Source organism: Geotrypetes seraphini, chromosome 5 (assembly GCF_902459505.1).
Source record: "Geotrypetes seraphini chromosome 5, aGeoSer1.1, whole genome shotgun sequence".
Classification (NCBI taxonomy): domain Eukaryota; kingdom Metazoa; phylum Chordata; class Amphibia; order Gymnophiona; family Dermophiidae; genus Geotrypetes; species Geotrypetes seraphini.
The window spans coordinates 211028359-211172537 of NC_047088.1; the positions used below are offsets into that span (position 1 = coordinate 211028359).

A 144179-nucleotide genomic window follows, 5' to 3' on the forward strand; every position below is an offset into this window, starting at 1 on the left:
AATGAGTGTAAAAAACTGATAGAAAATAATGGAGTAAGAGGATTAAAGTAGGGCTACAAGTTAATAGCAGTTAACTCTGCAATTGATTAATAACTTTTTCATATTGTGATTAATAAATCACATTGCAGCATCTGTTCTCTTCCACTCCCAAACCCTATCCTCCACATGATCCATAAGAACATAAGAATTACCATATTGGGACAGACCAAAGGTCCATCAAGCCCAGTATCCTGTTTCCAACAATGGCCAACCCAGGTCCCAAGTAATAAAACAGATTTTATGCTGCTTATCCAACATTCCCCCCACCGGCGTACCAAGGGCAGGAGGGGTGCACTGCCCCGGGTGCAAGCATGAGGGGGGTGTTCCCAGCCTTGGAGTCATGATCCAGGAACTTCCCCTTCTCATGGCCCTTCTCTCCTGTCCTGTCTGATATCTCTTTACCTGACGTCAAGCTGAAAACACCGTGGTGATTCAGCTACGTTGCCCGCAGTTCCCCCTCCTGCTTTCCACATTTGCCGATGACGCAACTTCCTGTTTCCACCTGGGTGGACCATTGCAAATGGAAAGCAGGAAGGGGAGCTGTGGGCAACGTCACTGAATCACTGCCAAGGCCAGCAGTGATGGAAGGAAAAGAGACATCGAACTAGACATGAAAGAAGTGAGAACATACTGGGCCTGGACTAACTGGGTTAAAAAAAAAATAGTACAATAGTACAGGGGGGGGAGATTAATTACAAAATTCCAGATTGGCCATGGGGGGATGGGTGAGAGCTTATTGGAGAGGGGGGGGGGGGAATAGAGAAATCCTGGACTGAGGGGATGGAGAGGGAAAAAAGAAAGATGCCAGACCTCTGGGGCAGAAAAGGGGAGGGCAGAAATGCCAGACCATGGTAGACAATAGGAGGAGGAAAGAGAAGGAGAGGAGGAGATAAACCACAAAAAGGGAGAAAAGGAAGGAGAGAGATAGACAACAAAGGTAGGAAAAATGATTTTATTTTCAATTTAGTGATCAAAATGTGTTGTCAGCTTTGAGAATTTATATCTGCTGTCTATATTTTGCATTATATTTGTCTATTTTTCTATAGTTACTGACATTGCATATTTTAAAGTCATCTGCCTTGACATCTTTTAAAAATCCCCGAAACTCGTAAATAATTAACATTTTCTCTGCATACAGTGTGCTTTTTGTTTTTAATGTTTACCATTATGAATTAATAAGATATTGTACGTACATGAAAATGAATGGAAGAAATTGGGGGCGGGGCTAGGGCGGGATTGGGGGCAGGACTGAATATTAATAGATGTCCCGTTATGATGAAAAAAAAAAATGGTCACGTTAGTTAGACTCTTATCAGAGTTCTCTTCCAGGATTTTTCCTTCCAGCTTATTCTTTCCATTAGGGAACAAAAAAAAAATGCACATGTACATTCTCATTTAGCGCCGCATGAAAATTTTCCCAGCATGCCCTTTGGCTTTGCTGCTATTAGTACTATTTTTTTTTAATTATTATAGTTTATAAAAAGCGACACGCAGTGTGTTTGACTATTTGCTAACAATAATTTTCGGAAGGTTAATATAAACAATTATACGATGCCTTTTTCTTTTTGCAGCTCTCTTTATTTGCATTTTTCTGTATTAAAACAAGACTTTTTTTAAAAAAAAAACAACCCTATAAAAGTGTCCTCCTGCTGAAACCTAATGCTGACCAGGACCTGATGTTAATTTTCATGAAATCCCCATGGCAGCGCTGTTTTGTGAGCATTGAATTACAGGTGTGTGTACTTTCCCTGCTGCAGGCCAATTACGTTTGGAAACAGAGCCGGAGAGGAATCGAAACTGAAACTTGATGGAGCTGCTGTTATAAATAGCGCAGTGCAGTGCAGTGCAGTACAGTTCATTGAAAGCTAAAAAAAAAAAAAAAAAACATCGGCTCCAAGCGAGTTCAGTTTTGGAGCTATCTGAAAGATGACTGATCCGGCCCAGGAGCTCGAGAGCACCAGGCTCGGGCTTTTAGAAGTCTTCCGGCCCAAACTCAAACAAACCATCCAGGCAGTGCCAGTGCTGGATTACTTAACTTCCCTAGAAGCAGACGTGAAGGAGAAAATCAGGACAGCATATAGTGGGCGAGGTAACGCGGAGGCTGTGGAGCTGCTACTGGGGGCACTGGAGAGAGGCCCCCGGCAGGCAGGCTGGTTTCAGGAATTTGTTAATGCTTTGAGAGAAGCTGAGTGTTCCCAAGCGCTCGGGTACGTCGTGCCTGAGGAGCTGCCCTCCCCGGCTGTGGAAGCCCAGAACGACTACTGTGTGCAGCTGCTACATATTCTCCACCCCTCTTTGATAAAGAAGATCAGACCGGAGCCAGTGGCCCAGAAATGTCATGCGAAAGAAATATGCAGCTCCGAGGATGTAGAAGTGGTGAGTACTGCATTAACAATCTTGGGAATTGTCCACAGTCAGTTACATAATAAGTGAGAGTAAGTAAAGACCAGATGCCTCTTAACCTCAAGCTCCCTGCCCCCTATGCCTTTCATCTAGCTCAGACATGGGCAACACCGTCCTCGAGGGCCGGAATCCAATCGGGTTTTGAGGATTTCCCCAATGAATATGCCTGAGATCTATTTGCATGCACTGCTTTCGATGCACATTCATTGGGGAAAGCCTGAAAACCCCAGGATTGGATTCCGGCCCTCAAGGACCGGAGTTGCCCATGTCTGATCTAGCTTCGCAGCCCTGCTTCTATCACTATCCTCTATAGGGGACATTCAATAAATGGCACCCCAAAGGAGTGGCCTAGTGGTTGGAGCTACAGCCTCAGCACCCTGAGGTTGTGGGTTCAAACCCCGTGCTGCTCCTTGTGACCTTGGGCAAGTCACTCAGTTGAACCCAGGTACGCTAGATAGATTGTGAGCCCACTGGGACAGATAGGGAAAATGCTTCAGTTCCTGATTAAACTGCTTAGATAACCTGGATAGGCAGTATATAGATATCTAATAAAATAAAAACTAGTATTCTGTAAAGCAGTGTTTCTCAAATCAATCTTGGCCTTTCCAGTTAGGTTTAATTTAGAATATCCACAATGAATATGAAATAAATTTGTTATAGTTAGGGTTACCAGATTTTACTTGTGTAAAATCGGACCCATAGGCCCGCCCCCAGGCACACCCAATTCCACCCAGCCCTGCCCCCTCAGCCCGTTCTCTCATCAGTCAGGAGGGAGGCATCCGCACATGTTTACATTCTTACCTTTTATTTGCGTGTTTGCTTTAGATATGTGCTAAAATAAATCTTCATGGAGAACAGGAAGCCACCAGGGAGCTGCTTAGTAGAATTGTGCGGAAGCGCGATTGGTTTTCCCCATTTCTGTCTGCTTTACGGGAAACTGAGCACAGAGATCTTGTTGATGAATTAACAGGAGGAGACAATGGAAGAAATGGAGGTATAGTACAAATGTTTTTTCTGAAATTGCACATAAGAACATAAGAGTTGCCACACTGGGACAGACCGAAGATCCATCAACAGGGGCCAACCCCGGTCACAAGTACCTGGCAAGATCCCAAAGAGTTCACTTTTTTCTCTGCACTGACTTGATACTGAGGGCAAAAGTGATAAAGTATGTGTTGTACTAGGGACAGTAAATCTACCTGCATTCATGTGAAAAAATTAGCACACCCCATGAAATATAAAGTTATTTCTTAAGAAATTTTCACATTTTTATGTCAAATTTTTTTTTTAAATGTATCTCTGGAAAAGAAAGTGATGTAATTGCAGGTAAAAAAACAAAATTTTTCCTTGATTTACTCTTGAAACAAAAGATATCCACAAAAATATAGCCTCTGCTGAGGAAACTAAATTGGTTTCAGTTTCAACTGAGAGTTCAATTTAAATGTGCCTGTATAGTCTTTAATATTTTACATGGACTATTTGTTCCTTTGATGCCTTTATCTCTAAACACCATGAGATCTTCAGGCACAGAACAACTTACATGAATAAGCTCTCTTTTCCCTCACTAAGTGAAATCAAGTCCATTAGTAAAATTTCACACTCCTTTCCATACTTACTAACTGCGATATGGAATGGACTACCTCCTCAAATTAGGTTGTGTTTATCTCTTCAGATCTTTCGCAAAACCTTAAAAACCACTTTGTTTTAGAGCTTTTTAGGTAATAGCTCTAATGAATGTTAATGCATCTTTCTTTGTGATCTAATTAAACATAGAACAAGACGGCAGAAAAGGGCCACGGCCAATCTAGTCTGCCCACACTAATGGCCCACCCCCTAACTACCTCCATGAAGAGATCCCACATGCCAATCCCATCTTTTCTTAAAATCTGGCACGCTGCTTGTCTCAATTACCTGTTGTGGAAGATTATTCCAGCGATCAACCACCCTTTCGGTGAAGAAATATTTTCTTGTGTCGCCATGAAATTTCCCACCCCTGATTTTCAATGGATGCCCTCTTGTTGCCGTGGGTCCTTTAAGGAAAAAGAGATCTTGTTCCACCTCGATACGGCCTGTGACATATTTGAACGTCTCGATCATGTCTCCTGAATCGAGCTCCTATTGTTAGGAGATGATTTGGTATATAAGACTTAAGAATTAGATTAGATTAGATCACAGGAGGCAAATTATCACCGCAATATGTTGCCTTTTGTACAAACAGCAATATGGTGCCCGCTGGAGCTGGTCCCTCCACTTTGAACTTCTTGTCGGGTGACTAAAAGAAAAAGTTACACTTCTCCCTCCGAATCCGCGGTTTCAGTGTCCACAGATTCGGTTATTCGCAATTTTTTTAAAAAATCTGCATTCCGGACCTTCCCCACCTCCCTCCCGCATTCCCCCCCTTGACACCCTGGACCTTACCTGGTGGTCTAGCAGGCTTTCGGGGCAGGAGCGATCTTCCAACGCTCCTGCCCTGTGCAGATCACTCATATGAAATGGCTGCCATGAGCTCCCATTGTAGTCTTGAGAGACTACGGGAGCTCACGGCAACCATTTCCTATGAGTAAGGTCCGGGATGCTGGGGGGAAGGCGGGAGGGAGGCGGGGGTGGGTCAGAACCGGCCAAAAAGTTATTTGTGAATTTTCAACATTCGCAGGCCGGCTCTGTCCCTAACCCCTGCGAATACTGAGGGAGAAGTGTATTTGGAAAACCCTAGAACTTTAGAACAGTTTATTTTCTAATATAAGAACTATTTCACAATACAGCATATTTCTTTTAGAAAAACTATAAAATTATGGCTGTTTCAGAAGTACAGTACTGTTCATTGATTGTTAATATTTTATCTTATACCTTAAAAAAAAATCTTTATTAAATTTTCAAACTAGCAACAAGTGCAAACACTATACACCTGAAATAATAAAACGCTAGCCGCGCATGCGCACTCAACTGCGTGATTCCGTTTTCCCTGATCCGACATGTAGGCCCGTGGCCTTGCAGGAGTGCGCATGCGCGACTCCCCAGCCTTACTTGGCCAGCAAGAGTGCGGATGCGGCAGCAACACAAATCGGAAGACGCTGGACAGACAACCCCTGCCCTCTCCAAGCTTGGACCGCAGCCAGCCTACGATCGCCTCCACAGCCCGACGACTCCCCCCTCCCGCACCAACCGCTGCCGCTCCTGTTTGAAGCGGCCTGATGGAGGTTCACGGCCGGCTGTATTGAACCTCGCAGGCCGCTCTCCACATGAAGCACGTTCCCTCTGACGTGATCACGTCAGAAGGAACATGCAACCATATGGAGAGTGGCCTGCGAGGTTCAATACAGCCAACCGCGAACCTCATCAGGCCGCTTTGAACAGGAGCGGCAGCGGAGGCAGGAACCATGGATGGATGTACGGAGGTAAGAACGGCAGGGGAAGCCAAAAAAGGGCTATGGAGCAGGCAGAAAAGGGAGCTATTTTGGTGGGAGGGTTGTGCTGAGTGCACGAAGCAGGCAGGCAGGCATTGCACAACAGGGGGAGAGGCAAAGGGGGCTGCTTTGGGGGGATGGTTGTGCTGGGGGCCGACAGCAATCATGGGGGGAACAGAAAAGGGCCACGGATCAGGCAGGCATGCCACAACAGGGGGCCAGAGGGAGAGCGAAAGGGGGCTGCTTTGGGGGGAGGGGTGTGCTGGGGCAGGCAGCAATCAGGGAGGGGGGAGGAACAGAAGGGGGGCCATGAAGCAGGCAGGCATTGCACAACAGGGGGAGAGGCAAAGGGGGCTGATTTGGGGGGGTGGTTGTGCTGGGGGCAGAAAACAATCATGGGGGGGAGGAATAGAAGGGGGGCATGGAGCAAACAGGCATTGCACAACAGGGGGATAGGGGGCTGCTTTGGGAGGAGAGTTGTGCTGTGGGCAGACAGCAATTATGGGGGAGAACAGAAGGAGGCCACGGAGCAGGCAGACATTGCACAACAGGGGGAGAGGGAAAGGGGGCTGCTTTGGGGGGATGGTTGTTCTGGGGGCAGAGAGCAATCATGGGGGGGAACAGAAGGGGGCCAAGAAGCAGGCAGGCATTGCACAACGGGGGGAGAGGGAAAGGAGGCTGCTTTGGCAAGCAGGGGGGCCAGGGAGACAGACAGAAAGAAAGACGCAAAGACAGAGGACCAGGGAGAGACACAGACACAAAGAATGACAGACAGACAGCGTCCAGGAAGAGAGAGAGAGACAAATAAAAAACAAAAAAAGACATACAGACATCTACTCTAGCACCCGTTGTTGTAACGGGCTTAAACACTAGTACATATATAAATAATCACAATAAGCACTTCTAAACTGTCAGTAACAATACAGAAAGAATAAACCCCCCACCCAGTCAAATATTTTCAAACAGGGAATAAAATCAAACAAAAGAGATACCCCCCCTCTCTCCCTTGGATGTGTGCTAAAACAGAAAATATAGATAATAGACAACTATAACGAAGCCACAAAAGACATCATGTCAGCATTCATTTTCTCATGCTTATAACATAAGCATAAATTCGCCCACCAAAAAGTAAAACTAAGGCGATCCCAATTTTTCCAATTACGAGTAACCATTTGCATGGCTATCCCAGTCATAATAAGGAAAAGCCGATATTTATATCTGTCCAATGAGGGTTTAAGATGCAATATCATCCCACATATGACAACATCATATGTCAATGGAATTGATGACTCCAGTATGGTATTAATCTGTCCCCATATTGACTTCCAAAAGATGAGTATCAAAGGACAATAGATCAGCAGATGATCCAGTGTCCCTATATTGAGATGACAATGCCAGCATCTATTAGATTTTGAACTATCTAACTTTTGTAATCTAACAGGGGTCCAAAAACGTCTATGCAACAAAAAAACCCAAGTTTGTCTCTTAGATGCTGACGCCGTACATCTCATCCTCCAAGTCCAAATTTGTGGCCATTGAGACGCAGAAATCTGCTGCTTTTATCTCAGTGCTCCAAATGTCTTATACCTAATACAATACAATCTTTATTTATATACTGACAATACCTCCATGTATTTCACAGCGGTTTACATAAACAATTATGGTGATACAAATTATTAGGTAGTACTAGTCTTATAGCCCATTACATTAACGGGTGCTAGAATATATGTGTGTGTGTGTCTGGGTTTTTTTTTTCCTCTCTCTCAGCCGCTTTCTGTATTTCTGTCTGTCTTTTTTTTTTTTTTCCTTGGCTGTCCAATACCACCCCTTGCCTGCTCCCCCTGTCCATTCTCCCTTCCTTTTACCTCCCCTGTGTCCTCCACCACCCCATCACTGCTCACCTTATCCAGCAGAAGCCCTTCTCCCTTTGTTTTACCTCCCCCTGTCCATCATCACCTCCTTCCTGTTCCCCCTGTCCAGCAGTAGGCCTGTCTTCATTTTTCTGCCCCACTCCCTGTTCATCAGCACCTCTTCCCCTGTCCATCAACCCCTTTTCTGCCCCTCCATTTCCCTCCCACTCCACTTCCCTGTGCAGTATTTTCCTCCCCCCATACCTTCCTCCTGAACTGCATGCCCTACTTATGTTAAAATGCTTTCCGGGTTTGGCTGCCGCGGCCTGCAGCCGCCGACAGCCGCGGTGGCTGACATCCGACTCGGGCCGCCGCGGTCGACATCCGACTCGGGGGGGGGGGGGGGAGGAAGAGAGAGAGAGCAAGTTTCGGGCGGCCAGCAGCCGCCGCGGCCGACATCCACCTCGGGGGTAGGGAGAGAGAGAGCTTCGCGCGCATGCGCACTCCTATCTGCGGTGTCCTACAGCTCACAGAAAACGGACGCACGCGATGGGAGTGCGCATGCGCAGCCTAGCGTTTTATTAGATTAGATTACAGTTGTAGGAATTAATAATAAATTCTGGACATAGATAGGTTTTGGGGTTTATTGTTTGTTTGTTTTTAAACACTTCAAATTAAATTGCTGGTTAATATTAGTTGGTAATGTTTTCCACGGCCCGTGTTTAGGCTCTAGTGCCTGCATCAGGAGTCCCAAGTAATAAAAACAAACCACTAATGAAATCCAAATTCCACCAAAAGATAAAACCAACCATAAATGAAATCCAAATGCAGAATGACAGTTGCAAACTCACATAGAGTGACACTGAAGTGTAAAAAAATACATCTCTATGTGAGTTTGCAACTGTCATTCTGCATTTGGATTTCATTTATGGTTGGTTTTATCTTTTGGTGGAATTTGGATTTCATTAGTGGTTTGTTTTTATTACTTGGGACTTCTGATGCAGGCATTAGAGCCGAAACACGGGCTGTGTCGAGTCCATGATTTGAAATTAATATCCGTCATATTTATGAAATTATTATCTGCCATATTTATGTCTTTTTTAGACTGTTTGCACATATTTTAATTGCTACCAATAAAGAAGGATTTTGAAGACCAGGCACACACTTTTCTTGGATCTTGTTGCTTCGTGTGCAGACTAGGGGACTGTCTCCTTCGAGATTGCTGGTCTATAGTACATAGGCACAACATTATAGAATAGCACCTGGTGCAGGGGTGCCCACACTTTTTGGTTTGCAAGCTACTTTTAAAATGACCAAGTCAAAATGATCTACCAACAATAAAATTTTAAAAAACACAAAGCACACTGTACGCAAAAATGTTAATTATCATTTGTATTTGGGTTTTTTTTTTTTTCAGAGGTCAAGGCAGATGAGTTTAAAATATACAATGTCACCTCAGTAACAACTATACAAAAATAGACAAATATACCCCCCTCCCTCCCCTTTTACTAAACCGTGATAGTGGTTTTTAATGCAGGGAGCTGCGCTAAATGCCCCTCGCAGCTCCCGACGCTAAAAACCACTATCGCAGCTTAGTAAAAGGGGGCCATAGTGCAAAATATAAGCAGATATAAATTCTCAAAACGGACACATTTTAATCACTAAATTGAAAATAAAATCATTTTTCCTACCTTTTTGTCTGATGATTTCATGAGTCTCTAATTGCACTTCCTTCTTCTGTAAATCCAATATTTCTTTCTTTCTGCCCCCTCCCCTTTTCTTTCTGTCTCTCTTTCTTTCTCTCTCCCCCTGCCCCCTCTTTATTTCTGTCTTTCTCTCTCCCCTGCCTGTCTTGTCTTTCTCTCTCCCCCTGCCCCCCTTATTTATTTCTGTCTTTCTTTCTCTCTCCCCCTGCACCTTCCCAAGCCATTGCGCCGATTTCTCCACTTCCCCGATTCTTTTTCTCTCTTCCTGCTGCCCCCTCCCCTTAAGCCACCACACCGATTTCTCCCTGCTTCCCCAAGCCAGGCCTGGCACGTTCAAGCGCCGGGCCCACAAGCCTTCACCTTCGATGTCAATTCAGATGTCGGAGAGGAAGTTCCAGGCCAGCCAGGCAGCGATTGGTTGGGTCAGAACTTCCTCTCCGTGAAGTCTTGTGGGTCTGGCGCTTCTACGCGCCTGGCCTGGCTCGGGGAGGCAGGAAGAACAAGATCGCAAAGGCATCTCCACAAGGCAGGGGTCCAGGTGCATCCATACCTGAACAATTGGCTGATCAAAGCTCTTTCCAAGTCTGATGGAGAAAAAGCAGTGGCACAAGTTGTTCAGCTGTTGCAGGACTTGGGTTGGATTTGGGCACCCCTGGCCTAGTGCATATATACACATGTCTGCCAATTATTGGTGCTAATGACATGCACAAGTAGCATGTACATCTAGGCACCTGTTTGCTTGGACCTGGAGTTTTAACCCTTTCAGGACCAAGGGACATATTTGTCCCATAACTTTAAAATCCTATACATTTTGATTGGGATAGTCTACAGTTCTAAATTTGATATGTACGGATTCCATAGGATACTGCCTTTATGTAAACAAACTGGTTCCGACATTCATTCATTAGCGTCGTTGCCAGATTGACGAGAAGATTCACTTGCCACACTGTCCATAAGCCAGAAGTGTGATTTTTTTTTTTTTTTAAAAAAATGATATTTCACAAAAAAAATCAATTTTTTGGCATCTGGAAGCCCTTTTTACCATAAAAATGTCGTCAAAACCACAAAAATTGGCCTACGATCCTTATGGTCCTGAAAGGGTTAAGGAGCAAGCAATGTGGCAACAGTGGTAATCTCTCTGGTCTTAAAAACTACTCTAAAAAGCCAAAAATTTGAAATGTGAAACTCTGCTCTTAATTTACTCCTGTTACACATGTTTTACCAAATCTGGCCCTTACATGTTTGTTGATTGGAGCGTAACACGTGTAAGTTGCAAATTAGCACTTACACGTGTAACACATTACATGAAAGTGTTTTTTTAAAGCACATATTTTATAAAATGACTCTTCCCACTGTGTGTGCCAGCAAATCAGAGGCAGAGGAAGGCCTTCAATTTTTAGGTTGGCTTGAGGCCAAAGTGTGTGGGGCAGAATGTTGACCCACCCCTCCGCTTTCCACCCCATCCTCACCCTTATGACTATGCTCTTCCCTAACATGCAACACAACTAAATACTTGAGCAGGTGGAAATCCCCAAGTCCCACCAACTGAAGAAGTATTCCAGCATCCAGAAATACCCTGAAGCAGGAAGGCAGCTGTACTTTTCCATGGGCTGCTTCTGCCCTGCCTCTCCCGTTCTCCTTGCATGTTCAGTTATTGCATATATGTAAATATCAAGCATATGTGGCTGGGGAGGGGACACGGGGAGGTGCTGGTGCACCAGTGGCTCATGGATAGTGCTGCTGACTTCTGTCATTAGGGAGTTTCCAGCCATGACAGATCTCTTTTGCTGGCAGAGCTTGGGGATCCGCACCAGTCATGGCAATGGTGCAACAAATACAAGTCTGCTTCTGCACATAAGAACATAAGAAGTTGCCTCCGCTGAGACAGACCAGAGGTCCATCTTGCCCAGCGGTCCGCTCCCGCGACGGCCCATCAGGCTTATTGCCTGAACAGTGGTCCCTGACTAATTTTATAACTTACCTCTAATCCTATCCCTATAACCTACCTCTACTCCTATCTGTACCCCTCATCCTTGTAAGTATTTTACCAAATGTGCCATATTCAGCAAGTCTTCTGTAAAGTACATAGAAAATTTTCAACATCCTAGCTTAGATGTCCCTTTTCTGACCTAGGGATCCTATGCTTCATGGCATCCAGTTGCAAGATTTGAAGGCAGAACCAATTTGACATCATGTGCCCTCAGTGCTAGTAGTATGTAGGGTCAATGTAATGCAGGCTTCAACCCTCCCCCAAATGAATATCCCAAAAGAAACTCTATTTTAGTTTTATTTTCAGACAGTGATGAAACAAAGACAAAAGAGCAATAAATCTTCTGGTGCATAAGGGACAGTGGGTTATTTTTCTCTCTAACTGCGAGTTGTAAAAAGACATCTACTTTTTTCAGCTCTGTCTCCTCCTCACTGGACTGTGCTACAGCTCCTCAGTCTTTTCTTCTACACGCAAGTTGGAAGGTGTCTTTTTGATCTGCTCTGAATGAACTTTATTATTTTCTGATTTCTGGATTTGGAGGCTTTTCAGTTTTCAGGAGATCCCCAGCAGTCCTGAAGCAGCTTTGCATGGGAGAAGACACAGACTGTCTGGGCAGAAGTCTGTAGCTAACAGGGCAACTGTTTTATGAGGAACCTGTTTAGACAGCCTGCATTAACAACTGTGAAGCTTGGGGTCGTTCCCCTAGTAGTGTGTCTTGCTCCTGACTGTTCCGGAGTTTGAGCACAGGCTGTTTGGCCCTAATGCAGTCCGGTGGGCTTTAGTGAGTGCCGGCTGCATTTTCTCCCCTCAACAAATTCCGAGGTCTCAGTCTGCCTTTGGTCCGACTGGCAGCCCAAATATTGCAACATTTGGACCTTTCTGCATGTTTGTCTGAGGCAGGAGTCTTCTCCATAATCCTGCTGCAGTGTGAGCTGAAGTAGGCAAGGCACCATTACAGCACAGTGAGTACAGGCTGTTATAGCCTATGGGAAAAGTGTGTGTGTGTGTGGGGGGGGAGTCTGAAAATTGTTGTTTTGAGGGATGCTGGGGCTTGGTTTAGGGTCCCCACTTCCAAAAAACCCTTCCCTGAATTTTTTTGAGTGTTAATATTGCTCTCCCGGGCTGTTTTTTGTTTTTATTTTTTGGTTGCTGCCATGGCAGCCATTTGGATTTCCCAATTTGGATTATAAAGCCTCTTTCTGCCTTATAACTCCTTGATTTTGCTTAAAATCGATAGAAACAAACTCGTTAGACTGTTTTACTCCCTTATTCATGCCAAGAACAAGAGGCCCAGAGTATCCCTGCAGGGATTCATCTTGCTTCCTCATGGGCTCAGCAGCATCCACACACCTGTACTTCACCACATCGCTATCCAAAGGCTCTGGGAAGGATTTTTTCCCCTGAAACACAAGCCATCCCCAGCTCTAGAAGGATGAGAGGAGGCCAAGCCTATCACTCTTGTGCCCTGCAGCACATTTAACAAGGACACTCGTCCGGCTGAGGAGTGTCCTTGTTAAATGTGCTGCAGGGCACAAGAGTGATAGGCTTGGCCTCCTCTCATCCTTCTAGAGCTGGGGATGGCTTGTGTTTCAGGGGAAAAAATCCTTCCCAGAGCCTTTGGATAGCGATGTGGTGAAGTACAGGTGTGTGGATGCTGCTGAGCCCATGAGGAAGCAAGATGAATCCCTGCAGGGATACTCTGGGCCTCTTGTTCTTGGCTTTACCCCTGATTTTCTGAGTTTAATGTGGAAAACCTATTTGAATTGTCAAGATCCACCTACGTTGTCTGGGGCTATACTGGTGGTTGTGTATAGGGGTTCCTCAAAGAAAGGCCATGGATAAGACCCTGAAGTCCAGTCAGAAGTGGACAGGGAGGACTGGTGGGTTGGAGTCAATGTCATTACTATCCCAGAATGATTCTTCATTCTTAGAAGACTCAGGTTCTCAGGTGGAGAGACAGTGGTAACTCTTGATCAGGAAGAAGACCCGACAGTGTGTCTGCTTTTTAAGCTGGCAGCTTTCTGGAAATTATCACAGACTCGCTGCTGGTATTAAAACTTGAACCCCCTGCACAGTGTTCTGTCATGACTGGCTCTAAAGCTCAAACTGCTTCTTCCCCTCTCATCCAGACATTACAATACTGCTCACAGATCATAGAGTTGCCTCCAAGAACGCCCAATGACATCAGGTCAATAGCTGCCACTCTGAGGATAGGAGGATAATTGTCAGTTTATTGGGAGGCCTGGGCCCAGATTTGCTCAGATCGCTTGCTGCTGGATATCATTGGAGAGGATTACAAGTTCAAATTTTTTCATCCTGTGGTGGACTTGTTTGTTGATTCTCCAACTGGACAACCAGAGAAAGCGGTCAAAGTCTGTGCAATGGTGCAGCAGCCCTTAGCTATTTAAGCCGTAGAGTCTACCACCCAAAGAATTGGGCTTGAGCGGATACTCTATATATTTCAAAATGCTCAAGAAAGACTTGGATGACTGGAAGCCAGTCCTGGATCTGAAGTCAGTCAACACAGCACTGAAAGTTCCCCGATTCCACATGGAGATCATTTGTTCAGTTATTGCGGCAGTGTCCTTGGATTTGACGGAGGCCTACTTATACATTCCCATATTTCCAGATCAAAGGAAGTTCATGAGATTCTGTGTACTGGGGAGACATTTCCAGTTTTCAGCACTCCCCTTCGGTCTGGCTACAGCGCCTCACACCTTCACCAAGGTGATGTTAATGGTAGCAATACATCTCCACAAGGCAGGGGTCCAGGTGCATCCATACCTGAATAATTGGCTGATCAAAGCTCTTTCCAAGTCTGATAGAGAAAAAGCAGTGGCACAAGTTGTTCAGCTGTTGCAGGACTTGGGTTGGATTCTCAATTTCTGGAAAAGTCACTTGGAGCTGAACCAGTACCTAGAATACTTGGGAATCCATTTCAATATTGTGGAGGGCCATGTTTTTCTTCACAAGCCATGTTAATTGAAGCTCATATGCCAAATTTTAGACCTCCTAGCGATGTCTGCTTCTACGTATTGGCATTTTCTCCAGGTGCTATGGTCGATGGCAGCAACCACAGAAATTATTCTTTGGGTGAAAGCTCATGTGCGCCCTCTTCAGGACACACTTTTGTCCAGCTGGTTGCCACAGATGGATTCTCTCCCAGATGCCGCTGACCTGGACGGTGAGGGCATGTCAAAGTTTGCGTTGGTGGCTCTAGCCAGAGTCATTGCCAGCAGGAATGCCTCTTTGCATATTCTCATGGGAGATCCTGATAACAGATGCCAAACCTTTTATGGCTGGGGTAGTCATTACAAGGGTCTTCCTGTTCAGGGATGCTGGTTGCCCTCGCAGAGGAAATGGTTGATAAACTAACTAGAGTTGTATGCCATTTGACTGATGTTACAGACATCCTGAAAGGCAAAGCGATCAGGGTTTTCTCAGACCATGCCATTGCTGTGGCCTATGTCAACAGGCAGGGAGGTGCCTAGAGGCCCAGTTGTTGTTCTGATGAGTGGAAGTCCACCTGCAAGCCCTTTCAACAGCACATGTAGCAGGAGTGAACAAAGTGCAGGCCAACTATCTCAGTTGGCAGACACTGAACGTGGGGGAATGGCCATTGTCCCGGAAGACCTTCAATATTATGGGTCGATAGGGACAACCAATATTCAATCTGATGTCATCAACAGCCAACAAGAAAGTAGATTCAAGCCGGAAGTGCTGAATTGTACACACTAGTCCCAACTTTAGCCAGAAAGAGCGCTGTTTGTATGTGTTTCTCCTATGGCCAATCATAGGCTGGGTCATTTGCAGAATAGCAAGTCACCCAGGGTTGGTAATCCTGGTTACCCCAGATTGAATTCGTCGGCCGTGGTATGTGGATCTGATGCACTTGCAGAGAGACAATGGTCTCCAACTGCCAATTCATACATCTCTTCTGTCACAGTGTCCGGTTCCCATAAGAACATAAGAACATAAGCAATGCCTCTGCTGGGTCAGACCAGAGGTCCATCGTGCCCAGCAGTCCGCACACGCGGTGGCCCAACAGGTCCAGGACCTGTGCAGTAATCCTCTATCTATACCCTTCTATCCCCTTTTCCAGCAGGAAAATGTCCAATCCTTTCTTAAACCCCTGTACTGTACTCTGCCCTATTACGCCCTCTGGAAGTGCATTCCAGGTGTCCACCACTCGTTGGGTAAAGAAGAACTTCCTAGCATTCGTTTTAAATCTGTCCCCTTTCAACTTTTCCAAGTGTCCTCTTGTTCTTTTATTTTTCGAAAGTTTGAAGAATCTGTCCTTCTCTACTCTCTCTATGCCCTTCATGATCTTATAAGTCTCTATCATATCCCCTCTAAGTCTCCTCTTCTCCAGGGAAAAGAGACCCAGTTTCTCCAATCTCTCAGCGTATGAGAGGTTTTCCATCCCTTTTATCAAGCGTGTCGCTCTCCTCTGAACCCTCTCGAGTAACGCCATATCCTTCCTAAGGTACGGAGACCAATATTGGACGCAGTATTCCAGATGCGGGCGCACCATCGCCCGATACAATGGCAGGATAACTTCTTTTGTCCTTGTTGTAATACCCTTCTTGATTATGCCTAGCATTCTATTTGCTTTCTTAGCGGCTGTTGCGCACTGTGCCGTCGGCTTCATTGTCATGTCCACCATTACCACCAAGTCCCTTTCTTGGTTGCTCTCATTCAATAATATCCCTCCCATCGTATAGTTGTACCTCGGGTTTCTGTTTCCAACATGCAATACTTTACATTTCTCAACGTTGAACTTCATCTGCCATCTCGCCGCCCATTCCCCCAATTTGTTCAAGTCCCTTTGCAATTCTTCACATTCCTCTTTAGTCCCAGCTCCACTAAATAGTTTTGTATCGTCCGCAAATTTTATTATCTCACACTTCGTGCCTGTTTCTAGATCATTTATGAATATATTAAATAACAGCGGCCCGAGCACTGAGCCCTGCGGAACACCACTCGTGACCCTCATCCAGTCCGAGTAGTGGCCTTTCACCCCTACCCTCTGTTTCCTACCCGCCAACCAGTTTCTGATCCATCTATGTACGTCTCCGTCCACTCCATGGTTCTTCAGTTTCCGGAGTAGACGTTCGTGAGGCACCTTGTCAAAGGCTTTTTGGAAATCAAGGTATATAATGTCTATGGGGTCTCCTCTGTCCATCCGTTTGTTAATACCTTCGAAGAAGTGCAATAAGTTCGTTAGGCACGATCTCCCCCTGCAGAAACCATGTTGGGTTGTTTTCAAAAGTTCGTTTCTTTCCAGATGTTCATCGATGTGTTCTTTAATCAGTGTTTCCGCCAGTTTCCCCGGAACCGAGGTCAAACTCACTGGTCTGTAGTTTCCCGGGTCACCTCTTGATCCCTTTTTAAAGATGGGCGTGACATTGGCTATCTTCCAATCCTCCGGGATCATGCCTGTTTTCAAGGATAGGTTGCAAATTTGCTGCAGTAGTTTCGCTATCTCCTCCTTTAATTCCTTCAGAACCCTGGGATGGATTCCGTCCGGACCCGGGGATTTGTCAGTTTTAAGTTTTTCTATCTGCCTATGTACATCATCAAGGCTCACTTCCATGGATGTTAATTTTTCTGCTTGATTTCCATTGAAGATTTGTTCAGGTTCCGGTATGTAGGTTGTGTCTTCGTTTGTAAATACAGACGAGAAGAACATGTTGAGTCTTTCTGCGACTTCTTTCTCCTCCTTCACCGCTCCCTTCTTGTCTCCTTCGTCCAGCGGTCCCACCTCCTCCCTAGCTGGCTGTTTCCCTTTAACATATCTGAAGAACGGTTTGAAATTTCGTGCCTCCCTGGCTAGCCTCTCTTCATACTCTCTTTTGGCTTTTCGAACCACACGGTGACATTCTTTTTGATACTTCCTGTGCTCCTTATGGTTCCCTTCAGTTTTGTCCTTTTTCCATTTCCTGAATGAATTTTTCTTATTGCCTATCGCTTCCTTCACTATTTCAGTCATCCATACTGGGTCTTTTGTTCGACCCTTTTTGCACCCCTTTCTGAATCTGGGGATGTGCAGATTTTGTGCCTCGCTCACCGTGTCTTTGAAAAAAGACCAGGCATGTTCTACTGTTTGCCATTTTTTGGAAGTGTTCCTAAGTTTCTTCCTTACCATTTCCCTCATTGCTTCATAGTTTCCTTTCCTGAAGTTGAAAGATGTCGCTATGGTTCTCTTTCCGTTCGGTATGCCTACTTCAACCTTGAACTTGATCATATTATGATCACTGTTTCCCAACGGTCCCACTACTTCCACTTCCTTTGCAGGTCCCCTTAGTCCATTTAGGATTAAATCCAGAGTGGCATTTCCTCTCGTCGGTTCTCTAACAAGCTGCTCCATGAAGCAATCTTGTATAGCCTCCAGGAATTCTGTCTCCCTAGCGCATCTTGAGCTTCCAAGACTCCAGTCTATCCCAGGATAGTTGAAGTCTCCCATAACAACTGTGTAACCGCTTTTGCATTCTCGCTTCATCTCGGCATCCATTTCTTTATCGCTATCTCCGGTTTGCCCGGGTGGACGATAGTATAGGCCCATCTTTATTTCATGCCCTTTCCTACCCGGTATTTTAACCCATAGCAATTCCAGTTTGTTGATCATCTCCGCTGTGTCCATTCTTGTCGATTGTATGCTTTCTTTTACGTATAGGGCTATTCCTCCTCCTTTCTGACCTGACCTATCCCGGCGATAGAGCTTGTACCCCGGCAGTGCTGTATCCCATTTGTTTTCCTCATTCCACCACGTTTCAGAGATTCCAATGATGTCTATGTCCTCTGCATTGGCCATGGCTTCTAGTTCCACTATTTTGTTACTTAAACTCCTTGCATTAGTATATATGCAGTTTAGATCCTGGCATTTTGTTGTCTTCATTTCTTTTCCCTGTGCTTCAGTCTTTGGTGTCTTCTCTTTTGCTACAATCTTTCTAACCTCCTCTTCTGGGTTAGTTGACTCATGTAATTTGTCTCTTGTTTCTTCCCTGTCTTTTTTCCCCTCAGTATCTTCACGGGATACCTTCTTCCGAATCATCGACGCTAGGTCGACTGTCAGCTTTCCCCTTTCTCTTAGTTTAAAGCCTGTTCTAATCCTCTCTTGACGTTATTTGCTAGAAGTCTTGTTCCCGCCGTGCTCAGGTGTAGTCCATCTCTCCTGTAGAGCTTGCTCTTGCCCCAGAACGTTGTCCAGTTTCTTACGAAAAGGAATCCTTCTTCCTCACACCATCTCCTCATCCACGCATTTATTGATTGTAGTTCTTCCTGCCTTTTCACATCTGCCCTCGGTACCGGTAGGATCTCTGAGAATACTATCTTCTGGGCCCTCATCTTCAGCTTCCTTCCCAGAATCTTGAACTGTTCTATCAGCGTGCCTCTTCTGTAGTCTCTCCTGCTGACATCATTCGTCCCAATGTGGATCATTACTGCGGTCTCTTCCGTCTCCGCTCCATCCAGGATCATCCCAATTTTGTCCACGATGTCCTTGGTTCTCGCTCCTGGGAGACAGGTCACCAGTCGATCCTCTCTCCCTCCTGCTATGTGGCTGTCCACATGCCTCAGTATCGAGTCTCCCACCAGGATCGTTGACTTTCCCTTCTTCAATTTTCTTTTCGGTCTCAGGTCAATGTCCTCAGCGTGCTTCACTCTCTCTTCTTCTGGGCATCGACTAGCCAATTCTTCCCCCTCGTGCGGTATTCTTCTGTGGGTGTCTTCTATGTGGTCACCTGCTTCTTGCTCCCCCTTCCATGTTGGTGTCGGGGTGACTTCTTCTTTCATACGAAGTTCGTTCTCTTCCACCCTCTTCCTGTATGCTTCCTCAATGAATTTCTCTAGTTCCCTGACTTCCTCCTCAATGTGTCTCTCTCTCGTGAAGACTTCAGCTGTCTTGATTGGGTCCTCCATGGTGTAAAGTCCTTCTAGTTCCTGTATCTTGTCCTCCAGTCTCTTGACTTCCTTCTTCAAGCTTTTCAGCTCCTGACACCGACCGCATACATATGACTGTCTCCCCGAGGGGAGGTAGTCATACATATGACAGTCCGTGCAGAACACTGGAAAGCTCATCTTCTGGTTTCCCTCTGCTTCCATTGGTGTCCTCTCTCTCTCTCTGCCTACTGCTGGAGTCCCCTCTCTCTCTCTGCCTGCTTGATGCCTCCTCAGTAACCTTGTGTGAAAGACTTGGCCCTTCTTGAGGCCCTTCGCAAAGGCGCTCGCTAAGGCGAGCGCCTTTGCCGCTCGCCTTCGCCGCGCGCCGAACGGCTGTGCGCCGTTGGCTCGACTCCTGTTATGGAGGAGCCCGGTCGATCTTCGATGACGCGGTGGGGGTGGGCGGAGCTACTCTCGCCGCTGCCCCGACAGTATTTTCACCTGCTCCTGCTTCCTTGTTCTCCTTCTCTCCCCCTTGCTTCTCCTTCGCTCACACTGTTCTCTGCCGCTGACTCGACTCCTGTTATGGAGGAGCCCGGTCGATCTTCGATGACGCGGTGGGGGTGGGCGGAGCTACTCTCGCCGCTGCCCCGACAGTATTTTCACCTGCTCCTGCTTCCTTGTTCTCCTTCTCTCCCCCTTGCTTCTCCTTCGCTCACACTGTTCTCTGCCGCTGACTCGACTCCTGTTATGGAGGAGCCCGGTCGATCTTCGATGACGCGGTGGGGGTGGGCGGAGCTACTCTCGCCGCTGCCCCGACAGTATTTTCACCTGCTCCTGCTTCCTTGTCTCTCCCCTGCCTCTCCTTCTCTCTTTCTCGTTTCTCCTTCTCTCCCCCTTGCTTCTCCTTCGCTCACACTGTTCTCTGCCGCTGACTCGACTCCTGTTATGGAGGAGCCCGGTCGATCTTCGATGACGCGGTGGGGGTGGGCGGAGCTACTCGCCGCTGCCCCGACAGTATTTTCACCTGCTCCTGCTTCCTTGTCTCTCCCCTGCCTCTCCTTCTCTCTTTCTCGCTTCTCCTTCTCTCCCCCTTGCTTCTCCTTCGCTCACACTGTTCTCTGCCGCTGACTCGACTCCTGTTATGGAGGAGCCCGGTCGATCTTCGATGACGCGGTGGGGGTGGGCGGAGCTACTCTCGCCGCTGCCCCGACAGTATTTTCACCTGCTCCTGCTTCCTTGTCTCTCCCCTGCCTCTCCTTCTCTCTTTCTCGCTTCTCCTTCTCTCCCCCTTGCTTCTCCTTCGCTCACACTGTTCTCTGCCGCTGACTCGACTCCTGTTATGGAGGAGCCCGGTCGATCTTCGATGACGCGGTGGGGGTGGGCGGAGCTACTCTCGCCGCTGCCCCGACAGTATTTTCACCTGCTCCTGCTTCCTTGTCTCTCCCCTGCCTCTCCTTCTCTCCCCCTTGCTTCTCCTTCGCTCACACTGTTCTCTGCCGCTGACTCGACTCCTGTTATGGAGGAGCCCGGTCGATCTTCGATGACGCGGTGGGGGTGGGCGGAGCTACTCTCGCCGCTGCCCCGACAGTATTTTCACCTGCTCCTGCTTCCTTGTCTCTCCCCTGCCTCTCCTTCTCTCTTTCTCGCTTCTCCTTCTCTCCCCCTTGCTTCTCCTTCGCTCACACTGTTCTCTGCCGCTGACTCGACTCCTGTTATGGAGGAGCCCGGTCGATCTTCGATGACGCGGTGGGGGTGGGCGGAGCTACTCTCGCCGCTGCCCCGACAGTATTTTCACCTGCTCCTGCTTCCTTGTCTCTCCCCTGCCTCTCCTTCTCTCTTTCTCGCTTCTCCTTCTCTCCCTCTTGCTTCTCCTTCGCTCACACTGTTCTCTGCCGCTGACTCGACTCCTGTTATGGAGGAGCCCGGTCGATCTTCGATGACGCGGTGGGGGTGGGCGGAGCTACTCTCGCCGCTGCCCCGACAATATTTTCACCTGCTCCTGCTTCCTTGTCTCTCCCCTGCCTCTCCTTCTCTCTTTCTCGCTTCTCCTTCTCTCCCCCTTGCTTCTCCTTCGCTCACACTGTTCTCTGCCGCTGACTCGACTCCTGTTATGGAGGAGCCCGGTCGATCTTCGATGACGCGGTGGGGGTGGGCGGAGCTACTCTCGCCGCTGCCCCGACAGTATTTTCACCTGCTCCTGCTTCCTTGTCTCTCCCCTGCCTCTCCTTCTCTGAACTTACAGCATGGCTCTTGAACATGCCGTGTTAGCGCAGAAGGTCTATTTGGAGGTGCTCATAGCTACCCTACTACGATCTAAGAAAACAGCAAATGTCATGGCTTATGCTAAGGCTTGGAAAAAGTTCCAGCGCTGGTGAGCTGAGAATTTGGTGCCTTTGAGATCTCCGATTGTTGGTAGTCCTAGTATTTCTCCAAGCTGTACTTGAGAGATGACTGGTAGTGGGCTCCTTCAAAGTGCAGGTGGCAGACCTTTCGTGCTTCAGGGCTCAAGTGGCAGGATTTTCACTAGCTTCCCATCTTGACATAGCTAGATTTTTGAAGGTTGCACTCAGGCTGCATCCTCCTGTTTGTCAGCCCTTTCTGTCATGGAACCTTAACACTGTTTTCCAGGGCTTAAGTAAGGCTTTTCAAGAGGTGTCCTTAATAGCTTTGTTAAGAAGGTTTTTCTGATGGCTATTGCCTCTTGTGAGAAGAGTCTCTGAGTTGCTTGCACTCTCAAATTTACAGAGGTTGGGGGTCTCTCTGCTCACGGTATCTTCTTCTTTTTTTTTTTTTGCTGAAAAGTGGTTTCGGCCTTCCATATTAATCAGGAAGTCTGACTTCCTGCATTCCGACCCATGGGTTCGAAGAAAAGAGACAGTGTTGAAGTTGCAGGATGTTAAGAGAATTCTTCATTACCTAAAGATGACAAATGATTTTCATCTCTCAGATCATCTTTTTGGTGCTCACCAGTCCTAATCAACTTGGAAGGCAAACTTCAATGGCTTTTTTTTCCAGATGGAGTCACATATCAGTTTCATCTGTGTACATTACTGCGTAAATAGCCGCTGATCTCTTTGAGGGCACATTCTACTAGAAGGGCACATTCCACTAGAAATGTGGCTTCTTCATGGGAAGAGTCCGGACAATACTGTCTGAGGAGATTTGTGGGCAGCTACATGGTCCACCCTCCATACTTTTACAGAGTTTTACAGAATAGATTTGGCAGCATGCATTTGGATCCTCGGTTCTCACAGCAGGCTCATCTGTCCCACCCTAGTCTCAGGAGACTGCTTTGATACATCCTACTGGTCAAGACTGATATACCTTTTGCACCAGAAGGAAAGATTAAGTTCTTACCTCAATCTTCTTTCTGGTAGAAAGGTACATCGTTCATGAGGTTCTGCCCTGTTAGATATCAATTTCACCTGCTTACTGTCTCAGATTTCCAAAGGTTGGGATCTTTGCTGTCAGACATTCGGAGAGTAGAGACCTCTCTAGTTTAGAGGCAAATGAAAGCATGACAGCTCCACAGGTGTTAGTGGTGGTTGCACTTATGTAGGTGGCTTGTTCATTCCACCTTATTTTCCATCCTGGTTTTTTTTAATTGACATTGTTTAACAATCATTGTCGCAGAACAGAAGTGATTTGTCGAGTGGTTCCCTGCACCCTTCCTTCTTATTTTTCCTGTTATAGTGGTTTACAACTGCCTTGAGACAAACTGAAGAGCTATGGCACAGCTCAGTGAGGAAGGAGGAAGAGCAGAAAAAGGTAGATGTTATCTTCTACACAACTTGCAGTTAGAGAGGAAAATAACCCACTGATCAAGACTGATGTGCCTTTCTACCAGAAAGATTATTGAGGTAGTAACCTAATTTTTCCTTATTAAGGCTCCCTTTTATCAAGCTGTGTTAGGGCTTTTTATTGCAGATCACTGCGGTAAAAACTCCAACGCTCATAGAATTTCTTTGAGCATAGGAACTTTTACCATAGTGGCTCGTGATAAAAAAAAAAACCTTAACGCAGCTTGATAAAAGGGGGCCTAATATTTTTAAAAGTGAATTTGCTTTCAGTAAATTAAAATCGATTTATTTTCCCCTTGATAAATATAAAAGCCGTCTTTTCCTGGTTTTGACTGGAATAGCTGTTCAATTGATCACTAAAAATTGGAAAAGCCATGATAGATTAAACTACACATTTTGGTGGACAAATGTATGTAATACATACAAATATGAGAAAATGAATGCAGAATGTTTGGGGTCAAGTGTTTCATTTAACAAAGTATGGAGTCCATTGGCTTTATTTGCTGCTTCACATTAATGGTTTATGTATTCTTCTTTAAGTTTTTCCTTAGACATCCTGGGTGGGGGGGGAGGTGAGGGAGAGGTAATTGAGAAATTGATATTAATTCTTCATATCAATGTAATAAATAAAGTTGTCTTGTGTTATTGATAGGTGGGTGAGTGGGTAAAGTTATGGTTCTATATACTAATTGTATACAATGGTGTAATCTCTGTAATATTTTTCTGTATTCAATCAAATGTACTACACTGTTGTAGTTTTTAAAATAACATTTTTACAAAAAAAAAATTGGTTTATTTTAACATAATTCTGCATGACTTCTGAAAGAAATAGAAGAAGATCCCATGCCCTTTTTGTATTTCTGCCAGTTAAGGGTTGCAAAAGTAAGAAATACTATGATCGTACACTCTCTTTTCAAGCAGCCTCTCATGATAAGGTCGTCTGTAATTTTCTTCTTACATCATATTCCTACTTACATTTCAGAAATCAATTAAAAACTTATCTCTTTTCAAAATTCATAATTAATTAGATTTTTTGATTCCTTCCAGTTTGCTTATTAATTAATCTTTTGTAAACCGCATTGAACTCCATGGTTATGCGGAATAGAAGTCTGATTTTATTTTATTTTATGTTATGTTATGTTAACACAGAAAATGAGGAGACTGGCATTTGTACACAAACATTTTCGAAGAAGGAAAATCAGAACAAATTCAAATTAGCAGAAAACATTTTTCCTGGATCAGAGTTGGAGCAGGCAGAGGAGGCCAATGACAATTCTGTGACCGAGAGTAGTGCTTTAGGAATGGATTTAGAAGAGACCTCTCTACTTTCAGGTAATCTAACCAACTGGGTAGGAGGGACTGAAAACGAGAAAGCAAGTGGCTCTGAATGCTATTTGTTGTTATGACAGGATGTAATGATTGGCTGTAGCAAATAATTGCTGACCTGTGGTCAGTCTCATTGTGCATCTGGGCAGGGAATGGCTACTTTGACAGGCCTTTAATTTCATCTTCGTCTAGCTGGTTCTTTCTTTATGTTCTGGGAGATTTCTTTTACTACTTTGTATTTAACTTTTATTTATAACTATTATAACTGCCTAGATGTGTTCTATGTAGGCAGTATATTAAGTTTGAATATATACATAAAATGATAATTAAAAATTCTGTATGGGTGGATCTGGGTGTGGCCATTCAGAGGTTCATACCTATTTTCACAGAGGTACATCATATTTTCATATTGAACATCAAAGATACACAGCTTCAGGTTCTTTGTTGAAAAACATATGTCTAACGAGTCATATTGAGGCACCCACAGTTATTTTAATAATATGTATGCCAATCTTCCAGTGTGTTGAACTAAATACCCAAGCTACTGTATGGGTTATAACTATTATTATTAATTGTTCTGTGCAAACATAATATAAAAGTACAAAGAACCATAAGCAGCAGTCTGTTGTTAGAATTTATTCTTCCTAATCCATCTGAACAGACTAATATGGAATAAATGTTGTTTAATTTCTAGGGTTTTAATAAGTGTATGATATGACAATCACCAGTAGAGGGTGCTATTGCATTTGTAAAATAGCTTGCATGAGATTTTTGTGAAACCTTGAACAGAAAAGTTCAGTGCTCTCCTCTCTTTGTTTCTTTCTTTCAAATGTAAAGAAACTTTATTGGCATGGCAGTTTGAAGGTTATTTTAGAAGCATCTACATGTTAAATTGGCTACATACTGTATATAAGTGTTGATTTCAGACAGTTGCTATTCAAACATGTAAATGCCTGGTATGCAGAGAATTTAAAAGGGTGTGTCATGTTCATGGTTTGGATTAGCCAACTTACACAGTTAACAAATAGTTTCCCCTTGTTTTTGCAGATTGGGAAGTCTAATGTAGCAGAAAGTTCCATGTTAGTATCTGTATCTCACGTTTCTTTCACTGTGTTTCAGAACTGGGTGCTGACATCAATTATATGTACTGTATTATTCACTCTATAAGACGCACCCACCTGTAAAGGAGGAAAACCCAAGAAAAAAAAAATTCTCACAGCCCTGCCCTGTACTCTTTCTGGTGGTCTAGTGGTAGGTCGGGACAGGGTCTTATAGAGTGAAAAACCCATAGGCAACATACAATCCCCCCCCCATAGGCAGCCCCCCAGTATCTCTTTTTTACTCCTGCCTGCCTCCCTCACTGGATGGCTGGTCTCCTGTTCGGGCAGAGTGGTGCAGAAGGCAGGCGCAAGGTTTTCATGTTTCTGCTTGGTCCGGTGTTGCTCCCTGAATGGCTGCCGTCAGTTCTCCGGACCAGGCAGGAATGCGAAAACCTTTCGTCTGCCTTCTGTGCCACTCTGCCTGAACAGGAGAACATCCTGGTCCAGCAAGGGAGGCAGGCAGGAGCGAGGAAAGCTCCTGCCGATACAGCACTGGACCCAACAGGCTTTAAAAAAAAAAGGTACTGGGGGGTATTCGCTCCATAAGATGCACCATTATTTTCACCCACTTTTTGGGTGAAAAATACGGTAATCCTGGTCCTGTTCACATAGTCCTGGAGTGTGACAAAACTCTTTGGGTTAAGTACTCGGATGCAGGCCTGGGTCTAGTAAATCTCAGTAGGATGGAGGGTAATTCCCATAAATTCAATTGCAATCATAAAATAAGCATTGCCTACACCAGTGTATCACAAACTGTGTGCCGCCCGAGATTCCAGGTGTGCTTCGAGACGTCAGGAAGAAGGAGAGGTTCTGGCATCAGCTGACTGCCTACAGGAAATACCTCTCACGATGAGAGACATATCCTGTAGGCAGCTGGTGCCAGCACCTCTCCTCCTCTCTGGCGCCTCTCTGTGCCTCTTCCCTTCCAGCACCCCACTGGTGGCTCAGGGCCCTGTCTGGAGGACCTTGGCACATGTGTGGGCGTCGACGTGATGATGTCACGTATGCATGTACTGTCATCGCGTCAACATCCGCGCACTTCCGGATGGCCTCGAGCCGTGGCCACCAGTTTAGTGTGCTGCAGCTTCGCAAAGTTTGCGAGACATTGATCTATACAATCAAAAATGGTTTCTTTTAACTGTATACTTTACGCAAGTCCCACCATTGTAGGTTAACTATTTACAAGGCCACCAAGCCACAAGGCCACCAAGAGCTATTTACAAGGCCACCAAGCCACAAGGCCACCAAGAACTATTTGCAATTTCCACAGTTCACAGTTTAGATTTTGCTCCCTCTCTTTCAACCAGATTTATCGTGTTGGTATACAGTCTTTCTCAATATAGGACAAGGCAATCCAATGTCAAATTTAATTCCGTAGAGTCCCTTTCTCTCCCTTTGTAACAGGCTTGCCTAGCAATGAGGATCTCCTTGTCCTACTCCCAACCTCTGGTGGGGTGGGGTATTACTTCTCACCATCCCCAAAAGTCTCTCCTTTGCAGCACAACCTTCTTATTCCACCACTTACAGCCTGAAAACTCCCTCCGTTTTGTGGCGGAAGTCTCTCTCTACGTTTTTCCTTACTCAAAACTCCCCCCTTGACTCAAAGGGTCTTGGCAGGGGACAGGCAACCCAAAACCGAATCTTTCCCACTCGCATACTTTTATTCCTCATACCCTGGCCAGCCCCCTTGGGCAGGACTATCAAACTTCTCTCATAATTTTTCTTCCCACCACCAGGGGATAGCAATCCCCTGGGAATCTCCAGTCATTCCAGCAACAACTTGAATGGAGGGAAATTGCCTTTATAAACTTATGCCATGACAATTCACTAGTTACCAAACAATTTATCATGGACTAATCAAGATCTGTAAAGCTCACAAAATTTATCATTAAATTTTTGTGGACCTCTTGAAAGAATGAGAAGCTGTGTGAAATGTTTAGATCGGTTTCTGAAATAAAATAAAAAATCCCTGATGCAGCCAGTCGTGAAACAGGGTACTTATGTTGGGGTATCGGCAGGAAGATTGACCTGCATTTTGGAATATGAATGAATGCGCTGGATAACTGAAGAACAACTTTAAGACTATCTAAGTGGAAGAATATAAAAAATGTATAAAATAAGAAAGTCTGAAAAAAATGGATCAATGAAAAGTGGAGTGAGTGATTCATATAATATAATTTGAAATTGGCTCACATTTGGAAGGTCCACAACAATTTCTTGATAAGTTTGTGAGCTTTATAGATCTTGATTAGTCCATGATAAATTGATAACTAGGAAGTTGCTTAAAACCCATCTTGTTTGTTCAAGCTTTCTTTCAGTGAATGTATAACTTGTGTTTTGAGTTATTACTGGAAAGCTATGTACTATATTTAAGAATGATGTTAACTTGAGATTTGCTTAGACGTTCGGTTGAAGATGCAACGATATACTATCCTGTTCTGCTTTCCCTACTTAATGTATGTGTCCTTTGAAATGTGTATTTTATTATGTATGGAAATTTTGTGAGCCGCCTTGGAGAAAGGTGAATTAAAAATATTGAAAATAAATAAAATAAATCAATAAGGACATTATTATTATTATTATTATTGTTATATTATTTCTTCCAGAATCAGACCAGAGCTTGGCAGAGACAAGTGTAAACAGCTTGAATGATAGTCTTGTACAAAATGATGACAGGGGCAATGAATCAGGTAGGACCTCATGTTCGTAGCTAGAACAAAAAAGTCATTAGTCCAAGAACATTATGTACATAAAGGGTCATTTCATAAATAATGCACACTATTTTTTTTTTAATTTATATGTTTATTTTTTTTCCAAGTATTTCTTTACAATCCTTCAATATAGTCTCCCTGCTTTGCAATGACCGAGTCCCTATGTCCGGGAAGCTTCATTATTCCATCCAAGACACTGTTTTTGTTCAGTTGCCGAATGGCTCGGGTACCGGCGGAAGAAAGCTCTTCCAAAGATGCAAAATGATGTCCACGCATAAGTTGTTTCAACTTTGGGAAAAGGAAGAAGTCTGGCGGACTCATGTCTGGACTGTAGGGAGCATGAGATAACACCTCCCAGCCGTATTTGCGTAGTTTTTCAATGATGAGTAGAGAACTCCATCTTCCCCATGACCAAAAAAATTTTGATGAGCTCAATCAAAAGACAAACAAACGATGATGATTTTTGCTTATGATCATGAAGGCATCATCATCACAGACAAAGTTCCATTTGGAAGAAGTGTCACAGCAGTATATTATCGTGATTTTTTGCTCAAAATGCGCAGAAAAATGCACAAAACCCAACCTCAGTTGCTCTTGGCTGAGCCACTCATTCTTCACGACAATGCTCACCCACACATAGGGAATGTCGTCAATGAAAAACTACACAAATACAGCTGGAGTCCTGCCCGCGTTGTGTGACCTTGCAACCGCGGGCACTTCGTCGGAGGGTGGCCAAAATTCTTCAACTGTTTGGCCCTATGGAACCTGCGGGACAAGTCTCGAGCTCGGCCTCTGCTCCAGTGTTGGGGGTCTCGGCCTAAAGTCCCCCTCGGCCTCGGCTCCTGCTACCCCAGCCTCGGGTAAGTCTCTTCTTGCTTCCTCAGGATACCAGCAAAAAAGCCTACCTCAGAGTCTCATGTGAGTGCCGCTTTGTCGGCCTCTTCGAGACATCATTTAAAGCGTGCCTCCTCACATAGGGAATACTCTTCCTTGAGGTCACCCCCGAAGGAGTGCACTGCTGCACCTCCGACCCAACAGCCTCTGGTCTCGGTGCCTATGTTCAAGGACATGCTTAAGGCTATCCTTACCATGCAGCTTTCCTCGATGATGAGCCAACTGGTCCCGGCCTCGAGTCAACTGGCCGCCACCTCGACCCAGTCCCAGTCTGACCAGCCTGGGCGTTCTTCCCTTGTGTCTTGGGGCCGTGCTCGGAAGTCTCGTAGACTGTCCTCGAGTGACTCCTCTTCCCCGGAGTCGGGGTGTGTGGCCTTTTGGGTGTCCTGGAAGGGAACCTGCTCCTCGCCCTCGGCCTTGTTGAAGCTCGCTCCTTCTAAGAAGCTTCGGTCTTCTCCGCCCCTCTGGGGCCAGTCTTCGACCTCAAGACCCGCGGGGCCTCTGTTGTCTTCGGCTTTGGAGGCATGTCTTCGTTTGACCCCGTCCTTTCTGCTTTCCTCAGGCAGACAGATGGATGTTGCCTGAGTGGTTACCTCGAGCCAGGAGGGGGAGTTTTCCTTTGCTCTGTCCTGCCGAGGCTTCGCAAACTGGTGCCCCTGATGCCGGGGTCCTCCCTAAGTCACTTTCCGTGGGGCCGCTCTTCCTCACCCACGAGGCGTTTCAGTAGAGCTTCCTCGGTCTCTCGTTCTCGTGACTCCGAGGCTCCGGCTTATTATTCGAGAGAAATTTCTCCCTCTTTCTCTGCCACCCCCAGATCCCGTTCTGGGTCCCCTGTGGAGGATATGTCTTCTCCTTGAAACTCCTCCTTCACTCATTTTATCTCCGATATGGGTAAGGCCTTGCAGCTGGATCTCCAGTCTAAGTCCCGCTATATCCAGGAATACTTGGCGTAGATGGGGGTTCCTTATCCACCCTGTGAGGCATTGCACTTGCCACTACATCAGGTTTTTCAGCAGACCTTCCTCCGGAACCTGGAGACGCCATATCTGTTACTGCTATCCCCTCCAAATTGGAGTCCCGTTACCGGACGGTCCCGGTCAAGGGGTTTGAGAATGCTCAGCTTTCTCACCAGTCCTTGGTGGTGGAGTCATACTTGAAAAAGTCCAACCCTTCGAAGGTGTACGCTGCGGTCCCTCTGGGCCGGGAAGGGCGTACCATGGACACGTTTGGTCGCCGCCTCTATCAAAATTTTATGATGGCGAACCACATCCTATTTCAGGTACTGTTTGGACACCCTCAACTCGTTCCAGATGGACTTGCTGGCTTCTCGGTGTCAGGAGTTTCATCTTCTCGAGGATACCCTCTCCCAGCTCCATCTCTATATGTTCCAGGCAGCTTACGATGCCTTCGAGTTGTCCTCGAGGGTTATGGCCTTTGCGATTGCCATGTGGTGCCTCGCCTGGCTCAGGATTGTGGATATGGACCTGAACCTCCAGGATCGTCTGGCCAATCTCCCTTGTATGGGGCATGAGCTCTTTGATGATTCCATTGAGGCTGCCACTAAGCGCCTCTCGGAGCATGAACGGTCTTTCGCCTCTCTGGTGCGGCTTAAACCAAAAACTTCTCTGACTCGGCTGTACAAGATCCCTCCTCGGAGGTACCCGCAGAAATCGACTCCTGCGTTCTCTCGGCCACCTCCAAAGTGTCCGCAGCAGCAGCGTCCTGCTAAGGCCTAGCCGCTGGCTCCGGCGAAGCCTGGACCATCTTTTTGACAATTCCAGTCTGAGCATCCTGCTCCCTTCCTCCTGGAGCCTTCCCCCCTCCCCATCGGGGGTCATCTCCAGCATTTCTACACTCAGTGGGAAAGTCTTACCACCGACAGCTGGGTGCTCACCATCGTCCAGGAGGGGTACTCTCTTCACTTCTGTCGCGTACCCCCGGACCTTCTGCCAAGAGAGTTTCCTTCTGCCGGGTCTCAGCTACCTCTTCTTCTGCGGGAAGCTCATGCCCTCCTTCACCTCAGGGCGGTCGAGGATGTTCCTACGGATCAGTGGAATATGGGGTTTTATTCCCGGTATTTTCTGGTTCCCAAGAAGACGGACCTCTGGGCTCTGAACAGATTTCTGGTCAAGGAAAAGTTCAGAATGCTCACCCTTCCTACGTTGTATCCCCTAATGCAGTGATTTCCAACCCTGTCCTGGAGGAACACCAGGCCAATCGGGTTTTCAGGCTAGCCCTAATGAATATGCATGAGAGAGATTTGCATATGATGGAAGTGATAGGCATGCAAATTTGCTTCATGCATATTCATTAGGGCTAGCCTAAAAACCCAATTGGCCTGGTGTTCCTCCAGGACAGGGTTGGGAACCACTGCCCTAATGGATGATGGGGATTGGCTGTGCTCTTTGGACCTCAAGGAGGCTTACATGCACATACCAATTGATCCGGCCTCTCGCCGGTATGAGATTCCAGGTGGGGGCTCTCCACCTCCAATATCGTGTTCTTCCCTTCGGCCTGGCGGCCTCACCAAGGGTTTTCATGAAATGCCTGGTAGTGGTAGCCGCAGCCCTACCTCTCCGAGGGCTTCAGGTGCTTCCCTACCTCGACGACTGGTTGATCAAAGCGTCATCCCGCCAGGAGGTTCTGCGAGCGATGAATCTGACAATTTCGCTCCTTCAGAGTCTCGGCTTCGAGGTGAACTTTCCCAAGTCTAGCCTCTGTCCATCTCAATCCCTCGAGTTTATCAGAGCGGTCCTGGACACGGTTCGCCTCCGCTCCTTCTTGACCCTGCCTCATCAGGAGGTCCTTGTTCGTCTGTGCCAGCGGGTGGCCCTCCTGTCCTCGGCCCCGGCTCGGCTCCTGATGGTCCTGCTTGGCCACATGGCTTCTACGGTTCACGTGACTCCTTTTGCCAGACTTCACCTCCGTATACCTCAATGGACTCTGGCGTCCCAATGGAACCAGGATCGGGATCCTGTCTCTCAACTCATTGTCATGACTCCTTTGTTGAAGCGGTCTCTCTTGGATGCTCTCTTCCATTCTTTCCAGAGGTTTTCTGTTTCATGCTTCTCTTCCGCAGAAGGTCCTCAAGACGGACGCGTCGGCCTATGCTTGGGGGAGCGCACCTGGACGGTCTTCGCACTCAGGGTCTTTGGTCCAATGCCGACCGCTTTTGTCATATCCATCTGCTGGAGCTTCGAGTGGTTTTCTATGCTTTTGTCACCTGGCTTTTGTCACCTGCTTCGCGACCGTGTTGTGCTAGTTTGCACGGACAACCAGGTCGCCATGTATTATATCAACAAACAAGGAGGCACAGGGTCCCTGTCCCTGTGCCAGGAGGCGATGCGGTTCTGGGATTAGGCCATCCGCCGTAACATCTTCTTTCGTGCTGTCTACATTCAGGGTCAGCAGAACTGCCTGGCAGACAAGTTGAGCAGTCTTCTGCAGCCTCACGAATGGTCTCTCCATTCATCGACCCTGCGTCAGGTGTTCGCTCAGTGGGGGACTCCGGAAATCAGTCTGTTCGCATCTTCCCTCAATCACAAGTTGCCCCGTTTCTGCTCCAGGGTTTACACCCCTCACAGGATCAAGGCGGATGCCTTTCTTCTGGATTGGACGAACCTGTTTCTGTACGCGTTTCCTCCTTTCCCTCTGATTCTGAAGACTCTCGTCATGCTCAAGTCCACTCACGCCACCATGATTCTGATAGCTCCTCGGTGGCCCCAACAACAGTGTTTCTTCCTGTTGTTACAACTCAGTTCCAGGGAGCTTCTTCTACTGCCTGTTTTTCCTTCTCTGCTTATGCAGAGTTGGGGCTCTCTGCAGTCTCTGCATTTAACAGCTTGGTTCCTCGAGACTTAATGCACTCGTTCCAGTTTCCTCAGTCTATGCTGGATGTCCTGGAGGCGTCTCGGAAGGAGTCCACTCGCCAATGTTACTATCAGAAGTGGACCCGCTTTTCTTCCTGGTGTGCTACGCAGCAACAGGATCCGCAGTCCGCCTCCTTGTCTTCTGTCCTGGATTATCTGTTGCACTTGTCTGGGGTTGGCCTCAAATCCACCTCGATTAGAGTCCACCTTAGTGACATTGCTGCTTTTCACCTGCCGATTGACGGAAAGCCTCTCTCTGTTCATCCTGTGGTTTCCCGCTTCAAGAAGGGCCTTTTTTACGTTCATCTGCCCCTTAAACCTCCTCCCGTGGTTTGAGATCTTAACGTGGTCCTTGCTCAATTGATGAAGCCACCTTTTGAGCCGCTGGGCTCACTTGAAGATTCTCAGGTGGAAAGTTGTGTTTCTTATTGCACTCACTTCTGCTCGTAGGGTCAGTGAGCTGCAGGCCTTGGTTGCGGACCCTCCTTTCACGGTTTTCCATCATGATAAGGTGGTTCTCCGTACCCATCCTAAATTCTTGCCTAAGGTTGTTTTGGATTTTCACATCAACCAATCCATTGTTCTTCCTGTGTTTTTTCCGAAGCCCCATTCTCACCCAGGAGAAGTGGCTCTGCATTCTCTTGACTGTAAGCATGCGCTGGCCTTCTACTTGAAGCGCACTGCTCCTCATCGTTCTGCTCCCCAGCTGTTCCTCTCTGTTGATCCTAACTGCTTGGGGCGCTCTGTTTCTAAGCGGACCATTTCTAACTGGTTGGCCTCTTGTATCTCTTTCTGTTACGCTCAGGCTGGTCTCTCCCTGCTGGGTCGGGTCACTGGCCACCGGGTCAGAGCGATGGCGGCGTCTGTTGCTTTCCTCCTCTCGACTCCGCTTGAGGAAATCTGCAAGGCTGCCACTTGGTCCTTGATTCATACGTTCACCTCTCACTACTGTCTTGATGCTTTCTCCAGGCATGACGGCCATTTTGGACAGTCAGTTTTGCAACATCTGTTCTACTAAATTGCCAACTCTCCTACTATCCCTTTCCGGTTAGCTTGGAGGTCTCCCACATGTTGAGAATATGCTGCCTGCTTGTCCTGGGATAAAGCACAGTTACTTACCATAACAGGTGTTATCCAGGGACAGCAGGCAGATATTCTCGCAACCCACCCATCTCCCCGTGTTGGCTTCTTTGCTAGCTATCTGAACTGAGGACATGCTGAGGACACGCATGCCCTAGGTCAGGCAGGAGGGGCACTCGCGCATACGCGGTCCACTCGCAAGCTTGAAGGTCTTCAAGCAAGTCTGCTTGCAAAAACGCCCACTAGGGGGCTCAGTAGGTGATGTCACCCACATGTTGAGAATATCTGCCTGCTGTCCCTGGATATCACTTGTTACGGTAAGTAACTGTGCTTTATGTACAATTGTCATTTTATAAACATAATACAGCACAAGGATCGACAAAACCCCTGCCTCCTCTCCCCTTCACAAATATCCCCTCCACTATCGAGAAAACTGAATAAGCCAGATTATTATAGAATGCTACACAGAAAAATCATGCTAACAGAATACCGCAGTCACACATGACAGAAATAGTGTTAGGAGAGTGCAACTAGGGCGACTACCCCCCTGGTTAAGGAGAGCCCTTCTATCACCCCTCTCCAGCACTATGCCATACCTCTCCCTCCATCACTATGTCCAACATTCCTCCCATAAAAACTTAAGAATAGCCTTACTGGGTCAGACCAATGGCCAGCAAGCCCAGTACCCGTTCTAACGGTGGTCAATCCAGGTCCCTAGTACCTGGCCAAAACCCAAAGAGTAGCAACATTCCATGCTACTGATCTAGGGCAAGCAGTGGCTTCCCCCATGTCTTTCTCAATAACAGACTGGATTTTTCTTCCAGGAAATTGTCCAAACCTTTCTTAAAACCATCTGCACTATCCGCTCTTACCACAACCTCTGGCAACGTGTTCCAGAGCTTAACTATTCTCTGAGTGAAAAGAAATTTCCTTCAATTGGTTTTAAAAGTATTTCCCTGTAACTTCGAGTGTTCCCTAGTCTTTGTAATTTTTGACGGAGTGAAAAATCGATCCACATGTACCCATTCTAATCCACTCAGGATTTTGTAGACTTCAATCATATCTCCCCTCAGCTGTCTTCTTTTCCAAGCTGAAGAGCCCTAACCTTCTTACTCTTTCCTCATAGATAGGCGTGCCATCCCTTTCAATCTGTCCCTCTATTTCCTCTCCACCACCATATCCAACATTTATCCCTGTCATCCTTCTCTTCCCCATGTATCTCTACCTCACTCCTCTCTCTCTCTCTCTTTGCCCAACAATTTTCCTCTTTCTTCATTTCCCCATGTGCACATCTCTTTCACTCTCACTCACACACTCATGCCCAAGAATTCTCCCTATCTATTCCCTTCCTTGTGTTCCAAGTTCCGGCCCCCTCCCTTCCTTCTGTGTCCCGCCTTCCATCTTTTGTCCCAAATTTGTGCCCCTCCCATGTTCCAACACGCTTCTCCCCCTCCTTTGTCCCACATTATCCCCTCTCTCCCTTACTTGTTCCTTTCAGGGCCGTCCAGCTGGGCATGCCCCCCTCCCCCATAGCCAACTCTGATATCAGAGCTGACGAAGGAGGGAAGCCTTCTGGGTCAGCCGTGGAGCCAAGTTACCTTAACTGCCCTTCCAGCTGGGATTGTCCTTCCTGCCTTCTGGGTCAGCCAGGTGCAGCGTGCAAGAGTCGCTGAAGGCAGGAAGGAGCACCCCAGCTGGAAGGAGGACTGTTGAGGTAACTTGGATCCATGGCTGACCTGGAAGGCTTCCCTCCAACATCAGCTCTGACATCTGAGCAAAGCCTTCTGGGTTGGCTTTGATGGAGGGGGGCCTGTTTATAAATGGAATCCCTGGTGGCAAATGCATTGGGTACGAGGGTGGAGGACTGTTTGATCCATAGTAGGGAGGGAGGGTGGCTGCTGGACTCGTGAGGGGAGAGGGGCTGCTGTTACACCGTGATCGCGAGGGGACCTGCTGGATGCGCGATTGTGAGGGGGGCTGCTGACCTGGAGGGGTGGGAAGGGAGGCAACTCACGGCAGATCCTTTACTGCGGGGATAAGGCCATTCACCGATCTACAGGGCGGTAAATGGCCTGTTCCCATACCCGTGGCAACCAGTTGATTTTTTTTTTCCCCGTTCCGGGTAACAGTCACCTTATCATTCTCTACCTCAGGCCACACAGTTATGGATTGTTCATCTCCAGCCTACATGAGCCAATACTCACTCTCACATTGAGTGGGCCAGTTGAAGGCCAGCTCTGGAGCTACCACCTCCTTGCTCAGGCAGTCCACTGTTACAGTTGTTTCCTGTTCTCCGAGCAGAACTCTACCAAGGAATAGAAGTCTATGTATATTCTGCATTGTGCAGTTGTGCAGAATTCCCCCATGAATATCACTCAGTTCAGCTTAGCTCTTACTGACAGGGTAGTAATATTAGAAATATGAACAGTTCTTGAGTAATGTTTACAAAGGATTAGGTACTTTCATATCAGGCCTGCATACCTAACCCTTCCTGATATCTTGCATTCAGTGGGTATATTTACTGTGGTAACTGACCTAGAAGTCCTGTGTTCCATTCATGTTTGATTTTCTCTCCAGTACCTCTTGGAGTGGAGATGGAATGTAAAGTCTTGCTCTTTCCTCTGCTTTTTCTTGGATATGAAATCAGTGGGGAAATGGAGCTCTTTCTGATCTTTCCTTCTCGTGGTGCCGCATGCTAATCACTTTTAAAGATAAATACAGGAAGACATGACACAAGAGAAGACTTTGCTTGTGACATTGTGACAATAAGCTTATTTGTCGGGAAATGGTGTCAGAACAAAACAAATGAGGACTTTGTATTGTAAAATAGCCTAATAGTACCTGATACATTAGAGCAGAAAAGAACAGCTTATTCTGCTTGTTGTCTCTGAGGCATTATCAGTGCCAGAATAACTCTTAGATGCTGGCTGCCCATGTTAAAATTTGACTTGTCGTGTTCTGTTCTGTCATGTGCACTCAATGTTTGTAGATGATTTTTGAAGGGTTAATATAACATCCTTAAAAAGGCATGAGCAGGAAAACCTTTGTACTCTATTCCAAGCCATATTGATGCACCTTTTATCAAAACAAATATTAGAGTGATGGAAGAACCTATAAAATAAAGCTTAAAATGTTTAATATGAAGACCTGATTTTCACTGACTTACATGGACTATTTATGATTGATAAGTTTTACAGAAGCTTGGAACAATGATCAGGGAAAAGTAACAATTAAGAACTTGTGTGTTGTGATCTCCCAATTACGATGCTTCATATTAAATTGAAATAGAAAATGTAATATATGTGTGTGTATGCATCTAGCTGTAGAAGAGTTTATTTGATTTAAGGTGTTTTATATTTCTTTCATTATTTGTTGGATCATAGCTAATGGTTCCTTTATGAAAGGGGCATAACTTATGTGCATATGTAATCTGTTTATAAAATTTACGTTTATAAGATTTCTTTTAAATGTTCTGACAGGAGGGATTGGGCATCCCTCCTGCCGCACAATGTATGGGAGTGTTTCCAGCAGGAGGGATTGAACATCCCTCCTGCTGGTAGTCTTTGCCGGGGGTTGGGGACGGATTGCCGCTAAACTTATCGCTGCAGGAGATCCCTTGCTGCGATAAAGCTCAGCGACAACCCGATTCTCTAACCGACATCTGTAACATGGACGTTGGTTAGAGAATTGGGTTGTTTTTTTAGGTGGGCTTAGGTGCAATTCTGTATAGGATGTCTGTGTGCGATTCTCAAAAGCTGCTGAGGCGGCTTTTGAGATTGAGCGTCATATACAGAATCTGGGCCTTAGAGCGTACTTTGAATGCGTATTGATAATGTTTTTTTTGTTGTTTTTTTTTTAATTTCACGGTAAATGAAGATGAAAGACAAGGCACCAGCAAGCATGCCTCGCCTGAGCCTGACATGACCCTGAGAGACTACCAGATGGAAGTGGCACGGCCAGCTCTGGAAGGGCACAACATTATAATATGTCTTCCTACAGGAAGTGGAAAAACCCGAGTGGCTGTGTACATTACCAAGGAACACCTTGAAGAGAGGAAAAGACAATCCAAGTTGGGAAAAGTAATTGTGCTGGTTAATAAGGTATCACTTTGAACTGGTGCAAAAATTAACATTTCTTTGTGCAGTAGTATTGAATATTTTCAGTGAATAACCCCCTCTTCTACTAAACCGCGCGAGCAGTTTAGCGCGGGGAGCCGCGCTGAATGGCCCGCGCTGCTCCCTACGCACATAGAGTTCTTATGAGCATCAGGAGCAGCGCAGTGCCCCACGCTAAAACTATTAGCGCGGTTTAGTAGAAGAGGGGGTAAGTTATTGTTGTGCATGTTTATATAACTATAAGGTTATTTTTTATATTAGATATTGTGCCTTAAGGATGTATTTTGTACACAAAGTCTAACATTGGTAATAGATGCTATAGAATCTTGTATTTCATTTTCATTTCATTTATCAACATTTATATCCCACTTATCCAAAAAGACATTTTTGTTTCTATGTGGTCCACAATATATTTACTATGCAATAAGATAAAATATACATAAAAACATGGGACTCCTTTTATCAAGCAGTGGTAGAGCTTTTTACCACGAACTGATGTGGGAAATGCTCTAACGCTCATAGAAATTGAATGAGCATTGGAGCATTTACCTTGCAGGCCCGCGGTAAAAAGCACAATTGCTGCTTGATAAAAAGAGCCTATAATCTTCTAAACAATACTAATGTGTTAATACATTTGAAAGAATCACAAATCTACAGCAATTATCCGTTTCTTTTTTATTTATTTATTTGATTATTCGTTATAATGTCTTAATAACAAATATTCATGAATGACCACAAAAAATACAAATTCCATATAAAGAACAACAAAACATATTAGGCAATAAATCAACCATGTCCTAGTCCACATTATCGCTGGTCGCCAGTATTTTAAAATAAAACATCAAATCTTTCTGTCTACTTATCTAGGGTCAGGCAACTGGCATTTTTATATATTTATATATCATCCTCCAAAAGTAAAATCAACTTTCAACAACGGTTTCTCTTTAATAGTCTTCTAACTGGACTGGATCATAAAACACATATTTATCACTACCATACGAAATAAGGCATTTTCATGGAAATTTCAAAAAGAAAGTAGCTCCAATTGCCAAAACCTTAGGCTTTAGTTGAAGGAACTGTTTCCTTTTGAACTAAGTCTGTCTAGAGACATCCGGAACATTATCACCCATTGACCGCAAAACATCTCTTGTTTTTTAAAAAAATGTAATTTTAAAATATTAAATTATCCGTTTCTTAACAGAAATTTCAGAAAAGGTTATTAGTTGTCTGATAAAAATCAAATAGTTATCTTGTCTCTTAATACTAGAAGGAAGAGAGTTCAAACATTTAGGAGCAATTTCTGTAAAGGACGTCTGAAAGTTAGGCATCATTTAGATGTCCAGCGGCACTACGCTCAGCGCGATTCTCTTAAGCATTGACACACAATAGAAAATCGTGCTCAGCGGCACTCTGGAAATTTAAATGTATTTTTGTAGTTGGGTGTGCTTTATAAAATTGCCTTTTAGGCACCACATAGAAGTCTTCACATCTATAACATTGTGTTTTAGTGTTATGTCATTAGAATGGCGATTTTATGCTGTTTTTGTTACATAAAAATTGTATGCATCCCAATTTTACAGAATACCACTTATATCCTAAATGGTTTTTTTCATCCGGCTACTTTATCATATTTCTATTCTGTCCTGGTGAGCTCAAGGGGATTAAGCAACTTGCCCAGGGTCACAAGGAGCAGTGAAGGGTTTGAACCCACAACCTCTGGATATTGAGACTTTAGCTCTACCCACTGCATCACACACACTCAGATATTAGACGACATGTTAATTCAAAAGCCAAGCTTATATCCTCTTGATTCATAAGCAGTCATTTCTCTGGCCAATCGGATTCTTAGGCCACTCCCAGTGCATCCCAGAATGCATTGCGAATGGGGCCTAAGATTCCGGTTGGCCCAGGAGCCTAAGACCCATCCCAGGTGCCTAAGGCTACTTCCAAGCCAAGACATGCCAATTCCTAGCCTTAGGCGGGCCTATACACCTCCCTAGGCTCCCAGAGGCGCCTACAATGTAGGCAGCCTGCCTCGATTTTTTTTTTTTTTTTTTTTTTAACGTGCATCTTGATTGGCTGGTTAGGCAGCAGTTGGCTGCCTACAATCGGGATTCTGTTTATAGAATTTGGCCCTAAATGTAAGAATACTATTACCAGAGGGTGGTAGACGCATGGAACGCATGGAACCTCTTCCAGAGGTTGTGATAGGCCAGACCACAGTACAGGGGTTCAAGGAAGGTTTGGATAGGTTCCTAAAGGATAAAGGGATTGAGGGGTACAGATAGAAGCAGAGGTAGGATATAAAAATGGTCAAATCACTTCACAGGTCAAAGGACCTGGTGGGCCACCACGGGAGCGGACCACTGGGCGGGATGGACCTCTGGTCTGACCCAGTGGAGGCAACTTCTTATGTTCTTATGTAACTGTGTAAGTGCTAACAGGACACCTACAAGCATTATTCTGCAAATATTTGTGTAGCTTATATAGTAAGCATTTGCAAGGAGGACATGCACGTGGGCAGGACAGTCGGGTGGCTCCCATTTACACATGTAACTTATAGAATGATGTCAGTTAAGGCACATCCCTGCTGCATTTAGGTTTCTTCACTTAAATTAGCACTAGGACTGATTTAACTACAGGCACCTAAATGTTAGGCATCCTAAATGTTAGAATTCTATAATGGAACCTAGCTGCCTAGGTTCCATTATAGAATGGGCTCCTCCCACATGGCTTCAGGGTATTTACGTGGAGGAGCCCAGTTATAGAATTTCCCCTGAAGATCTATAAACTGCCTCGGCACTATCTGGATAGTGGTGGGGCAGCATGTGGCCGGAGTGGCAAGTTATCTGGACAGCATAGCTATCTGGATAAAGTTAGAAAAAGTTGTCCTAACTTAACTGTATCTAGATAGCTATCCTGACAGCAGGTTGAATTTTGTCACTATCTAGATCCGGGGTCTCAAAGTCCCTCCTTGAGGGCCGCAATCCAGTCGGGTTTTCAGGATTTCCCCAATGAATATGCATGAGATCTATGTGCGTGCGCTGCTTTCAATGCATATTCATTGGGGAAATCCTGAAAACCCGACTGGATTGAGGCCCTCAAGGAGGGACTTTGAGACCCCTGATCTAGATAGCAGTGCTGAATAACCAAGCTTTATTTGACCACCATGACCAACATTTAAAAAACTGCTGACAACACTGGCTGAATTGGGACACATTAATTGCTTTAAGTAAAATATTAAGATTAAGATTTAGTGCTGGACTATGGGAAATTATTAGAATAAGCACTTTTTCTGTGTAAAAAGTTTAAACATGTCGTATTGTTTTTATTGGTTAGGTCCCATTAGTTGAACAGCATTATCGGAAAGAATTCCATCCATACCTGAAGCGTTGGTATCGTGTGACAAAGCTCAGTGGTGACACCCAGATGAAGATCTCCTTGCCTGAAGTAGTACAGAATCATGATATAATTATCTGTACTGCTCAGATCCTGGAGAATTCTCTCATGAATGCAGATGGAGAAGATGAAGATGGTGTTCATTTATCAGGCATGTCCTTCACTTGATCTTGTGTTGGAAGCCCAAGATTTCTTTCAGTAAGAATGTTCTGAAACTCTGTCATAGGCAGCAGAGGGAACCTCTTGTCAACCCTTGCTGACCCTTACCAGGGGATGTAAACTTCTAGTTAGTTTCCAAATGCAGGATAAAATACTTCTGGGGATGGTAGTGGGCCATGAAAGTATATTTACCTTAGTATCTAGGTATGGGGAAAAACACTGTAGGACTGATTCATAACTTCTGTGAAGTTGTTGTGATTGTCAAAATGGAGGGTGCAACCCTTTTCAGTGGTGGCCCCAGAGTTATGGAATAAATTACAGGGGCATTTGAGGACAGAGGCAAAGTTCAGCCACTTTCGATAGAATTAGTTGGCCCTTTTTCACATAAATTCCTATGAGAGTTTGTTAACCACATTGCTGGAGTTTTCTCACTGTAGTTCTCGCCATATACCAGTTTTTCTCACGTTTTGGGTTTTTGTTGTTTTTTTTTTAACGTGTATAAAAGAATTGCAGTGCTACTGCTTTCATATTCATGCACCCAAGCATTGGATCTGCAGGAGATATCAGCCTGTTATCAACGCCACCAGTTGTGTGGCCAAGACTCTTGAAAAAGGTATAGTTCGCTATAGCGAAATGCTTACAGAGTAGAGTCGTTCTCTGCAGGATTGTACCTCTTCTTTCCATCAATAAAGATTTCATTTGGAAACATCGCGATTGGCCCACTTGTTTCTGTTTGAGCCACATATAGAACCAGGAGGTAAATAGCCACTGAGAAAAATGTTTGCATTGCTACAATACAGGTGTGACTCTCAAAGTTAAGTGATCTGTTCTGCAATCTTTTTCTAGATTTTTCCCTAATAATTATTGACGAATGCCACCATACTCAGAAGGAAGCTGTCTATAATAATATTATGGTCCGCTATTTCAAGGAGATGAAAAGAAACAGAAAACAGAGGAAAGAAAATAAGCCAGAAGTTCCATTGCCTCAGATCCTGGGACTGACAGCATCACCTGGTGTGGGAGGAGCCAAAAATCAGACGAAGGCTGTGGAACATATTCTAAAAGTAAATTATTCTTTCCAAATTTAGATGATCTTTTAAAGTGAGAGAGATCCAAAATCACAAGGGTGTGGGGGAGGATAGCCCATTTAAGCACACAAACAGTATTTCTTTTTCTGTTGCTGCTGATGGGAGGTAGTCACCACATTTCCTATTCTTACCATGACCCGATGCCAGCGATACTTGATTCACTATGGGAGGACCTGGATTCAGATGGCAGGACCCATGTTTTTAAAGCCATAGTGAATAGGGTTCATAGACAACGGCGCGAAAGACAAAGGCGCGCCCAGAAAATTGAGCGCAGTGTGGAGACGTGCGCCGCTCAAAATTACTGTTTTTAGGGGTTTTGTTGGGGAACCCCCCCCACTTTACTTAATAGACATCGCGCCGGCGTTATGGGAGGTTTGGGGGGTTGTAACCCTCCACATTTTACTGTAAACTTAACTTTTTCCCTAAAAACAGGGCAAAAGTGAAGTTTTCAGTAAAATGTGGGGGGTTACAAACCCCCACAACGCGGCGCGATGTCTTAAGTAAAGTGGGGGGTTCCCCCCTCACGCCCCCCCCCCGTCGGAGCCCTAAAAACATTAATTTTGACGGCGCACGCCTCCGCGCTGTGCTCAATTGTCTGGGCGCACCTTTGTCCCGGCGCGCTTTTGACCTGACACCGTGAATAGTGCTTGAAGTTTACAATTTAATTTAATAGTAGAGTTGAATGGTAATTTTCCATTTTCACTAGAAAATAACTTCTCCTGTTAGCTTGTTCTGTGTTTGTCCATTCTTTTCTTTCTATATATTGAAGTAAGCTCTCAAAAAAAGTGAAATGATACCTTGTTGTTGGGCTAATGTAATCCATTTCATGCTAAAGGGCGTTTGGGGGGGTTGTAACCCCCCACATTTTACTGAAAACTTTTCTTTTTCCCTGTTTTTAGGGAAAAAGTTAAGTTTACAGTAAAATGTGGAGGGTTACAACCCCCCATAACGCCGGCGTGATGTCTATTAAGTAAAGTGGGGGGGGGGTTCCCCCCACGCCCCCCCCGTCGGAGCCCTAAAAACAGTAATTTAGAGCGGCGCGCGCCTCCGCGCTGCGCTCAATTGTCCGGGCGCGCCTTTGTCTTTCGTGCCGTCTATGAACCGAAAAGATCCCTACCCAAGGTGTCTTTTTATAAAATACTAATGCAGGTAAAGAAAATCGTGCCTGTGTTGCAGGTTTAGACATTTATACCTGTCCTGGAACAGGTATAAATGTCCATGCCTATCATTGTTATAACATGCATGTAGTGTTGTGTATATCTATATGTATGTACACATACTAGTGGCTTCCTTCACCTGCATTTGTGGGAGGAGAGAAAGAGTCAACCTAAGTTTCAAACATATATGTGCATTAGAGTGGTCCATGGTAGCATGCAAAAAAATCGACCTTGTCAACTGTTGTCTCTACAAGGCTTATTTTTGTCCACTTGATATGTCTTACTCATGTGTCAAATTTCAGCTTGATTAGACAATATTTTTGTTTTCTGTTGTTTTTTTTTTCCACAGTTCTGTGCTTAGGGAAATGTATGTCATACAAATTAAAATACATTTGTATTTTATCTTTGTAAACCTGCCTTGAGATCTAAGTGTTACACCTGCACTAATTTAGCATGTGTGGTACATGCATTTGCTGGAAAAACAATACCACAAGGGGCTTTTTTTTGGCAGATATATATGGAAAGCATTCAGATCACATGGTGATCAGGGCTGTTCTGATATTCCGAGTGAACATCTTCAGAACTCGCTGGCCTGCTGTGCAGAACTGTAGTATTTCAAGATCAGTAAGGCCAGTATGTAAAATCTGAAAACGCTTTTCTCCAATGCTAGCATCGTTTGACAAAATATTTATCAGGCCAGATCTTTGGACAGCACTGGCTCAATCTAATCTTTGTTAATAACCTAATTAGTTGTTACCACACTGTTTAAGTCCTAACTGAAATTAACTTTTGCATGCTTTCTTAAAGCATGAAATTAAATTACAGCCTGGGGGGGACTGCACTTAAATGGTAGCTCAATGAACCATCAGCATTGTAGCAGTTAAACAAGAGTGAACAGCAGCATCCTGACACCCATGTCTCCCCAACAACCTTAACCTTTTTTTACCAACAGTTCTCCTCTCAAACCTGGACGCCACACTTCAGACCCTAATCGCTAACCTCTGCCACTGTTCCCTCTAAGTTGAGCAGGAGTCCTCACCTACAGTCCCGTTAACAAATGTGTGTTTGGGGAGGGGGAGGAGTGCTGTGCTTCCTCATTATCATATTTTCAATAGTAAGGAACAGGCAAGCTCTACAGGGAAACCTAGCAATTGAAAACACAGTATTGAGGCCCATCCCCCCTCCCCACTGGCAGCAATGCAGTTGGAAGATTCCTGCACACACAGAGGGAACAGTGACCTCTACCCACCATTCCCATTCCAGATCTGTTTTGCCATCCATGTTGAATTCAAAATGACACCAGTTGGCAGCATGTCTACCATGATCTTCACATGGGTTATTGTTTAGAACTGTCAACCATTGTTATTAGAGAGCCTACACGAGAAAGAGCCAGAGGTTAGGGGGGAATCAGAACTCAATAGGGGGAGTGTTTTCTTGGCCGATCATGGTTCTGCTCTACCAACTAGCCTTTTTCTTTAAGGCCAGTTAGCACAAAGGGAGACGTGCCAAATTTATTTTTGATAGATCAAATGCATTCAAGGGCGAGACTTACTTTGATGTTGCCTTGGAGTACCTTCACACCCTGCATATTTCTAACTTAGGACATCTCAGTGTCAACTACCAGAGTAATGTGCATGCAACGGATAGATGGGAAAGGAAGACATGGAAAAGTAGATAGGTTTGAGAAGGAAGCAGAAAAATTGAAGAAAGTTGAATATTAAAAGTTAATGCCAAAAATGGATGTAGGGCAGAAAGTGAAGGAGAGAAAAACAGCAAATGGATAAGAAGGTCCTGGAAACAGAGTTAAGAGCAGAGACCGAAGGAAGTACAACCAGAGACTGGGAAAATATGATTAGAGAAATAAAATCACTAGACAACAAAGCTAGAAAAGATGATTTTCTTCAGTTTAGTGATTGAAATATGTCAGTTTTGAGAATTTACATCTGCTGCCTTTTTTTTTTTTTTGTCACTGTTCAGGAAGAAATGCATTTGTTTCTAATTCTCTGGTGTTGTACTGCATGCAGAGTGTCATCTTAGGGTTTTGTTTATGTATATTAGGAATTGTTAATTTGTAGGGGTTTTTTTTGTTTGTTTGTTTGTTTTGTTTTTTGCATAGGGTTTATTTGTGTTCTGCATGTGTGATCAAGACCAGGTGTTCTGGTAGGAATGAATGTCGAGAAGCGTTATTGGTATCATGGCCCCAAGTAGGAAGATATTTGTCGGCTCTCCTTCACCCCTTTTGAACCCAAAATGGCTCTCACTTAAAAATTATCGAAGACCATTGCACTTTAGAATTTACCACAGTCAGAACTCTTAAGTGACTTTTGTTGATTTCACCATTAGCCAGCTAAATTTAGCTATGTTGTGGCCGAACAGCACCAGGCTTGATTTAAAAATTGACCCATTTCTGAAGAATAAACTTTTTTTTTTTTTCTTTTATCACCTTTTTTTTGTAGATCTGTGCCAATCTTGATGCATATAAGATTATGACAGTTAAAGACCATGCAGTGCAGCTCAACAACCAAGTGAAGGAACCTTATAAAAAGGTTGAAATTGCAGAGGAAACAAGAGAGGTAGGATTTGCAGTAAACATACTTGTATGAAATTTCCATGACCTAGAGAATGACATGGGGACAAGAACCACAGAATGGGGAGGGAACAGAGCCCATGGGGGTGGGGTGGGGTTGGGGACAGAGCCTGCAGGGACAGGAACAAACTTTGTCCCCATATTTTTCTCTAGGCCGCACGTCGCAGTAAGAGCCTGGCAACTTGCAGCACATCGTCGCCAAAGCAAGTGGCATGGACGCACTTAGGCCCTGATTCTATAAATGGTGACTAAAACATAGGTTCCCGAGGAATGCGGCACTTATCGCCTGTCAATCTGAAGTTAGACGTCGTTTATAGAATCGCATCTAGCGGTGCCTAAACTGAATTTAGGCACTGGAAGGCGCCCTAGCCTTAGGAGTCTGTCTGTATGCCAGAGTTTTCTTGGCCTAAATACCAAAAGTTAGGCGCCTACCTGTGCCCAAGTCCAGTTTAGGTGCCTACATGTAAAACATGTCCACGATCCACCCCTGAGGAAACCCACTTTTTGGTAGGTGCATCTGACTAGGTGCCTACCTGAAAGTTATTGTCTACCGAATTAGGTGCCTACTACCCGATTAATTTGAATTTAATCTAATTATGAGTTGCTAATTGCCAATGGTATGCTGAACTCTGTCCATTCTCACAAGCTTACTGCAGAGCGATGCCAATCACAGCTTTTGATAGTTACTCCTTCTCCCAGAAATCTGCTGCTCCCTTCCAGTTTCTCTTTCTGCAGGCAAGCTTGTAAGGTGTCTTCTGATCTGCTTGGTTTATTTCTTTTTTGTTTTGCGATAGTTTTGCAGTCTTTTTCATGATAGCAGAGATCTCTTTTGATAAGGGTTTACTCTTCCTGTGTGGAGAGGAGCAGATTTTAAATCTGCAGCTGGCAGGTATATCCTTCAGAGTCCTGTTTCAGCCAGCCTGCTAAAGATTAGAGGAGCTTAGGGTCCATTTCCCTGGTGCTTGCCTGCCCCTTTGACTTGGCCAGGGGTAGGAGCATAGGCTGTTTAGGCTCTAATATTGTTTCATTGGGGTGCTCAAGGTGCTAGCTGCATTTTCTCTCCCCCCCCCCTCATTTTGACATGAGAGACTGGGGGGATGTTTGAGGGTCTGTCCATGGAGGTCTGAATGGCAGCCCAACGATCCCCAGCGAAGTGACTGAGTGACTGGAAGCAGAGATCCTCTCCTAGAACAGCTACACCTGAAAGGAGCTGAAGCAAGAAGCAGCAGCATCATTTCTCCACACATTGTCTGTGAGTAAAGGCTGTAACAGCCTGTGGGAAAAATTTGAGGGGGTGGGTCTTCAAAATCTGTTTTTAACTGTTTCTATACCTAGGGCTTTGTCCCTCTTTCCTAAAAATCCTGTTTTTGAGGTTTTTGGTCAGCCCTGAGGTGATTTTAAGCTGGTTTTTAGCACTAAAATTCGCCAGCAGCAGCCATCTTGGATATTCCTGATTTTTTTTTTTTTTTTTCCCCCTAAGTTCTCAAACCTCTCCAAAACACCTCATTTTGCTTCTAAAGTGCCAGGGATGGAGTCCTCTGACTAATATCCTTATGTCATGCCTTGTTTGTGAAGAATGGGAGGCAGAAGAGCACCCTTGTGCCACGTGCTGAGTCAAGTGAAGTGGGGATGCAGGAACTTCATGTTTAGCTCCCACAAGGCCTCTGGGGCATGGCACACCTCTTTTGAGCCTCTTAGGGGAGCAGATATTTCCCCAGTAGCCCTGGAACAGTGGTACAACGTGCTGAACTGGCACAGAAACTCCACAGCCAAAGAAGAGGTATCTCCTCCTTTCTGAAGGGGAAGGAGAGTTGTCTATTAAGGTCTTTACCCAAGAGTTTATTAATCTGCTTCAAGGTAAGGTAACGTTATTCGCTGACGACGCCAAACTATGTAATATAGTGAGAGATGACAATTCACCCGATAGTATGACACAGGACCTACATTTGTTGGAGCTTTGGTCCTCGACCTGGCAGCTGGGCTTCAACGCTAAGAAATGCAAGATCATGCACCTCGGCAGCAGAAATCCGTGCAGAACTTACACCTTGAATGGTGAGACCTTAGCTAGAACTTCAACAGAACGAGACTTGGGAGTAATTATCAGCGCAGACATGAAAACTGCTGATCATGTGGAGAAGGCTTCATCTAAGGCAAGACAGTTGTTAGGTTGCATCTGCAGGAGTTTCGTCAGCCGGAAGCCTGAAGTCATAATGCCATTATACAGAACCATGGTGAGGCCTCATTTGGAATGCTGTGTGCAATTCTGGAGGCCAAACTACCGAAAAGATGTGCTGAGAGTAGAGTCGGTGCAACAGATGGCCACCAGGATGGTCTCGGGGCTCAAGGATCTATCGTACGAGGAAAGGCTGAAAAATTTGCGGCTGTACTCACTCGAGGAACGTATGGAGAGAGGAGACATGATCGAGACGTTTAAGTATATTACCGGCCGTATCGAGATGGAAGAAGAGATTCTCTTTCTCAAAGGACCCTCAGCCACAAGAGGGCATCTGCTCAAACTCAGGGGCGGGAAATTTCATGGCGACACCAGGAAATATTTCTTCACCGAGAGAGTGGTTGATCCTTGGAACAAGCTCCCGGTGCAGGTGATCGAGGCAAACAGCGTGCAAGAATTTAAGAGCAAATGGGATGCCCATGTGGGATCCCTTAGAGGATTAAGCCAAGGGAACCTGTCACCAGGAGTGGGATCCCTAGGATAGTAGACTTGGGGGTGGGCAGACCTGATGGGCTATGGCCCTTATCTGCCGTCATCTTCTATGTTTCTATGGCAGGCTTATGCACATGGCAAAAATACACAATTTAGATCCGCTGAAGAATGACCCTCGGCGCACATCTCTAAGCATTTCTTCTATGTGAGTGGAGCTCCACCCTGGCTCTGATTGTCAGTCAGTCAGGGATTCAGGGAACAAAAGTTTAGTCTTGATCCCTTTACTGTTTGAAAGCGAGGCCTCCCTGATGGGAGATTTAGCCTCCAATGGTGAGGTTCAGGATGGTATCCCAGCAACAGACCTGGGAGAGGATCCCTCTATACGGTGACTGCTCGTCTTTGGCCTTGCCAGACATTATTACTGAGTCTCTTCATCAGCTCAAGTCTGATCTGCCTCAGCCCCAGTCATCTCATTGTTCTCTTTTGAGAGAGGTCCAATCTTAGCCTATGTCCTCTCCGTGGCACCCAGACATGAAACTCCTGGTTACAGAGCCCTGAGAGGTCCCATAAGGCTCCCTCAAAGGGACTAAAGCCATGACTAGGATGTATCTTCTGGATAAAGAGTTCCAGAAAATGTTTGCTGTGCCATTGGTAGGCTCCCTGGTGGTACAAGTGACTAAACACACGTCCTAGTGAGGGAAAAGTCATGCTGAAGGATACACAGGAGTGCAGAGTAGATATGGTCTGCAGGAGGCAGTTTGAGGCCCTGGCCCTGGGATTTAAGGCAGCATCAGCTGCTTCTTTCATAGCAAGCGCCTGCCATTCATTGCTGCGAACCCTGGATATGACAGTGGCTGAGCCATTACTTCACCTCGTGCTGTCAGGGGTGGACTAGACTCATGGGAGAACAGGTTTAAAAAGCTGTGGTTGACATCTTTCTGCAGTATGCTCATGAGAATGGACAGAGTACCCTAAGGTTCAGCATACCATTCCTATCTACTAAAAAAGATATTAAGGTAATAACCTAATTTCTTTTTATCAGCGTCATTAAACTTTTTAAATAATTAAATTGGGCAAGTTGATCTAGGAGCCTAACTTTAGGCGTCTGTTATATAATCAGGGCCTGACTGTCTATTAAATTAGGAGGCGGTAAGTGCATCTATGCTTTCTGCCATTGCTGTTAACGAATAGGAAAGTTTTTCTTCTCTAGCGACTGTATGGACTGATGCTGGGAACGCCCCGGTGGTTACTGCAGTGGATATGGGCACATAGGGCCTAATTCTGTATAGGACGCCTGGTCTCAGCAGCTGCCTAAGCGGCTTTTGAGAATTGCATACGGGTATCCTATATAGAATCATGTTTGTCCTGACGGACAGATGTCTAACTCCATATGACCACCCCATTTCTCTAACCAGTGTCCATGTCACAAGCGCCGGTTAGAGAATCGCGTTGCTCCTGAGCTAATCACGGCAAGGGAATCTCCCTGCTGCAATCAGTTTAGCGGACGCAGCAGGGAACCTGTCCCCTCTGCAAAGTTGGTCAGCAGGAGGGATGCCACTCCCTCCTGCTGAAACCCCCGAAGCCCCCCCAACTGTTTGTGGCAGGAGGAGTGCCCAATTACTCCTGCCGCAATGGTGAGTCCTCTTGACACAATCCAAGGCAGGAAGGATGCCTACTCCCTCCTGCCGCTGGCCCCATCATCCCCCGAACTTCTCTCTGACTCCACCTCTGACACACCCCAGCATCCCCCTGATACTCCCCAACTCCACCCCCAGGATGCACTGGGAGTGGGTAAGACTCCAATTGGCTAGATACCTAAAACCCCTCATAGAAACATAGAAATAGACGGCAGATAAGGGCCCACGGCCCATCTAGTCTGCCCACCTTAATGTCCCTCCCCTACCTTTGCCCTGTGAATAGATCCCATGTGCCGATCCCATTTGGCCTTAAAATCAGGCACGCTGCTGGCCTCAATCACCTGTAGTGGAAGACTATTCCAGCGATCAACCACTCTTTCAGTGAAAAATAATTTCCTGGTGTCACCTCGTAGTCTCCCGCCCCTGATTTTCAATGGATGCCCTCTTGTTGTCGTGGGACCCTTTAAAAAGAAGATATCTTCCTCCGCCTCGATGCGGCCCGTAAGATACTTGAATGTCTCGATCATGTCTCCCCTCTCTCTGCGTTCCTCGAGCGAGTATAGCTGTAATTTGTCAAGCCGTTTTTCGTATGGTAGATCCTTGAGTCCCGAGACCAACCGGGTGGCCATTCTTTGCACCGACTCCAGTCTCAGCACATCCTTGCGATAATGCGGCCTCCAGAATTGCACACAGTATTCCAGGTGGGGCCTCACCCTGGATCTATACAATGGCATAATGACTTCCGCCTTACGACTGACGAAACCCCTTCGTATGCAGCCCATGATTTGTCTTGCCTTGGACGAAGCCTGCTCCACTTGATTGGCAGACTTCATGTCCTCCCTGACGATTACCCCCAAGTCTCGTTCTGCTACCGTTTTTGCTAGGATCTCGCCATTAAGGGTATAAGACTTGCATGGATTCTGGCTGCCCAGGTGCATAACTTTGCATTTTTTGGCATTGAAGTTGAGTTGCCATGTCCTAGACCATCGCTCCAGTAGGAGTAGGTCGTGCATCATGTTGTCGGGCATTGAATCTTCATCTGTTGTGCATTTGCCCACTACATTACTCAGTTTGGCGTCATCGGCGAATAATGTTATTTTACCTCGAAGCCCTTCTGCCAAGTCTCTTATAAAGATGTTGAATAGGATTGGGCCCAAGACTGAGCCCTGTGGTACTCCACTAATCACCTCCGTCATTTCGGAGGGGGTACCGTTCACCACCACCCTTTGGAGCCTACCTCCAAGCCAGCTCCCAACCCATTTCGTCAATGTGTTACCTAATCCTATAGAACTCATCTTGCTCAGTAACCTGCGGTGTGGTACGCTATTGAATGCTTTGCTAAAGTCCAGGTACACGATGTCCAGGGACTCCCCAATATCCAGCTTCCCTGTCACCCAGTCAAAGAAGCTGATCAGGTTGGATTGGCAGGATCTCCCCTTAGTAAATCCATGTTGTCGGGGATCCCGTAGATTCTCCTCATCCAGGATCTTATCTAATTGGTGTTCTTATCTAATCCCCTCTGGGGATTCCTTGGGGGGGGAGTGGGGTGGTGGTGGCGGCAGGAGGGAGTGGACATCCCTGCTGCCTTGGAATGTGTCGGGAGGGTTCGCCATTGCGGTAGGAGGAATTGGACACTCCTGTCACGGACAATCTGGGGGGGCTTCGGGGGTTCCGGTAGGAGGGAGTGGGCATTCCTCCTGCTGGCCAACTTCGCGGAGGGGGGGGGGGGGGACGGGTTTCTTGCGGCCACTGAGCTGATCTCAGCAGGGAGATTCCCTTGCCGTGATTGGCTTAGCGCGGCCATTTCTATTTGAAATTTAGACCAGCATTTTGTTGGCCTAAATTTCAGGTGCCTATTGCAGCCCTAAGGAGATACCTAGGGATGCCTAAGCTCACTTAAGGCCACTTCTGGGTGAAACCATGCCCGCACCTAGCCTTGGGCGAGCTTTACTTATCCCTATGTGTTATCCTCAACAGCGACAGACTCCTAAGGTGTAGGCGGCCTGTCTAAGGGTGTTTATTTTTTTGAAACGTGCGTCCTGATTGGCTGGTTAGACAGTGAAAGAATTCCTACTGCCGCCTACAATCGGGACGCCATTTATAGAGTTTGGCCCATACCATGCAGTAACTGCACAATATGACCACATTTGATAGGTCTTTTTTTCATGGCCTCTCCAAACGTTTGTTGCAAATTGGGAATAGACCCTGGGGAACATTGACTTTTCATCATCCACGAAGGCTGTGGAGAGTTGATAAATGACTTTGGGTGAGGTCACTCCTTATGTCAAGAGAACCACTACTGGTGAGGACCCAAGGGATTAATGTCTTAATGACGACCTGTTGAAGGCGCATAATTTGCTATGTAAAAAGGAGAGGGAGTGGCGGAAGAATAGGGAGGCAGTGGCGGAAGAATAGGGAGGCAGAAGTGTGAGAAGAATATATGAGTATGTTGATATTTAAGAGTCATGTTGATGACGTGTGCAGGCTGTATTTGTGGTTGCTAAACAGCTCACGAGTAATGATATGAAGGAGCGCCCTGAGATCCCTATTTTTTGAGTCTAAGTAGAATGTGATTACTGCTGCATTGCCTGTACCAATTGTGGGTCAGTGTAGTCAAGAAGTTTCAGTGCAGGATTGGAACCGTTTTGAAGAGGTGAACAATGAGGATGTTAAGTTCATTTTAAGTACATGTAGGCGACGGTGTCATCTGGGGACCTTTGTTTGCCAGAAGTTGAAAGAGCAGATTAGGTTAGTAATTACACGGATGATGAATGTTATGTTTAGTGAGGGTGTTCTACCAGAATTGTTGAAAAGGTCAATGGTAAAACCACTTGTAAAGGATAAACAGATGGGCGTGGGGAAAATGAAGAATTTTCAGCCAGTTGCTGCATTGCCCCTATTAGCGAAAATAGTGGAGAAACTAGTATATGTGCATTTAGAAGAACATTTGCGGCAGAACAACATATTGGATTGCCATCATTATGCGTTTAGGAAGTACCATAACACTGAGGTGGTTTTGTTCTCTTTGTTAGATGAACTTCGGTTAGGCTTTGACCAAGGGAAAGCATATATAATGGTTTGTCATGACATATCTGCAGCGTTTGATACCTTGGAACAAGGGATTTTGCTGTCTAGATTGGGTGCATTCAGAATAATTGGGGTTGTGATGCAGTGGTTTAGATCAGTTTTGCAAGACTGGACACAAGAAGTCATGGTAAATGGGACAAGATCACCTCTACACAAGTAATTACTGGAGTTCCACAAGGGTTGGCCCTTTCTGCCATTCTCTTTAACTTGTATCTTGGACCGTTTTGTGCGTTATTGCATAAGTTGAATGTCTATGCGGACAATATATAATTTTTATTTCCAATGGGAGAGTTGTTTGATACATCAACTCTGCTTTTGAATGAAAACAAGACTAATGTAATGTTTTTGTCAAACAATGTTTCTGTGTTAGACCAGGCCAAATACCATCAGTGAAGTTGTTGGTTTCTGTAATTGAGTTTACCTCGGAAATAAGGTATTTGGGAGTAATTGACTCACAGTTATCTTTTAAACAGCATGTATCTGTGGTTGTCAAGAAGACATATTTCAAACTATGGGTGTTTAGTAATCTGTATCCGTATCTTTCCTGGGGTGATTATAAACATGTTATCCATATGGTTGTGCTGTCTTGCCTTGACTGTTGCAACGTTGTGTTGTTAAGTGTTCCTGCTACTGTGTTGCATGCCTTGCAGGTAGTACAAAATTCCAGACTATCAAGGGGCAAACGTGTATCTAACTACTACATCAAGCTATATTGGGTTAAGATGGATTTTAGAGTCAGATACAAGTTACTGCTGTTGGTATATTTAGGCCTACATGGATTGGCCCCTAAATACCTAATAGATTGTCTTTTGTACTATACTGATCTTCCTCAGGTGTGTTCCTCAGGACACCGGGGACTTATTTGTTTCCTCAAGAAAAGAGATCAGACTGCAAACGATGAGAGTAGGAGTGTTTTCCTGTGTTGGTCCTGAGGCATGGAACAAGCTTCCGCAATATATAAGACAACAAGGGAATCCAACGAAATTCAAAAACTTGCTAAAACGTCATATTTTCTGCACAATGAAGTGTGGTTGAAGGTGCAGTGATAGATTGGCGCGTACGCCTGATCTTAGGTTTTGTTGTATATGACAACTTTTATGCTTAGTGTTCTACTGTTTGATCAATACTGCTGTTTGTATGCTTTATATGTTGAAGTTTATTATGTGTTAATCTGTGCTTCGCTTTGTATAAGGCGAATAATAAATAAACAGTACAATGCAACTATTCTTAACTAGCAATAAAAATATTTCGAAAGAGTGTGAAAAATAGGATTTAAAATAAAAATATCTCTTCCTCTGTATTACTCCTTTGGGTCATTTTATTACTATATTTGCAGAATCCATTTGGAGAAAAAATTATAAAGATTATGACAGAAATTCAGAACCATTGCCAGTTTTGTCCCCCAGCGGAATTTGGTACTCAGTCTTATGAGCAATGGGCAGTGCAAAAGGAGAAAACAGGTAGGATTTGTATTGAACTTGCAGCATCAGTTTTAACGTATATGGCATAAAAAATTTTGAGTTTCAAATGCTAAAGGAATGCATTGTCATAATTGGAATAAAAAATAAAGGGGTTCTTTTAGTAAGGTGCGCTAACCTATTTAGCGTGCACTAAAGATTACATAGAAACATAGAAATAGACGGCAGATAAGGGCCACGGCCCATCTAGTCTGCCCACCCCAATGACCCTCCCCTACCTTTCTCTGTGAATAGATCCCATGTGTCTATCCCATTTGGCCTTAAAATCAGGCACGCTGCTGGCCTCAATAACCTGAAGTGGAAGACTATTCCAGCGATCAACCACCCTTTCAGTGAAAAAGAATTTCCTGGTGTCCCTGTGCAGTTTCCCGCCTCTGATTTTCCACGGATGCCCCCTTGTTGCCGCGGGACCCTTGAAAAAGAAGATATCTTCTTCCACCTCGATGCGGCCCGTGAGATACTTGAATGTCTCGATCATGTCACCCCTCTCTCTGCGTTCCTCGAGTGAGTGCAGCTGCAACTTATCCAGCCGTTCCTCGTACGGGAGATCCTTGAGTCCAGAGACCATCCGGGTGGCCATTCTCTGGACCGACTCCAGTCTCAGCACATCCTTACGGTAATGTGGCCTCCAGAATTGCACACAGTATTCCAGATGGGGCCTCACCATGGATCTATACAATGGCATAATGACTTCAGGCTTACGGCTGACGAAACTCCTGCATATGCAACCTATGATTTGCCTTGCCTTGGATGAAGCTTGCTCCACTTGATTGACAGTCTTCATGTTCTCACTGACGATCACCCCTAAGTCTCATTCTGCTTCAGTTCTTGTTAGGATCTCGCCATTAAGGATTTTGGCTCGCATGGATTTTGGCTGCCCAGGTGCATGACTTTGCATTTTTTGGCATTGAAGCTGAGTTGCCAGGACCTAGACCAGCGCTCCAGTAGGAGTAGGTCGTGCATCATGTTGTCGGACATTGAATTTATGTCTGTTGTGCTTTTGCCCACTACATTGCTTAGTTTGACGTCATCGGCGAATAATGTTATTTTACCTCGCAGCCCTTTTGCCAAGTCTCTTATAAAGATGTTGAATAGGATCGGGCCCAGGACCGAGCCCTGCGGCACTCCACTGATTACCTCCGTCATTTCAGAGGGGGTGCCATTCACCACTACCCTCTGAAGCCTACCTCCAAGCCAGTTCCCAACCCATTTCATCAATGTGTCGTCCAATCCTATAGAACTCATCTTGCTCAGCAACCTGTGGTGTGGTACTAAATGCTAAGGCATCCATTATATCCTATGGGCATCCTATGGGCATCTTAGTTAGTGCACCTTAATAAAAGGACCCCAAAATAAAAAAAAATAAAATAAATGTTTCTTAGTCTTCATTTTATAAGCAGTATTTTATTTCTTCTAGATAGACAGATGTGAATGGATTCCCTAACACCAGCAAGGATGCAACTGAATTCAAAGACTTCCTCACCTCCCTAGGCTTCACCGCTCCTTCGCCCACCCCTACCCACGATAAGGGGCATACACTAGACATCAGCTTCCTTGACCTGACCGAGCACAAATCTTCTGCCGAAGAGGCCCGTTGGGAACATGTCCCCTGGTCTGATCACCTTCTAGGCTCTTTCTGCCTTCCCATTTTCATGTCTCATCTTGGCACTCCACCCCAACCCACAAACTATCACCTACTGCAAAAAAAATCACGAGTGAACTGTTCTGGACCCAATTTCTCAACCAACTCCCCCCTTTTCTTAAACATGCCGACCCAGATTCCAACTGGCATAATTGGGTAACCCTTTCCAGGACTACTTGCCCCTTTGTCTACTAAACCTATCTCCCACTCCCGCAAGGCTCCCTGGTATCTTCCATATCACAGGGAATTAAAGCAGAAATGTCGAGCCCTGGAACGTAAATGGAAAAAATCGAAATCCCCTTCAGACAGACAATCCTGGAGAGACAACATCAAGTTCTATAACACGGTACTAAAAAAGCAAGGAAGAATTTCTATGGAGATAAAATCACCAGATCATAAAACCAAAATAGTACACTGTTCAACATCTGGTGCAACCTAACCTCAAAAAATGATTCCACCTTTCCCCTTTCCCTCCCATCCGCAAACGACCTAGCTAAATTTTTCAACGAAAAGATTATTACCTTACGGAGTTCTTTCCCCCCAGCAGTTTCTTACAATTCTCTGCCTCTCAACGACTCCAACCCTATCCCTGCTGATAGATCCTGGACTGGTTTTGAACTCATATCCGAATCCCAGATCTCTAAACTCTGTCTCAAACTGAAATCCTGCAATTGCATCCTGGATCCTTTCCTTTCCTACCTTTAAGAAAACATTCTTTAGCACTCTCCAGACCAGTAGAGGTTAATCTTTACGAATGGGTATATATCCAATCATGACCAGCAGGTGGAGACTGAAAACAAAACTTTGGGACAGTATATACTATCCTCCCTTCTCTATTTCCCTCAGTCTTCTTTCAGTCTCCAGCAGGTGTTGAGTGATCTGTACCCATCTCCCTTGGTAGGGCTGTTGGAATTTGTTTAGGGGGTTTATTGTCCCTGTTTTGGGCCGGACGAAGCTTGGGCGGACCCTGTTTGGGGGTTCATCCGACCTCGGGGGTGTCAAACCCGGCGGGTCTCGAGCGGGGTCCCTCCCCCCACTTCCTCCACCTCCCCACATTTTTTTAGAGGAGCCTCAGCAGTAAGCCTTGCCCCCTAAATCAAGCAAGGCATATTGCTTCGAGAGCCTGTGGAGTCTGTTCTGTAAAAAAAAAAAAAAAAAATCCTGAGGTAGTGCTGGTCTGGAGGGTTGTTTCCCTTTAAGAAAACTGTATTTTACTGTGTTTTTTTTCAACTAACCGGCACTTTTTTATAGCTAGGTCGCGTAGGGAGCAATGAGCACTTCTAAAGGGAAAAAGTGCTCATTGTGCTCCAGAAGCGAGGCACTCGCGGCCGGCCTGTGCAAGCAGTGTTCAGGCCGGTGCGGTGGAGGAGCTCCGTCGGCAGCGGCTGCAGGCGCCCAGAGCTCCCCGCCGATGGTGCCTCGCGAGTCGGCAGGGAGCAGTGGTGAAGCCCGGTCTTCTCCATCCGCCCACGGAGGGATTCCCCGAGCCGCCGATGGTTGGGTTTTTGAGGATTCCCTCTCAGCTGATTTTTTGACAGCTGATGCCGGCTTGCCTGCTTTAGCGGCTGAGACTGTTCAGGTTTCTCAGCCGCTACAGGCTATGGAGGGAGCTTTTTTGGCGGGAAAGTCGCCATCTTCTCTGTCTGGCCCCTCCATTTTGTCTTCCACCTCAGGTGACCTTCCCCCTGTTTTGACCATGCAGGGGCAGGTTTCTGCTGGGTCCCCTGCTGTGGCAGGGAGTCCCTTGGGGCCTTCGGGGGGTTTTTCTCCTGATTTCTTTTTTTCCTTATGCAGAGCCTATTTTCAGGCGGCTGGGGGTCCCGGTTGCGCCCAGGGGGCTTCGGGGGGTGGGGTTTCCTCCGCGCTCCCTGCGGCTTTGCCTCTCTCGTCTGGTGTGGCGTCCCCTCCGCCGCCTCCCTTGTCCAAGCGTCCGCGGGTGTCGTGGGACGAGGATTTGTGGTCGGAGGAACGTGTCGGTCTGGAGGAATTCCAGGACCCTCTGGAGGGGACGGAAGCTGGCGGCGGGTTGTCGGTTTTCCCGTTCTCCGGTGAAGAGGCGTCCGTGGTGCGCCTTTTTCAGAGAGATGAGCTGTCTGGCCTTATTCAACAGGTTTCTTCAGTTTTGCATTTTGAGGACGCGCCGCCGGAGACTCCGCGTGTGGGGGACCCTCTGTTACGGGGGATCCGTTCCGTTTCCCGCTCTTTTCCTATGCATCTGGATATTCGGGATATTATTCTAGAGCAGTGGAAAACGCCGGAGACGCCGTTTCGGATGGCGCGCAGCATGGCTCGCCTGTATCCCATTCCAGAAGGGGATCGGGCTATGTTAGCTTCGCCAGTCGTTGATGCGGTGGTCTCGGCAATTTCTAAGCGGCATACCGTGCCTGTTGAGGGCGGTTCTGCCTTGCGGGACTCCGAGGAGCGCAAGTTGGAGAATATCCTTAAGCAAAATTTTCAGGTCTCTGCCTTTGGGGTCCAGGCGGCTATTTGTGGGGGACGGTCGCTCGCGCCGTGTTTCGGTGGGCGGAGCGTGTCTTGGATCGGGAGTCTGATGACTGGTCTCTGGTGGATCAGGAGGTAGCGAAGATTGAGATGGCTGCCTCATTCCTCTCTGATGCTCTATATGACTTGGTGCGGATCTCGGCTAAGTCTATGGCTTTTGGCGTGGCCGCAAGGCGTGTTTTGTGGCTGCGCGCTTGGGCGGCTGATGCTGCGTCCAAAGCTAAGCTTACTAAATTTCCCTTTCGGGGGTCGTTTTTATTTGGGGAGGAATTGGATAAGTTGATTCAGACTCTGTCGGACTCGAAAGTGCCCCGTCTGCCGGAGGACCGTGCCCGCCCTGCGTCTAGGGGTGGTGCGGGCCGGGGGCGTTTGCGGGAATTTCGCAAGTATCGCCCTGGGCGTGGGGCTGCTTCTTTCCAGTCTCCGGGGTTTTCCCGGGGTCGGTTCTTCCAGCGCATGCAGCCCTTTCGGGGGGCCCGTAGGGGGGCAGGGAATCCCTCCGCCGGTTCCCCCGCTTCCCGTCCTGCACAATGACGCCTTGCCGGCGCCCCCTTTGGTTCCGGTGGGGGCCCGGCTGCGCGATTTTTTCCCCAAATGGGCCGAGATCACGTCCGATCCGTGGGTCCTGGAGGTGGTGCAGGACGGTTATGCCCTGGAGTTTGCCCGCTCTCTGCCGGACTTTTTCCTCGCTTCTCCATGTCAGACTCCTGGGAAGACGCAGGCTTTTCGCCAGACCCTTCAGCGCTTGCTAGATCTCAGGGCAGTTGTTCCTGTGCCCCCTCCGGAGTGGGGCACGGGCAGGTACTCCATTTACTTTGTGGTGCCCAAGAAGGAGGGGACTTTTCGGCCCATCCTCGATTTGAAAGGGGTCAACAGGGCTCTCAAGATTCCCTCTTTCCGTATGGAAACTCTGCGGTCGGTCATTCTGGCGGTTCAGCCGGGGGAGTTTCTCACTTCTCTCGATCTGATGGAGGCCTACTTGCATGTTCCCATTCGGGCCTCTCATCAGCGTTTCCTGCGCTTTGCGATCTTGGGTCGGCACTATCAGTTCTGTGCGCTTCCCTTTGGGCTGGCCACGGCTCCCCGGACGTTCACCAAGGTGATGGTGGTCGTCGCGGCAGCCTTGCGGTCGGAGGGCATCCTGGTACACCCCTATCTGGACGACTGGTTAATTCGGGCAAAGTCGTTGCAGGAAAGCTCCCGGGGTACGGCTCGGGTGGTGGAGTTTCTCCGGTCGCTGGGCTGGGTGGTCAACCTTTCCAAGAGCCGGTTGGTGCCGGCTCAGCGTCTGGAGTACCTTGGGGTTCTGTTCAACACCTCCTTGGGGAAGGTCTTCCTCCCAGAGGCCCGGGTGAGCAAATTGCAATCTCAGATTCGCCTGCTTTTGGCGTCCCGGTGTCCTCGGGCGCAAGATTTCCTCCAGGTCTTGGGGTCGATGGCGGCGTCCCTGGACGTGGTGAGGTGGGCGCGGGCCCACATGCGTCCTCTCCAGTATGCTCTGCTCCGGAGGTGGTCTTCCCAGAGGCACGGGATGGATGTTCCGGTTCCCCTGCGAGGCTTGGCGCGCTGCAGTCTGCGTTGGTGGCTCCAGACCCCTCACCTAGTTCAGGGGGTGGGTCTGGATCTTCCGCAGTGGACGGTGCTCCTTACGGATGCGAGTCTCCTGGGTTGGGGGGCTCAGTGTTTGGGTCACTCAGCTCAGGGTACCTGGTCCGCGGAGGAGGCCTCCTGGTCGATCAACGTGTTGGAGACCAGAGCGGTCCGGCTGGCGCTGTTGGCTTTCCACTCCCTCTTGTTGGGCAAGTCGGTCAGAGTCCTGTCGGACAATGCCACGGCGGTGGCTTATGTCAATCGTCAGGGGGGCACCAAGAGCACTCAGGTGGCGCAGGAGGCGGCTCGGCTCATGGTTTGGGCGGAGTCACATCTTCTGGACCTCTCGGCCTCTCACATAGCCGGGGTAGAAAATGTTCAGGCGGACTTCCTCAGTCGTCACTTCTTGGATCCAGGAGAGTGGTGTCTCGGCGCCGTGGCGTTTCAGTTGATAGTGCAGGCTTGGGGGCAGCCCCTGATGGACCTGATGGCCACGAGTGGCAACGCCAAAGTGTCCCGCTTCTTCAGTCGTCGCAGGGACGGTCTGGCCGAGGGTCTGGATGCTCTGGTCCAATCGTGGCCAACGGAGGGGCTGTTGTATGTGTTCCCTCCTTGGCCATTAGTGGGCAGAGTACTGCTTCGCATTGTTCGCCATCCGAGGCTGGTGGTTTTGGTGGCTCCGGATTGGCCTCGTCGTCCGTGGTATGCGGATCTGGTTAGGCATCTGGTGGCGGATCCTCTTCCTCTGCCTCTCGTGGGCGATCTTCTGACGCAGGGTCCCATTCCCATGTTCGACCCGTCTCCCTTTTGTCTTACGGCTTGGCTCTTGAAAGGGGCCGCCTGAGTAAGAAGGGAAATTCAGATAAGGTGATCTCTACACTTTTGGGGTCCCGGAGGCTTTCTACCTCTCGGGCTTATGTGCGGGTTTGGCGACTTTTTGAGGAATGGTGCCGGGCGCGGGGAGTGGTCTCTTTTCGCGCTTCCCTGCCTAACATTCTAGAGTTCTTGCAGGCTGGCCTGGATAGAGGCCTGGCTTGGTCTTCTCTCCGGGTTCAACTGGTGGCCCTGTCGGCTTTTCGGGGGCTGGTGACAGGTCAGCGTTTGTCGGCCATTCCTGATGTGATTCACTTTCTTCGGGCGGCCAAGTTGCTCAGGCCTCCCATACGGCCCTCGATTCCCTCTTGGGATCTCAATCTGGTTCTCTCGGTTTTGGTGCACCCCCTTTCGAGCCATTGGATGGCTGTTCTTTGAAGGACCTTACGCTGAAGTCGGTCTTTTTGGTGGCCATTACTTCCGCTAGGCGGGTTTCTGAGCTACAGGCTTTCTCTTGTAGGGCTCCCTTCTTGGAATTTTCGAGGGAGCGGGTTGTTTTGCGGCCTGTTCCTTCCTTTCTGCCGAAAGTAGTTTCTCCTTTTCATGTCAATCAATCGGTGGTCCTCCCGGTCTTGGGTAGTCGGGAGGGCTCTTCTGAGCAATGGCAGCTGCGCAAGTTGGATGTCGGTCGGGTCCTCCGCGCTTATGTGCAGCGGACCCGGGACTTTCGGAGCTCTGATCATCTTTTTGTCCTCCTGGCGGGTCCTCGTCGGGGGGCTGGCGCTTCTAAGGCTACTATTGCGCGCTGGATCAAGGAGACGATTGCTTCCGCTTATCTTCTGAGTCAGAAGCCGGTTCCGGAGTTTCTCAAGGCTCATTCCACTCGGGGTCAGGCGGCTTCTTGGGCTGAGTCGTCGCTCGTGCCTCCGGTGGATATTTGTAAGGCTGCGGTTTGGTCCTCCTTGCATTCATTTGTTAGACATTATCGAGTAGATGTTCAGGCGCGTCGGGATGCGGTGTTCGGTGAGCGTGTTCTGGTATCGGCCCTTCGGGGGTCCCGCCCGTGAGAGGGACTGCTTTGGTACATCCCATTCGTAAAGATTAACCTCTACTGGTCTGGAGAGTGCTAAAGAAGGAGAAATTAGGTTCTTACCTGCTAATTTTCTTTCTTTTAGCTTCTCCAGACCAGTAGAGGTCCCCACCCTGTCTGTTGTTGTTGTTGTTGTTGGGGCTGTTTCGCGGGCAGTTTTTGTTTTTTGCTGCGGGTTCTAGTATTTTTCTAGGGCCGGGGAGAATTAAAGAACAGCGGCTGTGGCTCGGCTGGCTTAGCTGGCGAGCTGTGGGGACATTTTCCTTCGGGTATTTCTCCTCTGCATTTTCCAACAGCATTTGGGTATGTTATTTGTTACTCCTGTTCGGAGTATTGTTTTCTTTCTGTTTTCCAGTTCTTGGTTCTGCTTGGCTATTCGGCAGACTGAGGGAAATAAAGAAGGGAGGATAGTATATACTGTCCCAAAGTTTTGTTTTCAGTCTCCACCTGCTGGTCATGATTGGATATATACCCATTTGTAAAGATTAACCTCTACTGGTCTGGAGAAGCTAAAAGAAAGTAAATTAGCAGGTAAGAACCTAATTTCTCCTTCCCGCGCAGGACATCTCCTCCCTTACCAGGCTTATAAATTCTGCTTTACTATCGGGCCTGTTCTCCACAGAAATGGGACACATTGCCTTGTCCCCTCTTATGAAAAAAGCCGATCTCGACCCTTTCTTACCATCTAACTACTGCCCCATAGTAAATATCCCTCTCCTAACTAAACTGCTAGAGGCCATAGTCGCCACCCAGCTCTCTTCTTACCTAGAGAGATTCTCCATCCTCCATCCCTACCAATATGGCTTCAGACCCATCTTTAGCATCGAATCCCTCCTAGTTTCCTTAATTTCTAAGGTGCAACAACTACATTCTTGTAACAAATTCGCTGTCCTATTACAATTCGATCTCTCTGCAGCTTTCAATGTTGTCCACCACGACATACTACTTTATCAACTTTCCGAGATAGGAATTGAATTCACCGTCCTAAAGTGGTTCTCAAATTTCCTACGCTCACGCTCCTACACTGTCAACACAAATGGCACCATGTCTGTTCCTTGGACACCATCTTGCGGTGTCCCTCGGGGAACACTCCTATCCCCTATTCTCTTTAACATCTATATGTCCTCCCTGAAACTCCTACAATTATCCCCCCTTGAAACAATCTACACATACGCTGATGACATCCTTGTCCTCCTTGAGACAGACCAGAACCTCACCAACCTCCACGAGAACATTACAGCTTGCATAATGAGACTCCATTCCTGGTCCTTCTCGGTACAGATGAAATTGAATGAATCAAAAACAAAATTATTCTGGCTCGGCCCAAAATTAGAACACATGCCCACCCTCTTCGCACTACCCTCAGGCGCTGCACTGCTGCTTGAGTTCTCAAGCAAGGTCCTTGGCATCATTATCGATTCTTCTTTCTCCCTCAATGACCACCTCAACTTCTTGGCTAAATCATGCTTTTTCAGCCTCCACATGCTGAGGAAAGTAAGATCCTATTTTCGCCAACAACATTTCGCCGTCCTTGTCCAAGCCATCATCCTCTCCAAACTAGACTACTGCAATGCCATCTACTTAAGCCTATCAAAAAAAAGTCTTCAAAGACTCCAGCTAATCCAGAATACTGCAGCCAAGTTGATCTTTGCAAAACGCAAGTCTGACCATGTCTCCCCACTCCTAGCCAAACTTCACTGGCTCCCAGTGATTTCCAGAATCCATTTCAAATGCTCCTGCCTGGCTTTTAAGATCATTCATGGCATCCTTCCTCCCTTAATCCCACTATCTTATAATCCTCGAGTCCTGACTCTACCAGACCCGCCCAAAGGTATAAACTATCCTTCCCCTTTCTACACGGTATTCGCTATGCAGGCAAACTGGGAAAATCCCTTCTCTTCAGAATCACAGGTCTTTGGAACGACCTTACTACCCTGCTGCGGAACCTGGGCTCCCTCCAATTATTCTGCAAGCAACTGAAAACCTGCCTTTTCACTAAGATGTAATTCTATCCCCCTTACTCTTCTCTTTTATAAATAAGTTCATGTAAACCTTTTTTTTTTCCTTCTCTTCCTATATTTTAAGTTCTTGTAAACCGTGCCGAGCTCCACATCCGTGGAGATGATGCGGTATATAAACTTAAGGTTTAGTTTAGTTTAGTTTATATATCTATATATGTATGCACACATACTTCTGGCTTCCTTCATCAGCATTTGGGGGAGGGGAGAAAGTCAACCTAGATTTCATGGACAGAGTTTGATGGCATAGGGGGAAGTGTTTCTATCAGACCAAAGCTTTGGGGAGAGATGTAGGGCTACTGCATCAGCATTCAATTAAAATGAGGTTATGCAAAGCACTCGCCTCTCAATTAAAAAAAAAAAAAAAAAGAAATCCTAAACCATGCCTTCCTAATGTGTAGTTTGCACTGAGGACAAGATCTGATATGGGCCATGATCATTTATCATGTCCCTTGCTCTCCCCCTTCACTAGTAAAACTGTGGCTCCATTGGACTGATCTTCCCCCATCACACTCAAACATTCCTTAGGCAGCTTCCTTTTCTTTCTTCTCTTACTGAGAGGTAGTTCACACATTTGGGTAATATATTCTATATACTACGTTTCTGTGGTACAACCAGAGCAGCTTATATATTATTTACAAACACTTTCTCTATCCCTAGTGGATTCACAATCTAATTCTCTGTCTCTAGAGGGCTTATAATCTAAGGCAATAGAGGTTTAAGTGACTGCCCAATGATCATGAGAAGCATCATGAGATTTAAACCCTGGATTCCCTGGCTCTTGCCCCACTGCTCTAAGCACCAGGCTATTTGTCTACTTTCTTAAGATGACGTAGGTGGGACAATCCTCCAATCTCTCCAGTAAGTGGCATACCCCATACCTATCTCAGCTGGCTATTTTGTATAATGGAACCAGTAGGGGCATGATGGAGGACTTATTTTATCTTATCAATTATTTTGACTGTCCAATGGGAGGTTTTTCAAAGGGGAATTAAAAATCTGGAGGGGGTGATTCTTATGACCCAGGGAAGCCTTCATTGAATCAGAAGGGTCATTAATGCAAATAGGGGGAAAAGGCATCAGCCTAGGAAGACTGCTGCTTTATTTGGAGAAAGAGGGAATGGTACAGGTAACACTGCTCCCTCACTTTGGGAAAAATCAGTCTGGGGGTACTATGAAACTCAGGGTTGAGCTGAATGGGGGTGATCACAGCCTCCATTAGACCTTGTGTATATATCATAGACATTTGCATTATCTCCACAGAAAACCAGGTTTATACTTTTGAGTACTTCTGGCATTTAACATGTTTTACAGATCAAAATGCTCCCAACAAAATTATCAATTAAATGCGCATTAACAACTGATTTTACCGCAGTTTAGTACAATGGCCTCTTAGTCAACTAAGGCAGTGTCTTGCAAACTTTCCGGCTGGCGGCACACTAAATCCTGGGCTCCAACTGGAAGGCACCCGGAAGTGCACGGAGGCCCATCTGGCCGCGATCCGCTTCAGTGGAGGGATCCGGCACTTGCAGGGAGAGGAGGCGAGACGCCGGCTAGGAGGAGAGTCATCTGCGCTGGCTGACTGCCTAAAGGATGTGCTTCTTGCCACGAGAGGCACGTCCTGGACTTAGTTGGCCGACATGGAAGACTCTTCTCCTCACCAGTGTGTCGAGGCACACTGTTTGCGATACTCTGAACTAAGAGGTTCTTTTGCTAAGCTGTGTTAAGCGCTAACATGTTTCTAATGAAGCAAAAAAATGGAGTGCTATGGGACACACTCAGGCGCTAACTTGCAAATTATATATAGTCCGCCTAAAGTTAGGCTTCTACATTGGTGCACCTGTGTATCGCAGCAGATTCCAGGTGTGCCCTGAGACGTCGGCAAGGAGAGGCGCTGGCTGATGCTTACAGGATGTGCATCTTGCAGCGAGAGGCACATCCTGTAGGCAGTCAACCGGTACCAACGACTCTCCTACTCACCGGCATCTCACCTCCTCTCTCCTCCAAGATCCCCCACCGGCGAAGTGACAGGTTCAGGGTCGCGGCCAGAAGGCCTCCGCACATGTGCGAACATCGACATGATGACGTCACACATGCGCGTGAAGTCATCATGTCGTTGTCCGAGCACTTTTTGAGGCCTTCTGGCTGGGGCACCGAGTTTAATATGCCATGGCACTAAAAGGTTTGCAGGACACTGTCATAAGCTACCCCCCATTGTAACCCGGTAACCTGTTCTGAGCTCTTTGGGGAGGATGAGATATAAAACCAAGTAAATAATTGACTTTAATTGGACTTCATTGAAAGTTATAATTTTTTAAATATGTTTTTTTTCATTTCAGCTGCAAAAGAAGGAAATTGTAAGGAGCGTGTTTGTGCTGAGCACCTAAAAAAGTACAATGATGCATTGCAAATTAATGATACTATTCGAATGATTGATGCATACAATCACCTCAAAATCTTTTATAATGAGGAAAAGAACAAGAAAATCCAGGTGCTTGAGGAGAATAGAGCCTTAGCAGCTCCAAACTTGGATGAAACAGATGAATTTCTTATAAATCTGTTTTATGGTAAGAGTATGGTTAATACATTTTATCGGTTAAGGTATGGTGCATCTTAATGTTGTCTATTCTTTTAACCTAACTTTTTATCCTATTTTAAATTGTTTGTATTTCTTTACATAGTTAGTATTTTATTTTGCTGAATCTTCGGAAGATTTTAATCTGATATATGCATTTGCATTGTATGTATTGTGCTTGATTGTTGTGAACTGCCTAAAACTTTCGGGTATAGCGGTTTATAAAAATAAATTGGTATTATTATTATTAAATGTATAACTCATTTGCAGGCATTATTAGGTACTGATAAGCAAGGCCAGTAGACAAGCTGTAGCAGCTGCCCTTAGATAGACTTAATGGCCTCAGTGCAGCCAGATACTGGGTCAAGAACAACTCAGATTTTAGTCAGCAAGGAGGGAATTCAGTAAATGGTGCCCAAAGATAGGTGCCTGGAAGATCTACACTAAGATTCTAAGCAGAGCACCTTTTACAGAATACTAGTTTAGCATAAGAATTAAGAACATAAGAATTGCCATACTGGGACAGACTGAAGGTCCATCAAGCCAGTATCCTCTTTCCAACTGTGGCCAAGCCAGGTCCCAAATACCTAGCAAGATTCCAAGTAGTAAAACAAATTTTATACTGCTTATCCTAAGAATAAGCAGTGGATGTCCCCAAGCCATCTCAGTAAAGGCCTCTGGACTTCTTTTTTAGGAAATTATCCAAACCTTTTTTTAAACCCTGCTAAGCTAACTGATTTCACCACATTCTCCGGCAATGAATTCCAGAGTTTAATTACACATCGTGTGAAGAAACATTTTCTCCGATTTGTTGCTGATAACATTTGGTATCTTGTGGCCTATGTTTCTGGTTTAGATATTTACTATATATAACACAGGAGTGGAGGAGTAGCCATGTAAGTGAGAGCAATGGGTCAAGAACCAGGGAAGCTACAGGCACTCTCTGGTTGCCTATGTATGGGTGCACTGTTTTAGAATACCCCTTAGGGCTTGCCACAGGGCACACTCAGGCATAATAAGTTCCAGGTTTGTGTGTGTCCACCATGCGCTAAAAAATTATCTTTATTTTTACCACAGAAGGGATATTTCTGGGGATGGAGAGTGGGCATTTCTGCAGCTACTGTGCCGCACACTAACCAATTAGCAAGTGAGCCCTTATGACCTACAATATAGGTGGCGGTATGAGCTCATATGCTAATCTTTTTTAATGTATGTCCACTAATGGCTAATAGAATAAGGGTGTACTAATGCCATTTTTTAGCACTGCTTTGTTAAAGTGCCCCATAGAACAAAGATTGTTCTGCTGCTGTTGCTGTTCATTCTGAATTTATTTTTATGATGATTGTGATTATTATTTGAATAAATAAAATAATTACATACTGTATAGCTCTCAAAGATAAACATAATAAAACCCATGCCTAAAACAGTAGCACAAAGATGCCAAATACTGCTCTGTGGAAGAGTAAGGAGTTATTAGATTAGATTAGATTATCTTCCACTAATGCTATCATTCCACCTTCATAGAGCAAGAGCTGCCAGGCCAAGACTGAGTGGACTCCATGTCCCAGACTGCACTGGGCTTTACAGCTCGGTGCTGAGCTACCTTAAAGTAACCCTGCAGAGTCAGAGGGCGGGGTTCAGCAGGGAGGTGTTTATCTGCCACAGAGAGAATCATTGGAGAGAGGAAAGAGTCTTGGTGAGACAAAGGTTCCCCTTCCCCCTTTCCTAGCTATAGGCTGAGGGAACCTAAGAAAGGGTTGGACATGTGCAAGAACCTCCAGGGGTAACTGGTCTCTACTGAAGCAGGGTAAGCCAGGCTCATAAGGAAAATAAATGTGGAAGTGACTTGAGGCTATGAAAACTAAGCAATTGTTTGTGCCTTTCCTGAGTTTGTGAGGAAACAAACTCGGGTTTCTAGAAAAATAAAAGCTTTCTTGTTGTTGCACCATTTTGTAGTGGTTGTTTGTGCTGTTTTCAGTGCATATGGGCAGTGCTCCAGATGTGTCTGGATTGTTCAAAAACACAAATGATTAACTATGAACACCATTCATTCTGTTTCCATTTTCTCCCCCTTCCCATTCTCCCCTGCACCCCACCAACTAACTTTCATAAGGAAAATACAGGATAACAGACACTGTGTGGCTCTTCCCTATGCCTGTGTCCTCAGTGCAATCTGATATCCCCCACTTCACCCATTTCTTAACCACTCCCATTACATATTTAGGAACAGGCACCAGGCTCTCTGGAATTTGTTCCACAAGGGTGTCCAAACTATCTTGAAATGCTTCATTGGTGTGGCAAATATCTTAAAGCATCCAGTTGGTCATACTTCAAAAGTTTACACATTTCATTTTCCACTGTGTAAACATGAGTCTCTCTAATTCTCCAGTTTGTCAAACTATACTTTAAAAATATACTTATCTCAAAAGACCTTTTCTTGTGAAGGAAAATGTTAAATTAATAAACAGTTATGCATGCTACCATTTGTACAATGTGACGTTCTAAAATATTGGTATTTTATAGAGAATGAGGAAGCGTTGAAAGGTTTGGCTGCAAAAAGGGAGTATGAGAATGAAAAGTTGGTCAAGCTTAGAAGAACCATATTGGAGGAGTTTTCAAAGAATGACGAAGCTAGAGGGATTATTTTTACAAAGACGAGACAAAGTGCAGATGCTCTATTGCACTGGATCAAAGAGAATGAGAAATTTGAAGACTTGGGGGTCAAAGCTCATTACCTGATTGGTGCAGGCCATAACAGTGAATTTAAACCAATGACTCAGGTACAGAACAGTGATCAGATATAATCAATATTAATGTTCATTTGTTAGCTGAGTATCTTTTTGTGAATTTTCAGCCAGCCTATCTAAGTCAGATCATCCTGAACTTAAATTAATAACTTAAATTTAAATGGATATCGTTTAAATTTAGGACTGCTGTTTATGCAGTTCACTTATGTGGCTATGTTAACTGGATAGTTCCTGAATGTTACCATTATTCATATACCCCCTCTTTTATCAAGCAGTGCTAGAGGTTTTTAGCACGGGCTGACAAGTGCTCCAACTAGTGCTGCCCGATTCAGGGAAAATTTGATTTGATTCAGCCTATTGAATTGATTTTTCGATTCACTTTTCTTGCCCAATTGGGTGTTTTATTTCATACATCCTGGCGGGTTTATTTTGTAGCCTCATCACCCCCCACCCCCATGCTAGCACTGTGGTGTAAACAAAAAATATATATATATTTTCCTCTCTCTGTTAGGTCCTAGCTCAAGCTCAATGTCTAACACCAGCTCTGGCAGAATACACTTTCAAATCTGACATATGGTAATCACAAAAGAGAAAATACAATTATTTTTTGTACCTTTTGTTGTCTGGTCATTTTATTATTCAAATCATGTTGGTCCCAGGCTCTGATTTCTATTTATCTTCTGTTAACTCGTTCACCAGGGTCTCCTTTCTTTATGCTCACCATCCATCTTCCATCTCTGTACCTTTCCTTCCACTGCCATATCCAACATTTCTCTCCCTGCCTTGTGCCCTGAATAAAACCTCTCTATTCCCCTCAGTGCAGCATCGTTCCCCTCCTCCCCTCTATTATCATGTGAAATATTTCTTTCTGTCTCCCCATTCACCATCTCTCCCTGCCCTCTACCCTGTGTCCACCATTTCTCCCTCTCTTTTCTCCATGCATGTCTCCCTCCCCTCCACCATATGCAGGATTTCTCCCTCACCCCTTTTTACCTCTTTGTTGCACTCTTTTCCTCTTCTTCACCTCATCCAACAATTATTCCTCTCTTCCACCATGTGCAGCAGCTTTCCATCCCACTCATCCCCCTGTTTGGCAGCTTTCTGTCTGAAGTGAATCGGTGAATTGATGGGAATCAAGCAGTACTAGCTCCAGCACTGATACTAATTCTATGCATGTTGGAGCCCACTTTTTTAAAACTGCTTTCAACTCTTAACTCCCCCTCACTTCTGTCAGTTACCTATACCCACTATAACCTCCCCAACCCTGAAATGTTCTGTCTAAATTAGATTGCCCGCTCTTCTGAGCAGGGACTGTCTATTGTATGTTAAAATGTACAGCGCTTTGTACACCTTTCAGCGCTATAGAAATGATAAATAGTAGTAGTAAAAACCTCTAGCGCAGCTTGATAAGAGGCCCATAATTTGTGGCCCCATCCCTGGATCCTTTGCAACTTACGAGACATGAATAAATTTTGGCCTTATATCCATTTATATGGGCAAAACATATCCTTTCACCCACAGATTTTAAAAAGCAAAGCAATTATTTGGCTAGGACTAATGCTGACTGCATAAGTGCTTTTGAATATTGACCAGCTCAATTTTTTAACACACATTGTTATCCCAGGACAAGCAGGCAGCATATTCTTAACGTATGGGTGACGTTACCGACGGAGCCCCGGTACGGACATTTTTACTAGAAAGTTCTAGTTGGCCGCACCGCGCATGCGCGAGTGCCTTCCCGCCCGACGGAGGAGTGCGTGGTCCCCAGTTTCTTCGTTTCCGCGGAGCGAAGAAGACGCATGTGCTTTCAACGGCTGTTGAAAACTCTCTTTTTGCCTTCCCGCTCGCGTTTTTTTTTTTTTGATCCTTTTTTCTAATTTTTTCCTTTATTCTTTATTCTTTTTCTGTTTAAAAAAAAAAAAAAAAAACTTCGTGTTTTTTCTTTGTTTTTTCAACCGGCCCCAGCAGGGCCTGTTGTAATCATACAAGCCTCCAGGTTCGATTTCGCAGAGGCCGTGTTTCCCTTCATACCGATGAACACCTCCATGCCGGTCTTATCTGCCCAGCCTGAGCTTCAGACTTGCTCTGCGGAGGACCCCTCCCGGACCCGGGATCGACTCCGGTCTTCCCGGGACCGTGATCGGCACCATTCCTCCCGGGACAGGGATCGACGCCGGTCTTCATCTCCCGGCACCGTATCCATGCGCTCTGGCAAGTTCCTTTCTAAAACCCGCCATACTGAGCCTGCCATCAGGGACCCAGACTTATGGGAGCAATCCCCACTCGGTACCGAGGAGGATGCCTCTTCTACAGATGAGGAACCCTCTATGGCTGAAACCACTTCCAAGCCTGAGCAGTCCTCCTTCACGAAATTCCTTCGGGAGATGTCAGCGGCTCTGTCAATCCCACTAGAGTCCGACTCTAAAAAGTCCCAGGCTTTTTTAGAGGCCTTGGACTTCGACCAACCTCCCAAGGAATTTCTTAAACTCCCCGTACATGATATCCTACGGGAAACGTTTTATAAAAATTTGGAAAACCCCCTTACTGTTCCAGGTGCCCCCAGAAAACTGGACAGTTTATACCGCGTTATCCCTATTCCGGGCTTTGATAAAACTCAATTGCCCCATGAGAGCCTCCTAGTAGAGTCCACTTTAAAAAAATCCCAGGGCTCCAGTGTTTATGCCTCCACCCCTCCTGGCAGAGAGGGAAAGACAATGGACAAATTTGGAAAGCGCCTGTATCAAAATGCCATGCTGGCCAACAGGGCAAACAACTACACTTTCCACTTCTCCTTTTATATGAAGCACCTGGTCCAACAACTTTCCGCCCTGCAAAAATACGTTCCTGAGCGTAAGGTCCCGCTTTTCCAACAACAGATTTCCAGCCTCCTTCAGCTCAGAAAATTCATGGTGCGCTCGATTTATGATTCCTTCGAACTCACTTCCCGAGCCTCCGCATTGGCTGTGGCCATGCGACGCCTGGCCTGGCTGCGGGTGTCTGACCTTGATATAAACCACCAAGACCGCCTCGCCAACGCGCCCTGCCTTGGTGATGAACTTTTTGGAGAGTCTCTGGATTCCACAACACAAAAACTTTCGGCTCATGAGACCAGATGGGACACGCTCATTAAGCCTAAAAAGAAGACTCCACCTACACGACCTTACAGGCCTCAGTCCTCTTACCAACGCAGATTCTCTGCCAGACCGCTTAATCCTCCTCAGCAACAATCTCGCCGTCCTCGCCAGCAGCAGCACGCTCAGGCTCGCCCTCAATCTCACCAGCCAACCAAGCCTCTGCCTCAATCTAAACCTCCTCAGCCCTTTTGACTCCGTTCTCCAGGGCATAGCCAGTCTCCACCCGTCAAAGCCTCTCCCTCAGCCTATCGGAGGCCGCCTCACCATCTTTCTCCAACGCTGGGAGGTCATCACATCAGACCTGTGGGTACTCAACATCATCCGTCACGGATACTCACTAAGGTTCCAGACTCTTCCCTTGGACAATCCTCCCGTAGAGTCTGCTTTTCACTCCTCCCAAACTCCACTCCTCCTCAGGGAGGTCCAATCCCTCCTCCTCCTCAATGCCATCGAAGAAGTTCCACCAGACCAAAGAGGTCAGGGATTTTACTCCCGCTACTTCCTGGTACCCAAGAAAACGGGAGACCTTCGTCCCATCCTCGACCTCAGGAACCTCAACAAGCGTTTGGTCAAGGAAAAGTTCAGAATGCTCTCCCTTGCCACGCTTTACCCTCTTCTATCTCAACACGACTGGCTATGTTCCCTAGACCTCAAGGAGGCCTACACACACATTCCAATCCATCAGGCTTCGCGTCGCTACCTCCGATTCCAGATACAGAATCACCACTATCAGTACAAAGTGCTACCCTTTGGTCTCGCATCATCGCCCAGGGTGTTCACCAAGTGCCTCATTGTGGTAGCGGCTTTTCTCAGGTCTCACAACCTACAGGTGTTCCCCTACTTGGACGATTGGTTGGTGAAAGCAACTACATCTCCACTTGTGCTGCAAGCCACTCACCAAACCATCTCTTTCCTCCATCTCTTGGGGTTCGAGATCAATTACCCCAAGTCGCATCTGCTTCCCACACAGCGCCTTCAGTTCATCGGAGCAGTTCTCGACACCACTCTGATGAGGGCGTTCCTTCCCTCCGACCGGCACCGAACCCTGCTCCACCTCTGTCGGCAGGTGCTCCTTCATCAATTCATCCCTGCTCGACAGATGATGGTCCTTCTGGGCCACATGGCCTCGACAGTCCATGTGATTCCTCTGGCGCAACTCCACCTCAGGACACCTCAATGGACCCTTGCCAACCAATGGTCACAGACCACGGATCCTCTTTCTCATCCCATCTCTGTGACATCGTCTCTTCAGCAATCTCTTCAATGGTGGTTAAACTCCTCAAATCTTTCCAGGGGTCTTCTTTTTCATCTACCCCCTCACTCCATGATCATAACCACAGATGCCTCCCCCTATGCTTGGGGAGCTCACATAGGAGATCTTCGCACCCAGGGACTCTGGACACCTCAGGAGCGTCAACATCACATCAATTTCCTGGAGCTCAGAGCCATGTTTTATGCTCTCAAGGCCTTCCAACACCTTCTCGACCCCCAGGTTCTTCTCCTGTGCACAGACAACCAAGTCGCCATGTATTACATAAACAAACAAGGCGGCACCGGATCTCGCCTCCTTTGTCAGGAGGCCCTCCGCATCTGGACCTGGGCCACAGCCCGCAATCTCTTCCTCAAGGCTGTCTATGTCCAGGGCGAACAGAACTTCCTGGCCGACCATCTCAGCCGCATCCTTCAACCTCACGAGTGGACTCTGGACCCTCCCACACTCCACTCCATCTTTACTCGCTGGGGCACTCCGCAGGTGGACCTGTTTGCAGCTCCTCACAACCATCAGCTGCCCCAGTTCTGTTCCAGACTCTTCTCTCCGCATCGTCTGGCCCCGGATGCATTCCTCCTCGACTGGACGGTTCGGTTCCTCTATGCCTTTCCTCCACTGCCTCTCATGTTGCGGACCTTGTTCAAACTCCGCAAAGACAGGGCCACCATGATTCTCATCGCTCCTCGGTGGCCCCGACAGCACTGGTTCTCCCTCCTGCTTCAACTCAGTTCCAGGGAGCCCATTCCTCTTCCTGTATTTCCTACTCTACTTACACAGCAGCATCAGTCTCTACTACATCCCAATCTGTCTTCCCTCCACCTGACGGCTTGGTTTCTCTCGGGCTGACCTCTCCAGAGACTCTGTCTCAGCCTGTCCGTCGCATTTTGGATGCCTCCAGGAAGCCTGCCACTCTCCAATGTTACCATCAGAAGTGGACCCGGTTCTCCTCTTGGTGTCTCCTGCACCATCACAATCCCACCTCTTTAGCGGTGGAAACTGTTCTGGACTATTTGCTCTCTCTGTCCGATGCTGGCCTCAAGTCTACCTCAGTCAGAGTCCACCTCAGTGCCATCACCGCGTTTCATGAGCCTATCCTCGGAAAACCTCTCACGGCTCATCCTCTGGTTTCCCGGTTCATGAGAGGCCTCTTCAATGTCAAACCACCTCTGAAGCCTCCTCCTGTCGTCTGGGACCTGAATGTGGTTTTATCAGCCCTCATGAAACCTCCTTTTGAGCCTCTGGCTACCACTTCGCTCAAATTTCTAACATGGAAGGTGCTTTTCCTCATAGCCATCACCTCTGCCAGGAGGGTCAGTGAGCTGCATGCACTGGTCGCCAATCCACCGTTCACTGTTTTTCACCATGACAAGGTGGTTCTGCGTACCCATCCTAAATTCCTCCCTAAAGTGGTTTCAGCCTTCCACCTCAACCAGTCCATTGTGCTACCGGTCTTTTTCCCAAAACCCCACTCACATCCTGGGGAACAGGCGTTGCACACGCTGGATTGTAAGCGTGCCCTTGCATACTATCTTGACCGTACCAGGGCTCACCGCTCTTCCCCTCAGCTCTTTCTGACCTTCGATCCTAACCGTCTGGGTCGTCCTGTCTCTAAACGGACGCTTTCCAATTGGCTTGCTGCCTGTATTGCGTTCTGTTATGCTCGGGCCGGCCTCTCACTGGAAGGTGCTGTCACGGCCCACAGGGTCAGAGCTATGGCTGCTTCTGTGGCTTTCCTCCGTTCCACACCTATAGAGGAAATCTGCAAGGCGGCCACTTGGTCCTCAGTTCACACGTTCACTACTCACTACTGTCTGGATGCCTTCTCCAGACGGGATGGACACTTCGGCCAATCTGTATTGCAAAATTTATTTTCCTAATGGCCAACCGTCCCTCCTCCCTCTCTGTCAGCTTAGAGATCACCCATATGTTAAGAATATGCTGCCTGCTTGTCCTGGGATAAAGCACAGTTACTTACCGTAACAGGTGTTATCCAGGGACAGCAGGCAAATATTCTTACGACCCTCCCACCTCCCCGGGTTGGCTTCTTAGCTGGCTTATCTTAACTGGGGACCACGCACTCCTCTGTCGGGCGGGAAGGCACTCGCGCATGCGCGGTGCGGCCAACTAGAACTTTCTAGTAAAAATGTCCGTACCGGGGCTCCGTCGGTGACGTCACCCATACGTTAAGAATATCTGCCTGCTGTCCCTGGATAACACCTGTTACGGTAAGTAACTGTGCTTTTTGTGCTATGAGTTGCAGACTAGTAGAATGTTCACACATGTTTCTTCATAAACCATAACTATTGACAATCTAGAGATGTGTTGCTTCATGATCTTCTCCCCAAATTGCCTGGTTGGTTAAGCTATTAAGGGGTGACGTTATCAATGTGAACTGCCGTTAAGGTGGATTATTTTACTGCTAACTTGTACTGTTGTACCACAGGTCCCATTTTATGCAGTGACACCTAGGGCTCCTTTTACTAAGGTGCGCTAGCGTTTTTAGCACACGCTGAAGCTTAGCACGCGCTAACCCCCGCGCTACGCGGAAAATACTAACGCTAGCTCTATGGAGGCATTAGCGTGTAGCGCGCACGCTAAAACTGCTAGCGCAGCTTAGTAAAAGGAGCCCCTAGTTAATAAATAACCCGAGTTAACAGTAAAATAGTAGCCCATGTTGGTAACTTTTCCCCAAGTGATTTAGTTTTTGGGAGTATGTTTGTTTTGTTTTTTAAAAATTTTTAGGTGATTTACCCCCTTTGACAAAACCATGCAAGCGTTTCTTAGTGCTGGCCAGTGCACTGAATGCTCTGCATGGCTCCGATTTTCATAGGAACTAAAAACCTCTTCTGTGCTTTTGTAAAAATGGTGTTGGGGGAGGGGTTAATTTTTTTGTTGTTGTTCAAGATGTCTTGGACTTTTGTAGTTATGGAAATTTATAAATCCATATAAAATAAAAAAAAAGAATACAATCGCTGCCCAAAACATACACTAATTTATGACTTACCCCCTCTTCTACAAAGCTGCGCGATAACAGATCCAGAGTCCTTTAAATCTCTTTGGGGCTGTTGCCGCACGGCAGCTGCTAGTGTGGCTTTGTAGAAGAGGGGATTAGTATTAGCAAAATTAGAGGACTCTTATTTCTGAGCTGAAATGTTTACAGGTATGCACCGCATAACGTCATTCTAGGCAACATCCATTCGCATTAACATCCATGGCGCCAAGGCCATCGGGGCTGTTCTCCTCCCTTCTGCACCCAAGATGAACAGTGCTGCCGTCCACCTCCTCCTCCCCCTATTGGCACTTTACTTACCACAAGCATACCAGTGCTGAAAAAGGCTGACACCGCTGTTGTACGCTGGGCCAGTGGAGGGCCTTGAGCATCTGTGCATGCTCAAGGTTTTCCATCATCCACCCTCTTCAAGATTTTAACTCCAAGCTCTTTTCTTTTGTGCTAAAAGTTACAGGATCCCTCACCTCCAGCCCTCCCCATCCCGCTACTTCTTTGCAACATGCTGGCTGTCCCTGGGGATCTATTAAGGACAGGAATGGTCCATGATTATTACTGCCTCAGCAGCTCAATTTAAGAATGGTGCCATCTTTGCCTCTAGCAGTATTCTTACAGTGCTTGAACCCTAGCTATAGTACACTTCTCCCGCCGTATTCGCGGTTTTGATTATTAACGGTTTTTAGCTTGCTGGGTCCTCCCCCCCATCCCCCAAATTACTTCAGCTTGCATAGAGAAATCACTGATTCGAAGCGTTTACAGAGAAAATTGCCGATTCCCGACACTTTCCTCACCATGTTTTGTCTCTCCTTCAGGAACAGGCCAGGTCTCCCACCAAGTTATTCGCGGTTTCACCATATTCACGATGGTTTTTAATAGAAAACAGTGAATAACATATGAAAAAGTTATTTGCAGTTTTTCTGTATTTGCGGTTCTGTTAATCCCCTATCACAATGAATACAGAAGGAGACATGTACTACACTTCTTGCTCTGGTGCTCTAATTTCCTCCCATGGCTTTCAGTGTCACCTCTATGCTGATGACTCACAGATCTGTCTCTTTACACCTGAAATCTCAACAGAAATTCAGTCCAAGGTGTCGACCTGCTTGCTGTCATCTTAAATTAAACATGTCCAAGACTGAGCTCCTTATCTTTCCACTAAACTTAAGAACATAAGAATAGCCGTACTGGGTCAGACCAATGTCTATCTAGCCCAGTATCTGGCAAAAGCCCAAATAGTAGTAGCATTCCATGCTACCGACCCATGTCTGTCTTAACAGTGACTATAGACTTTTCCTCCAGGAACTTGTCCAACTTTTTTTAAAACCAGCTACATTAACTGTTCTTACCGCATCCTCTGGCATTGCGTTCCAAAGCTTAACTATTCTCTGAGTGAAAAAATATTTCTTCCTATTGGTTTTAAACGTATCCCTCAGTAACTTCATTGAGTGTCCGCTAGTCTTTGTAAATCTTGATGCAGTAAAAAAATCAATCCACTTGTACCCGTTCTACACCACTCAGGATTTTATAGACTTCAATCATATATCCCCTCAGCCGTCTCTTTTCCAAGCTGAAGAGCCCTAACCTCTCTAGTCTTTCCTCATACAAGAGGAGTTCCATCCCCTTTATGATCTTGGTTGCTCTTCTTTGAACTTTTTCTAGTGCCGCTATACAGTGGTGCCTCGCATAACGGACGCCTCGCACAGCGAACGCTGCGCACAACGAACTTTATGTCTTGATTCGTACAACGAACTTCGTTTCACACAACGAAGTCGCCCGAGCTGCATCCTTCCGCGCAGGCACTGCGCTTAACTGCCCTCTCTCCGCCTGGCTCCCTCTTGCCCCCCCCGACTCCCCGACACGATCGGGGCAAGAGGGAGCCCAAGCCCTCTTGCCCCCCCGACTCCCCGACACGATCGGGGCAAGAGGGAGCCCAAGCCCTCTTGCCCCCCCCGACTCCCCGACACGATCGGGGCAAGAGGGAGCTCAAGCCCTCTTGCCCCCCCGACTCCCCGACACGATCGGGGCAAGAGGGAGCCCAAGCCCTCTTGCCCCCCCGACTCCCCGACACGATCGGGGCAAGAGGGAGCTCAAGCCCTCTTGCCCCCCCGACTCCCCAACACGATCGGGGCAAGAGGGAGCCCAAGCCCTCTTGCCCCCCCCGACTCCCCGACACGATCGGGCCAGGAGGGAGCCCAAGTCCTCCTGGCCACGGCGACCCCCTAACCCCACCCTGCACTACATTACGGGCAGGAGGGATCCCAGGCCCTCCTGCCCTCGACGCAAACCCCCCCTCCCCCCAACGACCGCCCCCCCCCAAGAACCTCCGACCGCCCCCCAGCCGACCCGCGACCCCCCTGGCCGACCCCCACGACACCCCCAACCCCCTTCCCCGTACCTTTCTGTAGTTGGCCGGACAGACGGGAGCCAAACCCGCCTGTCCGGCAGGCAGCCAACGACGGAATGAGGCCGGATTGGCCCATCCGTCCCAAAGCTCCGCCTACTGGTGGGGCCTAAGGCGCCTGGGCCAATCAGAATAGGCCCGGGAGCCTTAGGTCCCTCCTGGGGGCGGGGCCTGAGGCACATGGGCCCAACCCGACCATGTGCCTCAGGCCCTGCCCCCAGGAGGGACCTAAGGCTCCCGGGCCTATTCTGATTGGCCCAGGCGCCTTAGGCCCCACCAGTAGGCGGAGCTTTGGGACGGATGGGCCAATCCGGCCTCATTCCGTCGTTGGCTGCCTGCCGGACAGGCGGGTTTGGCTCCCGTCTGTCCGGCCAACTACAGAAAGGTACGGGGAAGGGGGTTGGGGGGGTCGGCCAGGGGGGTCGCGGGTCGGCTGGGGGGGGCGGTCGGGGGGTCTTGGGGGGGGCGGTCGTTGGGGGGGGGGGGGGTTTGCGTCGAGGGCAGGAGGGCCTGGGATCCCTCCTGCCCGTAATGTAGTGCAGGGTGGGGTTAGGGGGTCGCCGTGGCCAGGAGGACTTGGGCTCCCTCCTGGCCCGATATTGTCGGGGAGTTGGGGAATCGGCGGGGCAAGAGGGCTTGGGCTCCCTCTTGCCCCGATCGTGTCGGGGAGTCGGGGGGGCAAGAGGGCTTGGGCTCCCTCTTGCCCCGATCGTGTCGGGGAGTCGGGGGGGCAAGAGGGCTTGGGCTCCCTCTTGCCCCGATCGTGTCGGGGAGTCGGGGGGGCAAGAGGGCTTGGGCTCCCTCTTGCCCCGATCGTGTCGGGGAGTCGGGGGGCAAGAGGGCTTGGGCTCCCTCTTGCCCCGATCGTGTCGGGGAGTCGGGGGGGCAAGAGGGCTTGAGCTCCCTCTTGCCCCGATCGTGTCGGGGGTGCCAGGGACCACACGGAGTCACCCACCGTACCACCCGATTCGGGTAAGCGCAGGTATCGGTGGGTGGCTTATTTGCGGGGGGGTGCCTTATTTTACATTTTTTTCTAAAAAGGGGGGGCTGTCTTATTTGATGGCCCTGCCTTATCATCGGGGAAACACGGTAGAAAAAAAAAAAAAATGAACAGTTAAGTCCCAGTTTTTGCCGCTGAGACTCTGCCCTCTCTCACTGTAAAATTAGACTCTACTTAGTCTGTCTTTAAATTTAAAAAATGTGTGTTGTTTTAAAAAACAATTATGTTTTTAGATGTATCTAAATAAAAATAATAACCAAAAATTTATCTTTTTTTATGTCATCTTAGCATATTTTATGCTGCAGAACGAATTATTTTTTTTTACATGTATTCTTATGGGAAAACAAGTTTCACATAACGAACGTTTCGCATAACAAACTTGCTCCTGGAACCAATTAAGTTCGTTGTGTGAGGCACCACTGTATATTTTTTTGAGATAAGGAGACTAGAACTGAACACTATTCAAGGTGAAGTCGCACCATTGAGCAATACAGGGGCATTATAACATTCTTAGACTTGTTAGCAATCCCTTTTCTAATAATTCCCAGCATTCTGTTTGCCTTCTTGGCCGCCGCCACACATTAGGCAGAATGTTTCAGCATATTGTCTATGATGACACCCAGATCCTTTTCTTGAGCGCTAAGCCCCAAGGTAGTCACTAGCATCCAATAACTAAGATTTGGATTATTCCTCCCAATGTGCATCACTTTCCATGCCAGCAAGCAGAGGAACAGACTGCTGAATTGTTCGTGTTTGAAGGTTCGTGGGCCCTGAAGAAGTGGTGGTATACAATGAAACGATCATTAGCCTTAGAGAGTAGAACCTTTTTTGATGATTCACAAGATGATTTAGTGGTGTAATGACTTTGATTTTTTGCCAGCTTTGTTTAGTTCACGAAAGCTTTTATGCCAGTGATGTGGAGGTAGTAGGGTCATTCCAAAGACTCACCGGAATCTGAGGCTTTTTCTTTTGTTTGAACAAGTGTCTTTTTAAATTAAGTAGTGGAGAGTATTAGTATTTTTTTATTTTTTACTCCACTCCTCCCTTTTTTTGGGTAGTGAGTATCACTTTGCATTTGTCCACATTAAATTTCATCTGCCATTTGGGTGCCCAGTCATCCAATTTTTCTAAGGTCTTCCCTTCAGTTTTTCACAATCCACATGCGTTTTAACAACTTTGAACATTAAAATTCCGGAACTTGGAGGCGAGGAGGATGGCAGTTTGAATGCAGAGCTCCTCTCCCTGGACAATCTGCCTGCTTTTAAATATCAGCAGCAGTGGGAGATCAATTGCTTTTACATCTAAGCAGCAACGGGACCAACCCACCAAAAACCCACAGTCCCGATCCTGCAAAAATATGAGCTCCACCCTCCCTGCAGTCCGCTAGGAAAATCAACTGCTTTTACACCTAAGCAGCAGCAGCAGGACCAGCCACCACTACCAAGAGCCCTTTGCCCCGATCCAGCCAGGCATGTGAGCTCCTCCCTCTGCAGTCCATTGGAGAGATCAATCTACCTGCTTTTAAATATCAGCAACAGTGGGAAATCAACTGCTTTTGCACCTCAGCAGCAGCGGAGCTATCCGCAACTACCAAGAGCCCACAGACCCGATCCAGCCAAGAGTGTGAGCTCCACCTCCCCCTGCAGTCCACTAGGAAGATCAACTGTTTTTTACACCTAAGCAGCAACAGGACCAGCCACCACTACCGAGAGCCCTTTGCCCTGATCCAGCCAGATAAGTAAGCTCTTCCCCCAGCATTCCGTTGGAAAAATCAATATGCTTGCTTTTAAATATCATCAGAAGTAGGAGATCAACTGCTTTTACACCTAAGCAGCACCAAGACCAGCCGCCACTATCGAGAGCTTTTGTCCCAATCCAACCAGACGTGTATGCTCTTCACCATACAATTTTGTTGGAGAGATCAATCTGCCTGCTTTTAAATATCAGCAGCATTGGGAAAACAACTGCTTTTACACCTAAGCAGCAACGGGTCCATCCGCAACCACCAAGAACCCACAGACCCGAACCTGCCAGGAATGTGAGATCCGCCCCCCCTACAATCCGATAAGAAGATCAACTGTTTTTACACCTAAGCAGCAATAGGACCAGCCGCCACTACCGGGAACCCTTTGCCACGATCCAGCCAGACATATAAGATCTTCCCCCAGCATTCCATTGGATAGATCAATCTACCTGCTTTTAAATATCAGCAGCAGTGGGAGAACAACTGCTTTTACACCTAAGCAGCATTTGGACCAACCGCAACTACCAAGAGCCCATAGACCAGATCATGACAGGAGTGTGAGCTCCACACCTCCTGCAGTCCGCTAGGAAGATCAACTGCTTTAACACCTAAGTAGCAGCAAGACCAGCTGCCTATAATAGGAGCCCTTGCCCCGATCCAGCCAGGCATGTGAGCTCCTCCCCCTATATCCCGTTTAAGAGATCAATCTACCTGCTTTAAATATCAGCAGCAGTAGAAAAACAACTGCTTTTACATACAAGCAGCAGCGAGACCTACCGCAACCACCAAGAGCCCACAGACCCGATCCTGCCAGGAGTGTGAACTCCTCCCCCTGCAGTCCATTGGAGAGATCAATCTGCCTGCTTTTAAATATCAGCAGCAGTGGAGATCAACTGCTTTTACACCTAAGCAGCAACGAGACCAGCCACAACCACCGAGAGCACACAGACCCGATCCTACCAAGAGTGTGAACTCTTCCCCCCCTGCAATCCGCTAAGAAGATCAACTGTCGGCTCCGGGCGGCTTTCCCGCAGAGGAGAGAATCCTGCATTCACCGTGGGCCTCATCTGGGGCAGCCTCCTTGGAGCGGCTGAGGCATGGGCAGTGTGTCTGGGAGGGAATGCATGGATGGGAGAACATCGCAGGGAAGGAGACATAGGCATCCTGGGACTGTCGGCCAAGTCTCTTCCCTGAAGAAGCCCTTTCTGGAAACGTCAATCGCTCCTCCTAAACTTACTTGCTCCACTTCATCACTGACGCTGAAACCGTGGATTGAAGACAAAGTTTTATTTTATTTTTCTTTCCAGCTTATGATTTATCTTTAATCTTATCTATTGTTTTGCCTTTTGTCTTTGTTTTGTTCTATTTCTATCATTTAAATTTCTCCAGAATTCTACTGTGCAACGGCTCCCCCTTCTGCTTCTATTCCTTTCTCTCCTCTCTTCTACCTTCCAAAGTATTTAGATCAATGCTATCTTGTTAAAATGTTTATTTTATTTTTATTTTTCCTCTAACTCTACTTTTCACTTCTCTATTACCCTCCAGGTACTTTAGTTAGATTGTGAGCCTTCGGGACAGTAAGGGAATTTTTCAAGTACCTTTCTTATTTCTAATCTTAATGTATATTTTCTGTAAACCGCTTAGAACCTAACGGATGTAGCGGTATATAAGAAATAAATTACATTAAATTACATAATGTCATCTGCAAATTTAATCACCTCACTCGTAGTTCCAATTTCTATTTAATCACCTCACTCATAGTTCCAATTTCTAGATCATTTATAAATAAGTTAGATAGCACTGGTCCCAACACAGATCCCTGTGGCACACCACTATTCACCCTCCTCCACTGAGAAAAATGGCCTTTGCTTTCTGTCCGATAACCAGTTCTTAATCCACAATTGAACATTGCCTCCTATCCCATGACTCTTTTTAATTTTCTCAGGAGCCTCTCATGAGGAACTTTGTTAAAAGCCTTCTGGAAATCTAGATACACTACATCAGGGGTGCCTAAAATGTTGATCGCGATCTACCGGTCGATAGCAAAGGCAACGCCGGTAGATCGCAGAGCCAGTGTTCTCTGTAGCATTCCCCCAGTCACTTTCTCACCTTTAAAGTACTGTAATTACAGCAGCCTGCAGAGTGAACATAGCAGGCTGCCATCAGCCTCTGTAACACGTTACCTCTGTTGCGGACCCGCCCCCAACATCAGAGGAGGTGCGGGACCGTGGCAGAGAGAACGTGCTACAGAAGTTGATGGCAGCCTGCTATGTTCGCTCTTCAGGCTGCTGTAATTAACTTTCAACTGTGGTAGGCCCAGAGGGAAGAATGGAGGTGAAAACTGACCTGACAGTCACTGTGTGCAGGGAAGCAGCGGAGGTAAGGCCCCGCACGTCGGGGTAAAATTGTGCCCGTCGCGAGGACCCCAATGGGAGGGGGATTGCCTTATAGACGTTGGATCGGGGGGGAAAGAGAGAAAAGGACCTTGAGGAGGGATGGGAAAGCAGCTTTGAACCAAAAGGGAGGGGGAAGATGAGACAGATCCTAGACTACTAGAGGGGTTAGAGAGGGGAAACACTCTGAACCGAATAGAGAGAGATGCCAGGCCCTGGGGCGGGGGAAGACAAAGAGAGTGAGAGAGACAAAGACCTGGACCAAAGGTGGGAGGACTCAAAATGTTATCAGAAGGAAGATAGAGAGAGGGAGAAACCTGAAACAAAGGGGAGGCAGAAGAGAGGGGAGCAGATGTTAGACTATGGGAGGTGCAGACAGAAGAGACAGAGGGGGAGAGACCCTAAGGAAGAACAGAGAGATGCTAGATCAGAACAGAGGAGGGAGACATGTTACCAATAGGGGTGGAGGAGAGAGGAAGAAAAGCTGGACTCCTGGAAGGACAGAGAGAGATGCTGATTGGGGAATGGAACGAGGTCAGGAGGACAGAAGAGGTGCACTTGGTATATATATAAATAAATATGGGGGGGGGGTCTTTTACTAAGGCGCACTAGCTGATTTAGCGTGCCCTAAATGCTAACGCGTCCATAGAATATAATGGGCGCCTTAGCACTTAGCACGCGCTAAATCGGCTAGCATACCATAGTAAAACAGGGGGTATATGTTTAGTATTTTTATTGTTGGTAGATCATTTTGACTTGGTCATTTTAAAAGTAGCTCGCATGCCAAAAAAGTGTGGGCACCCCTGCACTACTACATCAACCGGCTCGCCTTTATCCACATGTTTATTCACACTTTCAAAGAAGTCAAGCAAATTGGTGAGGCAAGACTTCTCTTGACTGAACCCATGCTGACTCTGTCTCATTAAATCATGTTTGTCTATATGTTCCAGTTTTATTTTTTATAATTGTTTCCACTGTTTTGCCCGGCACCGAAGTCAGAATCTCCCCCCAGCACTCTGCTCATTGGATGTCTTTCTTATCTGTACCCTTCTCCTCTACAGCCAGCTCTAGACTTCATTTCTTCCACCTTGCTGCACTGTGTGCCTGGAACAAACTGCCTGACTCGATATATCAGGCTCCGTCTCTGGCAATATTAAAATCCAGACTCAAAGCCCACTTATTAGAAGAGTCTTTCAATTCCAAACTCCCCAACCCACCTTTTAAGCATCAATTTATTATTATTTATATACCACTTAAAGCCTAAGTGGTTTACATTCAGGTACTTTATCATTTTCCCTATCTGTCTCAGAGGGCTCAAACTCTTATCTAGTGTACCTGGGGCAAAGAGGGGATTAAGGGTCAAAAGGAGCAGCGAGGGATTTGAACCCACAGCCTCAGGTTGCTGAGGGTGTAGCTGTAACCCCTTGCACCACACACTCCCCAATGTCTTGTCTTATCATTCCCTCTGTAATTCCCCTACCTGGGCACAGTGTATTGATGCATCGTCTTGTCCAGTTTGTCTGACTTGACTAGATTGTAAGCTCTTTTGAGCAGGGACTGTTTCTTCTGTGTTTTGATATATAGTGCTGCGTATGTCTAGAAGTGCTATAGAAATTAGTAGTAGTAGTAGTAGTATCAAACTACTACTAGTGGCTCAAGTGACACCATATTTGCAAATGAGGCCACAGTGACATGACTTGTACTCAGTCTCGTCCCACTAAACTCCCAGGGATAGCTGCTAGATGCCATGAAGGCAGAGGGCTGGAGGTTTTCAGAGGAGCGAACCTGTAAATTTTAGCACAAAGGGGCAGGGCTTGGAGCATATAGTTTGCATTGACATACAAAATAAAAATGTATTAAACCATGTGTCTCAATTATAACAATGCTTGTTACAGAACGAACAGAAGGAAGTCATCGGTAAATTCAGTACGGGGAAGCTAAATTTGCTGATTGCAACTACTGTAGCTGAAGAAGGTCTAGACATCAAAGAATGTAATATTGTTATCCGGTACGGTCTTGTCACTAATGAAATAGCTATGATGCAGGTAGGTGGAACTATCTTACACTTCTCTCTAGTTTCAAAAGCCTAAAAATATCCATCCTGGCTTTTGGTTAAAGAAAAGAAAATTGCATTGTGTTTGTCATTTAATTATAAGCTGACTCTCTTCTTCACAGTCAAATAATATTTGACATAAGGAATTTAGGGGCTGCTTTTACTAAGCTGCACTAAAAAAATGGGCTTAGTATGTCCTTACATGGCCTCTTCACATGCTAAGCCCATTTCTAGCACAACCATCAAATAGGGCTTTTTCTTATTTGTTTTATTTCTGGCCATATGCTAATATTAGTATTGTTAAGGACTGTATATTATAATTTGCCCTGATCCCTTTAGGCCAGTGGTCTCAAACTCAAACCCTTTGCAGGGCCACATTTTGGATTTATAGGTACTTGGAGGGCCTCAGAAAAAATAGTTAATGTCTTATTAAAGAAATGACAATTTTGCAAGAGGTAAAACTCTTTATAGTTTATAAATCTTTCCTTTTGGCTAAGTCTTAATAATAATATTGTAATTTATAGCTAAAGAGACATATGATCAAGAAACAGTTTTATTTTACTTTTGTGATTATGATTATGCGGGCCGCAAGTTTGAGACCACTGCTTTAGGCTATGTTTACCCAGTAGGTGACATTAATTACAGTAAGTGCACCTTAAGAAAATTAAACCCTTATTGATCAATTAATTTGTAAGAATTATAATGAAGAATTTGGGGTATAGAATTTGACTAGTGAGAACAGCAGCAAGCCACATTCTGAGCAGGCCTTAACATATTTCCAATTACTGCATCCAGTCAGAACCCTTAACTTCTACTTTTGATCCTAGAAATGAACATATGCATTAGGGCCTGATTCTATAAACTGCGCCTGACTTGTAGGCACTGTTAGATGCGATTGGCAATTATCCACTAGTACCCAAATTCTGTAACCAGCACCTAAAGTTAGACACCTATTTTGGAGGAGCCCAGCTAGATAGGCGCCTATCTAAATTGAATAACGAGCTCCATTAAGCTTTTTAATCAGCACTGATTGAAACATAGGTGCCTATCAAGAAAGTGTGATTCTTTAAACAAGGTGCCTCTAAAAATTTAGGCAGCCTTCAAAAAAATAGGCACTATGTATGTTAGGCGTGGGCGTGGTTATGTGTTAGGCACCTTGTTACAGAATCCCTGCTCTTAAGCGTGCTTAAGCGCTCGCATGGGTGCCTAACTTTTAGTTGTGCCTAGAGCTGGTCTATTTATTGAGCGCCTCCAAAATAGGTGCCGCTCAGCGCGATTCACTAAACAGCACCCAATTTTACTTGAATCGTGCTGAACAGTACCTAATTAGGCACCTAACTTTTGAGCGTTTCTTATAGAATTTACCCTTAGGTGCCATTTATAGAATCATGTCTACCAGTCTTAGGCATTGAATCCTAAGGTAGTGATGCGATTAGCTGTGGATGGTTTTCAGCAACTAAAGTATGATAGTACCAGAGCTATAGCTATTTCAGTAGCCGGAGTGAAATTATGGAACAATCTGTCTGGATAATTAAGATTAGTGAATAATATACAATGGTTTAAGAAACTGTTGAAAAAACATCCCTTTTTGTAGATGCTTTTTATTGAGTATGAAGTAGTATTTAAATAAATGAAGTAGAGATGAATATTATAGACTGAAGTTGTTGTTTTTAGTATGTTATTTGTATTATAATTTAGTATGTTTTTCTTGTAATCTGCTTAGGTTTAGGCAGAATATAACATTTTAGGTCAGGGTTTTCTTGGCTTAAATGAGTTTGCCTACTAGAGCTGCCCAATTTACTGATTCAAATCGATTCACCGATTCACTTAGACTGAATCACTTCATTCTCAGAAAAAAATCGGACTTAACAATTCAACACAGGCCCATAAGGGGGTGCTCCGAGGGCAGGCATCAAAGTCTGGGAATTTCTCCACTGCAGCAGCCTTCACAACATGCTGTTCTTGTCGGTGTCGGGCCTTCCTATCTATCGGGTCCTGCTTTCGTGGAAACTGGAAATAGGCGGGACCCGGCACTGAAGAAGGCCTGATGCGGGCAAGAGCAGTGAGTTGTGACGGCACTGCTGATGGTTTGAGTATTTGGTGGGGGGTAAAGAAAGAGAGCAAGGAAGGGAGAGTGATTTAATTAGCATTGGGAGTGTTTGCCGTGCAGGAAGCAGCTACTGCAGTTTTGTAAAAGGAGGGTTGGTGTTTATTTTCATGCCATTAATTTATGGATCATATATGAACACTTATTAACACCTATTTTGTAGGCAGTAAAGACTTATGTGCTAATCCTTTGCTGATCAGTGTGTGACAGGGTAGATGTTCTAACTCAGTAGTTCCCAACCATGTCCTGGAGGACCACCAGATCAGTCGGGATTTTGGGATAGCCCTAATGAATATGCATGAAGCAGATTTGCATGCCTGTCACCTCCATCATATGTAAATCTCTTTCATGTATATTCATTAGGGCTATCCCAAAAACCCGACTGGCCTGGTGGTCCTCCAGGACAGGGTTGGGAACCACTGTTCTAACTGATTAGTGCAGAAATGCCCACTCTGCCCCCAGATATATGTTCCCACTCAGGAAAAATTAAAAACATTTTTAAATCTGTGCTTTCTGCACACAAATCAAAAATTTAGTGCAGGACACCTGTGTCCTTCAGTAAGCCATTATTAACCTGCAGTAAGCATATATTGTAAAAGTGGGGAATGATCCTTGATAGAGTTTATTGCACAAATGATGTCATGTGAGAATTATGTCCCTCTGCTGACTTCTGTTAAGCAGATGATGACTATCTTGTATCTGAAATAATAATTAAAAGATAAATAAAGGAAAAATTTTATTAAAATCTAAAAAATGGCTAAGATTTGGACCTGTGATAATTATGGTGCATTTATCTAGCTGAAAATTTGTAATTCCTGAGTGATACCTCTGAAGGTTCAACATGGGCCTAAAAAAGTTTATGTAGGGGGTTGCACTATTGCTTCTGATATTTTTGGTAATATTACATTACATTAGAGATTTCTATTCCCCCATTACCTTGTGGTTCAAGGCGGATTACAAAAGATATATAAATGGGGGTTACAGTGGAAGAACAATTGTCGTTTCTAGAGTTGTAAAGAGTAGATCATTTTTCATTTCTAGAGTTGTTAAGATTAAGTGAAGTTAGGACGGTTTCAGGAATTTCTTGAAGAGTATAGTTTTTATTTCTTTTCTGAAAATCTTGTAGTCTGGGATGGTTAACAGTAGGTTGGAGATTTGGTTATCTAGTTTTGCGGCTTGAGTGGACTAAATTAGGGCTTCTTTTGCAAAGCCATGTTAGGCTTTTTTTATTGCTGCGATGACGGTATTAGCTCCGACACTCATAGAATGTAGTTTGATTAGCTTTTGAAGGTAACCCTTTCTTCTTCCTCAGGAAACTATTTTGAAGTACCATGTTATAAAACAAAACCCTATTATGTACGTGTTAACGTGTGTTTCTCAAACCTTTTAGGCACGTGGCCGAGCTCGAGCAGATGATAGCACCTATGTACTGGTAGCAGGTAGTGGATCTGGAGTAGCTGAACGTGAGAATGTAAATGCATACCGTGAGCAAATGATGTACAAAGCTATTCTCAAAGTTCAAGATATGGATAGAGCAGTATACTTAAACAAGGTATTGTATCCTTTCTCCATTAATTTTTTTTTTTTATACCATCTATATCCAGAAGGTTTCCATATAAAATATACATAGCATAAACGCTGAGTTTTAATATTTATTGCCTACTTCCATCAATTGCCATTAGAAGGCGGAATGTAAGTCTAATAATCTCAAACAGTTTGCATCATTTGTCATTTTTCATATTCAACTTATCTTCCAGGTTGTATAATAAAATTATTTTTACTGATAGATATGAGGGCAGGTACAGGGGGATATTGCCTCTGCAGCCCAGGATTAAATATTGTAGCATTTTGCTTTTATAATTTCAGATCCGTGGGTTTCAAATGCAAAGCATAATGGAAAAGAAACTGAAAATTGAGAAGAAAAATAGTAAAACATATCAGGAGAATCCGTCACTGGTAAATTTCTACTGTAGAAAATGCAATCAGCTGATTTGTTCTGGGAAAAACATTCAAGTTATCGAAAGCATGCATCATGTCAATGTGACCGAAGAGTTCAAGTAAGTTTTGCAAAATAGTACTATTCAGTTCTAGCTCGATGATATTGGAGATATTGTTAGGTCATAAGAACATAAGAAAAACAATACTGAGCCAGACCAAGAACCATGGAGCCCAGGATCTGGTCGCCAACAGCAGCAAATTGGGATCACAAGTTCCTGATAGACCAAAATATAGATCAGATTTCTCAAAGATCTTTTAAAGGTTAAGCAATGGCTTTCCCAAGTATACCTGGCTTTTCCTCCAGGAACTATTGGATATGTCTATTATCTTTTAAAACCAGCTGCATTATTAGCTTTGATCAACAGCTTTGGAAACTGAAACCACAACTTCATTATAGGCTGCATAAAAATTACTCTTTATAATTTGTTTTCAATCTGCAGGTTGTTAATTTCATGGATTTTCCTCTTGAAAGGTGTTTGAAAGATTAAATAACAATTCCCTATTTAACTGCTCCACCCCACTGATAATTTTGTAAACTTATATTCCAGTGTAAAGGGTGCAGTATGCTTGGCATGTGGGTTCCTTCCCTTCTCTCATGAGGTTTGCAGAAGGCATCATCTACATTTTTCAACTCCGCCTCCTTGTATCCGTGGACAGTGCCTCAGCTCCTCAGTTTTTCCTTCTGCGAGTGAGAAGATATGATGTCTTATGTTTTGTTCTACATCTGTTTCTCTAAAGTTTCATTTTTGGCTTTATCTCAACCGGTCAACATTTTAAGATAGGGGGGCTAGGAGGGTCCAGGGGTGGAGGGGGGGTCCGGCAGTGGAGGATGCCAGCGATGTTTGGGGGGGGGGGGTCCGGCAGGAGGGACTGGGCATCCCTACAGTCGATGTATGGGTGGGATAGGAGTGGGGTTCCGGCAGGAGAGACTAGGCCTAGCAGCTGGCTCTCTCAAGGTGCAGGTGCTTTAGAGCCTGAGTGGAGAAAGGGTCCTTAGCTTTCTATTCTGACATAGCTAGATTCGTGAAGTTAGTGTTGCAGCTGCATCTTCCTATACAACAATTGTTCACCATGTAGAATCTTAATATGGTTTTATGGGCCCCCTTTAAGACCCCATATGAACCTTTACAGAATGCTTCACTGATTAATTTTACAATCAAGATGTTTTTTCTGGTGGCTATTGCCTCGGCAAGAAGGGTTTCGGAATTTCAGGCTCTTATCATGCAGAGAGCCTTTCCTCAGATTTAGAGGTGGGTGGGTGTCTATGCACTGTGCCTTCCTTTCTACCAAAAGCGGTCTCGTTTTTCCATTGAATTCGGGAAGTTCAGCTTCTGGCAGTCCATGCCACAGGCATTAAAAAAAAAAAAAGAATAAAGTCTTGGCATTACTGGACATGAAGAGAGTCCTTTTCCATTATTTTGAGGTGTCAAATGAATTTTGTTTTTCCGACCATCTTTTTGTGTTAACTAACCTTAGTAAAAGGGGAAAACCTACTTCAAAGGCGTCCATCTCCAGATGGATTCACATGGCTGTCTTGTCTGCATACATTGGTTGCGGTAAACAGCTGCTGATTCCTTTGAAAGTGCATTCCACAAGATGTGTGACTTCTTCCTGGACAAAATCCTGGGCAGTTCCGCCCAAGGAGATTTGTAGAGCAGCTACATGTTCCACACTCCATACTTTTTAAAAGTTTTACAGAATGGACATGGTAGCACAAATGGACACCGCTTTTGAGACCTCAATGCTCGCAGCAGACTCATCTGCCCTGGTCTAGACTCAGGGGACTACTTTGGTATTTCCTACATGTCAAGACTATTGTACCCTTTGAACTGGAAGGGAAGATTAGGTTCTTACCTCAATAATCATCTTTCCAGAATAAGGGTACAGTAGGCTTGATGGCCCGCCCTGTTAGATGTTAAGTTAGCCTGCATTCTGTTTCTCACTATATCGGTGTCCAGATGTTTGTCTCTGAATGACCAAGAGAGAATGAAGATGTTTAATGTACTTCTGTTAAACAAGTAGAAGAGTTATCTGTTAGCACTATAGCAAGACCTGGTTGCACTCAGGTAGATGGCTTGTTTAGTTTCACCTTTGTTTGATATTTATTCACTTGGTTAATTGTTCTTCTTGCAGGGAGTTTCCTGCATCCTCTTTGTGCTTTCTTTTTCTTGGGGGTAATCCATTGGTTTGGTATGAACTGAGGAGCTGAGGCACTGCCCAGTGACACAAGGAGGTGGAGTTGAAAAATGTAGATGATGCCTTCTGGAAAACCTTGCAGGTGAAGGGAAGGAACCTACATGTTAAACCTACTGTGTATCCTTATATTGGAAAGAAGATTATAGAGGTAAGAACCTAATCTTCCCTTTTCACCCAGTTATTGCTTTCTCAAGCCGAAGATCTCTAACCTGTTTTCCGTATTTTTATAAGAAAAGTGTTCCATTCCTTTTTTCATTTTTGTGCCCTACTTTGAACCTATTATAGGTTCTATTATGTCCTTTTTGAGACGGGACACATGAAATGTTTCTTATAAAATTACCCCACATATAAAAATATAGCACGATGACCAGAACATGCATAATATTATGGGTTCCAGAAATAAACATATTGTGGAATAGGTAAAGTATGGGTAGAGTCTCAGTTTACATGCAAACTTCATAAACTAAGAGCAGACATATATGTCTGCTTCCAAGCATAAAGGGGTAAATTCTCTATTAGTACGTCTAACTTAGGCGTGCTTTAGACGTCCGGTAAACGCAAGTGCCAATCAAACGGTACTTAGGCGTGCGGTAGACGTCCCTACAACCTATTCGCACAATATAGACGCAGGTTTCTGAAACGTCATTAAGACGTCTCCAATGGACCCGTGATAGACGTGGGTATGATTTTTTTTTTTTTTTTTCTTAAGATTATACTTTTTTTATACTCTTTATTATCACTCATTCAGCATTGTAAGTATAGGATGATGAAAAAGATAACCAAAACACAGTATACCATTTTGTAAACTATATATTAGTTGATCTAGCAATATCAGTGAGGTAGGGAATGGCAGACAGAGAACACTGCTGTGTTGTATCTTTTTCCTCTAGGATATCAGAATTGTACAGTTTACCATTAATACAAGGAACAAAAATATGTTATGTTTCAAAGGAGAACTAGAAGATGAAACGTACCGAGTGGGTGTTGAACTTACATTAGATCAGGGTTTCTTACGTCTACATAATACACGATATTTAGACGCAGTTGCTCGCTCAGGTAGCGCTCATCTAGCGTCCCCATTTGGCACGCCCACGGAACGCCCATGAAACGCCCACGCCCAGAGCTGGAGACGGGACTATGCTTTCTATAGACGTCAGTTCATCAACTACGTCTTAGGGACGTCTATGTGTCGTTTATTTCCCAATTAACATTAATTAAGACCCTTAACTCCGTAATTATTCACTTACATCGGACGCCTAAAGCACGCCTAAAATAAACGCAGTAATAGAGAATTTACCCCAAAATGTCTGCAGTTTCATCTGTTTTACAAACTGAAATGTCCAAACTATGAACAGGAAGGAACATGATTATCTGTATGGCAGGATAGAAACATCCATATTATAAAATGGCTATCCATGTGGAGAAATAGCCTAATGATTAGAGTAGATAGCTGAGATTCATGGTAGAGAATGAGAAAATGCTGGTTCAAATCCCACTGTAGCTGTTTGTAAAAAAAAATTTTAAATTTAATTGTGAGCCCATCAGGGACAGAAAAATACCTACTGTGACTTCCCTTATACAATTCAGTGGAGAATAGTTCAATTGGAGCACCTTTCTGTAACCTGTGGTACCTTGGTTTACGAGCATAATTCGTTCCAGAAGCATGCTTGTAATCCAAAGTACTCGTATATCAAAGCAAAATATCCCATAGAAAATAGTGGCAACGTAGACGATTCATTCCAGAACCCAAAAGGTGGCCCAGCCTTCCACGTCGGGTGCCTTCCGCATGTTGGAGATCCTCTATCTGAGCCTAGGCAGCCGAGTGCTGTCCCACCTGCACATTGCATATGACACGCACAATGTCGATGATTGACGTTGTGCGTGTCATATGCAACGTGCAGGTGGGACTGCACTTGGCTGCCTAGGCTCAGATAGAGGCTCTCCAACATGTGGAAGGCACCTGATGTAGAAGACTGGCTGGCGCTTCCTGCAGTGTAAGTGCTCATTTATCAGGGCAGTGCTTGGTTCGCAAGACGAAAGTTTTGCTGAGTGTTTTGCTCGTCTTGCAAAACACTCGTAAACAACGTTACTCACAAACCGAGGTTCCACTGTACTAGGTCTGAAATACAGTGCCCATCTGTTTGCACATGGATGTATGTATGTCTGTTCCCTTTCTGTAGTTGGGAGTTGGATGTCCATATTTTGGTCCTTCCCTAGTCCCACTCAGTACACACCCAGACTATGACCCTTGCCATATGGATGTCCTGAAGTTTCAGACATCCATATCCTGGCTTTATATAATTGGGATTTGGACGTCCATGCAATATGGATGTCTAAATATTGGTTTTCACTTGTCCAAAATATGAATAGAACTTCTAATATAACCGCCACAGTGAATAGGCACTTTCTTGCTCTCTTAATCTATGCAAACCATTATAAGAATTACCCTCGTAATGCATTTTTCATTTTCAGAAGGCATTTAAGTTTCTCATGAAAGACTCCTCAGGAAATTACAGAATCATATGGTAGGACAGGGATCTCAAAGTCCCTCCTTGAGGGCCACAATCCAGTCAGGTTTTCAGGATTTCCCCAATGAATATGCATTGAAAGCAGTGCATGCACATAGATCTCATGCATATTCAATGGGGAAATCCTGAAAACCCGAGTGGATTGTGGCCCTCAAGGAGGGACTTTGAGACCCCTGTGGTAGGAGGTAATGTCCTATCATGGATTGGGAACTGACTAAGATCATTTAGTTCTACTTTTGGGGCATTTTCCAACAAGAAAAGAATCAATTATGGAATGCCAGAAAAATCTGTTCTGAAATGTGCTATTTACACATTCATAAATTATCTGGAGAAAGGAATAAGTGAGTTAGGTAATTAAATTGCAGGTAACACAAAATTATTCAAAGTCTTTAAGGTTTTAGAGGACTGTGAAGAGTTGCAGTAGTGTTTTGTGAGACTAGGAGAAAAGGCATCTAAATGGCATATGAAATTTAGTGTAGACAACTGCAAAGTGATGTACATAGGGAAAATGAAAAACCAACCACAAGTAAAAATATTGGGTTCTGCATTAGGAGTCACCCAAGAAAAAGATTTTGGAGCCATTGTGGACAATATGTTGAAATTTTCAACCCAGTGTATCAAAAGTATCTAAAAAGCAAAAGAATCATAGGAGTTACATGAAAAGGAATGGATAGGCTCCCCCAATTTCTGGTCACCCAAAGTTAGGCATGCAGTTTGGGTGTAGATTGCAGATATGTACTGAAAGTATTGGCTAAATAGGTGATAACAATCTATAATTGACCTTAACAAGCACTAATTAGCACTATTAACTTGTTATGCAGGTATCCACTCTGCCAATATTTATTTATTTATTTGAATTTATTAACTGGTTTTTTCATGAAGAGATTCACCCAAAACAGTTCTATAAACCACATGCCTAATTCATCTTGTACGCAACTCCAAAGAATTGGGAGTTTCCAAGAGATGGGCATGGGTGGGTCATGAGCATTCCCAGGATTTAGGCATGGAGTTATAGAATACTTTCATTTCAATGAGAACATAAGAATAGCCTTACTGAGTCAGACCAATGGTCCATCCAGCCTAGTATCCTGTCTTCATGGAGGACAATCCAAGTCACAAGTACCTGGCAAAAACACAATTAGTAGCAAACCTTTTTTAAAGCTAGCTATATTAACCGCTCTTACCACATCCTCTGGTAACGCATTCCAGAGCTTAACTATTCCCTGAGTGAAAAAAATATTTCCTCCTATTGGTTTTAAAAGTATTACCCTAACTTTGAGTGTCCCCTAGTCTTTGTAAATCTTGATGCAGTAAAAAATTGATCTATTTGTACCCGTTCTACACTACTCAGGATTTTGTAGACTTCAATCATATCTCCCCTCAGCTGTCTCTTTTCTAAGCTGAAGAGCCCTAACCTCTTTAGTCTTTCCTCATATGAAAGTAGTTTCATCCCCTTTATCATCTTAGTCACTCTTCTTTGAACCTTTTCTAGTGTCGCTATGTCTTTTTTGAGATGAGACCAGAACTGAATGCAATACTCAAGGTGAGGTCATACCATTGAGCAATACAGAGGCATTATAGCATTCTAAGTCTTGTTTAACATCCCTGTTCTAATAATTCCTAGCATCTTGATGCCTTTTTGACTGTCGCCGCACATTGGGCGGAAGGTTTCAGCATATTGTCCATGATGACATCCAGATCTTTTTCTTGAGCACTGACCCCAAGGTGGATCCTATATTTATTTCACATTTGCTATACCACAATTACTGTACCAGACAGATCTAAGTGGTTTACAATCTAAAAAAAAGAGTTCAACAAAGTGAGAAAAGGAAGACCAACATGTAGATAAGAAAACAGAATATCAATCATTCAACACACGAAGTGGAGTAAAAGACAAAAATCTGGGAGATAATGACTCTGCATCGGTAGTCTGGCTGCAGTGGAAATCCAAATCTCTGTGCTATGTAGGTGAAAAGGCTTTAGTGAACAGCCATGTCTTGAAGGCAACTTTAAATTCTTTAAGTAAGGAAATATTATGAATAGAGAGAGGAAAGTGTGGCACAGTGGTTAAATCTACAGCCTTAGCACCATGAGGTTGTGAGTTCAAGTTTACACTGTTCCTTGTGACCCTCGGCAAGTCACTTAATCCCCCAATTTCCCCAGAAACCATAGATCAGTGTTTCTCAACACACAGTACGTATACACTTGGGAGTACACAAACCGCATGTTGGTGGTACGCGTCCTGGCCGCCACCGGGGATTCTTCCCTACCTGTCCACCCGTTGCTGAAGCCACTGCCGGGGATCCCTCCCTCCCTGCCTGTCTGCTGGCCCGCTGCACCACCCCGCACCCCCGAAGCCGACCCTGTTACTTCATTGGAGCCGGCTCTATCCTCCTCCAGCAGCCACTCCATGCAGAGACGTAAGCAGCAACTCACACACTGTGTGGCTGACCCAGAACCTTCTCTCCAACGTCACATGTGAATCGCTGTATGTGCCGTCCCTGCATGGAATTGCTGCTGGGGGAGGATGGAGCCAGTCCGGATCCAACGAAGTAACAGGGTCGGCTTCGGGGGTGCGGCCGGCAGGGAGGGAAGGAGGGATCCTCGGCAGCGGCTTCAGCAGAGGACAGGCAGGCAGGGATCCCCGGCGATGTCTACGGCTTCTGTAGACAGGTTTGCTTCAGGGGAGGGAGGAGTGCGGGCGGCCAGGGCAGGCAGGGATCCCCAGCGTGCAATTTAATTTGGGGACAAAGCTGGAAGGCAGGGAAGGGGCATGAACATTGGACACAGAAGGGAGGGAATGGAAAGGGAGAATTGATGGGCATGAGTGTGTGAGTGCACATGGGAAAAAGAAGAAAGGAAAATTGTGCATAGAGAGAGGAGTGAGGTAGACATGCATGGGGAATAGAAGGATGAGAGGGAGAAATGTTGGATATGGTAGTGGAGCGGGCAGATTGAAGGGGATGCATGGATATAGTGATGGATAGTTGGATAGTGATAGATATAGTGATGGAGGGGAAAATGTGGCATTTTGCTGAAGAGGGATGATAGAAGGAGAAATGGGGCTGGTGGGCAGTGGTGAAAAATGCTGCACATGATCTACGGGAAGAGAGAGGGAGAAATGTTTAATGTGGCTGTAGAGGGGGTAGGAGAGATGCCTGGATCTCTCAAGACAGATAGACAGAGAGAGAGAGAGAGGGGGAGACATATTACCAATAGGGGTGGTGGAGAGAGAAAGAAAAGTTGGACTCATGGACGGACAGAGACAGATGTTGGTTGGGGAAGGGAATGGAGAGGAAGCATGCAAGAGGCAGAAAGAAAGAAATATTGGAAATGTAACCAGAGACTCATGACAACACCAGACAACAATTTAGTGATCAAAATGTGTCAATTTTGTGAATTTATATTTGCTGTCTATATTTTGCTCTATATTTGTCTATTCCTTAGCAAAGCAGCAGATGAATCCAGAGACTAGTGGGTATAGCTCACATCGACCAGCAGGTGGAGATAGAGAACTGATTAACAGTTGGCTTTATAGCCTGGTGTTCCTCCTGTTGACTCCGTTTTGCTCTATCTCCCAGCAGGGGTTGAGCTAGCTCTCTAGCTCCTGGATTCTGGCTTGTGCCGGGTAAAGGTGGTGTTCCTTCGGATTCCTCTGTTGAGACTAGCTCTCTTCAGTAGGTCAGGGGTGCCTGGCTGTTCGGTGCTGGCTTTAGGAGTTACACCTGGGCCCTCCCAGGTCCCTTCTCCACCCTCCCCCCCGACTGGATTTACTTGCAGGAGTTCGTCTTCATTCCAGTATGGAATGAAAAAAAAAAAAAAAAAGGCTTCCTGCTTGTACTGAGCCGTGCCGTTTTCGAGTTGGCTTGCAGTACAATTACCAGCTGTAACCTGGCTTCCAGTGGGGTGGTCGAACAATTTTGGTGAGTGTTTGTTCTGTTTCATCTTTGAGCGTTCCCGAGTGCCGGTTTAGTTGGGGGGCGGAGGCGGCGGTCGGCGTCTGGCGCCGCGTGTAAAAAAAAAAAAAAGGTTTTTCCTTTTTGTCTTTTGTGTGGCCAGAACGGGGGATGGCAGCAGAGCCTGGTCAGCGGTGTTCGCGCTGTGGGAAGCGTAGAACACTGTCGGGCTTCTGCTCTGCCGGGTGTTCTGACACACCGGCAGGGGATGCTTTCCTTCAGGCATGTGAGGTCGCCATTTCCCGGGTTAGGGAGGCGCATTCGAAGTCCCCGCCTCTCGAAGTCGGCTCGGTTGTGGTGCAGGGCTCCCCCACGGCTGAAGGGAGTTTGGCGGCGGTCGGAGGATCAGAAGCGCTAGGGGACGGCGCAGATCCGCCACCAGGCGCAGATCTGGTCGGTTCAGGGGCATTTAAGTTGGGCCCATTCTCACCTGAATTTCTTATGCTCTTACACCGGGCTTTTTTGTTGCAAGGCTCGCAGCCTGCTCAACCGGTCCGTCCCTCCCGGGGCCTTCTACCTCTACTTTTGTGAATGCCAGGCCGACTAATGTGGAGTCGCCGGGGCGGTCGCAGGTAGCAAAAATGCGCAGACTCGCGACCGCAGACGCGGAGGATATTCTTCCCGTGTCCCCGTTTTCCCTTCCGGAATCTTTGGAGGAAGGTGAGGTCTTGGATTGGGAAGCAGAGGATCCCCCGGGTAGGGACGTGGATGACCCTTCCGCTCTCCGTCTTTTTCATAGAGAAGAACTATCTTCCTTGATTTCAAAGGCATTGCAGGGGTTAAATATCTCTCAGGATGAGACTAAGGTCTCGGGTAACCCCCTTATGGCAGGAACACGTAGGCCAACTAAGTCCTTTCCGGTGCATGAAGCTATGCAGGAGCTCATTTCGGCGCAATGGGATACGCCGGAAGCCAGTCTGAGAGTGGCAAAGGCCATGCGGCTCTTGTATCCGGTTGACCCGGCCGAACTAGAGAGGTTTAGGTTGCCCAGGGTGGACGCTTTGGTGGCAGCGGTGACAAAAAAGACTACCTTGCCGGTGGAAGGGGGAGTTGCGCTGAGGGATTCACAAGATCGGAAGATTGAATCTTACCTGAAAATGTCCTTTGAGGTAGCGGCTGTTACCTTACAGGCTGCGATTTGCAGCTCTTATGCGGCGCGGGCGTGTCTGCAGTGGTCGCAAGGGATGGCGGATAATTTAATGGAGTCCGGGGGTTCTGTCCCTTCGGAACTTACTGATTTGGAGTCAGGTTTGGCTTATTTGGCAGACTCCTTATATGATATTATTCGAGCTTCTGCTAAACAGATGTCTCTTTCGGTGGTTTCTCGCAGATCGTTATGGCTCCGTCATTGGGCGGCGGATGCGGCATCCAAGCTGCGACTTGTAAAGCTCCCTTTTAAAGGGGGGTTCTTTGGGGAAGATTTGGATAGACTGGTGAAGGATTTTGGGGATACCAAAACACAGCGGTTACCGGAAGACAGGGCTAGGCCTCCGGTGAAGTCCTCATCGTCTAGAACGCGCTTCAGGGATGTGAGGAGATACAGTTCCGGTAAACCTGTCTTCAGAGCCGCTACTGGTTCTTTTCCCTCTGCGAGACCTAGGTTTCAGCAAAGAAGTTCCTTTCGAACGACGAAACCCTCTTCAGGTCAGCCGGCACGTGCCCCATCAAATCGCAATCCGGCTCCCTCCGCCTTTCCCTTAGGGGGTCGGCTGTCAGCTTTTTTGGCGGAGTGGGCCAAAATCACGTCAGATCAGTGGGTTTTAGACATTATTCAAGACGGATACAAGTTAGAGTTCGCCTCTCCCGTCATCGATTCTTTCTTGGTATCCCCGTGCAATGGGGCGGCCAGAGGAGAAGCGGTCCGCATGACTCTTCAGGTGCTGCTAGATCTGGGGGCGGTGGTGCCGGTGCCCCCGGAAGAGGTGGGGCGCGGCGTATATTCCCTTTACTTCGTTGTACCGAAAAAGGGGGGCTCATTCAGACCGGTGCTAGATCTAAAAGGGGTCAACAGATTTCTCAGTGTTCGCCATTTCCGGATGGAGACGGTTCGCTCGGTCATTGCGGCTGTGAGGCCGGGAGAGTTTCTCACATCCCTAGATCTCAAAGAAGCATACCTCCATATTCCGATCTGGCCTCCGCATCAGCGGTATCTGCGGTTTGCGATTCTCGGCCAGCATTATCAATTTCGGGCAATGCCCTTTGGACTTGCGACAGCTCCCCGCACCTTTTCCAAAGTAATGGTGGTGGTGGCGGCCTTTCTACGGCAGGAAGGGATTCGAGTGCACCCTTACTTAGACGACTGGTTGGTCCGCGCCTCTTCCAAACAGGAGAGTTTGTTAGCTACTCAGAGAGTAATCACTCTCCTGCAGTCGTTAGGGTGGATCGTGAACTTTCCCAAGAGTTTTCTGGCCCCGTCTCAGTCTTTGGTGCATCTGGGGGTCAGGTTCGACACTTGTCTGGGGAAGGTATTTCTACCCCGAGACAGGGGCGACAAATTGCAGTCTCAGATTCGCCTTCTTCTCAGGTCGCCCAGACCTCGGGTGTGGGATTATGTACAGGTTCTGGGCTCTATGGTGGCAACTCTGGAAGTGATGCCCTGGGCTCGATACCACATGAGGCCCTTGCAACAGTCTCTTCTTTCTCGTTGGTCCCCAGCATCTCTGGACTACAATTTACGTCTCCAATGGAGTCCTCGGGCGGCTCGCAGCATGCAGTGGTGGCTACACGAGTTACATCTGTGGCGGGGCATGCCGTTAGCGACGCCGGATTGGGTTGTGATTACAACGGATGCCAGTCTTCTGGGCTGGGGGGCCCAGTGCTTGCAAACTTCAGTACAGGGGGTGTGGTCCTCGGGAGAGGCACAGTGGTCGATCAATTTACTAGAGTTACGAGCAATCAGACTTGAGCTGCGGGCTTTTCTGTCCCTGATTCGGGATCGTCCGACAAGGATCTTTTCGGACAGTGTCACGGCGGTGGCATATATCAATCGTCAGGGGAGTACCCGGAGTCCTCAGTTGGCCAAAGAAGCGATGCGGCTGTTTCGATGGGCGGAGAGGCATGTTCCGCTGCTGTCGGCGGCACACATTGCGGGTCACGAAAACGTGCAAGCGGACTTCCTCAGCAGAAATCTTCTGGATCCAGGCGAATGGGAGTTGTCTGCTCGGGCTTTCGATCTGCTAGTCTGGCGTTGGGGGCTGCCAGAGATGGATCTCATGGCCTCAGCCCGCAATACAAAACGGCCTCGTTTCTTCAGCAGACGCAAGGAGAAGGGCTCGGAGGGGGTGGACGCATTAGCTCTCCCGTGGCCTCCCAAGTCCCTTCTGTATGTGTTTCCGCCTTGGCCCATGATAGGTCGAGTGTTACACCGCATATCGCTCTTTCAGGGAAGAGTGATCCTAGTTGCTCCGGATTGGCCGCGTCGCCCATGGTACGCGGATCTGATTCAGCTTTCAACAGGAGATCGGGTCACGTTCCAGGTGACTCCGGACTTGCTGACTCAGGGTCCAATCTCAATAGAATATCCGGCCCAATTTGGGCTTACGGCCTGGCTATTGAACGGTCGAGGCTGAGAAAAAAAGGCTATTCGGAGCTAGTTATTGCTACTCTACTTCAAGCTAAGAAAATTTCGACTTCTGCCTCATATGCGAGAGTCTGGAAAGTTTTTGAGTCATGGTGCGCTCGACAGGAGATTGCGCCCTTTCAAGCATCTCTGTCGGATATTCTTTCCTTTTTGCAGGAGGGTGTAGCTAAAGGGTTAGCCTATAACTCTCTTAAGGTTCAGGTGGCGGCTATTGCCTGTTACAGGGGCCGGGTGTCTCGCTCGACGCTCGCTTCACATCCTGACGTGGTCCGTTTCCTCAAGGGGGTTCACCATATCCGCCCTCCGGTAAAGCGTATGTGTCCGGCATGGAGTCTTAAACTGGTCCTTCGAAGGTTGCGGGTGGCGCCTTTCGAGCCTCTGTCGGCGTCTACATTAAAGGATATCACATTGAAAACTGTTCTTGGTGGCTATGGCTTCTGCAAGACGTGTGTCGGAACTCCAGGCGCTTTCGTGCAGGGAACCCTTTTTACGTTTCTCGGTGCGGACTGTGCCGTCCTTCCTTCCTAAGGTGATTTCTTCGTTTCATGTGAACCAGAGTTTATTCCTCCCATCCTTCCGGAAGGAGGACTGGGGAAGTAAATTTTCGTCCTTACGGCTACTGGATGTACGTCGGATGATTCTACATTATTTGGAGGTGACTAACGATTTTCGTCAGTCAGATCATCTCTTCGTCTTATTCGCGGGCAAGAGCAAAGGTATGGCTGCCTCTAAGGCGTCTATTGCGCGTTGGGTCAAAGAGGCTATTGCTTCGGCGTATTTGTTGACGGGGAAACAAGTACCGGAGCACCTTCGTGCTCATTCGACTCGAGCATTGGCTACGTCTTGGGCGGAGTCAGGTGGTATGTCTTTGGAGGAAATTTGCCGGGCGGCCACTTGGTCGTCGGGGAATACTTTCTCGAAGCATTACCGTCTAGACGTAGCGGCCCGTACGGAGGCATGTTTTGGCGCGTCAGTGCTGGCGGAGGCGGCATTGGCTTCCCACCCAGTTTGAGTTTGCTTTGCTACATCCCACTAGTCTCTGGATTCATCTGCTGCTTTGCTAAGGAAGGTAAAATTATGTTCCTACCTGTTAATTTTCTTTCCTTTAGAAGCAGCAGATGAATCCAGAGCCCCTCCCCAGTGGAGCTATCGGTCTGTTTATCTGTTTGGGTTTTCAGTTGGGGTATGGTTGGTAATTGTATTTTTGCATTTCTGAATTTCTTCTTTACTACTGGAATGAAGTTTGAGGATACTCATTCTCCTTCGGGAGACTTGGGCAAGATACATAACTGAGTCAACAGGAGGAACACCAGGCTATAAAGCCAACTGTTAATCAGTTCTCTATCTCCACCTGCTGGTCGATGTGAGCTATACCCACTAGTCTCTGGATTCATCTGCTGCTTCTAAAGGAAAGAAAATTAACAGGTAGGAACATAATTTTACATTTTTCTATAGTTGTTACTGATTGCATATTTCAGTCATCTGCCTTAACCTCTTTGAAAAAAAAAACAACCCCGAATATAAATGATGATTAACATTTTCTCTGCGTACAGTGTTTTTTTTGTTTGTTTTAGTTAAAAAAATTTTTTATTGAGATACAAGTACAATAAATCTTAACAAGGCAAGAAACATGCATACCGTACCAATGCAAAGATTCACAAAATATTATCTACATAATGTAATACAGCAGGCAGACCTATGCTTATCTGTGTTTTTTAATTTTGTGGTTACCATTATATATTAAGATTATATTGTGTGTATATGAAAATGGATGGAAGAAATTGCATTACAATTAGTACTCTTATTAGAGGGGTGGGGTCAGGGGTAGAGCTTGGGTGGAGCTTGGGCAGGGTACTCGGTTGGTACTTTCAGTTACGCAGATGACATACCATCATTCTCCCATTTGACATACAAGACCCCAGCTCTAATGAACGCCTGATAACAACACTGGAAACTGTAGAAAAATGGATGAAGAACCATAAACTGAAACTGAATGCAGAGAAAACCAAATTCCTACTACTAGAGAAGGAACAAAAGCAATCTTTAACAGAACTGGAAGTAAATACAATCAAATATCCCATACAGAGCACTCTAAAAATTCTAGGAATACAATTAGATAGACGCTGCACTATGCAGACACAGATACACAAAGTCATACAGAAGGCATTCTTCACCATGCGAAACCTAAGAAAAATAAGAAATTTCTTTACCAAAGAACACTACAAGATCATTGTACAATCCCTCACACTCAGTAACTTGGATTACTGCAACAGCCTCTACCTAACATGTCCTAACAATATGATAAAACAACTACAGACAGTTCAGAACACTCATCTACTGTCTCATCTACTCATCTAGGTAACTCATCTACTGTCTCAGCAAATTTGACCACATCACTCCCGCCTATATAGACTCTCACTGGCTTCCGATAAAAGCAAGAACTCAACTCAAGTTCTATTGTCTGCTGTTTAAGATAACCCATGGAACTGCCCCCTGTTACCTAAACAACCGCCTAAACTGCTACCTCTCATCCAGATCAAGAAGAACTCAAAACCTATTCACCTTCCCACCTAATAATGGAACCCGTCTTAAGAAACTATACGACAGCCTTCTAGCGACACAGGCAGCAAAAATTGACCCCACAATCACCAAACTAATAATCAATACAACAGACATCAAAGTATTTCGAAAAGAAATCAAAACATTTCTATTCAGAAAACACATCATTACCAACTAATATCCTCCCTTTATGCACAAGCTCTCCCTCTATAGAATAACACAATCAATTCTTAGAACCTTTCCTATCATACATACTCTGATTCCTATATAAACATTTTCCACACTATCCAATAAACTTCTTATGTCATTATTAGGTAACTTCCAATCTGTAAACCGTATATACTGATATTCTCCACTATATTCTCTTATCACTTGATTCCCTAATATGTAATTTTCATAATTGAATCCTCTACCACACCATGTACATGAATCACTGTTATGTAATTTATCTAGCTAATCTTTATTACGCAATTCTTTTGGTAATGTCCAAATCTCCTATAATTTGTATTCCGCCTGAACAATATATAATGTATAATGTATTCAAAATTAATTTTCCTATGAACTGTTTTCCTACCTTCTTCTACTCTATGTTTATAATCTAACTAATTTATTTTTCTCAAGTACTTTAGCAAGAATGTGAGCCTTTGGGACAGTCAGGGAACTCTAAGTACTCTCTCTTCATCTTAATTAATCTTACTTATTGCATTTCTTCTGTTTCTACTGTAAACCGCTTAGAACTTCATGGTACAGCGGTATATAAGAAATAAAATTATTATTATTATTATTATTATTTGTTAGGCTTGGGGGTACTTGGTTTGAGGAAGTTGAGAAATACTGCCTTAGATAGATTGTATGCCCACCAGGACAGAAAGGGAAAAATGCTTGAGTACCTGAATAAATTAATGTAAACCATTCTGAGCTTCCCTGGGAGAACAATATAGAAAATTGAATAAATTAATTGTGTTGTATTGTATTGAAAGTCATCTCACTAGATCTAAGTGCAGCCTTCAATCTGATAGACCAACATGCGCAGAATAAATGCAATAAAAAACAAAAATATCAAGCTGACAGGACAAGTAACCCTCCACCAGACAGCAGGAGAGATGCCCAATTTCTCCCGCTGCCAAGAACCCCCCCCCCCCCCCCCCCCGAACACCTCTCGGCAGCGGGAGAGATGCTCACGCTGTCCCACCGCCATGCAACACCACCCCCTCCCCCACAGTGGAAGAGATGCCCAATCTCTCCCGCTGCCAAGAAACATCCCCCACAATCCCCCTCGGCAGCGTGAGAGATGTCTGCCGCCACGCATCCCCCCCCCCCCCCCCGTGCCTCCGACTCCTGCCCTCTCCCCCTTACCTTAGTTATATGGCTGGCCAGAGGGATGCCTACTCTAGCCAGCTAGCCTGCCTCTTCAAAATGGTGGTCCTTCTCCTCCCTGGTGCATCCTGGGATACACGGGGAAGAGTCTAAGATCCATAGGAGGGGTCTTAAACAACCTGGGCCAATCAGAGCCTTTGGCCCCTTCCTGGTGCAACTGGGTTGCAACTGGGTATGGGCCTAAGGCTCTGATTGGTCCAGGATGTTTAAGGCCCATCCCATAGGAGAGGCCTTAACAACCTGGGCCAATCAGAGTCTCAGGCCCCTCCCTGGTGCATTCCAGGATGCACTGGGGAGGAGAAGGCCCGCCATTTTGAAGAGGCTGGACAGAGGGAGTAGGCATCCCTTCCGCCAGCCATCTAACCAAGGTAAGGGGGAGAAGCTGGGGTTTGTCGGAGGCACAGGGGGGTATTGTGTGGTGGCGGGAGAGCGTGGGCATCTCTCCCGCTACCAGGGGTGTGTGGGGTTAGTGTGGATAGTGACGCGACAGGAGAGAGTGGGCAACTTCAATTTGGGTGGGGGGGGTCTGAGCTATCAACCCTTACTTTCCTGTCAGTGCCTCAGGCACTGATCAGAAAGTAAGGCAACGACAGCTCAGACCTGTCGGTGAATTTTGTATGCAAATGTGGCACAACCAGGTTAGATAATCACTCGGCAATTATAGGGAATTGCTCGGAGTGATTATTTCAATATTAATTACTTGGTTCTACTGCATTTGCATGGCAGTATCGGAGACTGCTCGAAAACACAGAAAAGACCTCCCTAAGCCACTTTGATAATCCACTGCTAAAATAGGCTGGAGCCTATTCAGCGAGCAAGTTAAAAGCAGGTTTTTGTTGTGAGAATCTGGCCTCAAGTGTACTAGACTGAAAGTTTCACAGAACAGGTTCTAACTTCCCTCATTCTTTCCTTTTATTTCTTTTTTTTATTATTTAGGGACTTGTACATTCAAGGGGAAAATAAAACGCTACGAAAAAAGTTTGCAGACTACCAAATAAATGGGGAGATCTTCTGCAAAAAATGTGGCCAAGTAAGTATACGATTAACACTTCTGCTGTATCCATGTTTGGTTTTCTTTTCCTGGTATGTAATAAGCTATGCATATGTTTCATATTTTGCAGACATGGGGTACTGCGATGACGTACCGTGGCCTAGATTTACCTAACTTGAATATAAAATTTGTTACTGTGGAGTTTCAGGGGGAGCAAATATTAAGAAAAACACTCAAACATTGGAAAGAGCTACCCATCAGGTTTCCTGAGTTTAATTATACAGATTACTGTGACAGCGATGATGATGATGACGACAACATCAATAATGATATTAAAACTGAAAAATTATAAAATTGAGCAGTTTTAACTATATAGTTGAACCTTTCATTCCATGGATGCAGTCAGTATTTGAATGCATTTTTTGTTGTAGGTTTTTAAAATAAGACATTTTTATGCAAAATGCTTTTTGGTCTGTGACTTTGCATATAACAAATGACTTTTCATAATAGTAACAGTGAGAATGAGAGAATCAAGTTTAGTAATTATAATTTTAATTAAAATCCTCATGGTACAAGCGGAATAGAAATCACTAATGTAATGTAATGTTTTATCTGCTAATGGATAATATAAGTGGTTATTTTTGGTCAAAGCTGAATTTGTTTTAAATTGAGTTAGCGTGGCAATAGGACTTTGCTGTGTAACCATAACATTAAATTGATTCCCCAGTCATTAGTAATAGTATAGAAGCTTTCAATACATAAATAAAAAATGACCTTTGCCACAATTTTTATTTATTTAAAAAAAATTTTATACCACCAGAAACTCAGTGGTTTACAAAATTAACATACATAAAATATAAAACACAAAAGCAATAAATAAAACTCAATATCAACATACATATACAATAACATCAAATGGCGATACTATCAGTAAAACTATGGCAATAGCCAATAAAGCAGTTTCTGATTTATGACTATTAAGCCATGTTTGAAATAAGCATCAACAAATAACTTTGTCTTAAGTAATTTCTTAAAAGCCAAATGCTCAACATATAACCTTATTTGGGTAGATAACTTATTCCACAGGGACATCCCTGCAATTGTAAACATGCTCTTCTCTGTTGATACATAATTTGCACTTGACATGCTAATTTCAAATTTAAATGGCAGCATCTGGCGCAAATTGTGGTGGGCGGAGCAAGCTTACCCGCCGTGACTCTCACACAGCTCGCGCTGATGCTGGCAAGGTGCAGGCAAAATAAAAAGTGCTTAAAGTGCAGTCAAATTGAAATGGCAGCGTCCGGCACGAACTGTGGTGGACGGAGCAAGCTCACACGCCGCAACTCTCTCGCACAGCTCGCGCTGATGTTGGCAAGATGCAGGCATAGTATGAGAAAACAGCATAGAAAATGACACTTAATAGTTACTAGCTCTTATGTTTTGATTGCAGTAAGAGATCCTTTTTTCTTTTTTGAGTGAAAGAATGAGAAAATCTAGCAAATATGTAATTTATTGCATGGGCAGCATCGATATCATCCTATGAGAAGCTAACTTCTGTACCAGTGCTTCCCGGTACCACCCTATTTTTAACATTTAGGGGACAATTCATCAAAGGGCACTACCACATTAGGCATATAATATAATTAAGCATATAATATAATAGGCATTTTTAGGGCTCCTTTTATTAAGCCGCGCTAGCGGGGTTAACGCGTGCGACTTTTCATCACGTGCTAACCCCCCGCGCTGGCCTAAAAACTACCGCCTGCTCAAGAGGAGGCGGTAGCGGCTAGTGCGGCTGGCAGTTTAGCGTGCGGTATTAGCGCGTTAAACCGCTAGCGCGCCTTTGTAAAAGGAGCCCTTAGTGTGCATGTGCTAATTGTTAGTGCATGCTAATGCGGTAGCGCCCTTTGATGAATTCCTCACTTAGGGCTCCTTTTACTAAGCTGCGTTAGCGGTTTTAGCGCACGCAGCATTTTAGCGTGCGCTAAACCCGCGCTACGCGGCTAGAACTAACTTCAGCTCAATGCTGGCGTTAAGGTCTAGCGCGGGCTGCAATTTAGCGCACGCTATTCTGCGCGTTAAAGCCTTAACACGGCTCAGTGAAAGGAGCCCTTAATGTTCATGCGATTCCTCCCACCTCACTCCGCCCAAAGATGATGATGAAACCCAATCTCTCCTCTTATCAACTTCCTTTTCCCCCCATTTATCTAAACCATAAAGACAAACAATAGCAGCAGTGTATAGAGGACCCTACATGAGTTTCTAGTCTTACAGGATGCACATACAGGAAGAGGAGGCAGTGGCTGTGAATCTTCATTGGCTTGCAGATCCAGAGGGAGGGAGAGCACCCTATTCCTGTGACCCCCATTCACTAATGTGGTGACCTGATTTAGGGATTCTGATCCACAGTTTGGGAGCCACTGTTATATCGCTTTTCACGTTTCAGATCCCTTTCAGATTTGCACCTTAGAAATTTATGGTGGGAGATACGTAGGGCTCCTTTTACAAAGCCTAGGTAGCAATTCTCCTATGGCAAATGCACTGAAACTCATTCAATTCCTATGAGCTGTGGTGTATTTGCCATAGAAAAATTGCTGCTGCAGCTTTGTAAAAGGAGCCTTTAATTAATGGTCAGAAAATTATCTTGAAAACTATCTCCCCCCCCCCCCTTTTACAAAGCTGTGGTAGTGACTGTCACGTGGCAAACGCTCCAATGCCCGTTAAATCCCTATGGGTGCTAGAATGATTACCGCAGCAGCAGTCGCTACCACAGCTTTGTTAAAGGAGCCCTATATACGTTATATTCTTTTTTATGGGGAAAGAGTGTGGGGAATTTTCTGCTATGACTAATTTTTATGTTTTATCATAATCTCGTACTGCATGACATTTAGTTTGAAAATTGCTGGTTAAAAGACCTTGTATTAAATAAAAATAAAATTTATACAATATATAAATATATGAGTTAGTGAATTTAATGTTGAGTTTTCTACTATGATATTAAAAAAAAAAACACCAACTGTCCACCTTTATATTTAGAACATTGTGTTGTATTTTTTTTGGCCTAGTTCAAGATCATATTTTTTAAAATTTAATCTTGGAAAAATCATTCTGCAAGAATGCATCGTACAACTAGCATATATTATTATATATATTAGTTTGCATTTCTCACAGATTCTTTCCCAGAAAACTGACATGACAGTAAAAAACAAACAAACATGGATATCATTTACAATAGGTAAGAAAATCTATTTCCTTGATGAGCACTGATATGTTAGTGTGAAAGGTGAAATTAGTGACACCAGTGGAGTAACTTACTCATTATTGTTTCTTCATGTCTTAATAGTTCACAATGATCTGCTTCTAATTTACCGTGCCTTTCAATGGTTTGTGCTGAATCATAACATTAACAACCATACCTTTGTTGTGCATAAAGATAAGGTCACCCAGCTCTGCTGTTAGATATCCGGGGTCCCAGGGCAAGAGCCAGGTAGCAGGCCACAAAGCTGGCCTGTATTCTGTTTCCTTTAGCTTGAGACAAGATTCTGGCCTCCTGTGGCATAGGTCCAAAGATAACTGACCCTGTATTCACCTTAGTACCTAACTTCACTGTAGCACTTCTGCAATGATCCTTAATATACTATTTTGTAACACCAATGTATTAATAGAGGCAAAATTTTCCACATTATCTGCAACTTAGTGCTCACTATTTTCCTGCCAGTACCTCCATGTATATAAGCCCAGTAAAAAAAAAAATAGCTGTATATTTTTGATATGGACCTTTTTTCACAAAGACCTTACTACATTCTCATGAGATGTACTTGATACATCTCTCTCTTTTTTTTTTTTTTTTTTTGCAAAAATATGTGTACTATGTGACCATAGCTAATGAGCTACTTTGCATAATAGTGACTCATAATGAGTTTTAAATTTTGGACATGTAAAATTATGCCTGAAATGTAGCTATTATCAAAGTAGATATAAAAATCCTCCTTGGCGTGTAAAATTTTATTAGAGGATGATTTGTGGATCATGGCAATATTCAACTGCTATCTGAATAGCTTATTCGGATAGCATTAGAGATAGTGGAGTCATTTTACTAAACTACAGTCAGTGTTGACACATGCTTACTGCACATTAAAAGTGCATACCGTGGGACTTGTGCTGCTGTCCCATGGGAAAGTTGCCTATCTGCATGCATACGCCGCATGCTAAAGTTTTTCAAAATTTTCTCTAAAGGAGCATGTTTAGGGGGTAGAGAATAGGCCTGACAGCGCTAATCAGTTAGCACATGAGGTATTGCTGTGCGGTAATTGATTAGCAGGGGGTTAGCATGTGGGCCCTTACTGCCTATAAAATAAGTGTTGGTAAGGGATCACGTGGTAACTCTTTATAGGCTGTGTGCCAATGGCAAAATTAGCACATAGCTGTTAAGTAGGAAAAGAGGAAGGCTGCCTATTTTCTGGCTGGAACACAAGTGGTCTTAGTGCATGAGAAATACACATGTAAGCAGTAAGCTAAGGTGGGTCTAGGACGATACATTGCGGCTGTTTAAGAGCCGCCAATTCCGTGCAGCCCTTTCATCGCTGCTTTTTAAGAGCCGGCATTTCAGTGTGGCCCTTTCATCGTGGGACTGTTCAATGCAGCATGTTGTGACACCCCCAATCCAGCATGTCTCATGGCGCATGTGGGGGAGGTGATGCTCCCCCACCCCCCTAATCCAGCACTTCACCCCACATTGTGATGCATATGGTAGCAGGGTGATGCTCCCCCACACCACCCTGATTCAGGACTCCACCTCAAATACCCCCCCCCCCCCCACCCATATCAGCACTCTACCTCAACTAGTACTCCACCTCACCTCGATCTAGCAGCACTGAACAGTCCCGCGATGAAAGTGCGTCATTGAACTGGTCGCTTTTAAAGGGCCATGCTGAATGGTCCCATTCTGAGCTAAGGCCCCTTTTGCTGTGGTTTTAATAAAAGGACCCCAGTGTTTTCTGAATAATTATCTAAATGAAGGTACTGAAAATTGCCACTTTTCCAGATAAATCATGCCTCTGCTCTGGCACTATCTAGATGGAGGGAACTCAATAAATAGACTGATTTTTTTGGCACTCATTTTTGAGTGCTAAGTGCTGATTCTCATGCTTAACTTTAGGCACCCAGGTTTACGTCTCTGAAACGGGGTGTAAACATTTGCACCCAAATTTGGCATGCTTAGCCAGTATCCTATAACTTTGCACATAATATTTTTGAATGCTCCTGACACACACCCTTGTCTCTCCCATGGCCATGCTTCATTATGGGAGTTAGGTGTCCTGCCTTGTAAAATACCATGCAGCCAGTTGTGGGTGCAAAATTTAAGGAGTACCAGTTACCATCAACAATTGTTTTTGGCACCCAATTATTGATGATTATTAGCTCGTTAAACAGTTAGATTGTATGCATATCTCAGCATCAGGCGTGATATATAGAATCTGGAGGATAATGCTGAGGAGGTGTGTAAAGTTATTTAGCAGCACAATCAGGATAATATGCTATTGAATATTTGTATCAGCAGAATTTATCTGGGTAGCAGTTGTATGAGTAATATTAAGTTCATGAACTCATCCTAGAAAAAGTGCTACATACCTCATTGCTGAATATCACTATGGTCACCTTCGACGTACTCCCCTTGGGAAGCTATGTACCAACGCCAGCGCCTAGTCCACCCTTCAAAGCAATTTTGGAACTCTTTTTCTGGAATGGCCATCAGAGTTGTCGTTGTATTACCCTTGATGTCCTGAATGTCTTCAAAATATCATCCTTTCAATATTTCCTTTATCTTGGGGTAAAGAAGAAAGTCATTGGGGGCCAGATCAGGTGAGTAGGGAGGGTGTTCCAATACAGTTATTTGTTTTCTGGCTAAAAACTCCCTCACAAACAGTGCCATGTGAGCTGGTGCATTGTCATGATGCAAGAACCATGAGGAACCATTTTTGCACACACCTTTCTCATGCCAAGATTTTCAGTTAAGAATTGTCTGTTTATCGATATTTACATGATCTGCTATGCTTCTCACAGTCGGTCGACGATTGTGACGCACAATTTGATGATTTTTTGCAATGTTCTCGTCAGTTCTACTCATTACTGGCTGCCCTGACCTCTCTTCTTCAGCAACTCTCTCCCCTCAGAAAACCATTTAATCTATTTGTACACTGCCATTTTCTTCATGGCATCTTCCCTATAAACTTGGACTAACATTTCCCTGATTTCTGCACTGCCAAGTTTAACAAGAAATTTAATGTTTGTTTGATCTAATTCAAGCTCCGATGTTCTTGCGATGGCACACAAAAACATGCAACAACAATAATGAATACCACTCAGCAAGACATCACACGGTGACACACACAGCTGTGTATCACTGATATACCAAGGCCCCACTCTTTGGAATGCCCTCACATTAGACAAGATCACAAACCTCTAGGGACAAATTTAAATCCAAATTAAAAACCTTTCTTTTTAAAGACGCTTACCAGACGTAAAATAAGAACTCTTCCCCCTTAAATTTACACCTACATGGCAAAGAACAACAAACACTTAAGTGAAGTGACCCCCTTCTCCTAATGTACTTCCCATTCCTCTTCCCTGCCCCTTTTTAATTTTATTTTTTATCTCGATGTATTTTCACTTTCCCTCCCCCTCCTTTCCTTTTGTTTCATAAGTCTCATAGTTTATCCCCTAATTATCTGAATTCATTTGTTCCTAATGCTAATTAGTATTGTAAACCATCTAGACATCCCTTGATAGATGGTATATCAAGAACTGAATAAACTTGGTTATGAAACCTTACCGAGCTGTTTGTACAGTGCTGTCAACGTAAGCGCCCAGTGTCAAGTTCATGGAACTTAATTGTCAGAGCTTGTATAAGAAGCTGAAATAATTCACTCTGAAAATATGTAAACTAAATAAGAATTGGTGCTGCTGGGTCAGACCAGTGGTCCATCGTGCCCAGCAGACCGCTCATATGGTGGCCCCCAGGTCAAAGACCAGTACTCTAAATGAGTCCAGCCTCACTTGCCTCACCAGTTTAGCAGGAACTTGTCCAACTTTGTCTTGAATCCCTGAAGGGTGTTTTCCCCTATAACAGACTCAGCAGTGTATGTACTGTTAGTAATGTGTACTAGGGTTGTGCAAAGGAAAACATTTTGGTTCAGTTTTCCTTGGTTCAATCACCTATTTGCTTCAGTTTCAAATTATGAATTCAGCACACTGGTTTCATTTGATTCCATTAAAGTTAATAGGACAAACAATTTTCTACAACTGTGGGATTATGGCAGTGTACAGTAGCTAGTAGACAGGCCTAGGCCCTTAATAAATACAACTATACAGAGGGTTAAGTATGAAGTAGTGTTGCCCGATTTCCAATTCGAATTGATTCACCGATTCACTTCGGGTGAATCAATTTTAATCAATTCTCTTTTAAAAAAAATCATATTTATCGATTCAAGTTGGCCCTCTTGCCGCCGATCTATTTTTCCAAACCCATTCAGGCTTTCCATCTGTCGGAGTCCTTCCATCTAATGTAACTTCCTATTTTGTGAACCTGGAAGTTACCTCAGAAGAAAGGACTTTGGCAAAGGGAGCGCCGAGCAGACCTCAGCAGCAGCAATGTAATTTTTAAATTGGCTGACTCTCTCCTTCCCAGAACCATTTCTCCTCACCTCCCTGCATCTACCTTTTAATTCCAGGCAAAAGCAGCAGTAGCGAATGTGATTCACTACCCTGCCGCTAGTCTGGGCGTCTCCTCTCCATTCGACTTGCCAAGTAGAAACAGGAAATTTTCACTGAGAGCAGGCCTCAGTGGAGATAAGACGCAAGGAGTTTTGGCAGGAGAACTCTGTGGATCACTGAATCACTACCGCCACCAGCAACAAGTTTTAACATCACAATAAAGATAGATGGGGGGAGAGGGGAGATGGACTTGAACCCCAGTACTGTACTCTGCCCTATTACGTCCTCTGGAAGCGCATTCCAGGTGTCCACCACACGGGTAAAGAACAACTTCCTAGCATTCGTTTTAAATTTGTCTCCTTTCAACTTTTCTGAATGCCCTCTTGTTCTTTTATTTTTTGAAAGTTTGAAGAATCTGTCCCTCTCTACTCTCTATGCCCTTCATGATCTTGTAAGTCTCTATCATATCTCCTCTTCTCCAGGGAAAAGAGTCCCAGTTTCTCCTATCTCTCAGTGTATGAAAGCTTTTCCATACCTTTTATCAGACGTGTCCCTCTCCTCTGAACCCTCTCGAGTAACGCCATATCCTTCTTAAGGTACAGCGACCAATATTGGACACAGTACTCCAGATGTGGTGCACCATCGCCCGATACAACGGCAGGATAACTTCTTTTGTTCTGGTAGTAATACCCTTCTTGATTATACCTAGCATTTTATTCTCTCTCTTAGCGGCCGCTGCACACTGTGCCATCGGCTTCATTGTCATGTCCACTATTACCCCCAAGTCCCTTTCTAGGGTACTCTCATTCAGTAACATCCCTCCCAACGTATAGTTGTACCTCGGGTTTCTGCTTCCCACATGTAATACTTTACATTTCTCAACGTTGAACTTCATCTGTCATCTCGTCTCCCATTCCCCTAGTTTGTTCAAGTCCCTTTGCAATTCTTCACAGTTCTCTTTAGGCCGAGCTCCACTAAATAGTTTGGTGTCGTCCGCAAATTTTATTATCTCACACTTCGTCCCTGTTTCTAGATCATTTATGAATATATTAAATAGCAGTGGCTAACCTGGCTAACCTCCGACTCAGACCCATGTATAACCGAATTCTGCCCCAAAGGATACAAACTAGAGTTAGTCTGTCGAGAAAACAAACAAGGGGGAGGATTAGCCATTCTTGTAAGAAATAACCTCAAACTAAAAGTCCTTAATAAACACTCAACCTCCCTCTTAGACCTTCTAGCCTGCCAAATATCTGACGACACACTCAAAGGCACCTTGACATGCCTTCTCTGCTACATCACTCCAGGAAAGTGGATCGCCTCAAAACATGAACTCGAAGATTTCATCATCCAGAACTCTCTAAACTCTTCACATAACCTGCTCCTTGGAGACATAAATCTCCACTTAGAAGACCATACCTCCAAGCAAGTAGAAGGTTTACTTTCATATCTCGATGCCCTTTCCTATCAGATTCTTAACCCTCAACCCACTCACGAAAAAGGCCACCAACTTGATATTGCTGCATACACATCCCTAAACTCTCACACACCAGATATCCACATCTCCACCGGTACCTGGCATCCCTCCCTTTGGTCAGACCACTACAAATATACCTTCACCATCAACTGGACTAACAATAACAACAAACCCAAACCCCCAAAAAAGTACTTCAAGACTCGCCAGAAAATCAAACCCAACACATTCTGGGACAAAGTAGACCCCGCACTCATTTCCATCAACCCTAAAGAATTTGTAAGCCATTGGAGAACCCTAAGCGAAACAACCTTAAATGAGTTAGCCCCAGCAAAATCAAAACACAGAATCTGCAGACCTTCCGAAAAATGGTTCGACACCGAACTTCTCCAACTAAAAAGGCACTGTAGACAACTCGAAAGAGTCTGGAAAAAACCAAAACAGCATGGAGAAATCTAACCAGACAATATAAGATCAAACTTAAGGAAAAACGAAAAGCCTACTACTCCAAACTAATTGGCACTAACACACCAGACACTAAAACACTCTTCAACCTAGTAAGAAAACTAACTGACACCACACCATTCCTAGCCACTCAAGGAAACCACCCACCAACAGCCTCCCAACTAGCAGACCACTTCAAATACAAAATACGCACAATCAGAACCACTTTTAATAACTCACAGTCCAACCTCGACGAGATACTAATAAACCCCACAATGGAAGAAGCCATAACTGCTGACTGAACCTGGACCAACTTCCCAACAGTACAATGGACTGACTTGGACCGACTCTACAAAAAATACAGCCAAGCCTCATGTGATCTGAATAACTGCCCCTCATATCTACTAATGAATGCTACCCCTAATTTCAAAGCCAACTTCATGCAATGGATACAAATCACACTCAGAGAAGGCCAATTCCCACCAGAACTAGGCGAGATCATAATCACCCCTCTACTGAAAGATCGTAAAGGCCAATTGACTCTCCCTCTAACTATAGACCCATCGCCTCGATCCCATTATACGTTAAAATAATAGAAGGTCTTGTTGCACAATATCTCACAAATTACCTGGAAAACCATAACTTACTCCATCCCTCACAATCAGGATTCAGAACAAACCATAGCACAGAGACATTATTAGCAACACTACTGGATACAGCCCGACAATACCTCAGTAAAGGAAGTAGGATACTAATTATCCAACTAGATCTTTCTGCTGCATTTGACCTAGTAGATCACACCATACTACTCCAGATAATAGATGCCATAGGGATCTCAGGTGGGGTATACAACTGAATCCAAGGATTCCTTAAAACAAGAACCTATAGAATAAAGTCTAACGATCTCGAATCAGCCCCATGGTCTAACCCCTGTGGAGTCCCACAAGGGTCACCACTATCGCACATCCTCTTCAATCTATTCATATCCTCCCTTGGTACAACTCTAGATACCCTAAATATAATATCATTCATTTACGCAGACGACATAACCATTCTGCTCCCCTTCGATAACCAAGACCCCAACTCAACAGGACACCTGGAAACAACTCTGAAAGCAGTGGAAAAATGGATGACAAACCACAAATTGAAGCTTAACTCTGATAAAACAAAATTCTTACTACTTGAAAAGGACAAAAACCCTTCCATAACAGAATTGGTAATAAATGTAACCAAATATCCAATACAGACATCTCTTAAAATCCTTGGAGTATTGATAGATAGATGCTGCACAATGCAGACTCAAATCAACAAAACAACACAAAAAGCATACTTCACCATGCGTAACCTACGAAAAATAAGAAAATTCTTCAATAAAGAACAATACAGGATCATAGTCCAATCCCTTATACTAGGACTATTGGACTACTGCAACATCCTCTACCTACCTTGTCCAATAAACTTAATTAAACAACTACAGTCCGTTCAGAACACAGCTCTCGGGCTAATCTATTCACTCGGAAAATTTGACCACATCACCAATGCCTACCTAGACTCACACTGGCTACCCATACAAGCCAGAATCCAATTCAAATTATTTGTTCTATTATACAAAGTAATAAACGGAACTTCGCCTACCTACCTAAACAATCGCCTAAATCGAAACCTTTCACCCAGAATTAGGAGAACCCAGACACCATTCTCCTACCCACCACTCAAAGGTACCCAACGCAAAAAACTATACGACAGCCTCCTAGCTACTAAAGCAGCAAAACTTGACCCCTCCATATCCAACCTATTGACTACAACAACAGACTATAAAGCATTCCAAAAAGAAATAAAAACACTACTATTCAAAAAACATATTCGGTTAACCTAACCTAACATGAATCCCACCATGCTGGAATCTTCTTCTCTATGTCACAAAATAACCTGAAACCTCACTATGTAACTTGAAACCAACTACCTCCTAATGTAATGTAACTTCCTGGAAATGTCCAGCTATCTCCCAATGTAATGTAACTTCCTGGAAATGCCCAGTTATCTTCCAATGTAATCTGCTTAGAACCGCAAGGTATAAGCGAAATAGAAATCCGTAATGTAATGTAATGTAATGTAACCTGCTTCTTCTCTCGATGACACCACACAGTTGGAAACTCTTCAGTCTTCTTTTATGTTGAACCTGAAGCAAAGCCCTTAAGAGCCCTAAACTTCCACTTACTCTTGGCAGACATTGTTGAATAAATGCAATGGCAGGCACCAAGATGTGGGGGGGGGGGAGGGGAGCACATAAAGCTGTTTAAGGGAGCAACTCATGCTTTCTACCTTCTTTTCCTTTTATTTTTGCATGTATCAGGGATATATCCTTATGAGTGTGCAAGCATTCAAACTTATAATTCTTATAGATCTCCCAATATTTGTGTGCAGATTTATATAAACATGTTCGTACTTATGAGATTTCCAAGGTCTTTGGGGCTCATAATCAAAAAAACTAAAACATCAAAAAAAAAAAACCCTGCCTGTCAGAATTTGGATGTCCTAATCGCCGGGACATCCAAGTGTCAATAATTGAAACTGTCTACTGAGATATTTCATCCACTTTGTGTCCAGAGTTCCAGGGGGAATGTTATGGGCATGTTTTGGGCGGACTTAACTTAGACATCTTGTGGTGATAATTGAACCTTTCCCAAAACATCCTGGATGGAACTTAGACATTCAGAGCTAGACCTGTTTTAGAAGCATTTAAGTGCTACAAAGGTACCCAAACTGACCAGATAACCACTGGATACATTAAGATATGACCCCCCCTACTCCTCAGTAACCTCCTCCCACCCCTCAAAAATCTGAATGAAAGAGTATATACCTGTCTCTAGAAGAGTAGAACTTGGTATGGGAAAGCATAGTAGAGCATCACACAGGTGTCTTAAGTAACCTGGTGGAAAAGCTAATGATGTAAACTAAGGAAAGAAGGGCGATTTAAATCTCATAAATATCTCAAACACAACCCCACACAGAACAAACGAACCTGCTCAGCAACGCTACAAGGCTTAAACATACATACACCCAACCATCCACAGCAGGAGAAACACTCAATCAAACAGAAAACAAAAAAAGAAGTGGAGAAAAAGCCTCAGTTCAGCTTCATTTGGCAAAAAAATCCACTTCACATCCACTCCTACACAAACAAACTAGTAGGGTGAAGAAAGCACTGTAATAGCTTGCAAAGTCAATGTTCAAAAGCACCAGGGGTGCATAACCCTACACGTGAAAAAAATGTGGCAACAGGGCCCAAAGACACAGTGATCCGAAATCATAGCATTAGGCCAAAAAAACCACTTAGCTGCTAAAGTCTATCAGATATGTCTCAATCCAGCGTAGTAACAGTTTCGCCAGTTCTTGCGTCAGGGGTATCCACACGGCTTCATCTGCCATGTCCACGGATCCTTCGGTGCTCCTCTAGTACACCCACCACGTCATGAATCGCAAAAAAGGTGCAGGAAAAACAGTAAATCACACACGCTGAAAAAGCAGCACAGACTCCTCCCCTTGCTGACATCCACCAATCCAGTAGCCTTCAGGACCCAAAGAAAGCCACCCACTCAATCCGGGCATTCAATCCATCAGGCTGCACCAATTTTAACAGATAGATCCACCTTTGCTCCTTCTGCCACAGGAGACGTCTCCAGTTACCACGGCGAGTGGAATAAACCACCTGCTCAATCACAGTACATTGTAAAGATCCAAAATCATGACAGAACTCCATACAGTGTGCTACGAGAGGCTCCTCTATACGCCGAGTGTTCAAGCAAGATCTATGCTCAATCAATCTGATCTTCAGCTGTCGATATGTGTGTCCCACATATATGTTCAAACAGGGACAAACAATAATATATATCACTCCTTCTGTCAAACATGAGGTGAACCGGCTTAGTTTAAACACCCGACCAGTCTGAGGATGAATAAACACATCAGATACAATCATCATGGAGCACACTGAACAATGGCCATAACAACGGTGACCCCCTGGAGTCACTGTCTGTGAATCTGACACAACAGGTCTCAATGTACTTGGACTTAAAATGTCACTCAAATTTTGATTACGCCCATATGAAAATAAAATCCTGAGATGTTGCAGGCTAGGATGTAATTGCAAAATGGGTAAGGGTCGACGAATTACTCCCTGAGATCTCCTGGACAAATGATTAAAAGTAGACACAAAGGGGACCCTATTTTGGATAGACCGTGCAGTACGATATTCCAATAAAGCCTCCCGATGGTTATACGGGGCTCTTTTCCGCGCTTTCACTACTACTTGCGCCGGATATCCCCTATATAACAACTTATCCTGTAAGGTGGCAGACTGCACAAGGAATTCAGGAGTTGAGCTGCAAATGCGCCTATAACGAAGAAATTGGGCGAAAGGGATACTAGTCTTCATCGGGTAAGGATGTCAAACTGTAGAATAGTGTTATGATCAGTCTCCTTCACATAGACCGTTGTTCCGCCACTTATTTCTGTCAAATGGGATGATCAGTGACACTCAGAAAAGCACACAGACAATATAAAGCATAAACAATAACACTTTATTATACATATATAAGAATTAAATATAAAATAGCATCACCTTGACCCCATATAACGACCATCTTCACAATTAGGAATCCTTGCAATAGATAGATGGGTGGACCAAAGGACTGTCCCTTTAGACGTATTGGATTCTCCCTCCAGACGTCATGGATTCTGTCTGTCAGGGTTAGAATTCCGGTCTTATATAGGATGCAAACTGCGGAGTTCATAGTAAAAGCATAAACAGCTGGTCCTGCTATTACGATTAGTCCTGCTCTTTTGTTCTGTGTTTTGACAACACCCAGGACAGGATGTCAGAATGAGGTGTTGCAGAAAACTGTCTTTCCATCTGGTTTCACTCTCCCTTTGATGTTGTTTTGACAACACCTAGGTCAAGGAGGTGTTGTGGAAACCTTTGATGTTGTTTGGACAACATTCCGGTCCCATTTGGCGTTACTGTCCTTTTGATGTTATTAAGGAGGTGTTTGCAGAGACTGGTTTACCATCTGTCTTCACTATCCCTTTGATGCTATCCGGGTGACACGCAGGCAAAGGAAGTCAGAATATTCAGATAAACAAGGAGGTGTTGCAGTTTACTGTTCTTTTGATGCGGTTTGGGCAACTCCCAGGTCAAAAAAGGTCAAGATAGCAGATACTTGTTGTGGAAACCTTTGATGTTGCCTTGGCAACACCCAGATCAGATAAGCAGACTTGAGGAGACATATCAGTAGTATGCAGAGTTTCAGTTACCCCCCTGGCCATCTGCATAACAGTCCACCCCTGGATCCTTAAGTCTGTACCTCCGAATAAAAAGTCATCCAAATAAAGGGATAGAGTGTCCGTTTGTATTCACAATAGGTAAACCCACAATTAAGAAATGTTAATATAAGGATAGTTAAACAAAAATATAGAGTAAGGAATGAAGAAACACCTTTTGTGCCGTAGCCCTCCCTCTAGTAAAAGCATCCCACCAAGGGGGTGCAGTGGTAGCTTCAATGTGATCTGATTGCTATATTTTGCATGGCTTTCTTTATAGATGGCAATAAAATACATCAGCAAAAGAAAAATTAATATTTACATTTGATATAAACATATTGAAAAGGGAGCTTGAATAGCAGGAATCACAAGTTCAACAGTACTGCTAGCAACACAAACATTTTTATGTGATATTTCTTGTATAAAGGTATAACCTTGCGGTGGAATGGTCCATTGGCACAAATTGTAAAGAACATGGTTCATAGATGACACATTTGTTTTATTTTGTTCATCTATTTGTTGCCCATGATAAGTGGGAAACCCTAATTGGGGTCCCAATGTCAAAGGCATCACCATAAAAGGACACATTGTTTCATTTCAAAATTACACCATTTTCTATCTAAGGGTACAGAATGTGATGTGGTTTTAAATCAATGAGATAAAGTTAATTCTTTGTGATATCATTAACATTAACTGATCATATCGTAGCGTTAGTTCATAATTATGTACAGTATTTGGCACCCATTCACCTTCCCATCTAAATACATCTGCTACTCTGGAGCCAAAATATGCTTGTTTGCCAGCCAATATTTCAGAAACAATAGTATTTACTATACCTCAGGTTCTACATTTAGGTAAATTATTTCCTTATGTTCTAAACCTGGTATTCTTGCATTCCCTAATATTTCTTGCTAATTAGGCATTTTACTTGAAAGTATCACGTATAGGGAATCATGGAAATTAATAATCTTATTAATATTATATTTGTGCTCTTACTCATGGCTTACATACATTTAGGGTAGCATCATATTCACCATCGATCACTGCAGTTATCTGGTATCCCGTTTTTCTTAGCAGCTTTGGTTAGGGTCTGGCTATGCTCCAGTTTCAATAGGCTTGCTATGCCACTCACATGCCTTCACTCACGTAAGATTCACGTGCACCACCCCCAGAGACCAGCCCTAATGTGAAGTGGCAGGATATAGGCTCACTTCTATTCCCAAGTCGGTGCCACATAATAGCGTCATGGCATGGCACTGTATGGCTGGTTGCATGTCATCATCTTCTTGATCTGGTGAAATTTTCTCTTAACCCAGCATGTTAGCCAAATCATAAGAATAAGAGAGCAGAGCTGACCAATTCTATCACAAAGGGATGAAAGTCTATATGAAATAACATTTCCCAGTACGTGATTTTCCAAGGAAAATATTTCATCATGACTGTTTAGCTTCAATGCTTTAGTTACAATAAACATCCCTAGTGGTAAAAGAGAAGATAAGAGAAAAAGGAGAAAAACCACTTTATGTACAGAAGGTGATAACATGTGACACAATACTTGTGTGTAAGGTAGTATTAGTGTGAGATGAGAGAAACAACACTAATGCACTTAAAGGTATTCTGTAGGACATTCAGAAAATACACCTTTTTATGTTCTGGACATAATTATTATGTCATTTAAGAGAGACCATACACACGTACAGAATGTGATAACATTTGACACAATACTTGTGTGTAAGGTAGTATTTGTGTGAGATAAGAGAAACAACACTAATGCACTTAAAGATATTCTGTAGGACATTCAGAAAATACACCTTTTTATGTTCTGGACATAATTATTATGTCATTTAAGAGAGACCATACACACGTACAGAATGTAATACCAAAATACCTTATGTCAGAGATGTGCACTGCACTGTTTATACCTGGTAAGTTAAATAAAGAGAGACCATTTTTTTATTTTATTTAGCAAATATCAAATACCAATAAACACCATTTTACCAGGTATAAAGCTTTCTAATTTTTTCTCTTCAGATATCCTCTTATAATATAACCCATAACTAAATTATCATTGGGCTGTATGAGCCATAGCATAAAATCATTGTGAGCATGGTTTTCATAAGAAATTTTCTTGTATGTGGGGGAATCTTTTTTAGAAAGGGATATGGTACCATTTGGACTAATAGAAGGGGTGGAATAAACTCTGGAAATGGCCAATGTGCGATGTTGGGGTACCCCATAAGCTAAAACAGACAACACATAACAGAAACAGACAAACACAGAGCTCCGGCATGCTTTCTTCCATCGGTAATGATTCAGGGTTGAATTTAATCTGTAAATAAGCACACTATTAATCAAAAGAGTCATAAACAAATTTGGTATCCATTGGATTCCCACTATCAGGTCACAGTGCTGGAAGTATTTTAAATGTGGCACAGTGAAATTGGTTCTCCGGACCATGTCTGGATACTAAGCTTCTAAAAGAAAGAGAGATAGAAACTTAAGTTAATTGCTCTATATAGTTTTACTGGTCTTCTTTTCTATTTTCTTCCATTTCAAAGCTCTGTCACACAATCGTAAGAGAATGCAAGCAGGGAAGTTTTAATCTATAAAATATACAAGAGAGGTTTACGTGCAGGTACAGTGGTTCACAATGTTAGTGTTTGAGGTAAAAGACACTTGCAAAATTACTTGGAATGCAACTTCCTTATACTATCTAACAAAACTTTATACATTATAAAGGTCACTTAGCAATATTTCTACTTTTTTATTGTCCAACCTACCCCATATGTTACCCCAGATGTGAAATATGTTGCCTCCAGAATCCAAAAAGGCCCAAGTCTGTTTTTTACTTTGGGGAGAAGGGAAGTTTACAATTTTCTGTTTAACTTTCTCTATCACCTCTCGGCATCCTTTTGCCCATTTTCTGCTATAATCTTGTGATAGAAAGTGGGACTATGTAAGTATTTTTGTGGTAGTCTGGTAGATGTATATTGCCTCCCTTGCCAAGTGGATGCAAATTGTTCTGGACATTGCTCCACTATAGGAATAGTAAAAATGCATTGGTTCTCATAGGAATGACTGGCAATTTACCAAAACTATAGATTCCATCGGAAAGCTGTAATGTTAACCTTTAAAATTTGTAATATTCTTCCTGCTTGTATAATTTTCCCCCCAATCCTGATATTTATATTCCTCCACCCCAGTGTCCATTACAGCTTGTACCTTTTGCTCCCCAGATTTCTACTAAATATTTATCTCTACCTGTGGATGCTGTTCTAATTTGGTCCAGGCAAACACTGAGGCTCGGCATTCACATTATTGATCCTCCCAACACTTCCACCCTTTTAAATCAGGATAAAGAATGGAAGCAGTTTCCTCAGGGGGGGCCGTTGGCACCAAAATATCCTCCCTCTCTCCTTTGTTCACTTGTGCTTGTGGCATAGATTTATTTCCCAGTCCTCTACTTTTGTACATTCCCCATAATGTCCCTGTATATTTTCCATCTATTTCTTCCCTCTTTACACCATCTTTTATTAATGCCAAAAACATATTCCTCCGAGACACCCGCTTAGCCCTGTTTGAATTGGATTGTCCTTTTCTTTTTGTATCAAAAGTATTTTGAGGTCCCCAGTCCCCCCGATCTCCTAACTGTCGGACCACTTCTAAGGCTTCCAAAATAGTCCTGTCTATTTGATTGATCAACAAAGTTATCATTACCTGTTTGTATGCCGGTGCAGCATACTTAATAATTTTATTTCTCATGGACACAGTAAAAGGTAATGACATATATATGTCAGTGTGACCTATTATTAAGGCTACCTTCATAGTATCCTCCTTAATTTTCATTTGAGCATCTTTTAATGTATACCAAATTTTATCATTTGAGGGCCAATCAGATTCAAGTGGATATCGCTTCGTGACACCCCTACTAATTATCTCTAATAAAGACCATTGGGCATTTTTTGCAGGATAAGGATCTTCCTGTAATGCATTTTGTACTGCTACTTCTTGACTAATTTGAACAAATTTAGGGGCATCTGTGGCATCCCACATAATCCCTGCTGTGCCCAGCTCCTGCACCCGAATTACCCATTGTATTAGTGGTTCCCCAGGCTGCTGTGTAAAGCGTGCCATCGTATCCATGATTTCATGTGGAGTAACATCCTCCCTAACATTATCTCTAGTTAGATTTTCTCCTGTTTGCAGATTTCCCTGTAATCTTTGTCTCCTCACAGGCTCTGCTTCTAAACTTTCTGCCTGTTCTCCTTCAACACATATATCCTCCTCACTGTTATTAGAATTTGAATCCCAAATTTCCCCATCCCGTTTGTTTGGATTCCAATTATCCGGCAGATGATAAATTAAGATTTTAACTTTTCTGTCACTCACTTTCCACCTCCGTTTCTTGTATTTATATCGTGCACATGGCCTAGCTGCCTTTTCTGTTACATTTTGATAGGTGTCTACCTTATCCATTAACAACTTATTCTGACATTGTAGCATTTTAATGGCATGCTGTTGATTATACCTTTTCTTTTCCAGCTCTCCTAATTTCAATTGTAATTCCTGTTTAGCTTCATGCAAATTCCTCCAGTCTGACAAAATCATCCTTCCTTGTCTAGAAATTCCTTCTTGCTCTTCTCCTTTTGAGATTTTCACCTTTTGTAAGGAGGCACATAATTCATGTGGATCCCCACTTCCAAAAGTACAGGATTCACTTAATCCTGCTTCTACAGACCACTCAGTGGCCATTAATTTACCTATACTGTCATTCCCATTCGGAATGGAGGGATTGGGAGCCTGCTCCTCAACCCCTTGTTTTCTAGTTAGCTTTTCTGACCACATTGATCAACCCCACTTCTGGTACCAATTTGTTCTGCCACTTATTTCTGTCAAATGGGATGATCAGTGACACTCAGAAAAGCACACAGACAATATAAAGCATAAACAATAACTTTATTATACATATATAAGAATTAAATATAAAATAGCATCACCTTGACCCCATGTAACGACCATCTTCACAATTGGGAATCCTTGCAATAGATAGATGGGTGGACCAAAGGACTATCCCTTTAGACGTATTGGATTCTCCCTCCAGACGTCATGGATTCTGTCTGTCAGGGTTAGAATTCCGGTCTTATATAGGATGCGAACTGCGGAGTTCATAGTAAAAGCATAAACAGCTGGTCCTGCTATTACGATTAGTCCTGCTCTTTTGTTCTGTGTTTTGACAACACCCAGGTCAGGATTTCAGAAGGAGGTGTTGCAGAAAACCATCTTTCCATCTGGTTTCACTCTCCCTTTGATGTTGTTTTGACAACACCTAGGTCAAGGAGGTGTTGTGGAAACCTTTGATGTTGTTTGGACAACATTCCGGTCCCATTTGGCGTTACTGTTCTTTTGATGTTATTAAGGAGGTGTTTGCAGAGACTGGTTTACCATCTGTCTTCACTATCCCTTTGATGCTATCCGGGCGACACGCAGGCAAAGGAAGTCAGAACATTCAGATAAACAAGGAGGTGTTGCAGTTTACTGTCCTTTTGAAGCGGTTTGGGCAACTCCCAGGTCAAAAAAGGTCAAGATAGCAGATACTTGTTGTGGAAACCTTTGATGTTGCCTTGGCAACACCCAGATCAGATAAGCAGACTTGAGGAGACATATCAGTAGTATGCAGAGTTTCAGTTACCCCCCTGGCCATCTGCATAACAACCGTCGTACACAGCGACCCAGCAGATAACTCAATCATCACATCCAAAAAGGCAATCTTCTCATGATGAAACTTCAAATCAAACTTTAATGCAGGATGACACGCATTCAAGTAATCACAAAATGACATTAACTCCTCCAGGGACCCACACCACAGACAAAAAATATTGTCTATGAATCGAGCCCATCCACCCATAGATTTAAAAAACATAGAAGGATAAACATATTTTTCTTCAAAATAACCCATGTATAGGTTGGCAATTGTAGGCACGAAGGTAGCACCCATGGCCACCCCAGATAGTTGCATAAAAAATTGGCCCTCGAAAACAAAATAATTCATCTTCATAGCCAGAGAGGTAAGTCTAACCAGAAAGTCAGGGGGAATCAATTGTGGGCGAGGTAATGTATCCAAACAGTGTTACTCCACCTCTAAAGCCTCATCTTGGGGAATTGAGGTGTATAGGGGAGGCTACATCAATCGTCACCAAAAAGGTGACCTCAGACATCCTTGGCTCCCAGCTGGTAAGTAAATTCAAGAAATGGGTAGTGTCGATCAATAAAGAAGTAACCCCTACCACACAAGGTTGAAGATGAACATCAACAGATGAAGCCGTGTGGATACCCCTGACGCAGCAAGAACTGGCGAAACGGGAGATTCCCCATTGGGTACTCTAGCTGCTGTGTTACTACGCTGGATTGAGACATATCTGATGGACTTTAGCAGCTAAGTGGTTTTTTTGGCCTAATGCTATGATTTCGTATCACTGTGCCTTTGGGCCCTGTTGTCACATTTTTTTTCACGTATGGGGTTATGTACCCCTGGTGCTTTTGAACATTGACTTTGCAAGCTATTACAGTGCTTTCTTCACCCTACCAGTTTGTTTCTGTAGGAGTGGATGTGAAGTGGATTTTTTTGCCAAATGAAGCTGAACTGAGGCTTTTTCTCCACTTCTTTTTTTGTTTTCTGTTTGATTGAGTGTTTCTCCTGCTGTGGATGGTTGGGTGTATGTATGTTTAAGCCTTGTAGCATTGCTGAGCAGGTTCGTTTGTTCTGTGTGGGGTTGTGTTTGAGATATTTATGGGAAAAGCTAATGAACCATATAGAGGAGGACCCAGGCCCACTCTAACAACTACATTTATGGTGGAAAGTGTGAGCCAATCAAAACCCTACTCTGCTGCCATATAGGTGCCACCTGAAGCCATGAGAGCTATTGGGGTTGTAGGTAGAATCTAGTAAGTTTTGGGGAAGTTCAGCATAAATTATAAGGGGTATAAAGTGAGATGTACTTCTGGCACCCTTTATGTGAAGTTCACAGTAGTGCCTTCTAAAGTGTCCCACTGCTCCTGGCATGCCTGTGTGGCATTCCATCACAATGATGGCCATTCCTGTGTTCAAATGGTCCGGATTTAGATGTTTTCAATTTGGAAATTTCTGTGGTCGAAATAGGATATAAAGTTAGGTGTCCTAAGGGTTAGATGTCCTATTTGCCAAGACATCTAAGTAGGTGATTAAAAAATAATAATTTTGGGGGGGATGTCTGGTGGTTCAACTTTCAAAAATGGACATTTCTGTGTTTCCGACTTTGGATGTTTAGCGGGAAATGTCCAAGTTGCACTTAGACGTTCATTTTGAAAATGGCCTTCCATGTGTTTGAATACTGAAATGTTATTTATAAACTTGTTTGAATCTGTTGGGAACAGTGAGAAACAATTCCACTCATGTATTCTGAAACCATACTTATTCAAGATGTGTTTCAGAATAAAATGCAACAATGACACACATATTCCTCAGCTAACAGACCCAGACGTTAATGTATGAGTATATTAGATATATTTTAAGCAGATGAAGAGGTTTTGAAAAACACTAGAATCACTGGGTCACCAACAATTCAGACCAGTTCCAAGAATGCCTTGAAAAAAATCTGTTTCCAATTTCAGACTTAAAACTTGCAAAGTTTGCCAAGGTTTTTTCAACATATGTGGAGAAGTCTGCACTGGGCTTGGCTTATGACATTGCTGTATAAGCAGACTGCTCCTCCTTTCCTGTAAACAGCTCTCATTGATTCGGAGACCAGCATCTAAAGCTCTTTTTTCTTTCATTCACCATAAAATAAAAATGAAGGTCAGTACATTCTGCTTAAGGGTAGAAAGTTTTAAATGTGTAGTAATTGTTTTAAGGTGTTCTGTTGTCTATCAATTCAAATGCAACCTTAACTACAACAATCATTCAGTGACCAGACTGCAAAACGTTTATTGCCTTATTGCTTCTTAGCTGAATTGCTATCTAGAAAGTTAATTTTGCGTGATAGGGGAAGGAAGAAAAAAAATAGTCACTTTCCTAAAGAATCTACAGAAATGTGTTTTTGGTATATTCACACAATAGACAAACAGTCGTAGAATGTGTAACTTTGACTGAAAAAAAACTAAGAAACCTGAAAAGAAGATTTTTTTTTCCCATTGTGTTTTGCAGACTCCACAAAAATTATTACTTGGTATAATTGCCCTTACTGTGATTTCAATTTCCATAACTTGTATTGTGCTGCTGGCATCAGCAGGTAAGCTTGCCTTAAGGTGTCGATAGTGATAAATAAAAAAAATCCTCCAACAACTAATAGATCTAGTATTCTTGCTTTCAAGATACATAAAAATGTTAATTTCTACCTCCCTTACATGGCAGACTACCAATTCTGCTATAGCTTTATCATTTTGTAGGAATGTAGACTTGGCATGAGAGTAAGACTGCAAATTACAGATCTTGGAAAAATTTCTGTAATGTGATATGCATTATAGCCAAAACTGAAGCATAAAGTTTTGACTTTACAGCATAATGTGTTCTAGCAGGACTGAGAATGTATGTTTTCCCGTCATCCATTACTTTCATGTAGTTTCCTTTCTTAATCACGATGAAAGCTGATTAATTACACCAAGAGGCCATACAGCAGGCTTTCCTGCTTAAAATATTTTATTTCCTCACATGATCAGGAGAAAGGAGAAGGGGAGAGGCCAGGATGCTGCCCAGCATTTATTTTTTTTTTTTGGTTGATTGTTTCAAGACGGATTAAACTGCTATAATCATTTTCCACATTTTTTTTTCAACTCTTTAGAAAGGCATAGTGCTTTGATTTTTCATTTTCTGACAAATTATAGTGTAGAATTAAAGGCGCCCCTTACTCTTATTTATTTATTTATTCATTCAATTTTCTATACTGTTCTCCCAAGAGAGCTCAGTTTATTCAGGCACTCAAGCATTTTTCCCTGTCTGTCCCGGTGGGCTCTCAATCTATCTAATGTAGCTGGAGTGATGGGGGAGGGGGGTAAAGTGACTTGCCTAGGGTCACAAGGAGCAGTGTGGGTTGAACCCACAACCTCAGGGTGCTGAGGCTGTAGCTTTAACCACTGCACCACTCTAGAAATCAAAATGTAGCAAAAGTGAGCCAAGTATAGGACAATCAAGCCATTGTGACATCACTGATGAGGTTGGTTCCTAGGCATTGGTGGAATGAGGCATTATGTTGTCACAATAAAAGCGCTGGTTATTAGAGGCTGAAGCTTTTCACACTATTTATTTATTCAATTTTCTATACCGTTCTCCCAGGGGAGCTCAGAACAGTTTACATGAATTTATTCAGGTACTCAAGCATTTTTCCCTGCCTATCCCGGTGGGTTCACAATCCATCTAATGTAGCTGGGGCAATGGGGGGATTAAGTGACTTGCCCATGGTCACAGGGAGCAGTGTGGGTTTGAACCCACAACCCCAGGCTGTAGCTTTAACCACCTTCCTCCCCTCTCCACAACCACTCTTCCTTTAGAAATTCTACTACTCCTCTCTGGGAAGACGGTGAAAGGTGGCAGTGACCCATGCATCTTTGTTCTGTAATTGATCTTCAGGGATCAACTGGGAAGATGCTGTTGAACAACCGGGAGTCATGACAAACGTTATCCCTAAAGTGATGCGTCAATGCTGTGCTGATGCATTGATAGCGTTTCAGGGTTCAATGCAATTGGTACTGCAGCAGTACAACTGAGTGTTTAGTATTATTTAAGCAAAGGAGCAAGAAGAGTGAGTGGCAGCAATTATTCTTTGACCTCTGAAAGTGGTTGTGGGTCTACATAACATGGTTGCTTCCAGGGTCATTACAGGGCATTATGGGCTGGATTCTAATTAGTGTTCAAAGTTAGGTGCTGGAAAAAAAAATCTGTGCTGACTGCTATTCTGTAAAAGGTGAACACCCTTTAGCAAAATAGCGCTTAACTGCATATCTTGCACCTAACTTTGGGCGCCAGACTTATGCCTGCTAAAACCTGGTTTAAATGCTGGCACTTAAGTTAGGCACACTGACCCCGTATTCTATAACTGTGATGCAAAGTATATCCTTGGCATGCCCATGCTCCTCCCCTTTTGGCATCCTTGGCATGTATATCCTTGGCATGACCACACCCCCTTTTGATATATGACTTAGGCAGACATTAATATTAAAAAGAGTGTCAATTAACAATAATAATTGTTTATTAGTACCCATTTATTGATGTCATTGAGCTTATTATACACATCTTGGACATGCACACAAATTTGGGTATGTAAATCTGAGTACCATATTTAGAATCTGGTCCTAAGCTCCCAAGATGAATCTTCAGCCTTTCATAAGTAGAGAGAGTCTTGTATTAGGTGTAGCCTTTCTGAGAAAATGCTTGTTGGTGGGTGTCACATCAAGCAATTTCCTTTGGAAAGGGCATGCTTAGAGAGAGATCTTAGGAGGACCTTAGCAAACCTGGAAGGGCATGAAAGGAAATCCTATACTTCAAAGTATTCTGGCTCATTCCCTTTGAAAATCACAGATAAATTTAACCCGGAGTTTCCTATGTGCATTGGAGCACTTAGCTCGCCGGCAAGCACTTCAGAAGAAGCGACTGTAAATTTGATACTACCTGAAGAGGTTAGGCTACAGAAAATTGAAAAGAATTCTCTGGGAGGATTTGGGGCATTTTTTTTTTTTAACATGGTTTGTAAAATAAAGAGTTTTGGCTTTCTTGAGGTGAAAATTAAGATCCCTAGGTCTATTGCAGATGATAGAGGCAGCACTGCCATTTCTACTAGGAAGTTGGCCATGAATAAAACTGACTGAATGCAGCCATGCATGCTGAGAATTGTAGTCTAATATTGTTCCGAGATGATGATTCTCTCTGTTGTATGTAAGATAACTACTGCTCTTCTCCCAGAGACTGTATGTGCATGTTTATATTATTTTTTTATTTTGAATTGACTGTTTGAAAGCTTAAGCATGTAGCAATTCCTGGTAGATTCATGTAATCTCTGTTTTAATAGGTTAAAGGTAAATGTGATTGAATCCATTCCCTTAAGTCTCTTTAAGATTTGCCTGGCTTCATGCCATTACCCAATGTGTAACTCTTGACCCTATTATTCATCTCCAGAGATCCTAGTCCTTATGGGTAATCCATGCCCCCCCCTCCCCGAATGAAAAAAATAAATCTTGGGCTTGGTTAGCCTGCAGATTGTGATTTTTTAAACATTTTTAAAATTATTATTTATTTATTTGTATCCAAACCAAATTATGAAGAAACAACTTGTACAGAATATTGAGAAAGACATATCATAATAAAACATAAACAAAAATAAGAAATTTGTTACTTAATCAATGCTATAGTCCCAAATTTGGATCCAAGAATTTTAATGAGTGACAAATAATGCAATAATGGATTCACATCCAGGTATCAGGAAAGCTAATTATCAGATTGTGGTTACAGGAGTATTTCTAATTACTTTAACTTGTTGTTATTACCTCCCCTTCAAGGTTTCATAGAGAGAAACCCCGTTAACTGTGATGGTTCAAAGAATATATATTTATAAGATCTATATTTAACAATGCATTTGCACGGGTATCGTAGAAAGAAAACACCATCCATCGCTGTTACCCCTGGTTTAAGAAGCAAAAACTGACGTCTACGTTTCTGGGAACATCTGAATTTTTTGTCCAAGGAATTCTTTATGACTATTTTTAAAATACAATTTCAATATCCATTTTTTGTCAGGTGAGAACGCCACCGTGACTAACAAATTAGCTGACTTAACTAGATCTTTAAAGGATGTTTCCAGGATTGCTGTTATATCCATCTGTGGATCCTGATCTTGTACCAAAGGAAAGTGTTCTTGTTCTTTCATAGGAAGATAATATATTTGTGCAAAAGGGGGAAATGTATCCTCTGGAACACTTGTCCCCTCTTCTATTAGCAGTTTTTAGTGCAGAGAACTGCGCTGAATGGCCCGCACTGCTCCCGACGCTCGTAGGAACTCTATGAGCGTAGGGAGCAGCGCGGGCCATTCAGCGCGGCTCCCTGCGCTAGAAAACTGCTATCGCATTTAATAGAAGAGGCCCTAAATATTTCAGTAAAGTATTTCCTTAACATCTCTTTTGCAGACATCGATGGAACTTTAGGAAAATTCAATATTCTGATATTGTTAGAACGGGAATTATTTTCTAAATTCTCCACCTTTCTTCTTAAGTTAGTGTTGTCGTTAGTCAACGTAGCCTGCACCTATTTTACGTCTAGAAGCTCTTTTCCAATTTTTTCTACCTTTACTTTTGTAGCAATGGTATCTTGTTTGAAACTTTTAAATTCATCCTTTTACTCCAACAAATTCTTTTCTAATTCCTTTATTTGTGGGGGAAATGTCTGGCTCAGACTAGCCCCCAGGTCACAAAGAGAGTTAAGGGTAACATTGTTAGGTTTTGAAATGGCAAAAGTACCTGCAAGCATTGGCTCAATTTCCCCTTCATTGGGTTTCTCTCCTTTCTGCCTTGTCTCTCTTCCTGCTCCACTGCTATTTCCACCACTGATTTGATCTCTTCAGAAGCCTGGCCCGATACAGCCTCCGGGGATATAGAGTCTGCCTCTTCGGACAGACTGTCTTCCCGCAGTGAGCTGGCTCCCTGCAGCTGTGGAAGCTGGGTCCTAACAGGGCTCAGCGTCACCTCCAACCTGAGAACGTTTGCCGCGGCATAACTCAATGCCGGCGTCTCCAAAGGGTAATTCCCAACAATACTGGCTCCTGTTATAAGCACATCAGAAATTCATTGATGGTTACCAAAGGAGGGGTCTCTGGTCGCAGTGAGGCTCCAACAGTGCTCTTCCCCCTTCTCTTCGAAAGTTCAAAGGGAATTCAGGTAAACTGAGGAACTATTCTGAGAGCATCTCACCTGCAATCAGATAGTCACTGCCATCTTGGATCTCTACCCAGTCCCTGTTTTTTTTAACATTTTAACTCTTCTTCTGTTGTATGAATGCTTTATTTTCTATTTTAGATAAATTTCCTTTCTGTTACTTGTTATTTTATTTTACCATTGTAAACCACCGTGACCTGCATTCAGTAACTATGGTATATTAAGTTGTGTTAATAAACACACAAAAACATAAACAGATGTCATTGATGTTGAATTTAAAAACACATTTGAAAATCTACTACAAGAGTGCCAGATTTTTAATATATTTTTTTATTGAAAGAGACAGTTTTATGCAGTAAAATGCAAGATGCCAGAATTTTAGTATTTTTACTGCCACTGCCCTGGCCTCCACCCCCTCCCCTGAGAGCCCCTCCCCCCACTGACACATCCAGCAGGAGGGATACCCTCGCCCTTCTGCCGCTATTGATTCCCCCCTCCCCCACTGACAACCCCCCATCAGGAGAGATGCCCATGCCCTCCCACCTCCAGTGATTCCCATCTCACCAACAGGAGGGTTGGCCACTCCCTCCTGCTAAATGTTGTCAACCCAAGTGGCCAAAGTATCCTATACTCATATGTAAAGCATATACCACTTAATATGAGAAATACACTGGACAGGTAGCATAATCTTGTTCAGGAAAAAAGGCCTCAGATTCGGAGCAAACGCGTATTCCTATCATGGACTGAACGGTCAGCGTAATGTTACAGCTCCAAATTCCAGTCATAGGCCAAACAACCTGGACTTAATTTTTAAATAATTTTTTGAAACATTTTCTTTAGTGAAGCTTAAATAGTGTGATTAAAAGTCCAATCATATAAAATTTAACTTTTAACTTATTTAACTTATTCAAAGTGCATTACTTGCTTAGTAGGCAGCTAAGTTACTTATCTCAAGCAGTTTTCATTGTAGCTTGAGCGTCCCATTCTTTAGTTAGTGTATTGCCTATCTAATGCCTGAGCCGACGCGGCTAGCATTTCGTGGACAACGTTCTAGGTCCACTGCTTCAGGGCCAGTAGCCAGAGGACATTAAGGCATACGCTCGTAACTCTTTTCTTAACGGGAAAATTTCAGATATGGAACGCAATCCTTTAGTCTGCCTGAACTTTTGGCAAGAGGCAGATCGTTGCAGACCAGGGTACAGAAACCAGAAAGCAGCATTTCCCACAGGAACCAGGGAGAAAATCACAGGACTGAAACTTGACCAGTTCTCTGAAATACTTTATCTGATCATGTTCGTTCCATATCTGAAATTTTCCCGTTAAGAAAACAGTTACGAGCGTATGCCTTAATGTCCTCTGGCTACTGGCCCTGAAGCAGTGGGCCTAGAACATTGTCCATGAAAGGCTGGCCGCGTCGGCTCAGGCATTAGATAGGCAATACACTAACTAAAGAATGAGATGCTCAAGCTACAATGAAAACTGCTTGAGATAAGTAACTTAGCTGCCTACTAAGCAAGTAATGCACTTTGAATAAGTTAAATAAGTTAAAAGTTAAATTTTATATGATTGGACTTTTAATCACACTATTTAAGCTTCACTAAAGAAAAAGTTTCAAAAAATTATTTAAAAATTATTAAGTCCAGGTTGTTTGGCCTATGACCGGAGTATGGAGCTATAACATTACGCTGATCATTCAGTCCATGATAGGACTACGCGTATGCTCCGAATATGAGACCTTTTTTCCTGAACAAGATTATGCTACCTGTCCAGTGTATTTCTCATATTAAGTGATATACACTCCCTCCTGCTGCCATGGTCCTTTGCTCCTTACACCCCTGTACCTTTCCGAAGGCTATCCAGAAGGATGCCTACTCCCTCCAGCTGGCAGGTCCATCTTTTCAAAATGGTGGACCTTCCCAAAGGAGGAGCCTATAGGAGGGGTCTTATGCACCTGGGCCAATCAGTACCTTAGGCACCTCCCTGGTGCATCAGAGGATACACCAGGAAGGGGAAGGCCCACCATGAGGCGGGCCTGCCGGTCAGAGGGAGTAGGCATCCATCTTGTTAAGTTGTCGGAAAGGTAGCTGGGGGTGTCGGTGGTGGGTGGGAGGAAATCACCAGCAGCAGGAGGGAGTGGGCATCACTCCTGCTGAGGGGGTTGTTGGGAGGGGGGAGGAATCATCGGTGGCAGGAGAGAGTAGACATTAGAAAGTGGGAATCGCCAGCAGTGGGAGGGAGTGAGCATCCTTCCTACCAGAGGGACGGGGACTTTATCAGTGGGAGGGAGTGGGCATCTCATCTGCTGTCCTTCAATTTGGGGGTCTTTAAAAAAAATTACATGGGGGGGGAGGTCTGAGCTGTCAAGCCTTACTTTCCTGTCAGTGCCTGAGCCAATCAGCACTCGGGCACTGACCGGAAAGTAAGGTTACGTCAGCTCAGACCCTGTCAGAAAATTTTGACTGCAAATGTGGAACAATGAGGTTAGGGAATCACCCGGAGTACGTCTTTAAATATTGATGAGCCCATTTTACTAACATTTTAATATTAATAACCTTGTTGTACTACATTTGCATGACAGAGTCGGAATCTGCTCGTAAGCTTGGAAAAGGCTGTTCTGATAATCGGCTGGTAAAATACTGGTACGCCATACCAGCTGGAGCCAGTTTAATGACCATGTTAAGGGCAAGGTAAGTTTTGAGAATCCTGCCCTCAGCACACTAAAACCGATTCATTCAAAAAGCACAGAGCTCCCATTAAAACTGCAAAAGCAATCATTGAGTGTCTATATTTCACCACATTTTAAAACAGTCCACACTTGCAATATAAGTGGCTCTGATTGCATTCTTAGTATGTACATTACATTACCTTAGTGATTTTTATTCTGCCATTACCTTGCAGTTTAGTTTCTTCTTTTGCGTCATTGCTGTGTAATTTATTTTTTATTTCAATTTGGTATGTGCATAGTAAAGTGCTTTGGTTCACCGGGGCCTATTTTTTTTTTTTTTTAAAGAAAGAGTTCTTTACAAGAGTGGAGAACTTGTCCATAGTGACTGATCAAATTTCATTGTCCCAGAGAAATGAAACTGGATTGGTCACTATTGGCAACTTTTGTGGAGAATTTTCTGTTCTCCTGCTCTTATAAATAGGCCCTGTCTAAGGCCTGGATGCACTACAGTCACCGTGCATCTAACAATTGTTATTAAACGAGTTCAGCTGGTTTAGCAATGACTTTATTGCTCACTCTGTTCTTTTCCATGCATCCGTTGCAGCCTCCGACTCTGTATCGCAGGTGTACTTCTGTGGAACAATCTACCTGGACATCTGAGATTGTGCACAGAATATGTTAACTTTAAGAAACTACTGAAGACACAACTATTTGTTGTAAGATGAAGGAATGATTCCAATGTGGTTTTGGGCATATTGCTGCCATATATACGCAGACAGTGAATGTTGTCTATATCTATAACGAAAATTGTCAATTCATGTGGATTTTATGGAATTCTATGAATGTTTTGATACTGGAAACCACCTAGATTTAGGCGGTATGTAAATGTGTTAAATAAATAAATATTAAAACCAACCCACCAATCAATGCCCTAACATCTCTTTGCAATGCACAAAAAATAGCTATTAGTATACCGACCCCCCAAAAAATGACAGCTATCTGAACCAATCGGAGTCTTAAGCCCATCCCTGGTGCATCCCAGGATGCACTGGGAAGGGGGCATAAGGCCCTGATTGACCCAGGTGACATCGGGAAGGGGAAAGCCTGTCATTTTGAAGAGGCGGGCCCGCTGGCAAGACTTTCTACAAGGTATGAAGGGAGGGGTTGGGGGTGTGCTTGAGCTTGGGTATTCTGACCTGACTCCCCCAGACCACCAGGGCTCTCTCTTGGGGACTTGATGAGGGGAGGGTTGGGGGTTTAGGTTTTGGTCAATGAATCAGGGATGAGGAGGTGGTCCGGGTGGCTGAGGCAGGATGGAGTGGGCATTCCTCCTGCTGATTTTTTTTTAAGTTGTTGGGGAGATGGGCCATCATCAGGGGAGTCGGGGTGTGAGAGGGTCCATGTGGCCAACGCAGGAGGGAGTGGGCATCCCTCCTGCCTGTGATCTTTGTAGGGGGGTTTCAGGTGGTTATAATCTTCATGGGGGAGAGAGTAGGGGTATGGGTTTCTGAGGCAGGAGGGTGTAGGCATCCCTTTTTATTTTTTTTTTGGTGCTGTCGTTAGGGGGTGGGAGGTAGCCATTTCAGGAGGGCTGGCACAATTTTTTTTTTTTTTAGTGGTTACAAATATTGTGCATATGAAAGATACAGTGGATTAAATTGGTGAATCAATATATGCTTCTCACATAAGGAAATACAAAGGGAGAAGACATAGAGAGGGTAGGGGGCTACAGAAGGAATGACACAAATTTGGTGCTTTACAAATTGGTAGGGTTAAGACTTAACGCAGTTTCAAAAAAAAAAAAAAAAAATGGGCCTTCAGCGTAGACTTGAATATCACCAGAGATTGAACTCGATATACTGAGTCAGGCAGGTTGTTCCAGGCATATGGCACAGCAAGGCAAAAGGGACGGAGTCGGAAGTTGGCTTTAGAGGAGAAGGGTACAGACAAGAGAGACTTATCCGATGAAAGGAGATCTCGGGATGGAGAACAGAGAGAGATAGGAGAGGAGAGATATTGAGGAGCCGCAGAGTGAATATACTTGTACATCAGTATGAGGAGTTTGAACTGTATGCGGAAGCGGACAGGGAGCCAACAAAGCGATTTGAGGAGGGGGTAGTGTGCAGCAGAATTCTAAACAGATTGAAAAGGGAGAAATGGCGTAGTGGAAGACGTGTGAGGAGTAATCTAGACGAGCAATAATCTAGGCCAATTCCGGTCTGCGAGAGTCGGAGCCAGGTCAGGTTTTCAGAATCTCCACCATGAATATGTATGAGATGAATCTGCATGCACTGCCTCCTTGAGATGCAAATCTATCTCATGCATATTTATTGCAGATATCCTGAAAACCTGACCTGGCTCTGGCTCTCGAGGACCGGAATTGCCTACTCCTGATCCAGGCGAGAAATGAGGAAGTGTGACTTTTGAGATGGGTCCTGTCAAAAGGAGGTCGGTGGTCAGGTTGTTTCATTCATGAGTGTGTGTGTGTGGGGGGGGGGGAAAGAGGGTTGACAGTGTGGAAGACTACTGGGCAGTTGGGCTAATGCAGTGCATGCAAATAGATCTCATACATATTCATTGTGGAAATCCTGAAAACCCGACTGGAATTCGGCTCTCGAGGACCGGAGTTCCCTACCCCTGGGCTAATGGGTCTTCTACACTGCCTCAGACCTCATGGTATATTTTTGGCATTGTGTTGGTGCAATATCAATGCACAGCTTAACATTGCTAAAAAGCCTCCATACAGATTTATATGATGTACACTGATGTTTACCACAAGAGTCAATTTTAGCACTGGTGTTAAGTTTGCCAACTGGATCCAGATTCCCCAGGACTGATCCAGTCCTGGATTTACCCTATTGCATGAAGGGACTTGTAGTTCAGATTTCCTCATTGCATTTCCTAAGAAAAGCAAGATAACCTGTCCCTGATGCAATGGGGGTAAACCCAGGACTAGATCAATCTTGCTGGACACATCTGGATTAGCTGGCAACCCTAACTGGGACACGTCCTGCATTCTGTGGCCACTAACGAAAGCTTAGACTGCTCGTGTACTTCTGCCCACAGTAGCTTTCTGTATTGGCCCTCTGTGATGAATTCACATATGTACTTTGCTAAGAAATTGTTAGTTACTCTAGAATACACTTCAGGTTGGCTGTTGACATTGGTCCTTGGCTGCATAAAAGCCATCAGGTAAAGCAAGTGTGAATGTTGGTCAAGGTTTAAAAACACATCCATTTGAAAACAAATATTGACTCTGGTGATAAGCTCAGAAAACCTCCACAAAAGTACATGAAGAACTTATGCCAGCCACCATTGTAAATGGGATGCTAACCTCTGAGCAGGCTATTTTAAATCTCTTTCCTTTTTCTCATGTAGTTTGCTGACTTTTAGAGAGATGCAGATACCATGAGGCACACGGAGTACTCTCCAGCCAGCAACTGCTTCCAAGGTCATTCTGCCCCAGATGGCCAGTTTGTGCAGTACGAGCTGTTGTAGCTATAATTTTGCATTGGACTCTGATATTTAACTCTCTGATACTAAGCAGATGGGTCTTTTCATCACCTTTGATGATGGGCAGTAACAGTAAAAAGAACAATATGGAACACTGTAGATCTTGTTCCAATAAAGCCCATTTATAAGGACATTGGAAACCCGCCAAATTTAGAGTAACTTGGCATTATCAGAAAAGTGATCTGAGAATTCAGCTGTACTGAAAATAATTTTTCATACACATTCTCAACTGCGATTGACTTTTGAACATGTGGGGGTGGGATGGGAGGAAGGGAGGGAATTGGCTTCATTTTCATGTATAGGTTGTGAAAGTATAAACCAAGACAAGCAAGTAAACATTTTTATGACTATTTATTAATTATTTTTTAATGAGTGAATGCTTTTTCTTGACCTTCTTCCAACTTGCTGCCCAACTTTTTGCATAAAGTTCTTGACTGACATCACGGGGAAGACAAAACTGCTGACTGTTAGTTGAAAAGTTGATCTATTGTAGATTAGGTGCCTGGATATTTGACATGAGGAATTCATGGGTCAATTTTCATTGGCAGCAGTAAGTCAATTTTTTAAAATGCCGTCTGTTGCATTTTACAAAGCTATACTTATAGTTGGGGGGGGGGAATTCTCTGCATACAAGGCACCCAAAGTTAGGTGCTAGAAGAATCCACCCTAAATAAGTATTTTGCAAAAGGTGCTTGCCTTTGTCGACTACAGGTGCACAGCTAATGGCACTTGGGTGCATAAATGACCCTAAGCTATAACATTGTAACTAAATTTCTGGGAAAGCCTAAGACCAGCCCATGCCCCTCCCATGGCCTTGCTTTCTTTTGAATTGCATGTTATGCAATTTGGGCACACATGCTTAATGGCTCATTAAATAATTAATTTGTGTGCGGATCTGGGATCTGCATCCAAATTTGGCGAACCTCTATAGAATCCAGAGGATAGGGCCAAGATTCAGCAGTTTAATCTAGGACTGCTCTTCTGCAGATCTAAATTAAACTACATAGCTATATGAATCATGACTGAATCCCACCACTATCCATGTAGTTGGCCATCCCACTCTAGCTCCATCCTAACTCCTCCCTGGAACTGTAAGAACAATTTCTGAAATGGGCACCCATATTTACATACCCCTTGGAGTTATGGAATACTTGCACCTTTGTGGGTAAGTGTACACTTATGCACGTTAACTACTAACATGCCATTTAAGCGCTAGTCTATAAGGGCAAATCTGAGTGTCATAGCATGTAAATACAAGGGAGACATAAACTTGGGTGGAGCAAGTGCAAACAATGGATGGGGCTCTCACTCGCATAACTTACAGAATACTGTAACTGATGCATACCCCTCCCATGTTTAGGTGACTGCAGTATGACTGGTATAACTTTGGGTGACTAAATCAAGGCACACAGGATACTAAGTTATACTAGCACTCTATAATGGAATCTGGGCCCTTTACCTGTA

General features: G+C 44.8%; 2 protein-coding genes across 2 annotated transcripts in view; both read left to right on the plus strand.

Moving 5' to 3' along the window:
- Nucleotides 1-1513: 1513 nt before the first annotated feature.
- IFIH1 (interferon induced with helicase C domain 1) lies at nt 1514-109979 on the plus strand. The gene is made up of 16 exons (XM_033946887.1): nt 1514-2415; nt 3268-3436; nt 24226-24408; nt 28109-28192; nt 37933-38156; nt 41511-41721; nt 42576-42793; nt 46431-46547; nt 55287-55410; nt 67423-67650; nt 70182-70438; nt 87250-87399; nt 90905-91066; nt 91381-91571; nt 108645-108738; nt 108830-109979. The coding sequence occupies exons 1-16, from the start codon at nt 1966-1968 to the stop codon at nt 109049-109051; spliced, it is 3084 nt and encodes a 1027-aa protein (XP_033802778.1). The 5' UTR covers nt 1514-1965; the 3' UTR covers nt 109052-109979.
- A 21364-nt stretch (nt 109980-131343) lies between these two features.
- Nucleotides 131344-144179, plus strand: part of FAP (fibroblast activation protein alpha) — a 201779-nt gene continuing 188943 nt past the window's right edge. The window contains exons 1-2 of the mRNA XM_033944547.1: nt 131344-131480; nt 131829-131913. Of these exons, the coding sequence (XP_033800438.1) occupies nt 131475-131480; nt 131829-131913 (91 nt within the window). The 5' untranslated portion in view covers nt 131344-131474. The remainder of the gene's footprint in view (nt 131481-131828; nt 131914-144179) is intronic.

Excerpts from the sequence above, each read along its gene's own strand:
- IFIH1 (XM_033946887.1), top strand. The coding sequence starts at position 1,966 with ATGACTGATCCGGCCCAGGAGCTCGAGAGCACCAGGCTCGGGCTTTTA. Across the intron at positions 2,416-3,267 it reads GCTCCGAGGATGTAGAAGTG|ATATGTGCTAAAATAAATCT; the intron begins GTGAGTACTGCA and ends TGTTTGCTTTAG. Across the intron at positions 91,572-108,644 it reads AATGTGACCGAAGAGTTCAA|GGACTTGTACATTCAAGGGG; the intron begins GTAAGTTTTGCA and ends TTTATTATTTAG.